The 133,630-nt window shown below is 39.7% G+C and overlaps 3 protein-coding genes across 4 annotated transcripts; 2 read left to right on the forward strand and 1 right to left on the reverse strand.

The window, feature by feature from the left end:
- Window positions 1-13,819: 13,819 nt before the first annotated feature.
- On the forward strand, window positions 13,820-37,747 carry zbtb20 (zinc finger and BTB domain containing 20). The gene is made up of 4 exons (XM_026181098.1): window positions 13,820-14,100; window positions 29,816-29,960; window positions 31,234-32,739; window positions 35,476-37,747. Exons 3-4 carry the CDS (start codon window positions 31,254-31,256, stop codon window positions 36,009-36,011), a joined length of 2,022 nt encoding a protein of 673 aa, XP_026036883.1. The 5' UTR covers window positions 13,820-14,100; window positions 29,816-29,960; window positions 31,234-31,253; the 3' UTR covers window positions 36,012-37,747.
- A 12,576-nt stretch (window positions 37,748-50,323) lies between these two features.
- Window positions 50,324-52,641, reverse strand: si:dkey-251i10.1 (ADP/ATP translocase 2). The gene is made up of 4 exons (XM_026181781.1): window positions 52,425-52,641; window positions 51,101-51,587; window positions 50,874-51,014; window positions 50,324-50,751 (listed from the first exon to the last, which is right to left on the reverse strand). Exons 1-4 carry the CDS (start codon window positions 52,533-52,535, stop codon window positions 50,594-50,596), a joined length of 897 nt encoding a protein of 298 aa, XP_026037566.1. The 5' UTR covers window positions 52,536-52,641; the 3' UTR covers window positions 50,324-50,593.
- A 1,991-nt stretch (window positions 52,642-54,632) lies between these two features.
- LOC113030795 (GDNF family receptor alpha-4-like) lies at window positions 54,633-78,176 on the forward strand. 2 transcript variants are annotated; one of them, XM_026182513.1, is made up of 8 exons: window positions 54,633-55,497; window positions 63,708-63,974; window positions 64,059-64,151; window positions 64,261-64,630; window positions 67,589-67,698; window positions 68,210-68,344; window positions 72,030-72,133; window positions 75,623-78,176. In XM_026182513.1, exons 1-8 carry the CDS (start codon window positions 55,443-55,445, stop codon window positions 75,821-75,823), a joined length of 1,335 nt encoding a protein of 444 aa, XP_026038298.1. In that variant the 5' UTR covers window positions 54,633-55,442; the 3' UTR covers window positions 75,824-78,176. The 2 variants fall into 2 exon arrangements, with proteins under 2 accessions (XP_026038298.1, XP_026038297.1); XM_026182512.1 differs by having other exon boundaries at window positions 54,634-55,497; window positions 72,030-72,166.
- The last annotated feature ends 55,454 nt before the right edge of the window (window positions 78,177-133,630 follow it).

Below are 133,630 nucleotides of genomic sequence, written 5' to 3' on the forward strand. Positions count from 1 at the left end.
AACTGGTTCAGCTCAGTGTACTCAAATGTCTCAAATGTCATAGTCAACAGATCTCAAACCAACAGAGCACCTTTGAGATGTGGAGGAACAAGAGATCAACATCATAGATGCACAGCCAAAAAGTCTGCAGAAACTGTGTGATGCTGTCATGTCAATATGCACCAAAATCTCAGAGCAATGTTTGCAGCACGAAGAATTAAGTTAGCTCTGACAACAACCCATGATATTAAATGATAAAAGCGTACCTAATGAACTGACTGGTGAGTGTATATCATTATAGTTGATTGATACTGAAATGGATTTTTCAAAACATCACCATCATCAATTTTTGCCCATCATTTTATTCTTAAAAAAAAGAAATTCTTTAATTACACGAGAGAAGTAAAATAGCCACTGGTGAATCTACTAAAGGGAGGTGATAAGAAAGAAAATCTGCCATGTTTGGTGAAGAAATCAACTTCTATTCCAACCTAATTATCAAGCTTCTGAAGTCTGAGTTAATCAAATTATCTTCCTTATTTGTGTTTCCAGTATTAGTGGGACAGAACCACATAGAGGAACTTTATACAAAAAAGAAGAGGAAGACGGTGTAAAGAGTCTTTTTGCACTTGTAAAAAACGCTTATTTAAGTGTAAAACAAATTGTTACAGGCTTTCACACGGACCAAAGTGGATTTTGTCACCTATTGTCACATTTTTCAAGAATCTCTTCTTGGCTGATAGAGAAATGGAATAGAAATTTAAAGATAAAACCCAATAAACAATCAAACCCTAAAGAACAAAGTGAAAAAGAAAGCATATCTGCTGGGTTTAAGGGAATGAAAAAAGTCAGAATCTGTCCTCTCAACTTACTCTTAATTAATTTCCTGGATATCAATCAAGTGATATTAATTTTAGTTTAATAAAAAAAGAACAAAAAAACCCCCAAAACAATTAAGTCTAGTGTGATTCCTTCTCCGTGTTGCAGTACTCTGTTATTGTGTATTAAAGCGCACTCCTGTGCTCTGTTCTACTAAACTATTCCTGACTAAGTGGCAGCAGAAATGGGTTTACAAATCATCTGTAAATGTCACAGATAATTATTTGCACTTCTCACATCTGTGATGATGCTAGGTTTGTGTTTTTCATTTAACTGCGCATTTCTATGTCAGCACTCGTTATGTCCCCAGCCCTGATTGCCGACAGAATTGACGGCTTCCTCTTCTGCAATGAACGCGTAAACAGAGACGTGGCCGTTTATGTAAAATGCATACATCTAACGTGAGTTCCCAGTATGGAAGTGAACACAGCTGCATTTCATACATGTCTGTGTAAATATTTTAGTGGGAAAATGGGAACACGTCATGTGTGTGTGTGTGTATGTGAATGCATTAGTAATTAATGTAAGGCTGCAGCAGCATATGCGTGAGGTGATCTGTTTACTGTGACAGTGATTAATGTACATGTTCAGTCGTAAGTGGCGCGTATGAGCTTTTATGCATATGAAAGGATTGGATTGAGTTATGATCCGCATACTCTACAGGCGTTTTCTCTCAGAAGATGATCCTAATATGGCTGACCTGTATACAAGATTATATAATTCTGCTCTTGAGTGAGCTAACAGCTCTACGCTCACATTTCCTGTGCCAAAAACTTGAGTACTCTCACATTCTCAAAGTTCTGATTCTTCTGGTGCAAATAATGAAAAGTGTAGGCCCAGACAGAAGAAGAAAAAAATCAGTCACAAGAAAACAGCATAATATTCATGCTCATTATGTAAATGAGGAGAAAATATATATCTTAAAACCAAAAAAAAGAACCCTTTCATTGCCCGTGCAACACCCACACATGCACAAAGGCACACGCACTTACACATGCTGTTAAAAATATATCATGCTAGGAGTAGCAAAGAGAGAAAAAACCTCTCCCCATGGACGAGCTTGAATACTGAGAGCATTTCCACTCATGTACATCCACAAACCTCCATTATAATAGTCTTTTAACAAGACTTGAGAAAGCACTCACCCATAAATATGTCGTCTCCATCCTGCTGTGTTGCTGAGCTTAAAGTCTTTTGGATCTATGGTGTGCCTCTGACAAAAAAAGTAGGCCAAGGACAAGCACTGGTCATCTAAACAGGCTAAACCCAGGCAGAACATCCAGATCATGGGGCTGCTGCGTTGGACACTCGCCAGATCTACTTCTAGTCACAGGGAGATGGAATATTTTCATGGGGTCATCTTTATTCAAGCTAAAGGATATTGCTCATGCAATATAGTGGAGTGTTTTTTTCCTGAATAATAATATTCTTATTGTAATGTCAAATATTTCACATTGAAAAATCTATAGAGGCTCTTTTAAACATTAATATCAGTTAAGTAATGTGTAAGTTATATTCCAGTCTGAAACATTGTTGGATTTTCTCTTGCCAAATTTCTTTTCTCTGTCCAAAAATCCAGCTGATTTAAAAACCGACACCCTGGCTGTCAAAGACAGGAGACACCTACAAGTGGATCAAGACTCACTTGGGGAAGTGTCACTTTTTGGGCTTATTTGTGGGCATCATTATGACTGCTGGGCCTGTCTGCTCTCACTTTTACTGCAACTTCCCTGAAATAAACTATCTGTACCCCAGTCGACATGTACAATGCGCCAATGTACAATGTGTGCTTCCTCGGGAAGCAGGCTGCAGTTTGGATTCTGGGATTTTTGCATGTCCCAAGGCAGATGTTCAACAATTTGCCTGATGTATGCAGCATTTGCTTCTGATGGAAACTGTCACACTCAGATTGCTACTGCATGGTCTGAGTAGGTACACGACAGCAGGTTTTAGGGTTCAGGTACTTTACAGCTTTCAAGCTTCAACAGAGGTGAAAATGAAAGCATAAGTATATATTTCTGCATTCACGGGAAGCAGATATAATTCTACCTGGTTTTATTACAAAAATTTCATTATGCAAACTATATTTTTCAAAAGCTAGTGGCTTTATAAAACACAGTATACCTCATGTTTTTTTGCTGGTTATGACATTTTGAAAAAGCCAAATAAAAGACTTAATGAATAATGATTTGAAAAAGGTGCTTCCTGTTGCAAAGAATCACATAATGTCTTTGAGATCCAAGTTTAAAGATTTAAGTCAGTCTTCTTTGTTAAGACGTACAGCATCTGCCAAACACATAGAAAGTAAATATCATGACTACAGCTTCCAGAATGGAAAAGAATTAAGCCAGTACAGACAGAAGTGCCTTAAACTTCCATTTGATCTAACGGCCACCAGAGGGCAGTAGCTGTAGTTACAGAAAGACTTCCTGTTTTATAGCAGCTTATGGAAAAACAGCTTCGTAAATACTTTCCTGGTGAGTTTCTCAATCATTCATTTTTGGTTCTTATAGAAAAAAAAATGTCTATTTTGTAAACATCAGTCATGCTGTTTCAAAAATACAGGATTATCTGAAGTATTCTCATTGGCTAACCACTTGTGATTGACAAGTTGACAACTAGAAAGCATGCAGTTTCAAGGTCAGACGCACCCTCCTCATCATATCTAGTTTTTAAAAAACCAACACGGTCCTAGAGGAAACACTGGAAGACATCACAATAGCTATGTCCACCGTTTATGTCGATGATCAAACATCAATTTAATTTGAGCAATACTTCTAAATTCTGATTGGTGCACAAATACCCTTAAAGTGAGCCTAGTAAGCATTTTCCTTATTTCTCTATATCAGGGGTCTCCAACTCTCAATCCTGAAAAGCTACTGATGCAGCCGTACTCCAACACAGCTGAATTACCTCTTCAGCATGCCATCAAGTTCGGCAAAGACTTGGTAACAAGCCATTCATTTGATTCAGGTGTGTTGGAACAAGGAGCTCTCGAGGACTGGCGTTGGAGACCCCTTCTTTATATATACATTTACAATGATGGATGCTCAGATTATGTTTCAGCCAGAGGTTTCTTCCTGTTAAAAGGGAATTTTTACTTCCCACTGTCACCAAGTTTGATTGTTTTGGGCTTTCTCTTCATTATCACCTTACAACAACTGTTGTTGCGATTCTGCGCTATATAAATAAAACCGAACAAGGTCTGGTATAAGACAAATAAGGATTAACATGAAATGTGACAGATGCAAAGCTACTCTAGTATAGTCCAGCAATAAAGATCTAATGAAAAGGTTAGAAATGAGCATAACAGGTCCTCTGTAAGCTCACCAGTAATTAAACACCATTAAATAAAACTTTTGTAAAACTTTGGCTGAAGAGGTGTTCATGTAGGTCACCAGTGGTCAGAGTCAGCTTATTGTAGAAATGAGTTTCACGGCCTTTAACAGTGACAATTTAAGGAAAACACTGCTGCTAATTATGTGGACACACTGTACCATAGTCTTTGTACTGCTGAGGGTACAGTATAATGAAATGCACACTATAATTTGCCATACTAACAGAGAATTGTTTGTTCTACCGCTCAGTCTGTCTCACACTGCCTACATGTACCAGCATGCCTCACACTTTAGTGAGGAGTCAGCTGTGATTCACCATACTTTTCTCATTTTTTAAAAAACTTTAATTCATTAACGTTGCTTGCCATATTTCAGGATGTATAATTAAGTGATGTGGACGTGTGTGCGTGATTCTAATTCCTCATTGTGTTAAGTTGAGTTGTGTTGGTGAGAAAACACTTTATTGTGATCTTGTTGATTTAGTTACTCAGCCTAAGTAGTTCAAGAGAAACACTCTTGATCATCATTGCTTACTTAGCACAACTCATAGTGCCACTGAGTGGCAGAAGGGCTCTCATCTCCTCTTTATTGCATTTTCTCAAATGTGGATCCACATACTTTGACAGCACGTTATATAATTTCCTATAATTTTCTCTCGTGCAGATAGGCAGAGGAGCTGTCTGACCATCAAAACCGCTCTGTGATACCACCAGGCGGAATGAAAATGAAACTCAAACCGTCCCTGTAGTCCTTGAGACATCAGTGGATGGCGGAAGTAAACCAGGCTGCTACAGAGAACATTGGCACACTGTTGTGGGCGTTATACGCATGCCAGCACCATGACTAATACATGAAAATAAGGCTGAAAAATCACTGAAAGAATTTATCATTTATCATACGTTTCAGGGTCTTTGCTCCTCTGGATGTGAAATACGCCCAGCAGATAACAAACAAAACAATTAGACGTGCATTCACAATTTGAAGGCAGATAGACAGCTCAGTAAACACACAGCACATTTCAAATACCTCACAACAACACTGCTGTATGATTAGCCAACTCACTTCCACTTGTCAGTGCATGCCGTCTGCTTAGCGGCCAGCCTGGTTAAATGGCATTTGGCACACCGATAAAGCAAAACCACACACACGTCGAATAAGGCACTTCCCTGACTAACACTAACGTAGCTTGCTAGCTTGCAGTAACCTTTCCTTGCTGATAATTCCCACCAACCCACAGCGTGTTAATTAATAAGCAGCTGGGGAATTCTAGGGGTGCTAATGCATTCACTTGTCCACTGCACCATGTAATGATATAGCTCACATTCACCCCCCTTGGCATATGAGCCTGAGTAACAGAGCTGGTGGTGGGAGTAAAACCCTGATGTTAAGCTGAAAAATACTGTACACATGACAGTAGAAAGTGACTGGGATTATAGAGCCTTGTGGGAAAAAATGAATTTAGGTTTGATGTGGGAAGCTCGGAAGCATTAATTATACCCACAAAGTTAGGATAGATAGATAGATAGATAGATAGATAGATAGATAGATAGATAGATAGATAGATAGATAGATAGATAGATAGATAGATAGATAGATAGATAGATAGATAGATAGATAGATAGATAGATAGATAGATAGATAGATAGATAGACAGACAGATATTAGAATTGTTGTTCAATCTGGATAATAAATTACAGTTAAAGGCTCATTAAAATGTTACCTAACACCCAGTTGTGTTTGATTTTCAAAAGTGGTGGTGTCTGATTACGCGGAGTTGTACACCCTCTGCTGGTAAAATTCTGTAGTACTACTACCTCAAGTAGATGTTACATATTAGTATTATTCTTTTCATGTTTTAAGCGTATACTACTGCTCATTTGAGAGAAACAAACACATGTTTTTGAAAAAAATTACTTAAAATGCTGATATGGTGTCACATTATCAAGGGCTGGAGTAACAAAGACAAATAGCCCTCATGGCACACATTTGAACAGGTAAATAAATAATAAATAAATCATCTGATTCTGCTGTTACAGTTTTAGGGTCCTTGTGTTGAGCATGCTGGTTCTCCACATCACACTATAATGGCTTTTTAGAGCAATTAATCAGAATAGAGTGATGCGAATGGCTTTTCCCTGAAAAAGTGTCCTGGTGGAGGAAGTGCCTATTTGAGCCTAAAAACACAGTGATATTTGAAGTGTTTGCTCTGATTGTGTCAGTGGGCGGGACCAAAATCAGTAAAGAAAGAAAGAACAGTACAATTTACTGTACCCTGCAGAAGAAATCCCATTTTATTTCTTATTTTACCCTTATTCATCAGTTGGCTGCTCATGCCCGTGTGAAAGTTGCAGTCAGATTTTATGCTTGGACTGTCTGTGTGCAGAAATAGAAAACAGTCTCCCTTTCAAAGCCCCCAGCAGTTGACAGCAGGACAAATGGGGGATGTCAGAGTCTGGGCTTTGAGAGCTCTGACATTCCTTCTTGTGCCCACTACCACCTGCCATGGCTTTGACTGCCAGTCGGTCACCTGTATGGTCATTCAAGGTCTTGGCCAAGCTTCTGACGGAGCAGTCATTGAAGGATGAATGTCCGTGCCTCCTAGGAAGAGCCCAAATTGCTCAGACACGTTTTTCGCGCCAACACTTGAAATTTGGTCACTTGAAAAATAGTTGTGTCCAGCTAAGGAGCTTCCCAAGGCCTTCGGGGACTCAGTTGCAGCTCCGTATTGGAGCACTTATCATCAATCAGCTCATCTGTGAAAGCTTTAAAGAGACTGCTGGAAGACAGACATTGTTGTGATATTTTGGAGGGGCAAAACTGAGAACTCAAATGTCTTTTCGGTTCAAAAACGAGTTAAGATTCATGCATGTGCATTCATGCATGTACAACTGGTGATGAAATTTCCCATGGCATACCATTAACACCCATGAATGAAAACAAATTAACACAACAACTGATCTCGCTTGACCTGACATTTTGTCTCAGGTACATACAAGTAAAGTTGCCGATGTGCCTCCGGGCATTTTAAAACACCCTGTGCGTTATAATCAGGGGAGAGAAGTACTTTTCAACATAACAGAAGGGCTAAAGTCGTCACTATCTCATAACATTTTTGAGTCACTACTTTGCTCCGCTTGTGGCAAATAGAGGTGAGATGAAATATGAATCACAAAGCAGAGAGTTGAGGGAGAATCTGTGGAGACCAGTGGCACGTTATTCTTATATCTCAGCTACAAGGCTGACACAGAGAGGGGCCCTTGAGAGCTGAAAGACAAGTGAAGAAGCCTATTAATCATTTATACCACTTGGACTGTGTTCTCGAAAAGACAGCATTGTGGTAACTCATTTATGTTACCTCAATTGCCTTTGTGAGGCAAAAAAGAGACATGTACTAGGCAGAGGTTTAATATGTTGTCTCTCGTTGGAGTTTCCTGCAGATTCGAGGTGAGAGTAAGAAGAAATTTGAAGGATGATAATAGTGTTTGATTTTCCTTTACTGCTACATTATTTTTGCTTTGGAATGACTAATACTCTACAAGCAGTGCTTGTTTTGGAAAGCCTGTGCCGCATCAGTGATCCCCACAGTTCTATCCAAACATGTAAATCTTAACAGCATGGTGTAGCACAGCACTGTCTATGCATGCGTTGTGAGTGCACAAATATTTCCCCGCTTGTTCTGTCAAAGAAGAACAACTGCAGTGCTAGCGGCACTCCAGCAAGCGAGGCTAAATCGTGCCGGTTAAAGGGTTAAACCAGAGGATCAATCTACTGATTTTAGACATTCATCTTTTTCCCCTTTTGTTTGATTTCGTTTTTTCTTCTCTCTGGAATCCTTAACCTCAAATGTTGCGTCACTCATGGAAGACTTGGTGCTTGCAAAGAGCAAACAGATACAGTATTTGCCTTGCCTCACACATGCAGCACAACCTGAATAGGTGCCGTTTTACAGTTTCTGCTGAATCTAGTAACACCAAGCCAGAATCAGAGAGAAGCCCCGACCAAAAGGGAGTGAGAAAAGAAAAAAAAAACCCACACTTGTTGTGATGTGAAGAGTCTTACTTTGTGTCGCATCTGGCTTATCTCTGATCATATCTTGTGAGTTTCAGTAAGACATGTAATACTAATGTTGTCAGTGACATACTGGACTACTGAAAAAAGTTATTTTAGGCCCAGTAATTGACAAATTAAGACCAAAGACCAAATAACCAAAAGAAGAAGAGAAGAACAGCTAACAAAGAGATTTTATCGTCTGTACTTGTCAACAATCTGCCTGCAGCCAGTTTTGAAGATAAGAGGCGAGAAGCTTTCTGCAGTGCAAACTTACTGTGCATTACAAAATGATGCAAGCTTTGGGTAGCTTGTAAGTTATTTTAATTTTAATGGCCATTCGTTCTCTCTCCCAGAAACATGAAAAACATCACAAAAAGAGATTGTCTTTGCTGCTGTTTTTTTTATAGCAGAAAATCTGTGAAGTATGGGGAAATGGCAAAAGAAAAAGCTAATGACGACCACAACTTGTGTGAAATTTGTCTAATATATCTGATGGTACAGTGTGCAACTATTAAGAGGGCAAACTAGGTCACACTATGGCTGGAAATGAAGTGCATTTCTATCATATTGCAACAGCGGCAATGAACAGCGCACATTCATAAATACTATATGATTTCCCAATAACTTGGAGTGATGCTACTGATTAAGAGACAAAGTGTGACTGAGTGTTCAAGTGGGCCTCACATCCATGCATGGATGGTAGGTTGGCATTCACAGATGGACCATGGCACAATCTAGATTTTCAAGTAGCTTTACACACCAGACATAAAACAAATCTAATGTGGATTTCCCACATGATGACACAGAACAATGATGTTCTGTGGTGGCACTCTGCTAAGATGGCGGTGTGGTGCAGCATGACCTTGTTGACTAGCTTAAACCAGCAGCTCATGCTCGACACTGAAAAGGTTCAGCAGCCGTATTACACACAAAGGACTTCAATCTTTGCTGCACTTGTAAGAAGAAAAAAGGGTTCATATACGTGGTGCACTCACCGGTCAGTCTGTTCGGCTGCTCCTCAAAAGCAAATGTCTAATCAGCCGTTCATGTGGCAGAAAGCCGGTGGATTTAAGAATGTAGACATGGTCAAGAGGATCCGCTCAAGTGCAAATCAATCATTGGGATAGGGTGGAACGTCTATTTAAGTGACTTTGAACATGGCATAGTTGTTGCTGCCACTTGGGCTGGTTTGATTATTTCACAAATTGCAGAGCTATTATGATTTTCACACACAACCAACTCAAGGAGGGGCCCAAAAAAGAAAGTGCTAAGTGCTAAATGGCAGAGAAGAATGGCCAGACTGGTTGAAGGTGATTGAGAAACAACAACTTAAATAACCAGTTATTACAACCGAGGTTAAGAATACCTCTGAATGCACAACAAGACTTTTTCAAACATGAACTCCGGAAAATTCATGAAAAACCATTAAGAACATGACGGTGGCATGATGCAAGATGACTGCTAGCTGTGAAAATTCTGTCAATTGTCGCAGTTGGATATCACTCAGACTTTGAACTGAAGTCGGGAACAGGGAAGTTAAAGATAGTTTAATTCGAATTTGATTGTGCTGTTTATTTGCATTTTGGTGTTGGGTAGGGTAATGCCCAGGAAAAGCTCAAAGCTGCAGTGTGTGTGAAGAAGATGAGCTAGCAGCAGAAGACAACGCCTATATTTGCTACTCCTTTCACCACAGGCCACATGAAGAATGGACCAATGTTATCTTGTGCGATGTCTCTCGCTTTCTGCACCGACATTTATATGGCAGGGTCAAAATCTGGCGCAAGCAACAAGAAAGAGTGGATCCATCTTCGCTAATATGTCATGTTAAAAAGCCTTAACAGCTCAGACTTGTTTTTGAACATGACAATGACTTTACTGTTCTATACCGGTTCTATAAGCGGTAGAGCAGGAAGTTTTCATGGCTGAGGTGCTACCAGCAAAAATGCCACAACATGATAATATCACCTCAGTATAGACCGAAACATTCTGAGGAATGTTTACCACACCCTTTTGAATCTATGCCACAGAGCATTGAGGCACAGCAATTCTGAGGACACAAGGAGTGTGAGTGGTGAATGACGAAGGGCCATGCTGAAAATTTTTCATAAATGTTGGTGCCACTTAAGTGCTTTGTTAGCGTTAGCATTTTGAAATATCTACGGCTAACTAAAACTGAATTTTACCAAAGTGGTTTGTAGTGCTTGCAGATTGTTCAGTTTACAGTTGACGTAAACAAAGTAATGAGAAAGATTGCTGAGATGATGAGCCATTAACCTGTTTCTACTAAGACGGGTTTAAATGGGATGGATTGGGAAGGTAATAACATTTTTAATTGGACCACAACTAATTCAAAATCAGTTTGCACATTGTAAGTTGAGATACAAGCCATAATGAGTTGTCTAGACTGTCTGTAAAATGAATAGCCCGTGGTCCATTCATTTAGTGGAATGTATTAATGGGAGAGCAAAAGATGCAAGGACAAGACTTGTGAGTGGACTTGCACAGTAACGTTTCTTAAAGCACACAAAGAAGCGTGGGAAATACTGATGTGTTTCTATGTGTTTCTAGAGCGATAATAGCCTACCATGCCATATTTCTAGTTGCACATCCTGAGTCCAAACTTGTAGGATCAGTTGTCGGTTAACTGATTACCAAAAGCTGGTTTGTTGAAGCTCGCAGTGGCATCATTGTCTGACTACACGGCTGTATGTAAGGCCAAGCAGGCTCTCAGAGGTCATGTGCAAATGAAGTGAAAGCTAAGGCTTAACTTGTATTTGAATATGGGGAGAAGCACAAGAGACAAATAAATTAATTAATGAATAACCAAATAATTTTCAAGTCGCAGAGCTGCTGTGTGAGGTTTGCCCTGACCTGAAATTGTGAGATTATACACATGTATACTCCTATTTTACCTCCAGATATGGATTTTACTTGTAAGAATTCAGAAGGATCCCAAAAATCTAATAGAGAAGTGATTTGTAGTACAATATTTTATTTTTATTTTACATTTATTTTATTAATTCCAGACTTTTGTAAAAAAAAAATAAAAAATAAAAAATCTGTGGATTTTCTCTGGAAATTGATGAGGACTCATTAGAAATGAACAAAGGTATTTAGGGGCTCAGCAGATGTATTTATCTTATTTAGTTGTAAAAATTGGTCAAATTTCTTAAATATTGCTATTAACAAGGCTAAGTTAAGAGGTTTGGGAATAAAAAAAAAAACAGTTCCAGGCTATTCATAATCCTCAGGGAAGCTCTAACAAACCAAATAGTTTTATTTATTTATTTATTGCATTTTCATGTATTTATATATTTATTTATTTTTTTTTTAAAGATTTTCACTATTGTAATATATATATAATATATATAAATTTGCTATTTTCTTGTTATGAGGTATTCATTTAATATCAGCCATATTTTCAATCATTTTTTTCACACCGTCCTTGATTTCTTTTTAAATTCACTTTTAAATAGCATAGCTTAATTTGTTAATAAACCGGCACAATAAGGGAAAATAGGCATGCAATTGTACTGCAATTTAAATTTCATTTTTAGATGCATTGCACAAAATTTTAAGTTAAAAGCATGTGTTTTAGCAAGCTTTACAAAATAACTGCTTTGCCCTCAGTCCCTTCACTTAATGCCTGATACTGTATTAATAGCACAAATAGGCAGATAACTACAAATAAACTAAGCACGTTTCTCATTAAATTTCTAATGGTGTCAACAACCCGTTGCCATAAAGGCAAGTCCGGTAAAATATGCAAAGCACTTAAGAGCTACCACAGAAACACAATGTTCTCGATGGTGAATCCTCCCTGCACGTGGTGCCGGCTGAGCCATCGTGTTAATAACGCGAAGTATCCTAAATACTGTTCCGGGAAAGGCGTTCACCGCACTGATGTGCAATTTTTTTCTGTTTGTGATCTAAGATTGTGATCATTCTGATTTTGAACGAGTATTAAAGGCATTTTTTGGTTTTCGTGATTCGTTGTCGGATTGCAACCGATCGCATTAAGGCCGGTAGTTGTGTTCCTACACTGTTCCTGGTTAATGTAGGTCAAAGCAGTGACGGAAGGGTGTCCTCCGTTGAACCCGCGGTATTAATCCACATCGCAGTCCTGCAGATGGCGCGCACAGTCAACTGAGAGTGCCCTGGGTGCTCACCGCGGTGCTCGCACAACAATATCCGTAAGGAGCCTACCCAGCTTCCGACATGGCGATTGTCTGAAGCAGCACCTCTGTCTCTCCTGTACAGCTGGAGGGTTTTGCACGCAAAGTTCAAGAGTACAGCTTTGCTTAAAGAGAGTTTTTATTTATTTATTTATTCGTTTGAACATCCCTCTTTCACCCAGCAGCTCAGCTCGGGACGCAGGACGGTTTGTCACATGGGGCTAACCTTAGTTGACCTCTTTGTCAAGTAAAAAGCTTGTCTTTCAAGAAGCAGGGAAGCTTACACTGAACACTCCGTCCACTGCACACCCTAATCACACACATACATATTTTATTTAAAGTATCTGTTATACACTACCTTCTACGTGGTTCATTATTCCGATGTGAACTACAGACAAGAGTGTGCGCACACACGCACACCTGTCACTGTCTAGACAGGGAGGGGGGCATTAAGGCGGTGGGTGCGGGGAGGTTGGGGGGGGGGGGGGGGGGAGATCCCACATGACCCATTACTTCTTTTTTTTCTAAGGCAGCCAGAATATATCTCAAGGCACTGGATAATGACAAAAAAATCAACAACAACAAAAGGGGAAAAGCAGCGGCTCAACCAAATCTGATTGGCCGGCTGAACCGACACCGTTTTTTCCCCCTGCTCGCAAACCCGAGGTCAGCTCGGGACGTTAAAAAATAAATAAATGAGAAAATAGAAATGCGTAGAAAGTAGAAGACACGGCAGACAATCTAGCTTGTTGGCGCTGGAAGTGAGCGACGGCGCCGGCGTCCAATGGGAGGCGTCGGCGCAGCTGGCTCGCGGTACAGACAGAGGCGGCGTCCAATCAGAAGTTCAGACGCGTGATGGACGTGTAACCGACAATTCCCCCTGTCCTTCTTCATCCCAAAGTGGGGGATTGATTGCGGAGTTCATTCACATTTGCGAGCGCAGAGATTTTAAAACTGTTGGCGCTGAAAGCCACGTAATAAAAATGAGTGAATTACATTTAAAAAAAAAAAAGAAGAAGAAGTGGGGGGATTTATGGGTTCAGGAAGAGATTCGCCTGCTTTTTATCGTCACTGCGAGCCTGTTTAACCCTCATCCTTTTACAGGCACCGCTCACTTTCACAGCCCGACTTCCACTTATATAAACTGCCGTGCTGCTGCTTAGGCAGTGGCAAATGAGTAGGTTGAGCGCTATTAGCCCGCTACAACTACTATTACTACAACTCCTACCACTTCCAGAGAGCCATAATGGAGCCGGTTTGACCGTCCCACCGCGCTCCCTGCGATTGGGGCGCAATAATGTTGACGGATTTCTGATCCAACCCAAGACAGTGCACTGTTCTTCCAATAGCAGCTTTAAGTGAAAAGGCGTGCCTGCCCGTTCACTCCCCCCCCCCTCCCTCCTCCTCCTCCACCACCACCCCTCAAAGTACTCGATGTATAGTTAAAAAATGGGAGGGCACACTTGAACCGAGCTGCTCTATGAAGGTAGGCTGCAGCGTGTGTTTATTGATGAGATGAAAAGAAGATGGAAGTGAGAAATGAAACAAAGTAAGGGAACATATTAAAAGAAGAAGGAAAAAAAAGACATCAACTCAGCGCGCTTCGTCAGGGGGGGGAACGCCGTGGAAACGCTGTCGCCACTTTTTTTTTCTTCTTGTGAACGAGCTTCGAAGTGCAGGTAAGAAATTGAGAGAAAAGTAGGAAAAGGGATGGGTCTTTACAACATCTCTGCCGCTATTATTAGAGAGAGAGGGAGCGGGAGAGAGAGAGAAGGGGGGGAATACAAGGAATTTCCTCTATCGGGGATTAAAACATGCTCGCTGACTTTCGGGTGAAATGCATGAAAATGCCACTCACTTCCCATGTAGTTGTGGCTGGCTTTACCAGCCCCCCCAGAAATCTCCGCAAACATTGGAAACTTCATTCTTTGGAGGGTCACGAACGTTCAATAAACGTGATGCCAGCGTCCGAAATGTAGCCTAATGAAACGAGCCCCTTGCGTTAGATTAGAGGAGGAAGGGGTGGTGGTGGTAGGGTAGGTAGGTAGGTAGGGGTGAGGGTATTCAGTTTTGGCTGCCAGGGGGTTTTGTTGTCCATCTATATTCGACTACCAAAAAACGCGCTGCCCTGGCGTGACGCAAGTTTGCCATCTGTCATTATTCTGACTGTGCCCCCTTTACTTTTAGATTTACCCGTGAGCCGGACAGTGGAGAGGTGGTGGTGGTTGTGATGGTGGTGGGGGGGGACACTTGAGAACAATACTACTCCGGTCAAAGTGTGTTCACAGGTCTGTTTCTCTCAATCAGCGAAAGCCTGAGCGATGCTCGCGGGCTGCCTGTTCACATTTTACACACTGTGAGCCCGGAACAACTGTGGCAGGCGACGTGCGCATTTGGCTTTTAGGTCAGTTATTTGAGTCAGAGGAAACACGTTTCCTTATTGCATTTTTTTCCTTCTTCTTCTCCTTCCTACCGCTCTTATATACTCTCACTAGAAAACTGTCTTAAATGCATTTCAGTTTGTTAAACTTACCGGGAGAGGTGGTTGGTTTTTTTGGGGGGGGGGGGGGTTTGGTTTTTTTGTGCACGCGTGAAATCTATCCTTGGAGCGAAGCGGCTCACACTGAGACAGATGTCTAGCCTACATTTTTTTGTGAATTAATATCATTACGCCGTTGCATTTATGAGATGGGGTTACGTTCAGATGTGCTCAGCAGGCGAGGGGAGGCTGGCTAATATTGTGTCTGTAGGTAAAGCAATACTGCAGGTCCAGTTTCTGGGATAAATAAGAACTGGATCTGGTGGGACTCTTTTGGTCTGGATTTTGGTGCCATGTTTCTCCCAAAAATAAAAGCTCACTTTAAACTGTCGCAATCGCTCCCTCCCCCCACGTTTTAAATTCATACCCTACAGTAGATTAAAAAAAATGTTTACCATGTGAGGCTGGCCTAGATACGAAGCCATGCTCTGGTGTAATTAAAGTTGCAAGAGAGGCTCTCTGTGTTCCTTTTGAGACATTTTGTTGCAAAATATTAATGGGCAACTCGTGATTCCTTCGCTCTTCCTTGTTACATGGCAGCACAGCGGCGCTTCGCCTCTTGATTAAAGTCAAAATATGTGTATTGTTTGCGCAATTAAAAAAAAATTAAATATATATATATATATATAGATGCGTGCATATGTGTGTATATAGATTAATATACGCGGATGAATTTACTGAAAGGGCCACAGAGAGTTCATCCCGAGCAACATGTCAGTCTTGCTCTCTCCGTGCTCGATCGCGAGCGTGCACGCGCGCGCGTGTGACTGAGAGATGGACAGGGGCAGAGAGCGTGCGTGTATGCGTGTGTGTGCGTGCATGCGTGTGTGTGTGTGGCAAACAGATGTTGTCCCAAAGCGCTCGGCTTTGTCAGATAAAGAGAGTAATACGGCGTGTCCTTGTGTCTAACGCGAGCGCCGCTGATAGGTTTCTATAATACAGCACGTTCCGTGTCTGATTAATAGCCACACACCCGGCTGGAGCCCGGGAGTTGTTCCCAGGTATAAAGCTTTGCGTCAACGCATTAGTCATGTCACAGGTTGGTGTTGGTTTGGTCAGTGAATAGCCCCAAACAAGAGACCGGTCCCGGGTTTGACAGGCACGAGAGAAACGCCGCGTCCACGTCCTTAAAGCGCAGACTCGATCTGTGGATGTGCACCTGTGTGTGTGTGTCAGAGCGTGTGTAGGTTTTTTTCTTTCTTTCTCTCTTCCTTTTTTTTTTTTTTTTACGATTCTGCGTTTGCCTCTGTTTTTTTTTTTTTTTTTTTCACTTTTGTTGTGATCACTTCCTCCTGCCCGCCTTCATTCAGAATATGCCTCCACAACGTAAACGACTTGCTTGTCTATAGGCTCGGTTACGTAATTGGTGGCAGCACTGGATCGTTTGTTTTCTGAATGGACACATTTGGAAAACACGGAGCTGAGCGTGCAGCATGTTTGTAGGAGAAATGCAACATTTCCTTCACCCCCTCCACACACCCACCCACCCCACCCTCCTCCCCTCTCCTTGATGTGAGACTTCAGCCAGGCATAATTGCAATTCTGTCCCATGAATTAGAGCACCCTGATTTGACAGGTTGCATGTGGGTGAGGAAATAATGAGAAAGTAAAAATTATATTGTCACAATGTGTACACTGAATTGAACGCCCTTCATCTGAAAAGAAACTCAAAAATTATAGTAACCCCCCCCCCCCCCCCCCAAAATAAAAAGGCGTAGCACCTGCATTTGTGGACATTTTATTGTTTTGATGAATTGGAGGGTACTTGTCTTGGCTGTAAGTGAGCTCTCGCCATGGCTTGATGTCAAAAACTCTTGTTTTATCACCACAGAGGTGTACAGGAGCTGCTGAGCGAGGGTAAGCCATTATGTGCTTTGGGAGTGTTTGTAGTCCGTGGATCAGGTGCCCGGTTTCATCTCAGTTAAGTCAGGAACGGGTATTTACATGTATAAATTCCACACACATTAATATTCACAGGGTTTGAGCCATCGCCATTTGCCCACTTTCTGTGTCACGGCTCAAACCCACCCATGACTAATGAATATTTAAGAGTACGTCTGCACATCAAGGAAAGTGGTTATTGTGTGAGGAAACCCAGCAGATAAACTGTACACCTATACTCACATGGAAGAAAGAGGCTGTGTGTGAGTGTGTGTGTGTGGAAGGGGTGGGGGGTGATCAGTTAATCCACATGCGGCAATCAATCCCAATTTTCTTTTGGCTTCAGCATCCTTCACTCGTCCGCTGTAGCTTGTCACCGTCTCTTCACATTTGCCAGTTTATTATTATTGACCAGAAAACTGGCGCAATGTGTGCCCAGCATTCAGTTTTGAAGTGTTTTTGACTGATTTAGTCACGCTTTCACACATTTTCTCCCACCTGATTATTTGGGTTTACTCAAGTGAAAATGTGTAAGGGTACCATGCTGTACTAATGTAATAAGTGCTTCTTTGTAAGACACATATAACCAGGAAAAAAAAAAACAATCATCTTGTACTGTACATGGACGCAGATGGTAGGTCAGATTTCCAAAAAATAAAAAATAAATAAATAAATAAGTGAAATAAGGCACTGATGCCCAAAAAGACAAGATAGAGACATCTTTCTGAAGCCTCCGCAGTGCTTCATTGGTTGTTGGTATTCCCACGCCATTCAGCTATCTTCACCAGGCTGTTACCAGGTAAGCGTGGTGGTCCCGAACTTACATGATTATATTTATAAATATTTGAAAGGATCATATTGTTGCAGTGCAGTTGCCCTGAAATGTTTTTTTTTTGGCCTTGGGAGCTACACTATGTAGTGAAACGGACTGGAGAGGTGTGGGAGGGCGTGTAGCGCTGGTCATGAGAGGAATTCACCTCGCTCGTTCTGCCATGTGTACTCTGTATTTATAATTTTATTTTGGAAAGTCTACATTTGGCTGAAAATTCTGGCATGTGCTGGCAATACAACGGCAAAGAAACGAACCAAATAAAATTCCTCCTCGCGGTAATGGCGAGCCTTTACAGATGAAGTAAAATCAATAACTAAAATTTCAAGTCAGGTCTTTACCATCGTATGACAGCAGACTTGCACTTGAGTCCATTGTGGCACTTTGTCTGGCTCAGTTGAACATATTTGGCAGCCATTTTGGGAATGCAGCAGAGATCCATCGATATAACAAGCCACTTTGTGGATTGCATCCAGAATGTCACAGTGCTTGTTAACTGCTTGGCCTTTTTGTCTCAGGCAGAGTTTATCTTTTCCCAGCTTTTTATTTTTTTTCCCCCTCCCTGTATGATACTCGTTAGATGAATATTCCCCCCTTTGGAGTAAGGCTCATCTTTGATGTGATTGCCAACAGAGACTGTTTTCAGGTGCACATCTTAAAGTTAATAAGTCTTGTAATTAACTACAGAGTAGCCTTTAAGCCTTTAATAGACTTTAAGCTTCAGGATTTGGTTTTGTTTAAGAAGAATGAATAAAGTTTCTCACCTTCTGTTTATTGGTAAGACTCCTGTTTTACAGCATTTGCAGCTGTAACGCAACATTTGAGTCCCTAGCTGCCATGGTAACCCCCCAAAAAACTCAGGTGCCTCTAAAGTATCAGTGATTAAATTATTTTCCATTTCTATTTTCCTTGTATCCCTTGATCCTAGTAAAATATAATGATAGTTCTTCCTTGCTGGATCGTTGGATTACGCTTTGCAAACTAGAAATTGTTGGCAGGCTAGCTACCTCCTGGCTAACTGGCTTGGATCCTTCTACCCACAAATCACCCTTTCCACACATTACATGCTTCTCTTTATATTACATTATTTTTATCCCTGAATATACAAATCAATCACAAAACCTATTGACAATCTGCACAGGTTGCCTTTGTCAGTAAGGAATGAATTTCCCCGTTAGCTGCATAATGCAACACAAAACCACTGTTACAGTGTGTTATGGGGATTTCCTTCCAGCAATAAAGCAAGGACTGAACACAAAATCGCTTGTTTAAAGGGAGGAAAATTGTGTTTTGTTATTGAAGATGTGGAGAAGAAAGCATAAAAAATATTTTGGAATCAACTGAGAGGCTTTTATTTATTTTTTAAAAAGAAACCCAATCAGGGTATATTATCCATAAATAATATTTCAGGAATATTTACAGCTCCAGACTTTTTCTTCTCCTTCTTTTAAAATTCATTGAGTTGTTTTTTTGTCTTGTTTTTTTTAATATGTGCCCTTTTAGATCAGAACTTTTATTAAACCTTAGCTGAACCTGGTGTGACTATAAGATCGTGCAGCATAAAAACTTTATGACGCGTTTTTCAGTTTTCAAAGGACTTTTGTTTTGGAATCTTCCCTCCCTGCAAGTATCACAGGAATGCGTAATGAAAGCACAAATTGAGCCTGAATAAGTATTTGCCAGTGTTACAGCCGGTCGTCAGTAAGCTTTTGTTCGGCTATAAAACTTTATAAAGTCTCATGAAACCCGCTTACTATCCTTACTTCCTGCATAGCTTCATAGTATATGGTTTTAGATTTGAATGTTTACTTTCTCCAAAATAAAGCAAAATCTAAAAGGAGCGTCCCACAGGGGAGAAACTCATCACACACTTGCCGTCGGATAAGAAGGTTTTATTTTAATGTTTACACATGAGCTTGGTACAGGACCAGAATTAATATTAGCCTGCTCACACGATAAGAAATATGTTTATTAGTCTTAAGATTTATTTTTTTTAAATTTTGTCATTTAAAGTGCAATGCCAGCTGCTTTGTTTTCGCAGTTGCGGTCTCCTTGTGTCACATGTATACAGTATATACATTACAAACACGGTGGGTATGATCATGTGTTTCCATTACACTCTCTTGGTTCATGCAGTTGTTATCAAAGCTTTTATATTTGTGCTGCAGGAGCCAAATCTCATGTAAGAACTTGATCAGAAGTTATTTCACAACAATTTCACAACGGAAGAGTTTCTTTTTTTTTCTTCCTTTATTGAAGATGTTTAAACTTCTTTAGAACTCATTTTAATAACGTGTCTTAGAAACATTTATTTTGTCGGTCGCATGGAAGGAGCATTTAAACCTAATTAATGTTCTTTCTCTTTAAACACACAAGCAGGCCTAGGTATTCAACTGATGTGAAAAATGTATCCTGGATTCTAATAGCAAAGTTGTATGTTTGCCAAGGTGCATGTGTGTCCTCAGTTCACCCTGCTACCCATATGGTTTTCTACAAGTCATGGTGAGCTCACTGCCTAGCTGAAGGGGAGAGTATCTAAAGAGAGTATGAGAAAACTGCAAAGAGCAGTAGTGTCCTTTGTAAGTTTTTCAGCTTTTCACAATAAATATAAGCGCTGTAAGTTCCCGGCTTCATTCTTGGCATCGAGGAGACTTTTTAAGCCTCATTCCACTAAACTGTACTCACACCAGCCAAAATGTTAAGATTGTGCACACTCTCGCTCGAGGTACATTGGTATGCACTGTGCTTTGGGTAAACTAAGGGGGAATTATTTTATTTACACAATAGTATTTGTGTTGTGGTTTTATCAAATATTACGTTTGCTGAAACCTTAGAGTATTTTCACATAATCTAAAACTGTATTTTCTTTCTTTTTTTATTGAGTAAGTCATTAGTTGGTTTTTTTTTTTTCTCGTCTTTTCTTTTTTTAAATACAGCCTTAGGAAATCACTGTTAGGTATTTTTCTTATTGAAAGAAAATCTTTAACAAGGGAATTTTTCTCTTGCATTTTCATCTTGAAAAGGCATATCTGTTCTTATACCATCCATGTTATTTATTGCCCTGAATTGTATCTATATCAAGACACGTTTAGGTTTGAAGAGTCTGAAAATAATAGTTAATTTGTCTAACAGCTTCTTGTTTTAATGAATAGTAAAGTATAGATTGTCTTTTTTTATTATTATTATTAGGACTGTTGGTTTAGGTGACAAAGAAAATGCATGCCTATCCTGTTCAATGACAACCAGATGGCAAGGCAAATGTTCAGTTTTATCCGAGTTGCCAGGTTTGTTGACAATAAGTTTGACATTTATCAAGTGACCCAGTGGGATCGTTCTAGTGACGTTCGTAACACCTGCATTACTTTTTTATTGTAGATGCAGTCCATGTGTCTCCATGAGATAGTTGGGCGGCTTGAAATCCAATGCAATGGTTGCTGGTTGTGGCAGCAGTGGGACGCTGCACGTGAAAACGTCCATACATGACCTTGTGGCAGCTGCTATGTAAACTCACTTTAAGCTCTTTTTAAAAAAATTTTTCTGTGAACAGATTAAACAACATGAATCCAATTTAGAGTCTTTCACTAGAGTGAGCTGTGCTGCTGGCTAGTGTCTAAACAATCATTCATTCATTCACAAAGCATGTTTCTTATTCCCACTTCTCTTTAGGCTCAGTTCCAACATGCATTTATAGGAAGGAAGGTCACACAAATAGACAAAGACACACATAGCTATTGTACGTACCCTGTTAACTTCACCTAACACAGTCACATGACCAGGAATAAAGGCATATGCATTCCTGAGCCTCTCCATCAAACCGTGGCACCACAAATGACTTAGAAGTGGCACATTTGTTTCATGACCTGCCGAAAATACTCACAGGCCTGTGGCACGATCTTTATAGTAATATTACCAGAAACAGCTGATCAGCTTAGGTTACACTCTGGGGCTTATGGATTGTTAGCATCAACGATAATAATTCTGCTGCATTCAAAAGACCACACTGACCAACAATTCATGAGCATTAGCAAGGCCAAAGGGCCAGAGGATTATCATAAACGGAGCTGATATTATCGGCGCTTTGTGCTGAGGTGACCCTGTGGTCTCTCTGCTTTTTTTTTTTTTTGCATTAAAACAGATCAGAGAGGACAACCTGGGCTACACTAAAATGCACAAGGAACAATAGGAAGTGTAGCAATGGTGAACACGCAAATATCTTGTTGTGTTGACGGTGACACATTGCACAGCAACAAACAACGCAAGCCATGTAAGGTAATGGAAATTCGTTACAAAGCAAGTGCGGTTTGCTCTGTAATTACAAATTACAGCATTGTACAGCTCCACCAGTTGTTGTCTTTGGAAAACATAAGGAAGTCCAGTAAGAAACGCAACATTGTCAGCATCACTTAAACGCCTTTTAAATCAATTTCCCTACTTTAAATATGATCGATCTTGGAGAAGACTTCACTGCTAATGGCATTTTTTTGTTTTTTTGGGCACCAACAAAGCAAACAGGAAAAAATTAATGAGCGTGTTAACAGCTAACACATCGGGTGGTAAAAATCTATTTTAAAAAAACAGCCAAACAGCTACCATCAGCTCATCTGACATCATTTTAAAAACATATAGTCATCCTCACAGTCACACAAGGACACAAGAAGTTGTTATGTATATGCAACCTCTGATATGCTATAGAACTTGTATAACCACACTAACTGGTGTTGCTTACATAGTTTTTCCTGATGTAATTGCTAGGAAAACAACAAGCACAAACAACAGACTTTCCAGGCAATGCATAGGCCCATTTTGAGATTAGACTGTCCAAAGGTTTGACACTAAATTGGACTGTGTTAGTAGAAGCCTTACATGTGATTCCCATGAAGCTCATAAGCTTTGTTTTGTCACATGTCCAAGTTTGCATATTTTTCTTTAAACTACTCCATTTACTCCTTTGTTTCCTCCAAAAGGTGTATTTACTGAGTAAGAGGGTGTGGCTTACAGTGTTGGCAGTAGTTTCTTAAAATGTACTCATCATAAATGCCCGACGAGAGCTGATTTCCTCTTTACATGAATGATCTTATTGTCCTTATGCGAGCGCCGTTTCCACGAGGGACCGATGACTTATCTGTACTTTGAGTGTGCTGCTGTGAAATTTCAGTCAGCTCAAATGTCTAAATAACATCTAGAGATTAACACAAGGCCGAAAGAGTGGAAATCTTTAGTTTTTGGCCTTTCCCTGAGCGCTTGTGAAATCCTGTAGTTGGCTTGCTTAACAAGTTAATCTCGCAACACGCTATTGTATGGATGAAATTTCATAATGTGGTTAGATTGCCACCCCTTGATGGATTACCAGAAAACCTTACCTATGTGCCAATTTTTGTTTAAGTCATTAGCTCTAAATCACATTGCTCAGCCTGCAGACCAGTGGATCAGACCAGCACTTGGTCAAAGCGTGTTTAGGGCACGGTTGTGGTCGGCAGTGTTTCAGTGCGTCAGCATTGCACTTTTAGATGGGTCATATGTCAAATGATCTGATGAGACATATATAATCATCTGTATTTACTACACAACAGCTTGCCAAACTAAAAATAAACTAAACACTGCTAACATCCATATGGCTTCAAATAAGGACAGCATGCTTCCATTAAGTCTTCTGGATTTACCATCTTATTCACATAATGAGAAAAATCTGTGTTTGAAGACATCATATTGAAGATATCACCAGTTCACCTGAATAATGAGTCAGTTTTATTTCATCCCAATGCCATTTGTATTTTTGTTACCGTAGCTACAGGCTGAAGAAATATGTTGCATCATGAAACTATTTTTTCTTTTGCAATGACCATTTTTCTCTTTTTTCTCCTGCTAGCATGTTAGCAGTTTTGTACCATGTCTTTTTTAAACGGCAAACATTGTGCTTGTGCTTGCCAGAGAGAGAGGGTAGGCTGCTGACCCTTGAAGCAAAAGCAGCTAGCGGAGCAGCTGACCTGCTTAAAGCACCCTTGTGCATTTGTGAAAGTTCAGCTCTGTGCTGGACCATCACCGCGCTGGCTCGTGCACCCTTGTGCAGCTGCTGTGAAACCTCATGGTACACAACTTCTGAAGTTGCTGACTATTCCACGCACGCACGGTCGAGTAGTGATTTAAAGTCACTGCTAGCAGTTAAATCATTAGTCAGGTTAACTTAAAGGTTTAAATTTTACAGAGCAAAGTGCCATTGTGGAGGCACTAACCATGACTGATGAAAGAAGGCTTTACTGTTTAACCACAGCACGTATGTGTGCTGTCTTTGAGAGGCAGGACACCTTGAAAGCGCTGCATGTGAAACCCGGCTTTACATAAAACTTATGCGAGCATCTTTTTTTCTGTTTTTCTAGCTCTAAATACAGATGAGACTGTGGTTTCATTTTGTTTGGCCTCGCTATAGTGACAAACATAGTGTACTCTTAACCCTAAACACATTCAGAGCCTGCTTTGTTCGTTATTGTGTTAGAGCTGCGCGCTTCTTCACAAAGGTCCCGCACAGTCCCCTCGAAATTCAGCACAAACGCCTGTTTTTTCCCCCTTGTTTACATCTCAAGGATAGAAAGTCAGGAGATGCTTTATTTTCTTTGAAGATACAAAACTGTTCCTCATAGCTACACAGTCCAATTTTTGAGAATAGAAATATGAATAGAGGCATACACGCTGATATTTCTTGATGAGCTGAATGTATTAACTGCTCTTTATCATGATACACTAGTAATAGACAGAGAGGTCCTATATGAGCAGCTGTGTAGGTTCGTGAAGATCTCTTAATGGCCTGTGAGGTCCTTTTTTGGAGAGGCAAAATGTCCTTGACGTGTGTAGTAGCTGTAGAGAGGCAGTTGCATTGGACACTTGTGCCTAAATGATAACTCTTGAATTTAGCATTATCTGCTTCGGGGGTTAGAGGTGTTTTGGAGACTATCATATGAGTAGTCAGATGGTTCTTTATGGTCAAATGCTCATTAACAAAAGCAGAGCCATTTGCCAATTCTGAGATTTTTTTTCTTTTCTGTTCCATCACCAAAGTGACTGCCGTCTTTAATTTTAATGGCCGTAAGCCAGCAGTGGCTGTTTGTCCCCCTCCCACCTCCCCCACTCCCCACCCCATCCTCTTCATAAAATACAGTATGAACAAAAAAAATACTGATAGCACTAATTCACAAGTGTTTGTGTGGACTTTGTGTGAAAAAAAAGTATATTAGAAGTAGATTATCCTCCCATCTGTAAGTGTACAATGGATCTGCTATGGATAACGGGTGGCGGTGGGTGTGTTTTTGACAGAAAGTGACGAAGTTGAACAAGCTGTCCTGTCAAAAAATACTTTAACTGTCCTCCACTTGAATTGCAGTGTTTATTGTTATTTATGTGCTAGAGGAATTTATTTGAAAGCCGCACATCCTGTCACATTGAGTGGCTTTCTGTTGGGCTGAATATGTTAACACATTAATATGCTGCGCTACTGGAGACATTTCAGTGGAACTAAAGATTCGCGGCGTGATTAAATTAAGGGGACCGTAAAGAGTTAACAGTGGCTGCAGTTAGCGTATGATGCACACAAATGCATGAACACAATACAGTCATTGAAGCAATTTCAACTGAAGAGAGGCTATAACATTATAGTGGTGTAATTACTTTACAATGCTTTGACCAAGAAGGAAGGAATTTGAGAAAGGAAAAGTGTTGTAAATTTAGATATTTTCATGTTTTGAAACCGTTCCTGGTCTTGAGTTTAAAATCGAAAGTACCGTTTTGAAGGAGGGATCTCTGGTACGCCTCCGTTTTGAGGTGAAATGGCAGTTCAAAGTTCAAAAGGCGTTTCATGTTTCATAATAATAGTTGCGTATCGAGTCTATTTTAAACACGCTATAATTATCAATGATTTGCACTCGAAATCATTCAAACTATTTCACCGGTTCTGACATGTCGCGCCGTACAGTTTCAGTCCAGGGAGAAGTAGAAATTGGAAGGAAAAAAAAAATGTTGTGTGAAAAATCTTGGCTCAACTTGTCAACAGTCTCCGTGTGCTTGTTGATGATTTTCAGTGACTGCAATAAAGCCAAATCAATTAAATCCTGAGACTGAGGATGTGGTTTTTCTGCAGCTTTTCTTGGAGTGTATGGGAGTTGGGCGCATTACTTACCTGTTAAGTGCTCAAAGGTAACGAGAGAAACGCAGCGCTCCAAATTGTTCCGATTTAATTAGCTGACACAGCTGTCGTTGGCCAGACTTTTTCATTTATTTCTTTTTTCAAAGCGTGCAGCGGCAAAATAGTACTGGCTAACGTTTGATTTTTAAGTTTGAGGCGTTAACTGATGACGCCGAGTTGCGTGTGCGCACCCATTTTGTCAAAGAAGTGAGCTGAACGCACTCTGTCTTTAACAAACGCGCCCCCTTCACTTACCTCACGAATATTGCTTCATTCCCCCCCACCCCAGTGTTCTGGCTACATATTTACATTGTGAACAGAATTACATTAGATCCCATATCCAAAACGTACTATTACAGCCTGATTTCTGGCAGTTTATATGCTAATGTGCTTGGATGATTGAAATTAATAATTACAACGTCGGACGGTGATTGTTAAGCAGCGGAGGTTTTAGACAGACTTACTGTTAATAAGGTGTAACACAAAAACACTCTCGATAAGTGCAGATCTGCATCACATCCATCAAGATGCTACGTGCGCGTGCATGGACATGAGCTTTTTCATCATGCCCCGCGGCCCTTTTGTCTCCACACTGAATCGTACCAAGGGCCTTGAATGTATGCTTGTAGTGTGTGTTGTAAGCAGTATTTGCATATTCAAGATGTACATTATTCAAATGGCTGATACTGCTCCTTTCATAACCATGCCTCTTATGTCTGTTCTCAACCCCATCCCCCATTCTCACCATTCTAACCCCCCTCACACCCACCCCAAAACCCTCACACCCCACCCCACCTTGATTAACTAATGTCCAATTCGGTGCAGCGTGTTCCACGAGCTCGCCTCCTCACGCAGTCAGCTGATTAACCTGGAGCCTGCCTGGTGAAGTTGCAACCCTCGTCTTCCCGTCTTAATTCCTCCTTTTTTTTCCCTTTTTTTTTTTAATGCCCCCTTCTTCCTCCTCCTCCTCCACCCCTCCCTAGTCTTTGTTGTGGCGGCAGCAGCAGAGCATGCGTTGCATTGGCGGTCTGAAGCATTGTGTCTGATTTCCAGCAGACAAACTGACCTCTGGGGATTTATTGACAGCAAACTCCACAGAGGCAGACACAGAGCTGGGGGCATGGAGGCAGCCAGAGAGTGGGGGGGGGGGGGGGGGGGGTGTTGGAGAAGGTTTGCAAGGAGAGAGGAGGGAGGAAGAAGAGTGGGGGCATAGACGGATGGAGAGATAGACGGGTAGGAAGGGAAGACGGGGAGAGGTTCAACGTGATGAAACAGGAAACAGGTAGAGGCGCAGAAAGAAAGAAACCAATATGGGGGAGGTGGGGTACGAATGCTGAATTTAGTTTGATTTAAATTTTTTTCCTCCCCATGGAGTATTAGCAAGTGAAAGAAAATGGCCGCCTCCTACAAGGATCTAATTAATTTTGAAGGATCATCAGCCCCTTTAGTCCAAGGCAGGGTACAGGAGGGAGGGAGGGAGACAGACCCCTGGGCTGATTAGAATTCACTGCAGGTAGGCGCTGGCTGCTGCTCACCCACTGTGTCACGGCTAAAATGGAATCACTGTTGTGAGTGGCAGTCTGGGCAACTGAAGCCCGCTTCCCTTGGCCTACTCCTTTGTTGCCAGCGTTCACCTCAGTTTCCCCATTAGGCAGGTGGATTTACATGTCTGGACTGGTAGAAGCAACATATATGTGCGCAATGTCGAGCAGTAGCCACAAAACCCAACCATGGCACCTGGATAACATTTGCATGTCAAGCTAACCCCAGCAGGAAAAAGGAAAAAAAGTCAAATATTTGACATTATAATGGATAAAGAAATTTGACATGTGGGTGTGCGGTCTAGTAAAAAACAGTGGTCTCGCTATTGTTTTTTAGGTGGTGAAACAATATATATCTATATATATATATATATATATATATATATATATATATATATATATATATATATATATATATATATATATATATATATATATATATATATATATGTATGTATGAGGGGGTTTCCTTTGACTTTGTCAGTCAGGATTATTTAAGGAGGGGTTCATTCACACGCAACAGGTCGCAGTTATACATAGTTTCTAACTTAGCAGCTACGCCAGCGCTCAGTTTAGACTTATATAAATATATATATTTATAGTAAACCATCTGTATGTGTTATTTTAGGTCACTCACATAACTTTATAGTGAATAGAAAATGGCTAAAGTTATATTTCATATGTAGGAGGTTCATTTTATAATAATTTTTTTTTTTATCCAGATCAAAACTGAAAAACAACCAACTGTTTGCGTTTGGTTGAAAGCATGATCCATCTGAGTATTGTGTGATCACCATCTGCTCCTAAACATGTTATTACATGCCTATATCTAATCATCAAATTTGTAAGTTGTTACGAACATGTCTGGAAAACAAGCACTGAGCGTCCCACAGAGTGCGGCGCTCCTCGAAGGGAGGCCCGAGACCCAAGCAGTCCGTCAACTCAGCCATTTCTACTCAGTTACACTTTAACTGTACTTTTTCAGCCCAGATTTTCTGCTTCAGCGTGCTCAATTATAACGACAATGATCATCTTCGGGCCACATTTACACATTAACGCGTGTCTGTTACCTTGGCATAGAAGAGCAGAACCGAATGCAGCCAATGATCCTTCCACACGAGTGTGTAAGGAAAAAAAAAAAAAAAAAAGGGAGGTCACTGCTTAAAATCTCATAGTTTCTGTAGGCAGGCTTTACTTCAGTGTCTCAAAGTAGGTGTGCTGTTGGAAAGTACTCGAGAGCCGTAAAAGAATAATTTGCTCCAACATTAATGCGCACGTCTGGTCAAATCCTGGCCCTGTTCTGTTCATTCAGCAGCACAGAGTAGTTAGTGGCGTTTTACAGAGCACTTCATGTTCCTGTTGTAGCAAGCGTGGCTGCTGCTGAACGTCTTTTACAAAAGAAAAAAAATTGAGTGTCAGAAATATCATCCACCCTCAAATTAATGATAAATATTCACATCCAAACATGCCGTGAAAATTTCCAGGTACTTTAAAAGCTTCACTGGTTGCATTACCTGATGGCACTTTGGAACAATGTGGGTCTAATTTGTTTGGTGGAGGCATTTTTTCACCGATTCAATGCATTTTTTAAACCCCCCTTTTCCAGTTTCCCTGCTCTTGAACGATAGCACGAGTGTGCGACTTGAGTCTGATGAGTTTTATGTGATTTTGTGATTTTTTTTTTTGTCTTCTTTTTTGGGGTCAAACATTTGCATACATGCATTTGCATGTGTTTGTACAGTGTGAGAGCAGTTGTGTCAGACTTCCTTAGCATCACCAAAGCAGCTCATCACATGCTTAATTTTGTTGAATGCCTTTCTTGTGTTTTCAATGAAAGCTTTGTGTGTTTAATATTTGACTCTTTTCTATTATTACAGCTGAAAACGTTGCTTTACATCTGTGTGAGACATTGTGCCGTTTCATTTGTGGATTTGAAAATGACAAGGGGAACAGATACGCACACGCGCACACACACACACACACACACGGATGGTGAATATGACTGAGACCTTTTCCAAAATATTCAAACAAAAACAAAGCTCCTTAGGAAAAAAAGTAGATCATTTTTTTCTTTGGAAGGGTGTGGTTTTATTGCCCAAAAGCTCAGGCAACTGTGTGCGTGGGTGTGTGTGTGTTTGTGTGTGCGGGGGGGGGGGGAGCCAATACCAAAATTATTTTCAACCTTGATTTGTAGTTTTCAGTCATGTGAACTCACCGACGTCCATTCATCTTGCTTTTTAAAAACTCTTCACACATCTGTTGCAGCAGACACTCCTGCTAATGTGGCTCCTGGTTCATTAAGGGAGTGGCAGTATCGACGAGGCTGTATGTGGCATTAAGATTTGTCTTTGTCTTTTTCCCTCTCTCTCACTCTCACTCTCTCTCTCCCTCTGTCTCCCCCCCCCCCCCCCCCCCCCTCCAAACACTGTGGCAGAGCAACACATGATTTGGACAGAGAGGACTGACAGCCTTGCCTAGCACCAGGCCTCTGATCAGCCATCTCCACCAGCAAACTGAAGCTTGACCCGCACTTCATCACCAGCCACACAAGCATCTTCGTAACAAAACGTCATCTAACTGTGAGTACTATACTCCTTTCATTTTTTTAAAATAACGTATTCTTCCTTAACGTTTCATTCACTGAGCTGGGAATTAGCACTAAAGGGTTGTGTTGACACTTTTGTACTGCCTCTTGCAGTAATTTTTACCTAAATTCAACTTCACTGGTTAAAACAAAATCTAGTTTTTATCATTTGACCCCCCAACATTAATTTTACTTCTACTCGCTATATAATAACATTTTAAATTATAAAGTGTTTCTTCAAACGTTCCCCTGTGTATTCAGCAGTAATTTGTTCGATTCTGCCTCATATTTTCATTAGCACTATTTTTTAAATAAATTAATTCACTGACAGATGAAGTGTAAAAACCAAAAAAAAAAAAAAATCAGTATAATATTCCACTTGGTTTTGAAGGGCAATTTTCTTGGTTTCAGTACAAGTTGTGTTTAATGATCCTTCAAATAAGGTCAGCAGCTGTACTTTAAAGCAGAAATTATACTTAAGTATGTTTCTGTGCTAAATAAATACATTTTCAAAGCAGTTGTAGAACAAAACAGACAATTCGTATACTTACTACCTTTCTCATTTTTATTCCTTCAGCTGAGGACATGGAAGAAAAGCACTTTCATTTATCTCTCACTCTCACACTGATCAGCCGGGTCACGTTTTAGCGGATCCCTAGGATAGTTAGGAAGCGCCATCACAGTGAACACATGGCTAACAAAAGAGGCCTGTTTGTCCTTTAAGCCCAGTGCACCACCTAATGGTGTTCGGAGGAATTTCAGAAATACACACTGATAGAAACTTGGAGTAATTAGATGGGAACCATCTTAATTGTCCTTCAGTTTGGCGATGTGGAAGAAAAATGTAGCTCAGAAGCTGGAATTACTGGATTGTCTCCTAATACTATGAGACTGAACTGAAAGACCCCCCCCCCCCTCAGAATGAACACATTTGTCTTATTGTTTTAGACATTCTCCAAAGAATTGTATTATTTTTATTATTTATAACAGGCAGTTGTATTGAATTCGTATTCAAACTGATTGCTGTGTCATGGTTGACGACATTTTTACACACAGTTTAGAAAGGCAATTTCCTTGAATGGATAAAGAGCTTCTTATCATATTGCCTTTGGTTATAACTGTTGTATTCCATTGTGCACGATTTTATTAATCCTAATTTATCAGCGACGCTGGGAACAATGACGATGTTTTGTTGTTACATGTGGGAAAAAAAAGTGCCGGGACTTTTAGTGTTGTGTTCAGTCAGGCATGTTGCTTCCTGCTTGCAGGTGACATCAGTTGCAAGGGGATGACCGAGCGCATTCATAACATCAATCTCCACAACTTCAGCAATTCTGTACTTGAGACCCTCAATGAGCAGCGCAACCGTGGGCACTTCTGTGACGTGACTGTTCGGATCCATGGAAGTATGCTGCGAGCTCACCGGTGCGTGCTGGCTGCTGGAAGCCCCTTCTTTCAGGACAAGCTGCTCTTGGGCTACAGCGACATTGAGATCCCTTCTGTGGTCTCGGTACAATCCATCCAAAAGCTGATAGACTTTATGTACAGTGGGATTCTGCGAGTGTCTCAATCAGAGGCTCTGCAGATCCTCACTGCTGCCAGCATCCTTCAGATTAAGACCGTCATTGATGAGTGCACACGGATCGTGTCCCAGAACGTGGGCCTGGCTGGTCCAGGGGGGTTCCCTGTTATACCGGGAGATTCTGGTCAGGAAACACCCCGCGGCACTCCAGAGTCTGGCACCTCTGGGCCCAGCAGTGACGCAGAGTCAGGTTATATGCAAGCAACATCACAGCAAAATGTGGATCGTGCATACACATCTCTGTACTCCTACCCTGGCCTGTCTCTGCAGAACGGCACCCGCGAGCGCTCCCTTTACATTAACCCTCTGTCGACGAATTACGATCCGAATCTTAGCACTCAGAAGGACCAGCAATCTCAAGATCCACCCTGGATGAACCGCATCCAGGAAAGATCTCAGCAGGTTGATCGCTTCATCTCCACAGCTGAGTCCACTCACTGCCGCAAGCAACCACGACCGGTACGCATACAAACAGGAGGCGTGAAAGTAAAGCAGGAAGAGGATGATGAGTACAGCTGCTATGAAACTATGGGGGACTGCCAGGACGACACTGACCAGATTGAGGGTGTAGAGAGTGAATCCAAGGTTGAAAGTTTTGACTCAGGGGTGAGCTCCTCCATTAGTACTGAGCCAGATACAATGGAGCAGCAGCCATACCTGACTGGCTTTAGCCGAGACGGTGGCGGGGAAGGAGTTCCAGTGCAGATAGAGGTCAATGACTCATCCCCAGAGCAAGTGCAAAAGACAGAGGACGGGGACACATCCCACAGCACTAGTGATAGTAGCATGATGCATACCCTGCAAAACTCAGTCAAACTCAGCCCTTTGTCCCAGTACATGCGCCAGCCAGACACCAGCAATCTAAGGATGCCGCTCACCGTGACCAGCAATTCCCAAGTGATGGGCACTGCTGGAAGCACCTTCCTGCCCACACTCTTTCCTACACAGCCGGCTAGAGACCACAAGCCTTTCCTTTACCTTCCTGGCCAGCAGCAACCCCAGTTTGTGGCAGTGCCGCCCCCTGCAATGCCATCATTCCCCAACCCTATTTCGGTACCGCAATCGCCAGCTCAGCAGCAACAGGCTGCAGGAGGAATTGGTCAGGGGGAAAAGAAGCCCTATGAATGCACTCTCTGCAGTAAAACCTTTACTGCCAAACAGAACTACGTCAAACACATGTTTGTCCATACTGGTAAGCGAAAAATATTTTTAATCAGTTGAATTTTCTTAGTTAAGCAATAATAATTCATCACTTCTCTAGGTAATGCCTCTGCTTGTGAATGCTGAAAGCTTTTCGGTTCGCCACAGTCTTTTTCATCTGAAATTCATTCTGATTACGATGCTTCGTGACAGTACCCGAGCTCGCTAATCATAAACTATTCAGACAAATTTTGTTAGTGCAGGAGCAATATGCCAGTGCGGAAGAGCTGGAAAAATCCAAGGTTACCACACATGTGAGGTTGTAGTTTGTTCACACTGGGGAAACAACCAAATGAATACTGTACATATTGATATCTGATTTCCTGTCTTCGGTTTTCTGCAAAACATGTGGGTGTCATAGAAATGACTGTTTGAATGTAGGAACAAGTGTAGGTCAAGTTTAGATTAAAGCAGAAAAACGAGATCTCGACCATAAAAAGTGAACTTTTAGGTATTTGCAAAGTTACTCTTTAGAAAGTTCATCTTTACTATTTACATACAGTATAAATCAGTATGTAGATTTATGAGAGGCACTGTTGCACAAAGATAGTTGCCAAGTTCTAGCGTTGCACTGCACTGTGGATTGTAGTTCCAGTGTAAAGCTGAGGCCTGTCGACACATGTCTGTCATCTTATTGCTTCCAGCATAATAAATAATAAACCAGTACCCATCCTAGCAATTTAACTAAATTACTAACTGATGAAAAAACAGCCCAAATCGCATTCGTTAGGTCACGGTTGACTATTATCTTTGCCATCATTTCTGTTTAACTTGCAATGCCAGCAGAGTGCTTGTGCAGCACATCGTTTCACTGTGCACCGCTTTCCTCCAGCACTTAGAACCTTATCAATCACATGCTGTAGAAATCATCATCACAGAAAGAAAGAATAAAATATCGTATATAATTAGATGATCTTGTTAAAATTGCGTACTCAAATAGCCATTATTATTCATTACAATCCATCGCTTGGCCAGAACCACTTGTCATATGAAAGCTATTTGAAACTAAATTTCCTGTTTTACTCGCATAATTGTGAGCAGCAGAGTGATGACAGATTGAGAAGGAAAATAAATCAGCGATCGATTAATCCCCCTGGACTAGATCTGAACAAGTCGTGGCTGCCGATGATGGATCGCCTTTGTTAATCTCGTAAAAATTATATTTTTCAGAATCCACAAGGATGCCAGCGTGATTTAGTATAACATGCCGCTGCTGTCCATATGAGAATACATCTAACGCATACACAAGATAACATCTTTTGTTTGTTTATTAAGCAGGAGTTACAAAGTACCCCAGAAAATGTAATATATCACATCTTCACAGGGCACGTTGACGCGGCGCACTCAAAATAGCTAAAAAGATAATGATAACACGTGCAGCAGAGGTAGTGTGTCATTTTTCTGCAATCAAAAACCTGTCAGAGACATAGAGAATGCTTTTCAGCGGTATGAATCACTGTACTGCGAGTACACCGCCCCCCCGGGCAACACAGTAAAATACCTGTTATGTATGTGCTGCTCATGTGTTGTGACCCTGAAACCTGACCTCTGCAAGGGCCTGGGTCGGGTCAAGTGGAAATAAACAAAAAAAGACAAAGCAAAAGCAGAATTTATTAGCTTCGTTAAATGAAAGCAGGTGGCAACACATTCATTCATTCGGCACAGCAGAAAAGCAGTCGATACACAGAACTTCATTAACTTGCGTGGTACAACTTGTGTTATCAGTCTCCTTCTCCGCCTGTTCGTTTTACGTTATTATTGATATGTTAATATTTTACAGCCCATAATGTCAGCAGAGACAATTATGGAAAATGATCTTAACGTCGCGACAAAGTGGCAGAAATGCCAAATAGATGCATAAAATATTGCTTTCGCAGTCCTGACATTTTAGCCCCACTTTTCTGCGCCGTCATTACAGCGTTATTACATTTTTGTAAAATACTTCAAATGTATCGTTTTCTCGCTTTTTGTGTGTTTTTTTTTTTTAAATTTGCGCATGTTGTATCAGAGCAACTGTGACGAAACCTAAACCTTTCCCACGGCGCTGTAGCGTGCAGCGCAACGTGAACGCAGCATCACAATACAGCAAACGCAGGTTTAAATAATTCTAGCCAGAGGTGTGTTCCTGTACTGGAAAAGTAACCCCTGTGGCTTTGGGCGTCTGATGTTGCTGTACAAGTTGAAGTCAGCTGATCCTGCCATGTTTTTTTTTTCTATGTAGGGCTTAAGAGTCAGCTGGCTGTGTTTCAGGAGCGTTTAGCGTAAAAAATTTGCCTTGATTCAATTTCCAACTACTAATTTGGTCCAATTTCTTTGTAATTAATAAATCAGACACGTGCCTTCGTAATGGCTGATTTACCCACAGCAGCGTGCGCACCCTGAAATCTTTCATTAAAAATGACCGCGCCACACAGACCTCAGTGAATGTCCCTATCGAGGTGGATGTTTATGTGATAAACAGATGGAGCTAAATTAACCTCAGAGAAAGAAACCAGAGAAAGGGTGAGAAGGGTTATAAGAATTTTCCCTTGAATAAATTTTTCTTTCACCGTTCAGTAATTGCACGTCCACCTGGTCTGGAGATACATTGTGAGATTTTAATCATTTAAAATGTTTAGTAGTGATTTTTTGACACCCATCTTGTCCATATTCCTAACCTAATCCACAACTTTCTTCCCCCTTTTTCCCCCCACCCTCCTTAATGCTTTTGTCTTTCATGCACATCCAGGTGAGAAGCCTCATCAATGCAGCATCTGCTGGCGCTCTTTCTCCCTGAAGGATTACTTAATAAAACATATGGTGACACACACGGGGGTGCGGGCCTACCAGTGCAGCATCTGCAACAAGCGCTTCACCCAGAAGAGCTCTCTCAACGTCCACATGCGGCTGCACCGTGGAGAGAAGTCCTATGAGTGCTACATCTGCAAGAAGAAGTTCTCACACAAGACCCTGCTGGAGAGGCACATGGCCCTGCACAGCACAGCCAGCGCCATCACTGGGCTGTCAGGGAGTGCAGTTGCCCCGGGTCCTGTCTCCATTCCCATGCCTATGGCCGTCCCTGAGCCCGGAGCTGGAGTGGTTGCCCTCGCCATGCCAGTAAGTGGAGGTGCTGGAGTAGGGGCTGGGGTTGGAACAGGAGTGGGTGTAGCTGCAGAAGCGAGCTGCCAAGAAGGGACCACCTACGTATGCTCCGTCTGCCCTGCCAAGTTTGACCAAATGGAGCACTTCAATGACCACATGCGAATGCATGTCTCCGATGGATAAGTACAACTAGATAAACTTCTTTCAAAAAGAATGACAAATAAAATGGCACTAGATTTTCCTTTTCTTATTTTGAGGTATGAAGAGTAATGAGTATAGACACTGGCACATTAAGTTTCCCAAAAAAAAAAAAGATTTTTTTTTTCTGTTATTCTAAAAGAAAAAAAAAGATGGTGGCCTTAAGGCTTAGTAGTTTGATATTGATCTACTGGATGGATCCTAACTACAGGCCTCTAAATGTATGCTTTCCTAAAATACTGATTTATGTGTTGAACACTACCGAAAGGCCTACGAAAGAAACACATACACACAAACACACCTTTTGTGTCGACATGTCTGAATGAATATACCTGTTTGAACGTTCGTGCATTTGCATGTGTCTGTCTGTTTATCCAAGTGTGTGCGTGTGTGTGCGTTACCGTGTGTGTGTGTGTGTGTGTATGTGTGTGTGTGTGTGTACATTGCCATGAAATATCTATCATGGCAGTTGTGAACCCATATTGACCAGTTTGGAAACTTTAGATGTCCAAGCTTACTGTGGTATAATTTACAACAACAATAATAATAAGAAAAAAAAAAACACCTGGGGTTGGGCTACATATTCCCTCTAAAAATACTGATGGTCACAAGATTGCCTTCTTATATGAAATAAAAAAAAAGGAGAGTAGTTAATTTGACACTGGGTTTTATTTATTCCTATTGTATTAAGGGATTATAATGCAGCCATTGTCAAGGTACCAATTTCAATCATTGTCCTGAAATGTAACACCCTCGTCAGCGGTGACGGGGGCAGATATTTCTCACATGCTTTATAATTATTGTCCATGCATTCTGATGGTAAAGATGACTAAATTACGGTGTGTTGATGAGACAGTATTTGAGCAAAAATCTGTTTCTTTTTTTCTGAAGTTTGGAGTTTAACTCATTTGCATACACTGCCACTAATATCTTCAAAAGACTGTTAAGGCTATTAGACCTCTTCCATGTCAAAACATAAGAAAAAAAGAAAGATTGTTTTTGCTGACGGTTTTTATTTAGCCTTTCACGCTCATAGTTTTGGCAGGTTGGAATATGCGACTAAACTCTCTCCTTCATAATTGCTGCTCCTCAACTTGCACCTGACTGTTATGGGATATAGATTAAAAAAAAAACAAACCCAAACAAAACAAAGATTTGTCACTTCAACTATTGTTGTTATTAAGTAGCCGATGTGGTTTTAATTTGATAATTGAATTTGAATATCGGGGAGGGGTTAGGCTAGTTGTTGATTGAAACAGTGTTGTTTAGGAGTGGATCATTTAATTTGAATCAAATTTGAAATTAAAGGAAACGTCACCCCTGATCACAGAGCACCTGTATAACCCGTTTAATGGTATTGCAAAGCTATTTCAGCAGATGGGAGCTAAATGCATTGCTTTTCATGTCCTAGCTCTCCCTGAAGGCTCAAATAGCGTGCAGTGTTTTGAAAGGAAATACAGTCTGAAAGCAAAACAAGTAGCTCCACTGACTGATTGCTATCACACTGTTTCATGGTATACCACAAGTTGCAAATGGACTTTGTAGACAATGGCATACATTCCTAATTTTTCTAAAACCTAGACAACAGCATGTACAGAATAGATTTGGAAGCTAGTGTGTGCAAGTTGTCATCCCTGCATCACATCACTTAAGGCTCATTTCTGATATTTCAATTCTTTATTTTTATTTTTATTGCTTTTTAATCCAAAATAGGACACACACAGACACACGCACACATACACTCGGACACACACACACACACACACACACACAGACGCACGCACGCAACTGCCTGCAACTGCAATCTGAAGGATTTGCTCATTTATGTGAGCAAACACTTTCGTAGTTGTATTATTAAAAGAATAACTAACTGCATACGGGGGTCTTAAAAAGACCCGCTGTCGATTTTAAAAAAAAAAGTGCTACTTTGCACATTTTCTTAAAATGCCTGTGCTTGATATTTAATCATTTTCCTTAAATGAACTATGATTTTCTTTTATTCAATTTCAAAGGAAAAAAACAACAACTTTTTTAAAAAAAATCTTGATAAGTGGACTGCATTATTTTCTTGCATATATGTTGCACTGCTTAAACCAATAAGTGCACTACTGTTAACAGAGATATTATAGTTTTAGAAAAGAGGATTTTTTTTTTAAATCTAACATTTGGTTGTAGAGTTCACATGTAATAGAATAGCTTTGTTTCAATTTCTTCATTAAGTACTTCAGCGATTCTTGGCTTTTGTTATTGCTTGCAGTTACCTACAGTATATATACTTGTGCCGTGTTAATGCAAGCACCTGTTTTTATTTAAACCTGTACCATTATGTGTGCTCATCTATGTTTTAACCTTTGAATTCACTCTTCTATGGAGTCAGCTCCCTGTAACAGTTTTATTCAACTGCATTTCTTAGTAAAAGAGCAGAATTTTCCTATGAGAAACATCCAAGCCAAACAACATTAACAGTGCAACAACGACAGTAATAATAAACAAACTCCCGTCCGACGCTGTTGGCGGAGGTAAAAAAATAATAATAACTATTATTATATTATTAATAATAAAACATTTATAAAGTGTGTGTGTGTAACATAAATGGTATGTGTCCTAGAACAACTTTTTTCTGTGGGGTTTAAAGGTGTAGGGGAGGTGATGGAATGCGGCTTCTTTGATATCTGTCCGTCAGTCGTACACAGTTGTGTCCCTTCCTTAGTGTCCGTATGTCTGTGAGTGTCTGTGTGGTATATAGCCTAATCAAAATGTTGATAAGTGGAATATCTGAACTGTAGGGCTTCCTTTGCAATATGCAGCGCAGGTACTATGAGAAGCAGCTCTCCAAACCTTTTGGGCTAATAAGGCACCTGTAACAGTTGTTCGGAGGATTTTACTCAAGCTTAGGTCAAGTACTGTTGACTTCACTGTACCAGATTGGAGAAGTTGTGTCAAGCATTTTTGATGCTAAATTTCATATAATTGCTACTAGATTTCACATCACTGCCGAGTCGGTTTCAGATGAAGTCAAGTGACGAACATGTGAGACCCGGTGATGTCGGGATTCTGGATTCTCCTGGTCTGAAACTGAAATAAAAATAAATCGGCCACACTTTAGAAATACACTGAAAAGCCGTGAGGTTGGTCCTCAGTAAAAGTAGCACATTATTTAACATTTGATTGGGCCCGTCTCTTACGGTGTGCATATAAGCCTAAACTACATGGTTCCTGTTTGTAGCTGTTGTTGCCAGGATGGCAATATTGCTGCATGCTAGTGCTATATTTGTCTCTACACAGCACGTGGAGGGTAATCTCATGCCTTAACAGACAATGCACTAAATAGAAATATGTAAGCAACTGCCGAGATCTCTTTCCAACAGTATTGCCACACGTATGGCGCACAGCTCATGATGTTGGTGTTTGTTGTCTGTTCAGTACCAAATAAACACTGCCAAACTAACATCATCACTTCTTTAACAGCAAAGGCAGAGACATTAATGAAATCGTTTCAGTGTAACGTGTGTATTCAGTAATCTAGCATTCCTTCATGGCACCGAAATTTTTACATATTTTGTGTAAACACGTATATCAAATGCACTATTGACTGTAGCTAGATGAGTACAACCAGCTTTGTGGTATCATTGGTCTAAATAGTAGGTTAAGTAGCTCGATGTTGGTTTTCTTTTTCTTTTCTCCTCCAAATATTTGATTTCACAAGTTCACTATCAATCGTTTCTCTCTATCACTTCTTTTGGAATAACAAAAGTAGCCAATCTCAACGTTATCTGGATGAGGGCTAAATAACTCGTCCCGTCGTCAGTTGACTTCTTGTATCATAAGGTGTTTGATAGCAGACCAGGCTCGGAAGGGGAAGCACCTTCTCTCCAGTGTGTCATAACGTGCTCAGAGCATACCCAGGCTTCCTCCCCCTCTGTCCCCTGTCGCATTAGCATCACACGCTCTTCACTGTCCATAGTTATATATTCCTTATACTGCTTCAGATACTCGTGGTGGTGCTTAATTCTCTTTTCTCAGTGTTGCAAAAAAAAACAAAAAAAAAACCCCAAGTCAAAAATTGTTGAAAAGTTGCAACATTATCCAGAAAAAAAAAGTCCTTATCTCAATCGTGCTTCTTCTAGTTGTTAGACTAGACTTTATGTTTGCAAAGTGTACGCATATTTTCCTGAACAAAACATATTGAAAAGTAGATACTAGTCTTGAGCCTGCAGCTGTTTGTATTGTGTTTCAGATATATTCCTGTTTATGTTTTGTTTATCGTAGTGTAGAGACACAGGGTCTACAGTACATTGTTGTCCTTCTTGCAGTAAGTTTAATTCATTGTTATACTTCTTTATTTCGGAGTTCCTTCTGCTTTTTTCTGGTGGTCATAGTGGTGTTGTTTATACATACATAGCTTCGCGCGACTGAATAAAGAATAGTCGGTTATTTTTCACAGTGTATTATATATATATGCATATACGCTTTGCATTTAGTTGAAAACAAGGAAATGGAAGATAGTAATGGTGAGGGTGATACTGAGTAAGGAACAGGTTCATTTTATTCTGATAAGCATGTGTCTGTCTTCCTGTTTGTCTTTAAGTCTGTCTCCACACATTTTAAGCCAGATTTATTTTATTTAGGCGCGAAGAAAGTCACAAAAGTAGAAAACACATGAACGCATTCATATAATACTTAACAGCTTTTTTATTTTTTTCGTTGCTTTTTTCGTCCTTCTACAGTACACATAAGAATGAAATAGATAACTTCTTACAAATAAACTATATATATTTTAAGTATCACCATCTCCACACAGATAAAGAATACATTTTCAGATAGTTTGATAAAATTGCAGCTAGAATATACAATACCTTGTGTGATATAGGGAGTACGCCTATCAAGTGCCTATCAGTACATACAGCAACTATACAGAATATTCATAGTTTTTCTCTCCTACGTTGCACAAATACAGAATATACACAGTGGACTAATGAAAAATAGACTATTTATACTATTACTGCTAAAAACCTGGTGGTTGTGAGTGCATAAGAGAACCCTTTAAATACCTGAAATGTTCTATTCATATACAGTAAAGACTACATCAGCTAGTTTTATTTTTTAAACATACATGTATACAGTTTGGAGGATGAAAAGATTTAAAATGCAATCACGCACGCCTTTGATTGGTTGGTTTAGATGGCAGTTGGAAATTAAAATATGAAATCCTAATACTGGATAGCCATTTTGTTTTCCTGTCACATTGCTCTCTGTCATAGATGAGGCTTTTTTTTTTCCAGTTTTTCACATTTGCAAACAAGCCATATACTGTACTGTACTGTATGTTTGGGGAGAAAGGGCAGTGGCATTTTGTGAACAGCAGGGGGAGCCACACATCAGCCAGAAGAGGTGAAGTTTAAACGAACAAAACAAAAACAAGTAGAATCGTTGAATATTTTTGATTCTCTTTGTTGGTCATTATGGCCGTTGCGTTTTTTCATATTACAATAACATCTGTGGGAATGCCACTAGTTGCCTCCTCTGAGACTACATGAATGAAATGGTTTGCAGTCTGTAGGATCTGAAAGCTGCTTTAAGGTTCTTAGTTGGCTCCAAAGTACACTGTGCGCAAATCACACCAGGCGTGCTTTGACCTTGATGGCAGGCCCGTCCAAATGCAAGCCAATGCCCAATTTCCCCACAATGATCATTAAAGTTTTATCTTATCTTACAGCCTTGTTATTTATGTGCAGCTTGGAATCGTAAAGGGCAAGCAACGAGCAATGTGGTTAAAAAAAAAAGAGAAAAGAAAATGGTTATTAAACATTAGATTGGCCGGTTTTTATCACCGCAATTTGGAAATAAAAAGTGGGATGCCAAATTGAAAGTTTTGGCTACAGATAAACAGCTCTTCCCTGAACAGCAGTCTTTAGGTGCTTGGATGAACAAAAACTAAGAGAGAAATACGGCAGAATGAAAAACCACAAATCAAGTTTCAGGACCGAGTGGCTCTGAGATAAAAGGTTTTGTGATGGCTTATTATTTTGTCCCCTGTGGACTAATTACCACAGTTTTCTCTCTAACCTTCTCCAGCCTAGTTACGGTGCCAAATTTGGGGAGGATGAGGGGAGACTTTAAATTATAAGAGTAAGAGGGAAGCAGACAAATATAAAGAAGAAGAAAAAAATCTTCATTTTTTTCTTAAATGCAAAACCTTTTATAACATTAAATGCAGCATGCCAAAAGAAAGTGATTGCCTTTATTTTGAATCTTTGAATCCTCCATAATGCATAGTTTTCAATTAAATTAGGAGAAAACAGCTATGATTAACAAATATACACTTAGTTTCATAGACATTTACTGTTAAAAGGAAGCATCACAAATATAGGCAATGTGATATAGCTAGTCCCTGTCATTCAACCGTCACACTATGACATCCTCAGAAACAGTTCTGTTTGAAATTTAAGGGTTTTGCAGACATAATGAAGCAGCTGTTCAGATTTTCAAGTAGACACAGCTATACTAAGCTATTACAATATCTAGATTATATTTACTATTCTCCGAACATGCAGTTATTACTCTACCCCAGATGTGTTGTTTTAGAAATAAAACACCATCTTCAGGTAACTACCATCGAACAGTCCAAATAAAGCATGCAGTCCTGTCTACACAGCTTTTTTTTTTTTTCAGTGGAGGAGTACTTTGTTATCGAGTCCCTGGATAACACGCATTCAGTATCTTTTCTTTATCACACTGATGAGGGGACTTGGACTCTGAAGAGCTGAGCCTCTTTGTATTCTCAGTCACTCAAGTCTTTTTGGCTTAGTTCAGCTGGATGAGACGATTAGGTTAAAGGTGTGCAGCAGCGTCAACTAAAAACATGCATTCCTGTTCAGAGCAGCACATTCCAACTCAAACCAAACATTAAGGAGAATTCCCAGCACTTAATCGTTTTTACAAACCCGTGTGGTAGCAGACTTGCTTATCACAAGTTTAGCAAAAATTTACATTTCCCTAAAAATTATCCCATTTCGTTTTTTTTTTTAATTTCTTAAATTTTTTTTTAGATCTCATCTCGACATTTATTTCAAACTTTGCCATGAGATCACAAACCCTTATAAGCTCTGACCACAGCTAACGCTTGTGCGGACTGGTTTTATAGACAACATATACACTATGCTATCGTTCTGCCTCTCTCTCTGTGTAGGTCACTCTTTAATAGTGCAGAGACATTAGAAAAAGTCGAGGTTCCTCGCCATGACGTTGGCCGTGGTCTCGGCCAACTCGTGGTCTGCCATCACTGAAGACTTAGATGAAAAATTTCAGCACTAGCACTGTGTCTTCATAAAACGGGCAGGTTGGGGGTAATTAGCAAAACGGGGCCATGGTAATCATTAGAAGTTAAATAAAACAAACAAACAAACCAAAGAAAAGGTTAGGACAATTTTAAGTTTTTGAAAAAATGAATATTTCTTTATAATGTGTGTGGGGTTCCTACAATTGGGCTAGATTGCCACCGTTATTATTATTATTACTATTATTAATATTAATATGATTGATTTTCTTTGTTTTTAATCTCATGGCAGGGTGCTTGTGAAAATGCGTATACGTTATGTCACTTGTTTATAGTTTTGTGGTTGTGTTAATTTGCCTATTGTAGACCAAAATAGATTTTCTTTTTTTAAAAATAAGAAATGCAACAAAACATAAAAATGAATCTGACACAATAGCTGTGATGTAAACTATTGCATGTTAAAACATGTATAAGATTGTAAATGTTGCATTGTTCCTCTGGCAAAACATAATAATCATTGGTTACGTCTTCTATACACACATTTAGCAAATCGGTGTACACTTTCACCTTCACATTGGATTGTGTTTAATATATTTAAGGCTGTCCCTAGTAACTAATCTGACATTGTAACTTAAGAGTACATTCAGCCATTTATACTTGAGATGGACCAAGATGTTAAGTTTGCACATATTTGTAAGTTGTTTATTAAGCCAAAAAAAAAAAAAATGGAAAAAAAAAAATTATACACAACTTTAAGTCTCAGCAACTCAAATCTAGTTTAGGTGCTCGTCACCTATTAACAAATCGACCTTAATGTTCGCTGAAAGAAAGGCAACAAAGCCGGTTGTCACTGCGCAACAAAAGTAAATTCAAACCAAACTGTACGATGGATTTCAACATCGCGACGTGATTAGGTATTATTTATCAAAGTGATTCAAAAAAAGAGTATATTTTTGTAATAGCGAATGTAAATCATTTGGCAACAATTAGTTTTATAACTATGAGGTCCAAATCTGGGTAAAATCTGCTGTATTTGTTCATCCTGTGTATTCAAAATAGAAAATTGAATTACTGTAATTCAGGCAGGGTTTTTTTTTTTTGTTTTTTTTTTTTAAATCAAAACCCGGGCCGAAGATATTAACATTTAAAATCCAAAATTACACGCACCCTTTTTAAAAAGCAGCTTAGGTTTGATTTTGATTTTTCTTCTTCTTCCATCGTGCTTTCAGGCTTTTTGCTGCCATATCATGTACCTAGATGCTTTTGTAAACATGCACATGAGTTGAAATTTGAGATGTGGTTATAAATATGTGTATATTTTGTCAGGCTTTTTTTTTTTTTTGCCTATGTCAGCTTTTGATTTTGACTATTTCCCTTCATAAAAAAAGAAAAAAAAAGACATCTCTTATATAGTTATGAACTTGGCAGAAGTGGAGCTGTTGTAGTAAAGTTAGTTAACATCACAACTAAGCAACCCTGAAATATATGCTGCAGTAATGTGTTCAGTTTGTTTTTGATAATTTATGCTCCAAGTTGGTTTGTATGTTGTTATTATTGTTGTTATGAAACAAGCTTGTATGAAATGTATTGACTGCTGTTTTGAAATAGGGGATAAAGTTTTTTCTTTTCTTTTTTCTTTTTTTAAATGTATGTGCAAGGATGTTTTTATAATATGATTTGTCAAACACTGGACTGGAGTGAGTTTTCCAACATTTCCAAGTTGAGAGATGTATTTGACAGACATAACTGCACAGGCAACACCCGTTAGCACCGATGTGAGCTGACAGACAAAGCACACCCTCCCCCCGCTGTACACGGGAGGGTGAGTAACATGGCCGCCATCCTCCCGATCAAAATAGGAGTTATTTGGATAGAAGGAGTTACCATATTTCCTTTTGTGCTGGTTAATTGCATTCAGTAGGTGATGGGTTATATATAAAAATATATATATATATTTAATAGGAACTATTTATTAGGGATGTCCTTCAAAATTGTTGTTATGGCATAGACTGGTGACAGATTTGTTTTTCTTTTCTGGAAAAGAAAATTCATAAAGGGATACCACTTCACAGCTAAGTAGTTGTCAGAATCACCCGATATGTTCTTTCTAGAGCAGATTTAACAGTTGCCTCTCATTACACCTACCACCACTTCTCAAACCAGATAAGAGATTTGCACTAGACTGATTTTGGTCTTATTCTATCAAAAGCAATATAATTCACACGACACATATTTGAACCATAGTATGGGACGCTTGTCCTCACCATGGGAATGCTGAGTAAATGGTGATATTTGACGTGTTTTACTTTGTTTTGTTTTTTTTGTATTCAAAGGTACAGAATTGGTTTTTTAAATGCACATGACATCCATATATTGCTGTTTGTAGCAGGGTTCTTTTTTTTCTCCCCTCGCCCCTTTTTCCTTCTTCTTCTTCTTCTTTTTTTTATGTTAAATTTACCCAGCAGTACCCTGAGTATTAGTGTCCAGATTTGAGGGGCATTAAAACTGTTGTTTCCTCCTGTGATTGTTTTGGACAAATCAAGCAGCTCTTACAGATCCGAAGTGAGAGTAGGGATGTTATGAGGGATGGAATCGTTCACCACGAGTCAGTCGTCTTCATCACACAAGCCAACATGTTTAGAAATAAACACAAATGCCAAAAGAGAAACCCAGCTGTCCGCCGTCGTGCACACCTTTCCCTTAAAAACTTTGAGTGATATTTTTCTGGGATGTTCCAGAAAAAAAAAAAATGCTTTAAAACGAAACAATAATGAAAAAACGAAAATCCAAAATGCATCTTTTTTTTTTTTTGTTCTTCTTTTCGTCAATGAACGCACCATCATTGGCTGCTTATGTAGAGAAGCCACCAAAATGTATCATACGTCATTTTCAATTAGGGTCATTTACCGGCAGCATTAGCGATCGGCCCGAACGTCACTATATTTTTCTGATAAATAAGTGTAAATTTTTCAAAAATTCACAAAGAGCAAAACGTCACCATTTTATCTGGATGTAGTAGCTTTCCTGTTTTCACCGCTTTGTGGTGTTGTTGAAAGATGTTGCGGTTTGTCTAAATTTGTTGCGTGTTAGAGGAAGCATAAGTATGTGCCTTCTTGTAATCTCCTTGGTGAGCTTGTTATTATTGAGAAGCTGAAGCCAGCCAATTGTGTTTGCACTAAAACCAAATTGCTTTTTGTGATGTAGACTATTTAAGCAAGCTTGTTGCGTCACTTTAACCGTACAGTATGCATGAGGGTGAAATTGGTAAGTCTAGGGCTAGAGCTCTCATCTGTTGACCTGTAAACCAGTGCAGCTTAGAGGATCTTGTGAATATATCTTGGCTTAGTTTCGCATTTAGTTTTCAAATTCCATCTCCTTACTCATCCAGTTTTTCACGACAGTTAAAGGTAAAACGAAACAAAAACAGAAAAAACAACACAAAAAAAAAAATCAAATAACACATACCATTTTACCGATACAATACAGCTTTTACTTTCACATGCCACAGTTAGAGTTACACAACTGCAGAAGAGATTTTCATTTTTCTGAATCCATGGGAACGCATGAGTATACGAGGTCGCCTCGAGACTATTGGTCAAATTCATTTAGGTCGTTTTTGAAGACTTGTATTTATTGCATATTTCGTTGACATCTAAGAAAGGCCTACATCATGCTTTTGAGTCTTACAAATGCACCTTATTCATGTCAGTCCATGTGGGGTAAAAAAGGAAAAAAAAAAAAGGCTGGCAGTGTAATATCTCTGATTTTAGCACCTTACTACACAGCATGTTTTCACTTTATGCCAGTTTAACTATTCTTCCATATGTATGATTTCAAAAATAAATCTCATTCTTTGTGAAATTGTTTCATGGGATGTGCCAAAGTTTGGAGGCGATCTCCCAAGTGTTTATGCTTATCATATTTTTTTTTCTCCTCCTCCTTCAGTTATAGCAAGGGTATGTCAGAACTTTCCTATAACAGTGTGTGGAATCAATTTATCTCAGCAAACAGTATCATTACTTGCCATTTTACAATAAGCCCTGTATTTCACATATATTTACCAGTGATGTGTATTTGTTATTATAAAGAAAATAGCCGTAAAAGCTTCATTATGTTACATAATATTGTGACTTTTTTCGAAAAACTGTGAAGACTTATCTTGCATATACTTTATACAGAAGTATTAAGCCTTAATACAAAAGACTAAAAAAAGTGTGGAAGAATAAACTGATTGTTGCTAAGTAAGGATGATTTTTGTAAATGTTACCAGCACTTTTTTTGTAATTTTCACTCTCTGAGGTATTGTACAAGTTCAAGCTGTTTGTGAAGTTTGATTATGAAGGAATAAAAACTAGTACTTTCCTGTACTTCACAGAAAGTCTTGTTGCTGTTTTCTTTTTGTGCTCTTTTATCTTTTGTCTTTGGATCAATGAATGCCTGTGTAGTAATAATAATGATAATAATAATAGGACTCACATTTCCCAACTGCGCTGCCGCAAAGTACTAACATCCAGTTAATCCTTAAAACCAGATAAACATATAGATGAAATGCTCGGAGTCAATTTATTCGAATAAATTACCCGTCGTAGCTAAAATTAAGCTCATAAATAATATTAGCCTGGTGTGTTGTGGTGCGTGTTGATTCCAAACACAGTTGGAAGTGACGAGATAATGAACAACAGGCTGGAATGTATCCCAGAATGCACTGTGCAGGAGGCAGGGAACACCCCGGACAAGCTGTCAGTTGGTTACAAATCTAACAATGATTAATAAACAGTCGCAGTCGTACTTCACACCTACAGACAATTCAAGAGTACAGTCCACTTGACTCACAAGTGTTTAGACTGTGGGAGGAAACTGGCACGACCAATGTGGAAAGAGCTACAGAGATGATTTCAGCAGGAACCAAAGAGCAGGTGTGTCCCGTTGTTAGGTGTGCGTTTTTACCCCCGAGCTGCTGCAAAGTACAGCACGTGGCTGCGCAAGGCCGCAGATGATTCTCAGATATGGCCATATCAAACGTGGTTTGCGCTGGGGCTTTTTACACTGATTAACATACTGTGTGTGTGGACGGAGAACAACCCGAGCAAGATCAATACGAGCTTTTATTGATATTCAGATTAGAGCTATGTGCTGTAAACAGTGCTCCTTATTTCCACAAGCAAAGTTAAAGAAAAAACAAATGTCAACCATGCGCTTCAATAATACTCATTAACAGATTAGCAGATGTCTAAAGAATGGATAATATGACAGGTGTGATTTGGCAAAAACATTACCCAGCAAGAGCAGACAGGGAGAAGGCAAAGAAGATAATGTGTACTGTATGCATTTTATTCAGATGCATACGTTATTGGTGTTTATGACTGCAAATTAAACTTGTGTAGGACAAACATAGCTCTACTGCCTTGGCAAATCATTCCCTTTCTTTATATGGCTACACCCACGCTCTCAGTACAAACAGGAAAGTGATTTGCCGGTTTTTTAATTCATATTTCCAAACGATTTAGAGGTGAATCTCTCGTCAAAGCAAAGTAAAATGCAAAGGGTTTCATTTAAATTGATGTAAGACACTGAGCAAACAGTTCTGTATCTGTCCACTTTATTAGCAACTTTATAAACACTTTAACATTTGTCATTTTAAATGCACTGGACAAATATTCTTCCTTTACTTTGTCAGGCTCTCGGTGCTTTATTGTAAGGTGTATTACTTTTTTTTCTTTTTTACAATGTAATAGAGGAACAACAACATTTAAGTTACAGTGTTACAGTACAGGCTACAGTTACACAGCATCACTCTGGAATGCATCAACACCTCTTTAACCTTCTGAAACGAGTTATACAGGCAGCAGGTTTCGCTGTATTGAAGTAATAAGTTCAACATAGCAAACACTGCCTGGCTGTTTGTGATGATTGTTTATCTCGGTTGGGTCAGGGTGAGCCTTTGTTTTGTTGTCATAATATTCTGATAAGATTTAAAGCCTGTTTGAGCTTTAGACACTCCTCATTAAGAAACTCTCAGTGGGAGCAGTTTAGCAGAGCTGATCTAGTTTCACGCTGTATGCAACTGGCGCCCCCTGCTGTCCACATTCAGTATCTCGGGTTAAGTAGACCGAAACCAGATTGTATATTGAAACTTGTGTGTAAGGGCCTCTTAATCGCTGCTTTATCTTTAATCTGACTTTTCATTAGGTTTAAAAAAAGAAAAAAAAAAGCCATGCCATTTTTTTACATACCTGCCAAGTTTACCTTAAACTCTCTCTCTCTCATAATTTATATATCTATATAATCAAATTACACCTATGTTAATTTACACTATGTCATATAGGCTTTATTACTTATGAAAAATGTAGAAAGTATGTAGGAAGTATTTCTCCCATAACACTCTGCCTAGCTACAGATATGACTAATAAAGCAAGTGTTCACCTAGCCAGTCATTTGCAGCTCACTTAACATGCACCACACCTTATAATCATGTTTGCTATTTAGGTTGACAAAGCAAAACCAAACTTCTTACATCGCCAAAGCAACTTGTGATGGATGTGAGAATAGATTTGAATTCAGTTGGTGTCTTGGATGCGTGGTAGTCATTCTGTTCTTCTAAATTTAAGAGCTATATTTATTCAGACACTGAATATCCAATGAGAGGGATATCTTGAACTATATAAATTCTATTTTATATATTTCTCTTAAGATTTACATTTTCCAGCTGTTTGAATAACTAAAACTGCAATACTGTCAATTTACATGTGCTGTGAAAGATAACCTAGAAACAGAACCTCAGTAAGGTCAGTATACAAGCTATAGATTGTGCTACTAACAATCTGAGTGGCACAACAAAGGAGGTGACACTCGAGTATTCTACTCTACAATCCTAGAAGTGGCCACGGTCAAATGCAGAAAGGCTCAGGGAGAGATAAGCATGAGTAAATATAGCCATTGGGTGTAATCCACTTCGTGCATTTCATTATCCAAGTGAGTGTTCATCCCATGCTATAACAGTATTGGAGACAGTAGACATAAATTGTTTAGTTTGTTCCCCAGAATAAATTTATTCAAGTTGGGACCATACAAACCTAGTGAATGACAGGAGGAGGTATCATATTTCTTTTTAAACAGGAATGACATTGGTAAACAGGGTGTGGAACGTTTTAAAATCAAAGATGCACAACGTACAGCCATCTCTCACTATTGGTGAGAAGTTTGTTCCCATAAATAAGGCAGAACGCAGAGTCCGTAGAAATGGAAAGTTATTACATTTAGCCAAATTGGACAGTGATGTGACAATGAAGATTTAGAGGACCTTCTTCAGCTCATCGTACAACACCAGCACGAAGGCGCCGCCCATGCCTCTGAGCACGTTGGACCAGGCTCCCTTGAAGAAAGCCTTACCACCCTCATCGCGTGCGATCTTGCGCCAGCAATCAATGGTCCCGGTGTACATGATTTCAGCTGAGGAAGGGAAAAAGAAAAAGAAAAAAAAGAGTTAGCTACGAAATAAAACTCAATATAGAACAGATCAACTGTAACTTCTGGGTTCATGTCTAGGTGACGCGTGTTACAAATACACTCACCTCCTTTACGTCCGGACTGCATCATCATACGTCTACGGACAGTATCGAAGGGGTATGAAGTCAGGCCAGCAACGGCTGTCACAGTCTGTGCAATCATCCAGCTCACCACAATGTGGGTGTTTTTGGGGTCTGGAAGCATTCCTGCAAGCACAAAAGGAAAGGTAAATTATTTACAACACCAATAGATGCAGATGAATCGCTTTATGATCAGTGCGAAATAAACATACCCTTAGCTGTATCATAGATGCCGAAGTATGCAGCCCTGTAGATAATGATGCCCTGCACAGACACATTGAAGCCCTGGTACAATCCTTTCAAGCCGTCAGACTTGAAGATCTTAACCAGGCAGTCACCCAGACCTGAGAACTCTCTCCCGGCTCCTGCCTTTCCCACATCAGCTGCCAGACGGGTACGGGCGAAGTCAAGGGGGTACACGAAACAGAGGGAGGTGGCTCCAGCAGCACCACCAGAGGCCAGGTTGCCAGCAAAGTACCTCCAGAACTGCGTGCGCTTGTCGACGCCATCAAGGAAGACCTTCTTGTACTTGTCCTTGAAGGCAAAGTTGAGGGCCTGGGTGGGGAAATATCTGATGACATTGGCAAGGTTACCTCTCCAGAAGGAAAGGAATCCCTGCTCTTTGGGAATACGGACAACGCAGTCCATGATACCCTTGTACTGCTTATCAGCTGTGATCTGCTTACTGGCATGCTGGACCTGGATTAAGAGAAAAGGAGAATCACACAGACTGAGGTTAAAAATCAGGAAGCTAAGGAACCACTTTACAGCGACAAGGTCCCTTTGTTGTGACCTTGAAGCTATAAAAATTGCAGGAACCACAAGAGAAATTCTTAAACAGTAATCAGTAATTAATGATAATGACTACCGTGTTGAATTGTAATCTGACTAGTTAATTCGGACGTGGTTAACCATCTATTAATTTAATCACGCTCACACAGACAGACACTAAGCCTCAAATAACACAAATGTCACTAAATGCAGGGTGTAATACAATGTCGTTGTTCGGGTTGAACAAGAAGGGATGTAAAACTTGCTGATCTGGCTGTGATTGACTACCGCCCGGGCTTTAGCTTAGCAGTCGTGCTAAACGCTGCCTAACATCCGGGGGTACATGGGCCACCACAATGATACGCCGCCAAATTTTACCGAGAATACTATAATCATGTTATCCCCGTGTAACTACAGTTGAGATACCAGCGCTTTAAATAATCCAGACGAGTTGCCGGCTGTTCGTACAGAGTGTTCTCGTGTTTGTCCTTTGTTAGCTATGCCGGCTAAGGTTAACGTGTAATAAAGCTAGCGTTAGCAGCCGGGCTCGTGTAGGTCATTTCCCCATCCTGTCGTGACCTCAAATGATTGAAGCAGTCCTTCTTTATAGTTTCACCGTTTCCGGATAAACATTATAATAAGCAAGCTGCAATTAGTTTAAGTACAAGCTACTCAATTAGTATTCGATTAATACTTTTAAATGGCAGTGAGTAAGATTACACAAGCTAGCCGGCTAACGGCTTTCCGCCAGTCAAAGAGTTTTACCTGAAGGAGAAGCTTCACTCTCTCAATAGGGGCGACGGCTGTTTTGGAGATGGCAGCGGAAATACCACCGGCCAAGAAATCCTTGGCGAATGAAACAAGTGTATCGTTCATATTGCGATGTTCTTGATGCGTCTTCCAGGTAACTAGTAAATACTATACGCCCCTCTGCCCTCTGCGGCTGATGGCCTGCACCGACAAAATGGCCGATCGTGTAGCTGCGCCGGGGATTTATTTCACATATCAGATCGCGATACTACACGAGAACTAGCCTCCACGTCACGCGCTGCTCCGCCAATAAAACGGTCCAATTTGTCTTGTCGTCACTTTACGTAGTTGTCTCGACCCCAGGCGAGTAATTCCTGAATTATAATTAAATTCACGTGAAGTGCCTTAATTTAGACCGAAAACCAAAATGAGACAGACCGTGTTCTCGTTCCTTTTTGGCTTCCTGCTCAGAATCACTATCGTGGGTAACGAGACAGTTTCCAATTCTTGGTGTGAATCATACCGTGAGGTTCATCTATCAAGGACCTTAAAGATGCGTAATCCCTACAATTATTAACGGCATATTACCTGTTATGAAACAACTCTGGCACAGCCTGTACTCATTTTCAGTGTTACGTGTGACTCTATTAACATAGGTTTCGCATTCTAGTTTTGCCCTGATCTGCATATTTACACTAAACGGTTAAATCACTGCACCAGCCTGCAGATAATTCTTCACGTACTACGCAGAGTCAGCTAGGATGATATTCGATGCTTGTTCATTTCTGCACCTGCACTGCTGGTACCACAACTACCCTCTGAAAGCCACCTTTAGGTGTGTGTGAGTCACCATTGTGACAATGCTGCAAATAGATATTTAATCTATCTAGTAGACTTAAGCACATATGCACACCAGAGGGCGGCAGAAGACTTGGCCTCAGTTCTATCTATCTATCTATCTATCTATCTATCTATCTATCTATCTATCTATCTATCTATCTATCTATCTATCTATCTATCTATCTATCTATCTATCTATCTATCTTAATGGCTTTTCTGCTTGTCTGACTATTTATAAAAGCCATTGATTTTCTTTCAAACCACAGATCATCGAATAATATACTTGTTGACTTTGTTTTATTGGTTTTTTGACATTATTATGTAAAACCATAACATCACTAACACTCAACATATATTTTTAACTGTATTTGAGCATTTGGATCTGCGAGCTGCACGTTTCTTGGCTCATGCGCAGTGTTGACCACAGGGAGGTGCTGCTGTCATGCCATGTACAGCAGCCAGTGTCTAGCCATCTCTAAGAAATCCTACCACAGACCAGCTTCTGAAGGTGAAAGGGCTAACAGCGTATTAAATGAACCCCCTTGGTACTGCTGTGAGAAAATATTTGCCTATTCAAAATTTAAAAGCACCCTGGAAAAATGTTTAGTTTTTTCTCAAAATCTTGCGTTGCCCTCTGATATTTACAGTTCCTTATGAAATGCCCTGTGTGGTTGGTCTTGTTTGTCTGCATGTGCATTTTAACGCCAGTCACTGTCCACTTGTATTTCTTGCTGCCACTTGAGAATACATTTCAACAGGATGTGTAAATTAATCCATTAATCCCTCTGCTTTTAATTACAGTGAGGACAGCAGGTCAATTGCACGCACTTTGCAATTTCAAATTGCTTTTGTTCGCCTTTATTGAGAGGCAGCTGTGGGTGTATTTAATCATGTTTTTTGAGTGGAGCATTTTTTAAAAACATATAGGCTTGTGAACTCCACGAAACCACAAACAAACACCTTAAAGTAAAAAGAAGAAGAAGAAAGCAATTTATTAAAAAAGTGGATGCTATACTTGAAAGCTTTTCAACGATGCTACAAATCTTTGTAAAATACTGAAAGTGAGAGAAGTTGAGGAAATAATGAAAGACGGAATCGTGCAATAACAAACACAAGGGAGTGAAATCACCTTAGCGTTACAGGTGAGCAGTCTTATTTTAGTATTTCTGAATTCATTCCTCTGTGGATAACCACATTCCCCCCACAGATCAGCCACAGCACTGGAACAAATTAAGATCTCACAGTTCCACTCCTGCTATAAACTGATATGAATGGGAAAAGCCTGAACTGCAGACCAGTCTCGATGGAAAGGATGAGAGCTGTTTAATTTAAGGCAGCTGTGGAAGAAACAAAAACCCCAAAACGATTTATAACCGTGGACATATAGTCCAAACGGAAACAAAGGTTCGTCTTCCTCAGATTTCCTCTGAATGCAGCCTGGCATGGCACAAAAGCCTATTATAAGCGTCAAGGTCGAAAGCATTCATGTTCATTCACTGGAGCTATGCTTTGAACACAACCGACCATCAAAAACTAAACACAACACGTGAAGAGTTGAGTAGATTCACAGTAATGGTGCTAACTTTTCCCCCCTGTGTAACCTCAATAACAGATGCACGTTGTCCATAAAGTTGATGCCCATATTTTCCTTCTGGGACCCAGCTGTTCTCCCACTGGAAACATTTTCACGTCCCTTTGGCCACAATCGCTCGTTGCATTGGGCCAATCACATTGCGCCTTTAACAAGAGTTGCACCGTGCAGTCTCAGTCTGCTCTCAACTCTGGCTGGACAACTGTGGAGCTGCCAGGGTAGCAGAAGCGCAAACGCCACACAGCTCGCGCTCGGGAGGTTACGGTACGGTGTGTGACTGATGGGAGCTTTGTCGCGATCAGCTGCAGAGAAACTTTCTTCTCTCTCTCTTTCTTCTTTTGTGGATAAATGATTTTGGAATTGGCGTCCGACAGAGATCAATATAACCGGGATCCGAAAAATAAATGGAACAACAAAAATCGCGAGAACTTGAATCGCTCCTGTTCAGTTTTTGCCAACTTTGTATAGGCTGCTAGACCATCCGATCAGCCTCAGTCAGTCAGTCCGTGAGGGCGCAGCGGCAGGGGAGGCTGGATGTGGCAGGAGACGGGTCACTGAGCTGCAGTGAGCCGGGTGCGAGTTTCCTAATCCCTAACTATCCAATGTCACCGGGCAGGATGATAATCGTTGGACTTCTGCTCAATGTTTTCTCTCATGGTAAGCATCACCTTTCTGATTTTGAAGTGAGATTTTAATCACCCGTTTAGACTGCCATATCGCGGTGTATAATGCAAAGCTGGGATCTTTTGGAAGAGATATTTTCTGACAACTTTAATAAGAAAGTGCATGTGTGTGCGGGTACGTGCGTGCGTGTTTTTCATGCAAATGTATGAACGAATAGCAGCATATTAGAGAGTATGAAGCCCCAAGCCGAGATACACACGAAGACACCGGAGCTAAATTTGTTTTGCTGATGTTCTGTTATTATTTTTGTATATTGCCTACATCTGTGTGACCCGAGCGGTAGCTGGCTTGATATTGAAATTCATAAAGGGAGAAAGACTTTTTGTCCACGCATGAGAAGGAGAATAAACGTTGGCTGGACGCAGGTTCATAAATAGTCTTGCATTGTATTCCAGGTTTAAGAGAAACTTTTGGGACAGCCTTCAGAATAAAACTACACAGGTCCACGAAATAATACAAAAGCTAGCAGAAGTTCAGATATTACATGTGGATGATGTGTTCAGGTCTGAGACAATAGACCTTTCTTCCTTTATTTCATAAAATGTGCAATGGAAGTGAATTTGCTGTAGGATTAAATCTGACATTCACAACTTAATAGAAGTAACAAAAGAGAGCATTTAGTGTCACAGCACGAGCAGTCATTGTCTTTTGTGAAGATCAACTCAAGAGAGACCTCTCAGCAATATCTGACATTTCAGCAGGCTCCGTGAATTTGCAGTGTGAACACACATTAAGCTTCTGCCAAGTGCCTTTATATTGTCTAAAGTCAATAATGTGGTCGGACATCTCAGTGGAGCGTAAAGCTTGTTGGTCTGTGGTTGCTGGTTTAGAGATATATCCATTTTGATCTTTCTTTTGAAAAATGTGACATGTACATCAGAGCTTGTGGCTCTTTACATGTCATGTATCTTGATCTATTGTTCTTGATCTAATGTAACACAGACCGCAGGACACACAGCCACCGCCCACCCTCTGCTTTTCACTGCACAAATGCATGCAAATAGTGTAATTGTTGGATTATGCTCCAAGTACAGGAGGTTCATCCTTCTCGGCATCCGGGAATGTTCAGATAACATCAGGTGAGGCTGCCCATTAGAGATTTGTATCATTAGATGATGAATGCTTTCTCGTGAATGTCAGAGCCTTCAGACACGCAGAACATCATAGTGTTTCAAGCCCACCTGCCACGCACTTAGGTGGAATCACACCAAGAAAAGCAGCTACTTTCAAGTGCTAATTAATCGAGATACGAATCATTACACATGCAAATTAGTCTGCACTGATGTTCACTTCTGACATTATACCTGATTGCAAGAGAAATTATTGGATTTTAATTTTGTTAATCAACGTCATTAAAAAAAAAAGTGTAATCGGTGCGGAATCTGGTCTCGGTGTTAATGTCGTTTTGGTCAAATCTGTTGTGGAGCTACTTTGTTTCAAAACGGCTGTTTGGCCAGACTTGCTGTTTAAATAGTCTGGCCCCTACGAACTGTATTCCATTTCATGCAATGTTATTTTTACCTTGGAATATATCCGACTTTGTGCAACTCGGTGGCCTCAACAATGGCAGCGCCAACAAGATGATGACAGTGGCCTTCTCAAAAGGTTTGTCACCAAGACTGAAGAGGAGAAAAACATCTATAGGTATAGATTAAGAATTTTCACGCCTTTGAACAAAAGTCCCGACTTTTAAAAGCTGACTTTAAAATCTATCATCTGTTGGGTCAAAGATATGATCTGATTCTCATTCTCTGGGTTATTTTTTGTATATGTTGTTGAATCCACGGTTCTTTCCTCAAATGAATAGTGCAATGGAAAGAAAGCCCACAAATAATGCATGCAATCACTTTGAATGTGGAAACACTGCATGTTTGCCAGCTATATAAACTGAAAGCTGGCTATTGTTGAGTGACATTTAACCCGACTTTGACCCTTTGCTGCCAGGCCCCTGAGGATTATCGCTAAAGTCCCAGTAGAGGCTGCAACTGCTGATTGAGCACTGCTATTTTGGTAGTTCATTTAGTGGATGTGATTGAGCCATAACACGGTTGTCACAAATTTATTAGGGCTTATTTTCAGGCTGTGTAAAGTTACCCACTTCTTAGGTGGACTAGTCTCCCTGGAGTTTCTATTTGGCTATTTGACTTCACCTCATGCACGCAGGTTTATCCAATTCTCAGCCTCTTTATCCTTCTCTCCGTGCCATAGGCATTTCTTTGTCTTCCCCTCTGAATGCTCAGGCATTGTCTTGATGTTCCCTGTGCCTGTAATTCTGTTTTGTTTAGGACGACAGCACACAAAAATTAAACTGGCAAGAAGCCCATTGAATATTCCTTAGATAAAAAATATGAAATTCCTCTGAATATGCATCTATTTGACATTTTGCATTAAAGGAGTCATTTTAATTAAAAGGATCACATCAAGGATAGCAATTAAATGTAGGTCTGAATGACACCTGGTTTCTTACTGTCAAGCTAAAAGCATAAAAAAGCCCCACTTTCTTAAACGTTAAATTGTGTCACTTATGTATGACTGGCTGTAATAGTCAATTTGTTCACGTGTGCACTGCATCTTGATTGCCGCTCGCACACACTTGATGGCACAAACAAAAAATCCACAGCCCGATGGAAACTGTCAGTGCTCGTGTGTGTGTCTGGCCAAGAAATGTCTTGGCACGTTGGAATTTAGAACTACATCAGGCAGCAGAAGGCAGAAGCCTGAAATATTCACACAGATCCAGACACCCTAGCTGGCTGATGCAGCACCTGATGCGTTTTACCTGGTGTACAGCGGAGGGATGCTGCCTGCGTGATGTGGCTGCACAATCCGCTGGCACGGCTCATTAAGTGAGACATTATCCATGTACTAGATGCACTGGGTAGCTGTTGATATCGAACATGAAATGATTATTCTTGTCCTCACCAGCAGAACTGTCGCCTCTGGATTCAGACAGCTTTACCTGCTGCTCAACAACTCACTGTCGAGCAGCTAATACTGCTTTGCTTACTCCTGACTCACTTACTGAGGGCCCCCCAGGCCTGGAGTCTTTCTTTGGGTTGGTACATCAAAAGTGGTTAAGCAAGTGGCTCCGTATGGAAGTTTTCAGCACTAGTGTTGTTATGTTGCACAAACTGAGGCAAAATGAAAGGTGAGGTGTTTGCCCATACATGCGAGGTAATTTAAACAAGGTGTGTTTTTTATTTAAGGAGGTGTGAAGAGTTGTTCCACAAACAGATTTTTGAAAAGAAGTTGGCAAATGATCAGATTTTTTGAAGACTGCACTTTTTTTTTTTTTTTTAAAGTCAATGAAACATGTTACTAAACCAATCAGTGTTGTCCTCATGTGGCCACAGCTGTGAGAGCTGCTGGAAAAAAGATGGGGCTTGTACACTTTAGGTGTGGAAAAATTTGATGACTTGATAGGTTGTAGAGAATAAATAAATGCAGCAGGTAGAACTGCATGAAGTGACTGAAGCGGAAGAAGCTACAATGCAGAACAGAGAGGCCACAAAAGCATGTAAGCACAATGACGAGGGAGAAAAAGATAACGCAGTGTACTGTGGTTGCTTGGCTAATGTATGGTTGTTGTTGTGTTTCCTTGATAAATAATAACTTTGTTTTCAGCTTCTTTTGAAATGTTTTTCTTTGAGCACTAATAAGTCCCAAATACCCAGCGACATCTAAAGGAAATGCATATGCTTTGAAATAGCATGTTAAATAAGAGTCATCTCAGCACGAGTTCACATACTAAATAAGTCAGCTTTCCATTACAGACAAAGAAAACCAACTTTTGCCATTTCTTTAAGAGGAACTGCTCGACCGAGGCTGCCCAGGGCAGTAGCGAAACTTTGCTCGTAACAAAGAGAATATGTGCAAACTGTTAAGCATATGTTTAATGTTAAAAGAAGGCTTAATGTTAGAGGAGGCTGAGCCGATTGTTTGAATTTGCATAATTCTCAGTGGAAACGATTGTGTCAATAAGGAGCCACTGAAGCCTTAATCAGCACTGATCAACCATCTGTGTCCTTCCTGAGGAAGCAGCTCTGACCACACTGCACAGGGAACAGTGTTCAAATTACACATCATGATTTGAGCATAATGTTCTGCGGGGTATCCGCTCCCATTTATTAGTCCCATGTTTTGTTTTGTTTTTAGCATGACGTCTTGTGGTCAGTTGATGAGTTAATTTCATAGAAATACAATATCCCAGCATGGTTGTGGGTCAGCCCTAGCATGCCAACACTGTTGTCCTTTTAATGTGCCGCTAATGAACAAAACAGGGCTATAGAGATATTGAACATTAGCCTCATCGTTGTCATTGCAGCTATAAAACCACGGTTGAATATGTGGTTTAACTGCTACTAATAATTACCTAAACACAAGCTGACATCTTCAAGCTGCTATTTTTTTGTTTGTTTAAAGTCCAATCCTAATCTATATTTATTTAATGTACTCACTAGAAGGTCAAGAAGAGCAGTAAGTGTTTGTGTTTTTATGGTGGAATAAGTGCATTTTAATTATAGCTCTACTTTCCCTGACACAAAACTGTAGCTGCTGATTGTCAACAATTCCAGTTACAACAAGTAAAATCTTTTACGTGCACGCAGAAATGCATGAACAGGTCAGACAGGAATCCCACTGGTGTGCTTGTGAATGAGTGCACGTAGTAACACTTTGTGGCAGCCGTGAGCGTGTTTCTCCTTTTTCTCCATCTTGTTGCTGTGCTTCCATTTGCTCCTTGAGTCTGTGACTTCCTTCCAAGAAGTCCCTTCTGTCACAATCTCTGAGCAGATTTCACATCAGAGTCGCACTCTCCCGCCACGGTCTCCTCTCAAGTCAAATTACTGCCCAACAATCTGGACGCTCTACAGCCCATCCCATGTGTTTGAAAGGACGGAAGAGAAAATTGCCAACCCAGTTGGTCCCTCTGTGAATGTCGGTATGTGGTGTATGGTTTGACGTTTATGGCTTCAACCTTCATCAGCTCACAAATTCTATTAATCAGCCCAGTGAGAAATCAATAGAGTGCATTATGGCTCCCATATCGCAGTAATTAATCTCCCGCTTACTTTTCTTTCTATTTTTCTTTTTTCCTGAAAAACATAAACCCCGTGCTTACACCAACAATTCCCTTAATGCAGAAGTTTACTGTAGCAATTTGTCGTCCCAAAAAAAACCCCCATAATGTGAGCCTAGTGCTTCTTTATCAGCATAGCGTTAAATAATGCTAAAAATGAACTTCTGACCTGCACGCTGGACGAGGCATAAAAGAGCTGGTCTGGACTCCATAGAGGTTTTTGTTATCTCTGATGTATATGTGTGTTGGTATGCGCATGTGTGAGCTTACACCATGAAAGGTTCTCACAAAGTAAAACTGCTGATAGTCTGTCTTTATCGAATGTAAGCCCGAAGGAAAAAACACTGAGAAAGAATAATGAATAAACTGGAGATTATACAAAGCCTGCTAAAATTGCAGCTAAAAGTGCTGGGATGTAATACTTTGGTAGGATTATCGAGACGTCACGATACACAGATAGACAGGTAATCATCACCTTTGCTGTAACCGTGAATATGACTGATTGGCCTGTGTGTTACTATCCACCACCCCCACCTCACCCTATGGAGTCCCAGCAGTCGCTTTGGAAGTTTTCCTGCTGTGGCGATGAAGCATAGCTTCTGTTTATGATATGTCTCATGCCAAAGTGAGACGTGGACCTCATGTGGCGCCTGAGATTGCAAAACATGCAGCAGCAGAATTGGATTGCAGCCGCGCTTTGGGCCGCCAGTCAGCAGGAGCTTAATCGAAGTGTGTGACCAATCTAACACAATGCCGCGTGTGTTTGCATACGAGCTTATGTGATGTAAATGTTAATGTACTGAATCACAAGTATACGTGTGTATGAAATGGGTACAGATATTTGTTAGCAGGCATGCATTAAGTTTTAAACATGATGATTTACTCTATGTGCAACCCAGTTTTATATATCTGCCAGCCTATTCATTACATGCACTTACAAAGTGACAGGATATAGAAAATTAATGAGCTAAAGTGGGAAAAGTGAGTGCATATTGCCTATCCAAGCTATTTTCCTTATAAGTCTCGAATGACTGTATATCAAGTGTAATTTGTGGGGACAATAATGTGTCACATTTGAGAAAATTAATTTCCTGAAATGCTCCTTCAGATACATTTTTTTGAAGACTGCTTTTTCTTTTCTTTTCTTTAAACAAATGTTTTTACTCTCTCTCGACTCACTCGGCCTGCCTTTGGCCTTCCTGCATTGTGTTTTTTTTTTTACTGAGCAGCAATCAGCATTATGAAATGATTTGTAGTTTATCACTCGCAGTCATTCGAGGCAGAACATTGCCAATCAAAATATGCTTCATGCCTAATCACAATGGAGCCACGTGTTTTTTGTTCTGACATGTAGAGGAAATGTGGTTGGTGATATTCAGCATGTTTCTACAAATACATATACAGCTGATGCAAATCTTTAGCGTCCTTAAGTAGCATGTTTTGCAGGAGCAGCTGTATGAATGCGCACATAAGCTGGGGGAACATCCTGATAGTGGATGTTTCAATTCAGTCAGTGTCTGAGTGTGATATCCAGATTGAGTCTCAGTGTGAAGGTAAAACTGGAAGTGACGTGCTGCATAGTGCTGAATAAATTGGTTTTGTCTCTGGCATTACATGTGGAGACGGTGTCTGGCATCAGTAAAAGCTTGTTCCAAATGGAAGGAACTCTGCTGCAAAAGGATTTGCCCTAAGCTGTTTAAGTGTCTTATAATAATAACAACAGCAGCGCAAGACATTCACAAGTACACATATCTGAACATAGCCTAATAAATACCAGTGTGACACATGTAAGAGGATGATAGTCAGGTTTGTATAATCTTTTATGTAATTTAAACGTATACATTTTTACACTGCTTTCACTGCCTCTCATAAACTTTTTTTTAATGATATTTCTATGCATGCTTGTTTATAGAAAGCTACTTTCACTTTTTGGCCAATTACTGTCACATAGGAGGGGCCAATTCCGGAAATACTCTCTTGGTGGTGGTTCAAGTATTTGCAGAGCAAAAACGCATCCAAGACTTGAGGGCTGGCTGTTGAATGGCATCCCTTCTGATCCAGGAAACTAGCAGATTTTTTTTTTCTCACCACATGCCCGGTTGTCTTTTAGAGTTTCTTCCTAGTGTCTGAATGCAATGCAGTTAGGAAGCTGACTCCCAAACCCTCAAAGAAGCACTTGAACAGAAAAGTGTGGACAGATTTCTAAACGGACAATAACATTGATTTGACCCCCAAAATAAAAGAGACAAAACTTTAACTGTGTGAACATCCGGCGAAATCAGAAACCAAGGTGGGGAATCAATCTTGAAATTACGCTTCGGAAAGTTGTCAGCAGTAGTAATGTTGCGTTTAATGGGATACATCATGGGTGTATGAAGAGGTAGTTAATAGGATGAATCATCAAAAACATCAGTAGGATCCTCCACTAAGTAGTTTAATCAAACAGTATGGCAATGTTAATTTAGAGAGCAAAATCCTTTTGGTGTTGTTGGGAATGTAGAAGCTGAGGAAATATATGACTAACAGAAGTGGTTACTAAAGATTTGGCTAAGTTCTCATCTTTGCTCACTTAAAGCAAAGATGGTTAACTCTTAAGAGAGATGAAGCTAACTCATAGTATATGAGCTCCATCGTATTACAATTTGAGGTGAAGCATACTAAACAGCTTAAGAGGACATGCTGTAACTCCCACTGGTGCAAATATTGTGCTGAACAATAAACTGATAAAAAAAGTCAAAGATTTACTTTTAAGTTGTGTGGGGAAAAAAAGAAACCAGAAGAAGAAAATTCAACTACGATGCCCACTGGGAAGACGAGGAAATAATTTGAAAATGATTATAGCCATAACATACTCCTGTAGTGTTGGTAAATTATTCTCCTTAGTCTCTTTGATTAGATCTGAGGTTTTGCTCTATTGCTCTTGTGTAGTTTCAATTTTATCTTCCTTTTTGGATATTATCATAACCTGCTGAGTGCCTATGGAGTGCACTCACCTGGCTCTGCTGCCTTAATTAAAGCCTATTTAGTACTGGATGGTGGGACAATAAACCCAGTAATGTTGGCAACATGCAGCTTTCACCACTTACGACATTAACCTTTCTTGCAGGTAGCGTGACAGTATCTGCATCCGTAGACTGTTTGGTGGCCGAGCAGGGATGCATCCAGGAGCAGTCCTGCATGGCCATCTATCGATTGCTGGAGTACTGCGCGGCCGAGGAAGCCGTGGCGCCCCTCAGGGCAGACGCGCGGTTGGAGTGCCTGGAGGCCCAGAACTCCTTGCAGCGCTATCGCCCCCTCCAAGTTTGCAAGTGTCAGCGTGGCTCTCGTAGGGAAGAGCACTGCCTCAAGGTCTACTGGACTGTGAGATTCGCAGGTGGGTTTGATGCTTGCATTTAATGTCTGTATGTGCTGAATTCTCAGCTGGGTCATAGATGTGGTCTTTGTTCTGCCTTTTTAGCATATGATGAGTATGAAGTGTCTCCATATGAAGAACTGAAGTTAAACCTGGTGAGAAACATCGAGATGTCGCGTATGGCCTCCATCATGTCAGGTAGAGAGGAACGTTTTTGTGATTTTGCTCCCAAAATTAGATTTAGATGCCATTTTTGATTTTCCTGGGTATACATTGCTCTGTTTTCCTCCCAAATCCCTCCCCCCAGCTTCCTCTAATACTATGGATGGTCAAAACCAGTGCTTGAAGGCGGCACAGGACTGTGGCCTGTACGAGAAATGTGGCTCTCTGCGGTCAGAATATGTTGTAGCCTGCACCAAGCGAGCAACAGTCTCTGACAACAGCTGTAACCGCCAGAAATGCCACAAAGCCCTGCGGCGCTTCCTGGAGCGCGTGCCAGAGGAGTACAGCTTCGCTTTGCTCTTCTGTCCCTGCTCTGACACACTGTGTGGGGAGCGCCGGAGGAAAACCATCGTCCCGTCATGCTCTTATGAGGAGAATGTGAGAGGGGAGGAGAGGGCGGGCAAGCCCAACTGCCTCAGCCTTCAGAACTACTGCTCCAAAGATGAGCTGTGTAGGTAAGATGGCTGTTTGAGTAGACTGATGCTGAACATTAAGGGCTCGTCGTATGGACACAGAACAGAAAAAGCATTGAAAAATGAGTCAGAAATATTTGCAAAGTTAACCACAAAGTAATGATTCGACACAGTCCTCAAACATGGATACATCAAACACACGGTGCTGTCTTTTTAAACACTAGTGGCACCAGTGAGCTGCATTCTGATGAGCATCTCCCATTTTGTTAGTATCAACAGAACTGCTGCAAATAAAATTTCCCCTTCACTGATGAATGAGTTAATTAAATAATCTCTCCCCTAAAGCACAAACATGCAGTCCTTCAAGGGTGATATGTATGAGATACACCCCCCGGATTACTAGTGAGGGGAATAAATGTAACTAAATGTAAAGTGAATGGAAGCTGTAAATGCTTTTTTGATTGACAAAATTCATCCACCAGGTCTGCTTTTCCCAGATGTGATTTAGCATGTCATTCAGATGATACAATCCAAGATGTCCTGAACATACCAGACCCACTGCACGACCCTTGCTTTTGGACTTAAAGTGGAATTAAAAGCTAATGTTGTCCATGTCCACTTGTGCCACTAAATAAGCTCTGACCTGTTGGTGCATGGACACAAGATATTTTGAAGTGTCCCGTGGTGCCTTTGAGTCCTGTTCTGGCCTGTGGTAAGACTTGATGCGGTGCATCTTTAGATCCCAATTTCGATGCTTGTTTGAATTTGAATGTGGGAGGTTTGGAGGCTGTGCCGTTGATTTCAGCTCTTTGTATTATTCTGGGATTTTCCTGAGCAGTTTTTGTGGTTTTTGGGGAATATTGTCATGCTGCCAACAGAGAGTGGTATTGACATGGGGGTGCTTGGTCTGCAACGGTGCTCAGGCAGGTGGTAGATATGAATGTTAATGCCAGGACCTGTGGGTTTTCAGCACATTGTTGCATTGTAACTCAAAGATTAAAGTCTCGGAATATAAATATTTTACGCCTTGAATGTACCGTATCCTTTCTTGTCTGCTCGTAGGGAAATATAAGCAGGTGACAGGTCCTATGGGGCCATAACCACTGAGGAAGCTTTTTACAGATACAGAAGTGGGAGCAAAAGATTGGACCAGTTTACTTCCAGTGACTCAGAATTCAAAGCTACATCGCTGCTCATCAGGATGATTTGTGAGGGCAGTTTTTGTTCAAGCGCTGTCTACTTATTGTTCTTAAATGGATATAACAACACTCACCAGACGCATTGTTAGGTCCACTTGTTCACCTGCTTGTAAACACGAGGATGTAATCAGCCATTCACACGGAAGCAGCTCAGAGAAAAAATGTTGCATGCTCTGATGAGTCTCAGTGCTGCAAAATTCACATGACATTAACAGAATAAAAGCATGATTCTATCATGACTTATATCAACAGTTCAAACTGATTCAGTTCTCAAACTGGTTTCTTGAACATGACATCACTGTATTTATATGACCCATCCGTGGTGGAACAGAAGAGTCAAATCATGGATGCGCAGCTGACAAATCTGCAGCAACTGTGTGACGCTTTCATGCCAATATGGACCAAAATCTCTGAGGAAAGCTTCCAGCACCTTGTTGAATCTGTGCCATGAAAGATTAAGGCAGCAGTGAAGACGAAAAGGGGGGTACTACCGAATACTAGCAAGGTGTACCTAACAAAGTGTCCATAGAGTAAACTACTTGAGACTTAGTAGACGGTGACGCAACACTAACACTTTCAATATACAGCATTATGAGGAACAAAGAGATATGAGGTTCTCAGGGGCATAATTTTCAGGGGGGTTAGGGGGGGTAATGACCCCCCCAATAATCAGACCCAACCAATATAACCCCCCCAATAAAATTATGAATTATCTTGCATAAATAGGCTGTTGATTTCCTTTACTCATTTCAATTATTACCAGCAAAATAGCTGCATGTTTAATCATATGGGAATTTACCCAGATTTATTTATTTATTTAGACCGAGATCTTGACCCCCCCAATGTTCAGCACAAAGTTACGCCGACGGAGGTTCTCCTGTTTCATTCCTGCTGACATGTGTTACTATACTGCAGAGTGTGGAAACGGCACCAAAACACACCTCACATCATTTAATGTACAGTGTTATAGATCTGCTGTTGATTATTGATAAAAGCTTTGAATGATGCAGCTGCAAATGACTGTATCTGTGCACATTTAATACATTAACTTCATTAGCCTGGTGATACTTTTTATATGAATGAATGAAAGCTGAAAAAGAAGATTAAGTAAAAGAACAACTGCAAGGCCAAACAGCACAAAGTGCATAAGAGAGAGTCGTGGGAATTTTGAACTCAAGAAGTTGTCATCAGCAAAAGTTTTAAATTGAACTCCAGCTTTAAATCAGTGAGTCAATAGACTCACTCAGATTTTTATACAAAAGTAATGAAGCACAACAATGCTTCATTACTTTTAATTGCAGTAGCATCAAGCAGTCTCTTTGTCTAGCGTGCTAACCTATGCAGCATCCTAGAAACAAGCAGCGGGTTATGTTTCAGTAATGCACACGGCATATGGGCTGCACCTCCATTGTGGAAAGGGTTGATTGCAAACCTAAAAGACATCATCTACCTGCAAAATGTATGGTTTGCACACCTTTCAAATTATCTGTCAGCACTGACAATAACAGTGTGTGCATTTTTGCAGAAAAGAAGGTGGCGTCAGAGTGCTAGAAAGCTACATTTTTTTGAAGCTTTACTAAAGTACCAGGCAGTTTTCATGTATCCCTTTCTCTAGTGGGTTGAGCTCCTATACTATGTCGTTGTTTGTGTTGCTTTTGTTGTTTCCATTCAGCACAACCCTGAATCCCGAAATGAAATTGTCAAAACACTTTTAAAATGCACACTCTGTTTCTCTGTGCTGACACATGAAAAACTGTTTTCTCTTCTTGTGTGTGTGTATGTGTGCGCGTTTGTGTTTCAGATCCCGCTTTGCTGATTTCCAGCATAACTGCCAGCCCTCCCCTCTCTCTGCCTCTGGCTGTATGCGAGAACGCAGAACCATGTGCCTGAAGGCTTATGCTGGACTCATAGGTGAGACGGAGGAAAACAAATTAAAGAGGTGGAAGAGGCTGAAAGAGTGTATAGCTCAGAAAAAAACCCCAGACAGAATCTGACAAACAGAACTTCCTCCAATAGGTGTTTAGCAGCGATATTCGGTATGTGTAATTTTCATTATGCAAAATAAATCTACAGGGGTTCACAAATGGTCCTTAGCTGCTACTCTTTATAGCATCACTTATAACAGCGGCAGCAGATTCAAAAACAGTGTTTCCAGCAGTTCACCAAAATAATGTGGGAAATATTATTTTCACTCATTCCTCACACTCAAAATGTAATTTTGTGTACCTGAAATTATCAATATCTAGAGCTGGGAACCTGGTGACACCATACCTGCAGGGCATCTAATACCGTTAGTAGTCTGTGTCTTACCTTTCATAGAGGTGTGTGCTGAAAATAAAATTCTTGGTCTGAAGGAAATATGATTTTAAAAGTTTATAAAGTTGTGCCTGCAGTATAACTTTGGTCTTCTTTCTATAACCAGGAACCATCATGACTCCCAACTACGTGAGCAACAGCAGTACAGAGGTGTCCCAGTGGTGCACATGCGAAGGCAGTGGGAATGAATGGCAGGGCTGTCAGCGCATCCTGCAGATGTTCACCAACAATATTTGTCTGCGTGAGTACGATGTAATAAGGCTGGGAAGGGAAGGCAGCACAGCACAGTTTTACAGCTTTTTATCCAAAGGAAAAAAATTGATACCAGAAATGTTCTAACAAAAGCAGTACTCACAACAGTTTGTGAGAACCAAACAGTTCAAGACAAATAAAATTTAAGATCTGGGATTTTCCTCTAGTACACAAAATCTCCGTCTCTGTGTCTCTGTCTTTCTCTGCCCACTCCTCCTACATGATCAGGAGTTAAGCGTCCAAACGTGGCGCACAGGAACCTCTTAGGCACCTTAAGGTTCTTATCTATCTCAGAAATTATGATGTCATCATGTTATCTAGCAACCAGCTAGAAATGGGCTAAAATGACTTGTGTTTAGTATTTATGCATTTATAAAAATTTATAAAAGCATTACATCATTTTTACTTTATGACAGCAATAACTAATTCAAATCCACAAAACTTAAATTATTATATATTATGACACCATGCTAAAAACCACCTAGCAACTGCCCAAAATGACCTGTATTTAACATTTATGCACCTATAACACCTTATGTAAGCTTCATGTCATTTTAACTTTAACATCTCATTTATATCCACAAAAATTCAGTTATGTAATATATATTGTGACACCATGAGGTTGCAAGACAACCGCCTAGCAACAGGGTATTGCTGTCTATGCTAAGAAAATATTGTTTTTAGCATTTATACACCTATAACACCTTATGCAAGCATTATGTCATTTTAACTTCACAGCAGTGACATTTCATTTATATCCACAAAACATCAGTTATGTATTATATATTGTAACACCATGAGGTTGCCTGGTAACCAGCTAGCAAAGGTCTAAAAGGACCTGTTTTTAGCATTTATGCACCTATAACACCTTATGCAAGCATCCTGTCATTTTAATTTCACAATAACATTTGTATATATCTGTAAAAACTGAATTATACATTTATGTATTATAGTGTCATGATGTTGCCTAGCAACCACCTTGCAATGGGCTACAATGACCCATATTTTGTTTGTATTTATGCAACTACAACTCCTTATGGAAGCATCGTGTCATTATCATTTCACAGCCATCAGGAATAGGCTAAACAAAGCTGTGGCATGAGTATGTCCTGGTCATTCTGAGAAAATAAAAGTGTGCATGAACATTCAGAGAGTCAGGTGTGTTTCAAAGTTTCAGTTTCAGGAAGTTTAAACTTAACTAAGGAGACTGTAAAAACACAACTTGAAGAAACAGTGTACCTTTTTGATCATTTACTGTACGCTTATTGACATTCACATTTGAGGATTTGGTAATATATGTTGATTTTATTTTTAATAGTATTTTTTTCTACATTTTGTGTTATTTGAAGGAGTTCTTGTAAATTTAAATGGAAGCACAAGTAGCTGATGCATCTTACAAATCAAAATTTAAACACACTGCTCATCTTTACGCTAAGTATCTTGTATCTGACAAATCACCCTGTGTCAGCATAATGACCGAGGAAATGTTACTTTTTAGAGTATTATTTAAACGAATGTAGGCATGCTGATCTAAGTGAGCATTTTAAATGTGCATGAACACAGAATTCAAATTAGGTGGGTCATAATTGATGATTGAAATGGCAAACCATTGAACCATAATGTTTTCTTATAAATAAATCAGTGGCAAGAGACATCATCCCTGGTGTGTGGCTGGCTGCCAAATGTGAATCTGATTTCCAAGCTTTGTGGAGTCAATAAATCCTTTCACTAAATCTGATAAATATAATGTGGCTTCTTGTTGAACTGTTGCCAAATCAGAATGGCTGGAAGGGTAGTATCTCATTTTGCTGCTGTGTAAGTATAAAGAAAACTGTAAAAAGTAAAAAAAAAATAAAAAAAATTGCAGTACAATACAGTAGAAATTTTTTTTACTGATGTACTGTACTCTAATAAGAGAGCAAGAATAATTGTTAGAGGCCAGACACGTTCTCTTAAGTAAAATATGATCAAACATTAAGTGCTGTCCAGCCAAGAATCAGTCAATACATGTCTAGTATACACAGCAGTCATTGGTCACCTGCATCCAATTATTTGGGCTTAAGATAAAAGTAGCTGAGTGAACACGCAAAAGAAAGAAACCAAATGCAGCATATACCAAATATTACAATGACTAGTTTCAAGGATGTGCATTTTATATATCCCACCCTGTAGCCAATGTCTGACAGGTTGAAGCTAGAATATCCCACAGCAAAAAATATTCATGTTTATATAAATATAAATTTAAAACATTACACCGGTAATATTTTTAGTGCAAAAAGCAGCATAAGAAATGACTTAAAAGTGTTTAAGCAATAACTGGAGTCATGTGAAAAAGAAAGTTTTCTTAGCACTCTATGTATTACTGTGAAAAACGAACTACACTATCATTTTCTCCATAGGAATTAACAGGATAAGTAGCACCTGGGTGTTGCTAATCTTGATTAATTCCTCATCAGCACATGTGAGCACCTCTAAAAAAGGTTTTGGTGGTTTGCTGGTGTGGAGCATTCAGGTGTGTGTTTATCTTCCCAGGAGTGGACATCCAATAAATTCACCCGAAGGTCAGACTGTGCAGCGCTCACAGAAACTGCACAAAATCAAAGAGCTACATCTTTTACTCTACGGGGCTCATACTAAATGTTAAAGTTCATGACAGCACTATTAGAAAAAGCCTGAACGAGTGTGGCTTGTTTGGAGGGGTTACCAGCAGGAAGCCGCTTTTTTAAAAAGAGAGACTGACAAAGTCATACAGAAAACAATTACTTTAAGTTACTACTGCTACAGTTATCCCTACAACCTGGATCACAGGATACCATGCAGTCCTGTGAAAACCTTCTCTTTCACATGAATATACTTACATATACGTACAAGTATTTGTACAACCACTAATGACTTCACCACAAATACAAACAGTTGCAATATTAATTTGAATATTTTAGTATTTTATTTACTGTCCTTCAACTATCAGTGTGTGAATGGGTGGATGACTGGATATGTAAAGCGCTATACAAATACAGGCCATTTACCATTTATCAGAACTGCTTGGTAACATGTGGCATGGACCCAGCTAATTTCTGGAATAATTGTTCACACCAAAGCAGATATTTTCTTGTCTTTGGCAGCCAGGAGGTTCTCTGTGGGATTTAGCTAAAATAACATTTGGAATGTGTAGAAGAGATGTGAAATTAGATTATTTTCATCCCATTTTATATGTAGGGAGCCAACAGAAATATTGTACAAGGTTTTGACTTAAAGGTGGCATTAAATGAAAAGTCAGGAAATTTCAGTTATCAGAACTCATGCCAAGGGATATGTGGGTATATGTACCAATTTCACAGCAATCCATCCGATGGCTGATGGAAGAGGCTGAAGCACGCAGAGAAAGTTCAAGTAGCCACAGGTAGAACTTTACACGCAGAGGTCTCAGAGTAGCAGGTTTGAAAACAGAACCTTCATGATTTGAGGTGAATGTGCTAAACGGTGCACTACCGTGCCACAAAAACAAAAAGCAAAAAAGAGAGGCTCATATCTCATGCACAGTTTTGCACAGTGTTTTCAGAGCTAATGGCTCTAACTATGCTTAGAAAAGTCACAGAAATTTTTTTGGGTGATGCTTCAGGGATGAATAATGATGTGAAGCTAAAGAAGATTTCCCCTGCTGCTTTTGTTTTTAGGCAGTGCCATCAGCTCCATGGGAATCTCCGCACCTCCTCCTGTGGAAAACTCTCCCATGCCAACTTCTCAGCCCTCCCCACACGTCTACCAGGAGAAGGTCCACGTCAGTATTAACACTCTTCCTGAATTCGACAGTGTAAGTTGTCTGTGCTCTCTGCGCCATATGCTGGTGGTACCAGTTCAGCTAAAGAGGCAGTCGCCTGTGTATCAGGTGATAACACCTAAGTGGGACTATCGCAGTGTGCCGGGCTCCGGAGCTCCTTGTATAAACTCAGATTACTTCCCTCCCTCTCTCTCCTATCCACACCTCTCATTGTGGCCTAGGATTAGCCGTAGGTGTTTGCAGCAGCAGACTCAGCCCTTACTTTTAATATTCATGTATGCACACCCATCTGCTTCATAGTCTCCATTCTCTCACTAGTTTAATCCTTCTAATTCCTCATTTTCTTTTCCTCCTATCCCAAGCCACCCACCCTCGTAGCACAGAAACTCCGCCGCTAGTAGATTTAGAAGACATCGAGATGCACAGTTCATTTCTGGAGTTTCACTGAAAAAGGTCAGATTATGAATTCTCGTGGATACACCAAAGTGAAACTCTGCAGCATCACTCCACATCTCCTTTGATGCTTTTATCGATGCACTGATTTGAGAAAACCTGAATGAAAAAATGGATAGATGACTGTGCTACAAGTTTCCTTCCATACTTTTAATGCAGTGAAATGCCAAGACCAAAAGTAAAACCCAAACTAAAGTAAGGATCCGAGGTGAGGACTCAGTCTCTTTCCATTCAGTGTGCCCTCACAACCCTCTGTGGCTGTGTTTGAATGGAGGCTTCGCTGTAACTCAGGGCTTTCTCAAAGGAAAAATATATAGCACAGAAAGTCATACAGCAGTGAGAGATTGTTGAATGTGAACTCTTGAAGGAGAAGTTGTGTAAAATGTTATCTGGGTTATTAATATTAAGCTCTGCTTCTTTCTTATTTGTACAGATAGCTTTAAACAATCCACAGAGAGCAACATTTTGTGAATAACCTAATATTTTACTGAAAAAAGATCACACCCAGGTCATCAGTAGATGTTGCTCTATGGTCAAAAAGTGAAAACCACTGCTTCTGTACGCTGCTTCACATCAAAAGCATAGACCAGAGAAAGCCCAGCATACATTTATGTACTAATACTGAGCTAATGTGGGAGTTTTCTGCCTGCTGACTTGTCCTGACTGTGTAAATTTTCATTTTCACGTTTTATATTCTTATCCATCACATAGTTCCATGGTGTGACATCTCATTTGTCCCAAATTTTCCTGCGGCATAAGGCAACGACCCCAAACATACAGCCAGACTTTTAAAGAACTATCTTCAATGAAATGATGAAACAAAAGCCTGGGCAGAGCTGATATAGCTCCCCGGGGACCTGAAATACAAATACAGTCAAAAACAGATTACATGAGGAAACAGAAGACATTGGAAAAGCCTAAATAGCAAGATCCCTCATCCCAAGTGTTCATTTCATTTCATTTATTTATTCATTTTCAGGCACAACAAATACCTATATTGAACATAAAATACACAAAACAAAAAACAAAAATTGCCTGAAAAAGGAGTGGGACGAAGAAAATGTTGGGCAAAATGTGCACATTTACCTCAGAGAAGTGCTGCTTTTGACTTTTTAAATCTTTTGCACGACAAATTGGAGATTACTGGTGGGACTCCTAAATGTGATTTTATAGAATTTCATTAATATTAATAATGGACCAGGCTTACTAGAAGTCTTGGGTTCTTATGATCCTCATTTTTACATTTAAATTGTAATTTTTGGAGTGTTACTAATCTGTCAAGGACAGCTGGGTTATGTGCTTCATCGTAGTTTAACTGCCTATTTGTACTTTAGGTCATAGAATTTGAGTAGAAAGCCTTACAGGTTGTAGCGCACCTTATATACATGCTATATGCTATGTATCAGCAATGATCATCTTTACAGATTCGACTCTGTGTGTAGACTCCCTCGCTGTGGGGAGGGGCTGAAAGGCAAAAGAGGGCAAAGGTCAGTTCTTTTGCATACCCCAAATATCTTTTCCTCCTCTGGTTTAACTCCAACATCGACAATCAGGCTAAGCAGTCACACGAAGGTGTTTGTTAACTCAGTGAGGCAATCTGCAGTTTCCTAATTTAGCAATGAGAGGCAGTGTTAACAGCATGTGACCAATCAGCCAATGACAAACATGGAAAGATTTACTTGCACAAACCTTTGAAAAATATGGATGAAAACAGAATTTGGTTTTTGTATAAAAACAGCGGTTCAACCAGTAATTATATTCAGCCTACACCTGCCAATCTTTACATATGCTGACAGCCCTGTCTTGCTATAGTGGAAAAGGCAGGACTTACCTTGGACAGTGCGAACACAGAGAGACAGTGAACCATACACTTGCACATTTTACGTCATGTGAAGGACAAATATATTACAACTGCAATTCTCCCAACTTCCTATTAGCAAAAGTAGAAGTTAAAGTTTACTTTTATGGTCTGATGGTCTTGGTGTGTTCCATTTTTCTATTGCAGCAAACTGAAAACTGTCAACAGTTGTACTCTAACTATTATTAGGTTTCAGTAAGGATCCACAGATCAGCACCACACATCTCCTTTTTTCTTTTGATACTGAGTGGAGCAGACAAGAGAGTGGTAGCTTAAAGAGTAGATAAAAATCATTTATTCACAATAAAAAATGGATCATCCCAAAAACATTAACGATAAAAAAGATAAAACATTCAAATTTACTTCAAGCTCATGGATGTAATAGCAAAAATATGGAAATACAGGACATAAAAATATAAAATCTTACCAAATCAAATGGTGAGCAGAATAAAGCTGTCAGGCAATTCAGTAGATATAAAAACTCCAAATCATAAAACAGTATTTGCAACCACAGAAGAAGAAAAGTTTCCCCGGCTACAGCAAAGGAAGTTGTTTTGGAAGCTAGTGCAGCACTTGTTAGTCCTTTGGCATGGGTCTCCACTCTGGGGGAGGTGATTGCTCTGAGGTGATTGCTACAATGATCAAGTCGCTTACTGCAGATTTTTTTGTTGCTTCTTCCATTTTTGACCTCGTTCTACCTCTTAAGCACTCACTATGCTCAGGGCGACAGTGGCTCACCAGTGGCCGTTCCCTCACCGTGGCTTCCTAGTTGCTAATTTTCATTCCTGTCTGTGGTTCTCTCTTCTCAGCTCCTCCTATAACTGTGTATCTGTTGCCCTGCCCGTTTCACTTCTCTGACATCCTATAGGTCCCGTCCTGGGGGTTGACCTTTTTTTAAAATTTAAAATAGTGTACAAATACCATTGAGAACTGACAACAAAAACACACATCTATATATACACATATAGATAGATAGTTTCAAGTTGCACAAACAAAATGTACTTTCTGTCTTTTGTTAACCTAAAAGTCATGTCTTAGCTTCCAGGTTTTTTGCCTTTAGGATATTTTTACATGTGCTTTAGATTCTGGGTTAATGTAGACTTTCTCTTCCTGACCTCTCCTCCATGCTCCAGCACACATGTTAATTGAAAGAATCGCTCTTCCTGTGCTTCCCGCAGATGGAGGACAGCGAAGAAGAGGAGCAGGAGGAAGAGGCGAGCGAAGAATTCAACGTCATTCCGCCGTATTCCGATAAGGACTCTGACACAGAATCGGGTGCTAGAGGGAGCCAGCGGGGAGCAGCTAACCAAGCAGTGCCCGTGTATCCATTACTGCTGCTGCCTGCGCTCATCATAGACTGGAAGTGTTGGAGCTACTGAAGCCTCCATCTCATTCTCCACTTACGTTTTACACTCGCTACTGCTGTCAAATCCATCTCAGCACTCAGAATGGACCTCAGAGGACTGTCATCAAGAAGAAATGTAAATACTCATAACACTTTTTCTTTCCTTTTTTCTAGTTTTGTATCCCAGCATTTTTTTCTATCTGTTTTTTCCTCTTGAGCCTCCTCAGATGTTAAAAGATATCTGTAGCCCCGCTGTATCCATGTTGTCTGTGCTCAAGTTGTCTCAAATGAAAGGAAGGCAACAGCACGAGCAGATACATGAGAGCATGGGTGAATTGAGAGGTTTTCTCTGGGCAAATGCTCCATCTAGAGCTTGCTTCACACTGAAACCCCTCTTTTACCAAGAAGCACATTGCCCAAGGCCACATTCACTTTACTTGCTCCCAAAAACCATAACCAGTCTACTCCACTGCAACCAGGCATGAGCATGGCTTTTGATTTCTTTTTCATGACCCATGTCGCATCCGTTTCTCTGCTGCCCCTTCGGCTCTTCCTCTCCCTCCTTCGTACTGTGGTAGAGTAAGATAATCCACTTCACAACGAGCTAATAGGGAGCCGCACCACACTTAATCTGCTTTGTACCACTAAAAACGAAACACTTTTGGCAATGGCTTCATTTAAAAAAGTGATGAAATGTAAAACCAACGCGTTGTCGCGTCGCATACAGTTCTTTGCGTTTGGCGCACCGAGTCACTCTGCTCCCTTTCTTTTGTTAACACGCCACTTAGTATTATTCCTACCGCAGTGAGTGGCTGCGAATTCAACCACAGGCAAAAGTAATGAGATCAAATTCTTTTGTAGAAATGACGAGGAGAGAAAAGCAACATAAGCAATTACAGCACAATTCAAATTGCTCAGCATGCAGGGGAAGTCTAGAGTAGGGCTCAGGGGAGGAAAAAGCCAATTTACTGCTGTCATACCCTCTCACTTCTTTTATCCTTAGGAGATGTGTTTTTAGTGCGCCTTCACCATCATGCACTGTAGATGCTGCGAGAGCGAGATGCAGCGATAGAGACGGACACAGGAGGCTGTAAAGCCTGCTGGCTGCTCTGATCATTGAGCAGCACATTGAGCCATTCTCTCTGCCTGAAATATCTTTTGCTGATGTTAATGATTTTTCCTCTTATGGCTCATTTTCTTGTGAAATTATGCAGCTGCAGGGGTGTAGGTAAAGAGAAGGATAGTGAAGCTTTTTAAGAGGGGTAAACTTCTCTGATTTGATGATGGGTTTCCAAGAAGTAGCTCTGCAAAGAAAATCGCTCCATGGTTTCTCACTAGTCATAAACCGCTATAGCACCAATTCATTGTAATTATGAATTCATGTTTTTAAGAAAATAATATGTATTGGAGTAATTGCATTGATGGGTGACTCGAGACTGCGTCACCAACATCTGCTGGAGTTGTTTATTAATATGAAGACTGAACTTTGGATATGTCTCGACAGTGTGAAGGCGTAAAGGAGACTCTGGAAGCATATAAGCTCTGTTTCCCTGAGTGCCAGTCTATCCTATTTCAAAGTTTGGGGAAGTTAAATTTGGACTTTGAATGGATGTTGTAAGGCTAGTGCACCTGCAGTGACTATTACTGACTGTAGGGCGAAATGACATCATGCAAGTTTTTTGACCACGTACTTGTTGAGAGCAAAGTTTTGAAGTATGACTTCATGCTTAGCTGGTGTCAAGAGAACATAACCGGACAGAAGAAGTGAAGTAATAGTCTGATTTGACAACCAGCAGGGATTCACATTTATGAAGCAGACCGTGGAGGAGGCGTGCCGCTAATGACAGAGAAACATCACCCATCACAGCGTTTACGCTGCAGAATCAGCCGCAGCGAGCTCTTAAGCATCCAATGACAAGTGTCAGTAATTGCATCCCGTGCACTCTGGCCTTAACGACTTAATGTGAGTTTACATGTGTATCCGCAGGTTTGTTTATATTTGTAAACTATGTAAAGTAAACGTTTACATCAGCTTACTTTCCATGCATAAAACTGAGATATTAAAGAAACTGTAACTATTCCCCAGACAGTTTGTATGTTATATCATGGATGTGGTGAGGCTATGTACAGTACTGTTTCAATGCTTGTAAAAACATACCAGACATGCTGAATAATGCTGACCTTAGTGTGTATTAACTGTGTAATTTTGTGACATAGCATAAAGTGTTCCAGTTTGTTAAAAAAAATCAAAATAAAAGTCATGTTGGAAATTGAAAAAAGTGCTTTTGAATGACCGAGGAACGACCGCTGTGGAAGGGCTTTTTGGTCATTTATAATGTAAGTGAACATTAAATCAATTAGTTGGGAAAATAAAATGTGTTAAAGTATCCAGTTATTATGAGAAAGCTCTAAGGTTTTACTTATTGTGAAACCATCAAAAAATAATCTGGTCGTTAACAAGTCTTCAAATTAGGGAACTACAACCTCATAAGAACTACAAAATCATGTTATTATTTATTTAACAAAACCTAAGCCAAAATGCATTGTGTGAAAATGAAGTATTCCCTTGCTGCTTCCACAGGAATTAAGAGGCTAAGTAGCAGCCAGGTGATGCTAATAAAATGCACTTGACTGATCATCAGCTAGTGTGAGCACCTCTATAAAAGCAAGTTTTGGCAGTTTTCGGGAGCATTAACGTGTGTGGTAACACAACGCCAATAAGGAAAGAAGCAATTGTTGCCGCCCATTAATCTTGTATGGGTTATGAGGATATTTCCCAATCATTTAAAGTTCATTATTGTACAGTGAGAAAATTCACCCTAAGGTCAGATTGTGCAATCCTCACAGAAACTGGAAAGAAACCAAGGGTTGCAGCTCATATCCTAACAGGGCCTCAGTTAGCATGTTAAATGCTAAAGTTCATGACAGTACAATTAGAGAAAGACTGAACAACTGCAGTTTGTTTGGAAGTGTTGAAAGCCTCTTCACCCTAGAAAGAAGAAAAAGCTTAGGTTTGCAAAGTTGCAACTAACCGCAAGACCTCTAGAATAATGACTCTTTGGACATGCACGACCAAAGTGGAGATGTGTGGCCATAATACAGTACACAAACACAACAAATAAGCACAAACGCCTCATACCAACTGTCAAGCATGGTGGTAGAGGGTTAATGATTTGGGTTTGTTTTGCAACCACAGGACCTGGACACATCGGAGTCATTAAGTTGACCACAAAGTGCTTTGTATATCAAAGAAGGTTGTCTGTCTTACAGCTAAAGGATTTGCCAAAACATTGTGAGGAAACAAGACGATGATCCCAAGCACAGCAGCAAATCTACAACAGAATGGCTAAAAATGAAAAAATATTGTTAAATGAATAATGACAGGATGTAATATGCCATGTTTTTTTCATCTCAGGCTATATTTACTTTATTTTTAAACCTGCTAAGGATATGTAAAGCTTTTTATTTGATGACTGTATAAATACTATTTGTAGCTTAATTAGCTCTAATTGAAAGTCAAATGTTCAGGCTAATAAGTCACTTTAATTTCCCCCCAGCTTATATATTGACTCTGGACAAATTGAGCCAGGACTCTCATTTTTACATTTCACTCCTGACTGACAGAGGTGATTACAGGGTCTGGGGGTGTCTACATACAAAATGAAGCCGCTGTGACATGAACAAGCTACAGTGAAATGATTTTTAGGCAGCAATGGAAACTTTAATTACAAAAAAGTGCAGCACAAGGGCTCTGGGCCTTTGTTGTTTATGTCCAAACTCAGCCAAGTGTCCCCAAAGTTAAGTTATACTTTATTAATCCCCCTGAGGTAAAAATATCTTCTACGTTTTGTTATTTATGACCAGTGGGAGCTCTCAAGTTCTGAGTGGTTTCTCACATTTTAACCCATTTACTAGAAACCATCACGGGTAAACATTTCATACACAGCGTTGCTGTTGTTATTTTTAGAGCCTCGGGCATTATTGTAGGGAAGTGGCTGTGAGACAGCTGCAGCCAGGAGTGCAGCATAGTACAAATACAATTAGGTTTCTTTTTTTATTTTATTAATTCATTTTAGGCGATCTATGATTTGAAAAAAGAAAAAGAAAAAGAAATCTGAGAAAAGCAGCTGAGCGTCCTCGATTATAATATTTATCCTGCTATTGTATTGTTTTTTTTTTCTTTTAAGCTGTACTACTCTACACTTGGGGATAGTTTATCAATAAATCAATATCCTTTAGTATGCATGCATACGTCAAACACAGCAGTCTAGAAGACCAGATACATGTTCTGTTGTCTAGTTTAAAAGTTCTTTTTGAACACTGCTGTCTGCAGAAGAAAAGCCACGGAGAGTTCAAAACTCACTGCTGAAATAAATTAATCTTTTATAATGTAATAACAAATATTACATTGAGGTTTTCAAGGACTGTCAACATTCTAAACCACACCACTTCTTACCTTTTACAGCTACCGGTCATGCTGCTGTTAACACCAAAAGATTATTTGGTCAAATTTTTATTCCAGTACCACAATGCTGAAGTAGCCAAAGGGAATTAAGCTGTTTAAACATTATTTATGACTGAGTGTTTGCTACTGTGCTTCATGGAATGAGCCTGTTAATGGCCTGTCAATGTCTGCCCTCGTGTTCACTATAGATTACAGACGTCAATCATTTGATTTTTAGTTATGCCATCAGTGTGACGCTAGCGTAGTTGTTTCTGACTTTTCCCCCAACTATCGCAGCCCTCAACTGAAAGTGTGAAGCTAACAACGTTTTGCTAAAGCTTTTCTAGTAAATCCTGCCTCCATATAGTCTCTTAAAAATGGAAAATGGAAGCCAGTGGCTACAAGGAAAACAAAAGTATATCATGATATGGAGAAAACATATGTTTTCAGACTGTCTGCGAAAAACACGAGGCATTTAAGGGTAGAAAGAGCAGCAATCTGTGAGGAAAGAGCAGGAACGATGGGAATTTAATGCCGCATGCAGTGCAGCTCCATTTGGATTCAAACTCAGGACCCTCTCACTGTGTGGTGACAGTAATCACAGCTGAGCCACTGTTCTGCCCCGGGAGGCTGTCGAACTGCTTAATATCCCAGCGCTGTGCTTATAATATATAAAAGATAAGCAGTTATGTTAATGTGGTTATTAATTAGGTAAATCAGTGCATGCATTTGAAGGTAATCCTATGCCCACATACAACACTTATCTTCCTATATTAAGTAACATGTATTAATAATAATCTATAACTCAGGCATGAACCCAAAACCTTACAGCAGTAAGCAAAAATTGTCCTTTTTTTTATTAATATGATAATATGTCCAGCAAAGAAATATAAAAAGTCTACTGAGATTATCCCATTAGCTTCTCTCTCATATCCACTATTGTGTGATGTTGTTGCATTTTTTTTTCCAAGACTCATTCTGCACACAAACACACAGTCAGATACCTGTCAGCACTGTAAACAAGAATTACCCGAAAAGCTGGCAGATCAGAGGTGCGCAAAGGTGACACATTGCCTGTGATTCCACCACCCCAGTGATGCAGCCTGCAAGTTCACTACTGTACATCACCCTGTGAACAGTAATGAAGAAAGAAAAAATCGTTAGATTCTTTACTTTAAGGCCTGCAGTCAGAAATGTGGTTTGATTAATGTTGTTCCTCTCGAATGTTTCAGCTTCACTGCACAGAATTATTCATGTGTAGAGTTTGACATTAGAAGACTGATTTTGAATTCTTCCACTGAAATGGAAAGTTCCCCTGAGTCCTTAATTCTGAGTGTAAGGCAAAAAAGTGCAGTGTGGAAGGTTGCATTGCACATTGTGAGTGATTTTTCACTGATGCGAGATCTTCAACCCAACAATTAACCCTTTGAAATGAAATATATGTTTGCATAGTTACAGATAAAGGATATTCAATAACTTTAAGAGAACTATAGGAAAAAATATCAGACACACTTATTCAAAACAGAGCATTTTATATGTCATCTGAAATCAAACAGAAAAGCATCAGTACTAGAAAGTAACAAAAACAACCTGCAAGGGACACTGAGATTTACCGAAATGTTCTAAACTATCTGATTATCCAGTGAATTATTAAATGTAACATTATTAGATAATTGCACTGATGCTCTGATACATCACTGTTTCTCAAGTTTTGTCTGCCAAGACAAAAAAAAAGTTCACACTCCAAGCATGTGCGAATGGATCCAAGTTGAATTGAAGTCAGTGCAATAGCATCACCAAAGTGCTGTTTATTTTCCCTTTAAAAAAATCACTACTACCCCTTGTAGGCTACGTCCACACTAATTCGTTTTCTCTCGGTTTTGGTCTCCCGACCGCACTGAGACGGTGTTTTCGCTCATGGAAAACACAGCGTTTTCAAAACGCTCTAGAAAACGCATACGTTTGAAAACAATGCCTTCGTATTGCAGTGTGGACATCAAAAAACGCAGACTTTCTAAAATGATGTTAGTCATTGGTCACATGATGCAGTCATGTGACCAATTAAACAAAGATAGCGGAGGGCATTATACAGCAGTTGTTTTGTTTGCGCTCAATGTTGACAGCCCTAATAAAGATTAATATCAGTCTATACATGCTTCAGATAGCTTTTCTTCATATTCTTTAATTCTCACTCGCTTTTGCAACTTTGTACTTTTGTGTTACTCACAGCAACAACTCCGCCTCATTGTTAGTCCATTTTAAAAAATCGGTGCTTTTCCTCAACATCTTTGCTGCAACGTTTCAAAGAGCTGGAAAGTAAATAAGTGGCATCTTCTTGCGTTTCACGCATGCGCAGTACTGGAACGTAACGTTTTCGGCTGTTTCAGTGTGGAGCGTTTTCAGGCAAAAACGCCGTTTTCAGATCTATCCGGGCTAGTGTGTCTCCCTGTCACACTTTGAGAACCACCAGCTTCATGTTTTACTACTCCACATGTGTTTAGTCCTAACAACACATATTTAGTTTTCTGCAGTAGTTGCCACACTACTATGGACGGCCACCATGCAAAATATAAATGAAAGAGACTTTTTAATGGTGAATAACAAGCAAAGCTTTTAAAAATATTAGACTTACATCTAGTCTTTTATTTTGGGTAAAAGCTAAAAAAATAACTTAAATTAAGCTAGATGTTTTCAGGGGAAATCTCTCAAGTGGAACGAAATATTTTATTCAAAGACTGGTTCTTACTGCTTTAATTTTTTAAAATTATGTTTATATTGCTTTTCTCAATTACTACTTGATTTTTAATGTAAAACCTCACTCTGAAGAGCAAGTCTTCACAATTATTTGATACCCCAAACTGTAGTTAAATACCATGCTTGAGCAGATCTAATTAGTTACTTTTTATCAGTGCCTGTGTGGAAGAAACATTATGCAGTTATCATATGGGCACTACAGAGATTTGGTGCAAAAACCTATTTTGACCTTGTAGATTTTTGCCTACAGGGTAAAATACTACAAGGTAAAATTGTAACTTCCCAGACGGGAACTGTGCGAAGCTGATATGATTCATCATATCAGCGCTCACTTCCTTTGGGCATGTTAGGATTTTAATACAATTAAGATTTCATACTCTTCTAACTTCCCTTTTACTTCAAATATTAACCATGAAACAGTGCTGTGAACAAACACTGAAAGGGCAGCTCTTTATTGTAGAAATGCTAAGGTGGTGCATTTTCTCATGAGTCTGTTTTCTTCCACTTGATGGGACATTAATGAATGAAAACAGATGGAAATTTTGAAAGTAGCGACTTGTGTATAGTAGATGGCATTCTGCTCACATCATGGACACTGCAGATGTCACTGAGGCACTGGAAGTCTGCTTACAACAGGGGCGTTGTTTATACAGTACACCATTTTTTAAGTTCCGAAATTTTACATAATAAAAAAAATCAAAAAGTCTTGAAATCAGGTGAGTACAATGTAAGATGAACAGCATGTCACACTACACCATGTCATTATTTACAAGAAGTAAGGCAAAATGCAGAAACAGTATGTGAAAAACGAAGTATACCTTTATTGCTGCCATAGGAATTAAAGTTAAATAGCAGCCAGGTCCTGCTAATCAAATGCACTTAATTATATACATCATCAGCAAGTGCGAGCACCTCTATAAGAGCAGACATTTTGGCGTTTTGTTGGTCTGGAGCATTCGGCTAAGTGTTAACGCAATGCCACGGAGGGAAGATATCAGCAGCAGCAGCATCATCATCTTAGAGAAGCAATTGCTGCTGCCCATCAATCTGGGAAGGGTTACAAGGCCATTTCCAAACAATTTGAACTCCATCATTCTACAGTGAGCAAGATTATTCGGGAACATTCAAGACACTCCCCAGGAGCAGCTGTCCCAGCAAATTCACCCCAAGGTCAGAGCATGAAACTGCAAAAAACCCAAGAGCTACATCTCAGACTCTACATGCCTCAGTTAGCTAACTAAATGTTGAAGTGCATGACAGTGCAATTAGAAGAAGACTGAACAAGTGTGTCTTAGAAGGGTTGCCAGCAGAAAGCCTATTCTCTCTAAGCATGGCAGTTTGCAATATTACATCTGAAAAAGCCCCATAAGAACAGACTAAAGTGGAGGTGTTTGTGCAGATACCTCTATGCTCCTTTTCTTCCTTTGTGTTAAATCAACAGCAACACAGTTTTAACCTCACCAGTCTGGTACATAATCTTATTCTTAATTATCTCCAAGTTTGATTTGGTAAAGATTTTGCAAAGGATGCCCTTCCCATTTTCCAGCCTTAGGGTTGGTACTACAAATACATTTGGTTGTGGGTTAGATGATTTTATTATTGTGTCCTGATACATAAAAAGAGCCCGTGCCTTCTTCTGAACATTTTAAATAAAAAAAAACTAATGTTTTTATCGTTTATGGTGCTATTTTCTCTTTGTCATGTATGAAGTCTCCTGGTTTCATCTGTTTTGTCAGTTTACAGCTGCCACAGTCCAGTTGCCGTGTTCTATTATTGTTGGAGAAGATAAAATAAAATCACAGGTGTTAAAACAAACTCAGCAATAACCCAAATCCATTTTAGCTGCTGCAGCTTGGAATCCCATTGTTCAGGATGGCTCAATGCCGTGGCTTTATCAGACACTTGAACATAAGAGCACGGCGGTTGAAGTTATTACTGTGTTATTCCACGGTTGAGAAGTCAAAGTGAAGACTAATCTGTCAGACTTGTTGCTTTGGGGCCTCCAGATGTAGCCATCTGCCTGTCTTTGTTTACAAATGCAGATAAAGGCAATAAAAAAGTTAAGTCATTTCAGAGCCATGATGTGGTTTTGAGATTTCATTTCTTCACATGCAGTCACTGTTTTGCTCTCCACAATTACTCTTTGTTCGCAAGCAGAAAATGCCTGCTCAAACGTGATTGGTCATTGGCTTCCAGTACAAAAATACTTGCTCCTTTCCTACTGACTCTACGTATTTTTGTGCATAAATCTGTCACCTTTGCATGTCCTTTGCTCCCAGCATCTGGATGTAAATGCTATTTTATCCAAAATATGTAGTACGTGTTCTGAAAAAAAATGACTCTAAATGCTGATGCAGTTCATTATCACTGGCTGTTAAAGCAATGATTAGAAGGAGCCTCTCATTTTTCACTGATATAAAGGAGAGAAAGCCCATTTAAAAAATTCACATTATGAAACAGGTTTTTTAACCCAAAGCTTGTGTAACCCAACAGAATGTTAATTTTGAACATGGTCATAAAAAAAAAAAAAAAAGAATAGCTATTGGTGCATTACACAATTAAGCAGCTATATCCAGAAGGATCACATATCTGCAAATTTTAATCACCATAAAACAAAACTTTACTGATGAGTACATGTCTGATAAGGAAAAGGTAAAACAAACAAAAACAACCCCCATAATTTCAGCTCTGTTTTTTCTGCAGCCATGCTCACATTTTGGATTTTTGTTTTTAGCTACGGGTGAACTGTGCTTTAAAAATTGTGGTTCTCCTTTGGTGTAGGAGATGGACATTTTTTGTTGTGATGTGGTGCAAATGGCCTCAGAAACAAGGAGTTTCTGGAGTGATGTTTGCCAAGGGGATACACTGGGATGCATATAATGATAGTGCTCTTAGGGCAGCAGCTGAATGTCATTTTGTTTTTAGTTTCTTTTTCTCTCTTGCCACTTTAGGTTATTTAAAGGAATAGCTTCACAGTTCGTGAAATACTTGCTTTCAGAAGAAAAACGTGACATCAGTACATCTGTGTGCTAAATATGGAGCTATCGACAAAGAGACTGCAGGTGACTGGAGTCTGCTGGTTTGCAACAAGATTTCTTATTCCTAAATTCCTTTCTCTTCACTTAGCTTAAACTTCACTGATTGGGAAGGTTTTTGCTTCGCTGAATTTGAACGGTTTACAGGGGAGTAAACAATAAGCCTTCCCTGCATGTTTTTGTGCTGTTGCTCATCATGATTTTCCCTTCAAAACAGGTTCAGAGTTGTTATTATGGTAATTTTCCAAACCAGAGCAACTCACCTGACATTCTGCCTCCTACCAGTTTACAGAGCTGGTTCACCTGCTGACTCCAGAGTGCCGCACGCAGAGAGCAACACAGATGCTGATACTCGTGCAGAGCTCTTCACGCAGTCGCACTCTTTTTTGTGCAAATTAGGAAAAAAAGTAATGTGAGGAAATCACAGCGTTCTTTTCTCTTGCCAAAGACTAGATGATGTACAGTCTGACTGATGTTGTTTTCGGGATTTTTAAATTTTTTTTTCAAATGCCCCGTGATGTTGGATATTACCGATAATTAGATCGGGAAAAAAACTCCACTCGCCTTCGGTGGCCTTATTACTTTATGCAAAAATAACAACAGACACCACACTTGAACAAATAGTACTTCTGGAGCAGCTTTCTTTCATGCAAATATTGAATGATAATAGGCAATAATTTTCTTCCATGTGATGAAGGCCTGATTGTAATGTGCTTTGGCATTTTGCAAAGAAAATAGGCCTACTCAAAGTTTATGGTGATTGAATGTGATAAAGAGGGAAGGTCTCCCTGATTTGTCAGAGAAGCTTATGTGAGATGATTACTCATCACCTACTGACAAACACTTGAGATTCAGTCAACTGTTTCCAATTGCGAGCAATTTGTGTGCCCTCCAGCCACAAACTAGCAACATTACGTTAATAGTAAATCAACATATGGTCAAGGCGACCTGCTGAAGTTCAAACCGAGCGTCAGAATGCGGAAGAAAAGAAAGGAAATTTAGGTGACGTTCAATGTGAGAAGATAGACTGGGATTTTCCCACAAAACCATCTCTGGAGAATGGTGTGAAAAGGTGAAAATATCGAGTGAGCAGCTTTTCTCGGGATGAGAATGTCACTCCTGTCAGCTAACAACAGGAAACTGAGACAAGTCACACAAGACAATAGAAGACTGGAAAATGTTTACCAGTCTGATGAGTCTCTATTTCTTGCTTTAACACTAACATGGTAGGGTACGAATTTGATGTAAACAACATGAAAGCATGCCACCACTCCCATTGAATACAGTACAACAGTAATAACTGTAACAATTAAAAGAAGAAGAAATAAGAGGGAAAAACAGGATAGATTTTCCAAAAAATTTGATGAGTCTGTCAAAAGGAAATGCAGTCTAAATTAACCATCCAAAAAAAAATCGAGCATTTAGCTAATCGAGCATTTAGCTAATAAAATGACAAGTGGGCCCTATACTGTGAAGCAATGTGAATCTCCTCAGGATATTTTTTAGTGTCTGGTTTCATTTACCTTAACACAGGCAGTCAGGATAAACGATCACATGAAAGTGATTATCAACTCCATGAATTAAACCAGGGTTTATCAATCTAGCTACAAGTGTGTTCACATGAAAAGTGGCCATTAGCAGCATATAACCAAACCTTAACATGCATAAATCAACTGGCAGCAGTGCATTGATTCTGCAATAGAAGCTTAGAGTATACTATTAGAAAAACATGCAGCCGTTATACACATAATACATGGTGAAACCAATACAGCTGCTGCAGACAAATCAGCATCATGAGTGACAGCAAAAGCACTGTACAGTTGTATAATATTAAAAGCGGTTTATCATTGTGTGTACTTCTGTCGGTTAGACTTGAAAAGACCTGCTATATTAATAAAGTTTAGCATTAATGCTCTGTCATTAAGATATTAGAGAATCAGGTGGATGGAGAATCAAACTGACATAAATGTACTGAAGCAAACGAAAGTCGCAATTGAAGACAATAATTTGAGTTTCCAGTCAATAGCAGGGAAATATAGAGAGTGAATAAATGACACGTTCAGAGTAATTTCATGTATTTATTGTACATTAAAGCAGTTTCAATTGATCTGCAAGTCAACAATAAGTGCTCTTGACCTTTACTATCTGCAGTAAAATCTATATTGGAAAAAAAGGAAGAAAGAATAGACTGATTCCAACCCTTTGCAGCATATTCTCTTCATTTTCTTTTGGTAATGGCAGTTTTATTTATATAGCACATTTCATGACACGTAAACTCAATGTGTTTAACATAAAAGATAAAAACAAAAAAACCTAAGTTGGTATACCTTAAGGAAATAAACACAACAAAACAAACTTTACAAAGAAATAAAATACAAGTTAACACACACACACATGCACACACACACACACACACACAGAGTTATTAACTGTAAGCCTGTGAGAATAAAAAGGTTTGGAGTTTGTTTTTGAATCTAGACACAATTCTAATTGACTTCAGGCGAGCAGGCAGCTTCTTCCAAAGAACAGGACCACAATAGCTGAAAGCACCTTCAGCACACATAGATGTAATTGTCAGAACATTTAAAAGATCACCACCTGATGACCTGAGAGGTCTAATTGAGTTATAGACATGACACACATATACTGAGAACTTTATAAGCTAATAGAACCATTTTAAAGCTAATTCTCTATTGAACTGGGAGCCAGTGAAGTGAAATACTGGGGAAATATGATCAAATTTCCTTGTGGAAATTTAAGGCTGTTGTATTCTGAACTAACTGAAGTCATCCTGCTGATGACTGCTGACAAATACATCCTTAAAATAGTCTAACCTGTGTGTAATAGACCAATTTCTCAGAGTCAATTTGAGATAAGATTTTTCTGACTTTTGATATTTTTTTAAAGTGACTGAAAGCATTTCTGGTGGCCTTATTAAAACGATTATCAAGGCAAGGTTTGCAACTTGCTCATTGTGATAAATATGAACAATTTTCCTGCCTTTGAACTTTTAAATCAACAACAAATATTTAAAAAAAAAAAAAGAGATTGTTTGTAAGAATTTAAAATGATTTCTTGTGATACAGACGTTATTTAATCTGTCTGGTGAAAGAATAGAGTCCAGCGATGATAGAATTTAGGACAGAGCCTAGACGCTGTTGGTGATGAAGATGGAGACAACGGCTTTGATGGGTCCTGAGTGACCAGAGTGAAGTGGAGACGGAGAGGAGGTGGGAGACAGACTGAAAGAGCAGCACTGAGATTTAAAGCACACAGGTTGGAGGCTGACTGGCTCACTGAAGGCGGGCAAGAGAATCATTGGACTAGAGTAATGATGTCAGTATTAACTTTGACAGCGTGGGAAACTGGAAGTCATGTAAAAAAGGACTAACAGGAAACAGGCAGATGAGTGATTACAGATCTTCCTTATCAAACTTATGCATAAACTTCATTTCTGTTTTCTCTGTATTTAGTTCTAAAAGGTTTCCAGACATCCAGCATTTAATTTCATCAGTGTGGTTTATTATTATATAACCAGCGATTAGATCATGAGAGGAAAATGATAAATACAACGGAGTTGTGCAAGAATGATAGATTTCTTACTCCACAGGGATTGTTTGCAGGTATAACGGTTTCACCTCTACTGGGAAGGCTTTCCACGAGTTTTAGGAGTGTGTTTATGGGAATTTTTTTTACCATTCCTCCAGAAGCTCCTTTGTGATGTCATACACTGATGTTGGAGGCTCGCAGTTTCTGCTCTAACTCATCCCAAAGGTGTTCTGGCAGGTTAAGATCGAGACTGTGCAGGTCAGTCAAGTTCTTCCACACCAAACTTGCTCATCCATGTCTTTATGGATCTTGCTTTGTGCACTGCCGTGCTGTCATGTTGGTACAGGAAGCGGCATCCTCAAGCTGCTCCCATAAAGTTGGTAGCATGAAATTGTCCAAAATGTCTTGATGTGTTGAAGCAGAGTTCCTTTCACTAGAACTAAGGAGCCAAGTCCATCTCTTGACTAACAACCTCACACCATAATCCCCGCTCCAACAAACTTTGCACTTGGCACAGTGCGGTCAAACAAGTACCGCTCTCATCAGTCAGACTGCCAGATAGAGAAGCATGATTCATCACTCCAGAGAACACGTCTCCACTGCTCAAGAGTCCAGTGGTGACCTACTATACAATGACTGCAACAGATGCTTTGCATTGAACTTGGTGATGTATGGCTTGGATGCAGCTGCTTGGCCATGAAAACGCACTCCATGAAGCTCTCTTCACACTGTTCTTAAGCTAATCTGAAGGCCACATGAAGTTTGGACATTCGTAGCAACTGACTCTGCAGAAAGTCGATGACCTCTGCACACTGAGCACCTCAGCATCCACTGACTTACCACTTTATGGCTGAGTGGCTGTCATTCCCAATCGCTTCCACTTTGTTATAATACCACTAACAGCTGACTGGTGGAATATTCACTAGAGAGGAAATTTCACGCCTGGACTTGTTGCACAGGTGGCATCCTATCATGGTAACAAGCTGGAATTCACTGACCTCGTGAGAGACACACATTCTTTCACAAACGTTTGTAGAAGCAGTCTGCATGCCTAGGTGCTTATTTTTATACACCTGTGGCCATGGAAGTGATTGGAGCACCTGAATTCAATCATTTCGATGGGTGAGTGAATACTTTCGGCAATATACTAAACAACGGTGATCTCCCCACCCCTCCTGTTTGGATGGGTGCAATATTCAAACCTATAATTAGTGGGCGGTGTTTCAGTCACCTCTGTGCTACCACTGTTATCAAGCTTGATTTCAGCTTGAAGCAAAAAATTCCAGTTTATTACGAATAATGATGCCATTAAAAATAAGTCTTATTTGGTATTGAACTAACATTGGAGCAAGTTATAGTGGCATTAGTGGATCGAGACCAGATGATTTTAGTGTATACAGAGGTGTGGATCTTTGAGGTTTGCTTACTGGCTCGTCGCTGGTGTCTGGTCTGTTGTTAGTCATTACCTACATATGAGAAAACTACTTGGGATTTGCAGAATGTCATAGGATTAAGGCTTTGTAGCTCCTCGGGTTCTCCTGAGATTTTTTTTATTGTTCAAAATTCTGACATGCATTTGAAAATGTGCTTAAAATATATACACACACATGTATAAATAAATCATCAAGAGAGAAAAACACAACTTTATGTTTTTTTTAAACTGTGGGTTTTGAAGAGAAGCTCTTGTACTTGTGGACGGTCCAGATAGTTTCACCTCAGATGAACAGAGAGAAAATGCCTGCGGTTACAGTTCTACCAATCTAATGTTTTAGCTCAGCACAGTACTTTCCATTAGGCTATCCTCTCTGCCAATAAAATGTGTTCATCTGTTCTGTTCTTTTCATTTTCCACACTGCTCCCAAGACCGACTATGTTGTTACAGGGACCTTTATCTTATTACTGCAGTGAAAAAAGCTGTGGTGGATTGAGCCTGTTATGACAGTCACATAGTGTCCAAATTATTTAATTATGGCCCTTCTTGTTTGATTATTTGGGGCTGATGAGCTCAGCTGGGTGTTGTTTAAGATTGACGTGTCACGTCTCTGTTTTTAGCACGTATAGTGCTACACAGTTGTCTTTTACAACAATGGGTTTATGTGCTATTCATTATGTCACTGGGACACAAATACTGAATGTTAACTTGGTCTCATAGCTGGTGACGTCCTCCCACTGAGAGACACGATGACCTATTTAAGGGTTCAGACTTGTATTAGGTTACAGTTATGATTAAAGATTAAAGGCTTAAGGTCAGAAATAAAATGATATTTTGAGAATGAATGTTCATCATTAATTATTAATTATCATCAGTTAATATTCATCAATCTTTGAGATCTGCGGAAATATATGAAAGTCTCTCAAGACAGTAACAGAAGGGGTGCATTTCACAGTCAACCTGCTATGAAGATACTTTTTTTTTTTTTTTTTTTACAAAAAAAATAACTTTACATAAAAGCCAGCTACAATTTGGGAGAGAAGATCAATGCTGCGATCGTGTGCTAGAGCCATAAGCTTAACTGCACTTATGACAAAGGCTAGAAACTGGATAGCTCGGTGCAAACTCAACAGCAACTGGATACTGTCACCTCACTTATTGATATGTTTTGCCTTATTTTTTAATCTCCCATAAATCACAGTGTAAAATCAGCAATTTGTGGTTTTGCACGGCTTTGTGTGCATGATATTTTTCTTGTTTAGCCAAAAAAAATAAAAACAGAAGAAAAAGAAACACTCTCTAATAAACCCTCCACTGAAGCAAGAAAGGGTTTGTTTTTACACGGATTTTCAGTGATGTTTTCCAAAAGTAACGCTGGGAAAACAACCTTTCATGCAAGAGTGCATCAGAAAATGTTCCGCACATTTTCTATCAGATCATTTCTTAACATCCTAATTGAAAGTGCTGCCTGTAGAGCTGTCATTTATGGCCGAGACCCTTGCACTGATTTTTATGTGACAAACACTATTTGCTGCTGTTTGGAAAATGAAATCCAGCAAACAATATTCAAATGCTGACAAAGAATCTCTCATTGGCGCTGCTGTATGGGTAGATGCTAAAAAATGTGACAGATTACACATTTTCTTCCACACAGACAGTTGTAACCATCATTTTAGTGACTTGGCATATAAACATTGCCCTGCAGTGATACACATCTGCTGCCAAGTATCCACTATGACAATGCTGCGGCTTCAGGTCTGCCAGGCAGACATATACTGCTGCAGAAGACAAAAATATCATGAGAAATGAATCTTCCTGATGACTTGGAAATGCAGATTTTGTTCTGTGAACATCATCTTCACCTACCATAGAAGGATTATGTGATAATGCCTATGAACTGGACTTTGTGATAATGGCACGCTTCTAAGAGAAGGACTGGTATGATTTTATTGGCCATATAGTCTCTATCTGCAATAACACAGGTCATTGAATTTGTGGTGCACTGGATAGTTTTCAGTGATGTCAGCATGAAGATGGCTGCTGCATGCAGAAGGTTTGGCAAATGATCTGTGATGTTTTGATAGCTCTATATTAAAATATATACAACTAATTTTAACAGTTGTTGACATTATCTTCCCAGTAACCTGTTTTGTTTTCATCTCTTCCTCATTTCCTCACAGATTAGTCTCCGATAGAGCTTTGGTTAAAACCTTGCATTGATGACACTTGGCTACCTCCGTCTGTATTTGTTTCATAACCACATCTTTTTCCCTCTTGTCCATGTTGCACCTGCCCTACAATATCCCATCACGTCTGAGCTCCGACTCTGCCTGCTGGCTGTGTCTTCTCAGTTTCATTTGCTTCACGCTGAAACAGTTCTGTAGCTCTGGCTGTTAAATCTTTACACTCTCAAGTTTAGTTTCATTTTGCATTTTACATTTTCACATTAACCTTTCGGTTCTGTTATTTTGTATAGATTTATTCCCCCCTGCCAATACAAAGCCACAATAGGAAGGCTTTAACTAGCTGTACATTTGTTTTTTAGTGGCTGTGGTTCCCTAAACTGGGGGATTATAAGGCTTATAATGCCTGACATTAATTATTTAAATCTATGTTGGGCTCCTAAATTAAAAAAAACTAGGTAAACAAGCAGAAGACTTACATTTAATGATATACTAACAGCCACTGCTAATTGTCTATTGTGCTGCTTAAACAAACTCTATACAGGTCAAAAAAAAAATCCTGCTATTAAAACACAAGATTTGGTTGGAAAAAACTGTGACAGAGTCCTTTAATGTGAATCTGGTCGTGTGTGGAAAAAAATCTGAGCTCAACACATCTATCAAATCTGACATTTCAGGTGACATTTCACACACAACAACCTTGATTTGATAAGGGATGATGCATCGTTATATTCTTTTGTGTCCTTGTCAGGCTGCTGTAATTAAGGACACACAAACACATTCATGTACTACTGCACATAACAGAGTATGTTTTTGGAGACTTTGTCTTGCGACCATAACCCCTGACTTGTCTAAGTCTGACCTTAAACCTTAAAACCCTTGTAGTAAAATTTACACACATTCTGTCCATTGATTATTTTGTGTGAACATAAAGTAGATTTGAGTCAACATTTAAGCTGCCTGCAATACTCACAATATAAATGTTATATTATATTTGCCTGTTGTTAGGTGATGTGCTGATACCATTAAACATGATGCATAATTCAAGTTTTGTGTGTATAATTGAAATGTTATTTTTCAAAAATACAGATGTTATAAAGTGTTATAAGTTGAAAAAATATGCCACAGTTGGGCTATTTTAGCCTGGAGGTTACGTTTGCAGACACACACAGACAGAGATTTTTAGCAGTTTGAAAGTTTACATATTAGGTATGACTGGTAATTTGTATTTGGCAAATTACAGAACTATCACAATGAAATTGGTATTTAATTAACAAATTTTGATACAGGGAAACTATATGGTTATTACATATGAACTGCCCCTCGTTTCTTTATATTTGACTTCCAAGGAGCCAGAGTTGTGTAATTTTTTAAAGCATTTTGGAGTACAAATTCTCCAGGGTTGCTGAAGGCCTTTTTTAAAAAAAAACTTATTTTTATCTTTAGTCGGGCACTTGCTTGCTTGGTCTGTTGCATAAACACATAATTTGTTCTGATTTATTTAGTAGAATGGATGAAAAATGTCAAAGATAACACAGACCAGCAATGCCCTGACACAGGACCTCAGAGATGCATCTGGCTCTTCGGTTGATGTTTCACTGAAGAAACATCAGGAATGGTCTCAGTGGAAGGCTGGCTGACAAGAAAGCAAACTTAAGGATGGGAAACAGGGAGAAAAGGCCGAGGTATGTGAAGTTACATAAGAACTGGACTCAAAGTCAGTGGTCAAACAGAGTAACAAATCCAGATTTGACTGGTTATAACAAAATCTTTGTTTCCTTATGTGGAACTTAGCCTTTAATTTAGACATTAGCTTTAGGGCTCACTCCAAATATTGCTGCAACTTGGTTTTGTGGAATGCAGCATTCTTGGAACAAACACCAACTGACTGCTGTAGCAGGGTCCATGCTCACAGGTGATGTTAATCAGGGGCATGATTGTCAGCACCTGTGGTACCAGAAGCTGACGATTTGGCAAGTTTTTCATGGGTGTAACCCACAGATCCAACTCTGCTGCTTAACCCTCAGGGTCTGTTAAAAATCACCACCCTTTCAGCTTGTTAGTGGCCACAAGTGGCCACCTACAGATTAGGTCTGTAATTTTTTATTATTTTTGTTTTTTTGCCATTTTTTTTGCATAAAGCTTTTAAGTAACTTCAGTTCTTTCCATAAATATAAAATAATTATTACTTTTTTATTTTTTAACCCTTTAAACACCAGTTTGTTTGTCCACTGCACCAGCTGGACGACAACCTCAAATCTCGCAATTTTATATAATTGCATTGCTACTGAAATTTCTTGTATTATTAATAGTAGAGTCTGGGGCATGTAATTGATTCACATCAACATTGATTATAATGCATTGTTATTTTAGTGCAGAGAGAGCAAAAACATAAAAAACCCCTTTCAGCTTGTTCGTGGCCAAAAGTGGCCACCCCTTGTTTACATTTACAAAATGCTATAAAATTATTATATATTAAGAAAAATGTCCAGTTTTTTTTTACATGATTTTTTAGATTAGCATCAGGGCTGTTCATCAAAATCAAAATTTCATTAAAATTCTGAAATTTAACCCTTTAAATACCAGTTTGAACACATAATCATAACAACTCATAAATAGAGAAAATCATAAAATCCCAGTTTTTTTTCTAAATAATACATGCCATCTGATTTATTTGCTAACCATAATGAAGGTTAGATGCATAGCAATAATTAACACCATCAATGACATTTATGCAACATTGTTTTTTTCTGCAGTGGCAGACAAACATAAAAAACCCCTTTCAGACTGTTCGTGGCCAAAAGTGGCTACCCCTTGTTTACATTTACAAAATGCTATAAATGTCCAGTTTTTTTTACATGATTTTTTAGATTAGCATCAGGGTTGTTCATGAAAATCAAAATTTCAATCAAATTCATAATTTTAACCCTTTAAATACCAGTTAAATCACATAATTGTAATGATTTACATAGGGATAAAAGCATAGAATCCCCATTTTTTTTCTAAATAATACATGCAAACTGATTTATTTTCTAACCATGATGGAGGTTAGATGCATAGCAATAATTAAAAGTATCAATGAGTTTTATGCATCTTTGTTTTTTTGTGCAGTGAGAGAAAAACAAAAAAAAATCCCTCTCAGCTTGTTCGTGGCCAAAAATGGCCACCCCCTGTTTACATTTACAAAATGCTATAAAATTCATATATATTAAAACATTTTTCTACTTTCATTGACTTGATTTTTTAAATTAGCACCGCTTCTAGTCATAAAAACCAAAATATAATTCAAATTCTGATATTATACCCTTTGAATACCAGTCAGGTTATGTATTATTACAGTAAAAATAGTAATAAAGTTCACATCTTTTAGCATATAAATGGTGAAACCTAATATGTTTTTTATCATCATTGCAGGTCAGTAACAGTAACTGTCACAATGCTTTATTTTTACTTTATTTATTTATTTATTCTTTCTTTTTTTTTGGGGGGGGGGGGGGGGGGGGGGGATGAATGGCCAGTGACGCAATGTCACACATGGTGTGTTAGTGGCCAGTGACGCAATTTAACACATGTTGCTCCATTTAAGGTGAAATCAATAACAGTGTAGGATTTATTGCCAAGAAATAATAATGAACCAAACACAAATCTCCTTACTTTATGTGCTAAGTTAGTAAAGAAATGAGGGGTGGGCTCAATAGTTTGACACAGTGCTGTAATTAAAGTATGGCAGTATGAATGCTGACCCATGGATGCTTATCTGGAAATGGAGTTACTGAGCATGATCACACTTCTTGAAAACACAGACTTTCACAAAACAAATATTCTCAGACTTAACATTTTCACAAATTCAGCCTGTATCACTGCACTCCACAGGGGGAACATAGTGTAAACCAAGACAAGAATGAAGACTAACTACATTTGGCACTTTAGAGTTGTTAAAGAATATATATAAGGTAGAATAAAGATACTTGACCTCCAATAAGAAAGCACAGATACAAGATTGAAACAAGTTAATCATGGATTATTAAAGGCAATCTAAGCTTTGCATGTTGACCTGTTGCTTTGACCATGTGGAAATGTTTGTATGAAGATAGATAAGAGTATAGAAAAGCCCAGGAAACAACACACAGGCAGAGAGAGAAAGGCAGCGAGGGGTAGATGAGCCTCTGCCAAAACACAGCTGCTGGCTGAATAAGTAAAACCACCTAGGAGGAACAGAATGATGAGAGGAAGCAAGACAGAGGAGCAATTCCCACAGACCCTTTCATAAACACAAAGATGAAAAAAAAAATAGGTGTATGGAAAAGGTGCGAGAGCTGCAACAAAAACCTTCCCTTATTTTCCTCACAGTACTCCATCACAGACAGATATATATCAAGATTGAGAAGCACAGACCTTTTATAATGGACTCTGTTTGAAGAGAAAGTAAAAAGGACCAAGAGAGACTATAATGCCTTAGTTTATTTTGTGACAAATATGGGATAGCAATATTGCAGATCATGTTTGCAAGGACACAGAGTGTCTGCTATCGGAGGGAGTTTTGCTTAATGGGGTGGTGCAGGAGATATTTCTGTGAGAGAGAGAGCACATAGTGAGAGACACAAGGCAACAGATGGAGGAAAGAGGCGCAGTGTGGCCGACAGCAGTACAAGTACTCCAAAGAGAGAAGACAGTGGGGGGTGAAGCCCTGCGTCCGCTTGATAACCAGGAGAACTTTTAGAAGCAATGTTGTGCTTAAAAATGAGACAAAGTATTGATTGGTAGCAGCCTATTAAACTTACAATGGTGATTGTGGATGTGGGCTTCAGCAAAAAATAATTATAATGATTATTTAATGTACTAACCACTAGCATTCATTAATTTTTTATTTATTTTTTTTTTTTGTATTTAGTACCAAGAAAATGAATGTCATTATACCAAACTGGCTATCCCATTCCATAACAATGTAAAAGCATAATGTGCTTGCTGGAGGCCAGGAGAGATAGAAAAAGTGGGGGAGGAGGAGGGAAATGAAGATGAAGTGTCTGATGTATGGCTCGAGAACAAGAGTGGCATTAATGATAAAACACTGCCAATGAATAAGTCGGCCAGTGGACAGCACAGGCCTGTCAGCGTAAGCATAAAAGGTGATGAGTGAGAGCTTTGCACTGTTAAACCTTCATGCTCCAAGATGCACGGTGCTGAAGGCACAAGAGGAAGACGATGAATATATAACGCAGCCATAATTAAGTGCAGGAATGAAAGTGACAGTGCACACTCTGTTTAGCAACACATGAAAAATATTGCACGATTAAACAAACTATATTCTACTTTAACCAATCAAAGCTGTACTAACAATCCCACTCAATAAAACACAGGGTATTTAATCTGTTTTTTGTTTTACCGTGGATGCAAAATAACTGCTATCTTAGAATATCTGCAAGAGAAAATGAAATAAGGATTTGAGTTTACTGATGAGTAATGTACTGAAAAACACTTATGCAAAGCTCTGTTGCTCCAGAGGGAGCTGATAATTTGAAACAAGCTGGAAATTAAAAAGAAATCTATTGATGAGGATTTAGAGTGAAGAGCGCATACTAAAACCCTGTAGCCTGCTCATGATCACTGCTTGAGCCTAGTTGTTTACGTCTACACATCATTTCTATATGAAGAGGGTTTTTTTGACATTTAATGGCTTTAAGAACTTTAAAGGTACAGTCAGTCATTTTGTGAGGTCATTAATAGAAAAAATGTTGCTAATGTTGTTAATTACTGTGTAATTATATCTTCCAACAAATGCGTTCTCATAAAAATTCCATTTAAAAGTGACAGGAGTGGGCACCAGTTTGATGGACATCGCTGCATTTTATGTATGCGGCTAGACGTTGGCCACATATAACATACAGCAGAAGCAGAAGAGAATAGAACTTGAAAGGTTTTTTGTGCTGTGAAGGCAAATTTTAATTCATGTTTGTACCTTCAGACTCAACATATGAGGAATCATACCCAGGGGCGATTCTAGGATCAGAGCTTTGGGGGTCAGGAGAGCTGCCCAGCCAGGCAAGATAAACTTTACTTGTCACAATGAGACTTCTTCCCTGTCTCTGTCAGTCCCTGCATCCCTAAATGCCTCCAGTTGTCCCGAGTTCTCTCTGACTGCCTCCTTGGTGCATTTAAACCCCTGTTCCTCCCTGTCCTTGTCGACTGTTGTCTTCGTCTCCGTTATCAGTCATCATAATTTTACCATCTCTGTGCAAGTCTGCAAATTTCTTTATTAGATCGTAAGATTCTTAAATTCATCAAGTCTCTCTGTGCATGGGTCCTCGTCTCAAAACATGAGATCACTGTTTTGTACATTTTAACACAATTTAATAAGCATATGCTTCAGCCCAATACCTTTTGATTAGCCTTGTCTCGGTTTCTTACTTTGTGGTAGATCTTTATTCTGTTTTCACTGAGATATTTGAATGCTAATCAATAAATCAATATTCAATTCTAAAAAAAATTTCTAATCCCCACATTTGTGAAAGAAAAGCAAAACACTTTTTTGAGAAGTTTGTAACAAAACCATCAAATCTGTATAATATAATACAGATACATAAAAAATACACTCCAAAAATTTCAATGGGAGCAACAGGACGGTCAAATGTCGCTGATTTTACTACAGAGCAGGACGGATTGTAGGGTAGCAAACATCGTCGGAAAACAAGTTTTCAGCAGATTACCTGGTGTAATGTTTTTCAGCTAAAAAGAAACATGGTCTGACTCCTACCTAACTATATAAACAATAACTGAAGGTTAAATGCAGCAAATATGTCCTGTTTTAAGCCAGGCACTTAGACCTCCACTCCGCTGCGTCTCAGCGACCATCGGTCTGGCACAAAGGGCACCAGAGCCAGAGTGGGGGAGAGGCGAGCTGGAACAAACCATTTTGGGAGGAGGGGTATCTATGCTTTTGTTGTTAAAATATTACATCTCAACCAAGTACTGTGTGCCTTCTATATTTTTTTGTAGTGTATCACACACAAAAAAAATATGACAATATCATGTACCAAATATTGTCAAAAAAGTAAGAAATCTTTGGGGGGAGCTTTGGCACCCCCAAAATGGGCTAAAAATGCCCCTGATCATACCTATGTTTTATCACGGGAGGAAGGGTCCCATTCACCAAAGAAGCGATAAAGCAAAGCAAAAAAGTCAATGCAACCAGCATCTGAATAAAATGCCATCCTCTTCATCCTCACCTCAAGCCTTACCTCCTGAACTGAAGTAAAAGCTCTAAAACACAAACATTTTCAGAAATATGCCTATTTATTCCCAATGTTGTCAAAATTAATTATTATTAGGAGATTAGACATGTAACCCTCCCGTCTCTGGACAATTGATAGCGAGTCGGCTAAACAGCAACAATAGCTAGTTAATAGCTGTAGAAATCATGCCAGCTAATGTTAGGCTAGAGTGACCTATAAATCACACTTTCCCTCTGATAAATAGTGATTACATTCTCATATAGTATGAGAGTTTTTTTCACTAAATGTCTGAGTCTAACTATGCTGCATCCACTTCAAAGACAGTTTCACTAAGGCTAACTAACAGCAGCTAACACCGGCTAACAGCTAACAGAGACTAGCAGCAGCAAAAACAGCAGCACTTAAAGACAAAACTGTTGAGGGTATCCTCAAAAACTCATCTCAGTATTGCTGTCATCGAACAGACGTGAGCTTCACTGAGTCGTATCAGACTCTTTACCTAAAGTTTTAAAGCCTGGACACTTGTGATACCACTGATTTCCTTTTTGATCTGGTATTGATGATACTGATTGGGTAATACTTTGTACAAAAACCTAAAGTGTTTGGAAAATCAAAAACATTGTATTTCAAACCATACCTTTAAATGGATACAAGACATCAGCCTACTTCTTCTTATTGTTTAATTATGAAGAATTGTCATATAAAAAATGAAAAACCTGACAAGTCAGTGACTGCATTTTTCAATCAAAACAAATATGACTAATTGAAAATAACAATAAAGCTGAGAAACACTTTATAGGTATATTTTAAAGATGCATATTTATATAATTTATGATAATTTGAGTTGTATTATTATTTTTAAAAGGCCTAAAATGGCTGTTTTACTGCAAGTATGCAGTATATTTTAATGACACCTAGCCTATATAATCTACTTTAAAGGCTCTACTCTACAACCTTTCCTGGCTAAAACTAGGCCAACTCACATTGATGTGAGTGATCCCTGGTGCACACATAATACTCCAAGCTAAACTGTAGCTTGCATTTATTTCATTACTTATTTAATAACTAAATTTATTATTGTAAATCTGAAAAAATGGGATTCCGTAGTTTTAAGGAATTCCCATTGTTTAAACATCAACACAAAAACCTAACTTAGACCTAAGTCACTTCAAAAATTCAGAAACAGTGCTACACGTCGCTAACAGCACCACCTTTTCTCACTCTGTACATGGATAGCGCCTGCCTACAGCGCCAAATGACTCCGCAAGCTGTCTTGCCCTAGCAGCACCTGTCCCTCTCGTCCTCTTCAGTTCGCATCATCATATACTCATCATCAGGTTCTGTGCCACAATTTACTTTTCTATGTGTTTGACAAGGTTTGTGGTCTTGCCACGTGTGTCACAAACCACGTCTTGGCTGTTTGTAAAGCTGAAATAGTTTTGCACATGACTCTGCTTACGATCAGCCATTATTGTCAACTAAGTCATTGAGTACACGTGAGTCGCTGCACCATCACAGTCTATCAAATCATGTCAATCATGTGCCTTTTCTTTCATGTCTGCATATTGTTTTTGATTCAGATCATGGAAAAAGAATTCCTCCTCCACCCACTAGCTGCTGCCAGCATAACTCAGATCTCAGACGATAACTACTGTTGGTCTGGTTCACATAGATCAAATTATTTAAATTACTGAGAACTCTGGTGTTTTACTCTTAAAACCAAAAGATGAAGCACTGAAAAGAAATAATGTGCTTTAGCCACTAATTCTGTGGACCAACATAATATTTCACTCTCATAATTTTTTATTCTGCAGTGCTTTTACAAAGTCTGCAATTTATCAAAACATATTCTCATTTCAGGAAACAGCAATTTTTAACGAGATGCAAAAGATTTTGACGCAGGATAAAGTCAGTGTTTTAAAAAGAGTTAGCATGTTTTTCATTAGGCCTAACAGTTGCCTTCAGTTTGATTCAAAACTGAACAGACTGAAGAAGTTCATGGTTTTGTTTGTGTGGGTTTACTGTTATTGTTTTTTTCTTTTTGTACATGTTGTACCTTTGCTTTTACATTTTAGTACACCACACTTTTATTTACTGCGCCTGAGTGTTCACAGTGCTTTGAAATATGCTTAGGAAAGAGATGACATTTGAACCAGTGTCTCATATAATTATTATGCGCGTGGCTCTGAGCATGATGAAAGTAGTCTGTGAATCTATTTCATCCTTTGTCCATCACTTTGTTCCAGACTGAAATGTATCAACTATTAGTGTCCATGAGGCTAAATTTTGTTATTTTCTAACCCCCTAAATTCAAATTCTAAGCTTTGATTTATCCAGTTATTACCTCAACATAGTGGTTGCATTGACAAATGTTTTGCAGGGACATACAAAACTTAAGACCTTGTCATTATTTTCCTCTTCCGTCATCATGAGGCTTATGTTTTTGTTTTCTAGTGCAACTTCCTAACTCCACATTCATATTCCTTAAGAACTGTAATCACCTCCTAATATAGCAGTGAGATCTTTCTACTGATTTATGACTAAATATCTGTAAACAGCATTTCTAGTCACCCTCAGCTTTACTTTGTATCAGGTTCTAATTAGCGAGCATGAAACACGAAGCAAAGATGGTAGCAGTGATAATTGCTCAGCGTCAGTATGTTCACATTGCCACTGGGGGCATGTGGGCCTGCTAATATTTAGCTGAAAGCACAGCTATCCATTATTAGAGTCTCACAGAGCTACTCGCATGGCTGTAAAGTGTTTTTCGAGATAGTCGACTCTTCGCCTTGAGATTTAAACCCTAACGTGATTTTTAAAGTCGTGCAAGAACATCACACGCATACGCACAAAGAAGAAAAAGCAAACACACTAAAGCAGTTACCCTTCCATGTACACACAAAACGTGACCGTTACGAGATTGTAAATGTCAGCCACAGAGTGCCTCTGATGATGTCATTGCACTTACTTTTGCTGACTGATGACAGCTCTTTGTTCCCTGAGATACAGGCACACTTGCCCATAGATCCAGAATAAGAAACCGCAGGCACAACCAAGACACTTTCCCACGAGAAGCCAAGAAAGATACACAAACATTGTGGAGCTTAAATGCATTTCTATGTCTGTGTTTTCAGCATTTAATAAAAGTCATGTCAGGGCAGATGTCAGCTGACTCCTCATTGAAGATTTAGACCTTCTGAGTACATAGGAGCCAGTGGTCAGACTTTAAAAGCCTACAGTCTGGTCGGGTGAGGCTTACACAAAAGCGCTTCCTCTCTATTGAAAGACACACAATGGCAGAGGCCCTTTTTGAGACTTTTGCTTTGAGGGTAAATTATGCAACTTAATGGATTCATCTCTGGTCCTGTTTGCTGAGATAGAAGGAATGGAAGGAGCACAGCAAAATGTCTCTGAATGTGGAGAATTACAAGTGGGATGAAGGGATGTAAGAATTGGAGTGAACGAGAGGAAGGAAAAAGGGGGAGATGGGATATCTCAGAGGTGAAGCTACAGCCACAGGCTTTAAAGCTGTAAATCCACCTTTCTTGCAGAGATGTGGGTTTTTCATTTTTGTTCTAGCTACCTTCCCATTGCACCTCCCCGATTTTCCATGATCACACACACACGCACATAAGCATGAACACTAACATAAATGCTGAATCACACTCCTAACAGCCTTTCTGCTGCACTATCAATACAATCCAGCAAATTATGTGGAATAGCCTGCAGTAAAACAGCAGAAGAAAACATGCTCACAGGCTCATCACAAGGGAACTATTTAATATCAGTGAAGGTTCATTAAAATGACCTGTGAACAAATACCTTTCATCTTCTACTTCATTCCATTTCCACTTTGAAATATGAAATTTCAGCATTCATGGTAAATTTCATAAACATTTGTAACGTGCAGAAGAATTTCTGAAAGTCTAGAGAGACAAATGTTGAAATCCTTGATTTTTGCTCCCTGTGAAGAACAATAGTAAATCTTCTTTTGACTTAAAAAAATAATCTTAAACGCAACAGAAGACTTCTTCCTTTGGGCATGCTACACCTCTCCAACAAGTAGCTTCTGTGTAAGCATTCTCACTAAAAACCAAACACACAAAAAGCACTAAACAAATACCTTTGCCTTGAGTCTGCTTTGATGCAGGAACAAACTAGAAGGGCACACAGAGAGCACATCCTTTCCCAAAGCCAAAGTTCTGTATTACAGTTTTAAAAAAGAAATAGATCTGCACCAAAATGCAATGGTTTTGTCCTGTGGCCTACAACATGTTTCCACTATGTGTAAATTTGATAGTTTTGCATAATAACTAAGTAGATTTTGCTTAGTTATTATGCAAGTAGATTTTATCAATATGAGGAGAGGGTGTCTGTATCCTGAGTCCAAACTGGGGTCTGGTTTCAGAGAAGAGGGGCCTGAAAGCTGAAGGCTCTGCCTCCCATTTCAGTTTTAAATATCCTAGCAGCCATACAGTAATACGAGTAATATGACGTCTTTAAGTTGAAATATGGCCTGATTAATCAACACTTTGTATGTGAGGATTTGATTTTAAATTTAACAGGGAACCAACAAAAAGAAGCCAATATGGGACAAATGTGGTCTCTCCTGTCTGTACTCTCCCCGCAGCATTATGGATCAACAAAATCAGTGCTGTATTGTATAAAACAAAACAAAAAAACAACAACATACAGATCAAGTAAGAGGAAGAAAGTTGATGTCTGTGCACATTTGATGGAAGAACGAGTGATCAAACTATTGTGTTTATTAAACTGGCATTGAATCAAGACGCTAAAGACAGCGGATAAGAGCAGATAGACGGAGTTGGAGAGGAGTGTACAGATTAAGAGTGGTATTAATTCTGACCCATAATCTCTCTGCCTCTGTAATTGAGGTCACACACCAGGGGAGGCTGAGTTAGGAGAGAGACTGGCTCTCTGCTTTACTGAGCTCTATGGACGGAGCACACAGCCACAGAAATGAACTAGGGTGATGCAATCCTCCCCAGACCTTGAGACAGTAGAGTTTGGGTTTAGAGACAAAGTAAAGGGAGACAGTCAGGGACACACTGAGGACAGTCACAGCAAAGACCTGAAAACTACTCGAAACCACGGAATTCATTAAAAAATACAGGAGAGCCCTGCAGAGTTGAGTCTGAGTATAATCTTGAGATCAAAGATATTCAGAAGGCCAGATAATACGATGTGATCATCATGATACTTAGTTGCATTTTCAGTATGAAATGCTATACTGTCACTTCCACAACTGTGCATACACAAGAGACAGCCAGTGAATGTTTCACTGATTAAACAGGGGCGGAAATTTCATGAATATTGTAAACCAGTGCTAACATTAACTAGCTATATTTACTAGCTTGCACCAGACTAATGGAATAGACACATAATAGAGGAGTATGTCCTCCTCACTGTCAAGTGTTTTAAAAGGTCAGGCATTATATCCTGTGATATACAACCAATGGTGACGCGATCTTGTGTCAGTTCCCAGCTTGTAGAATGAGAAGTTAAAGAATGTGTATTAGCGTGTGCAGTTTCATTTCACATAAAATGCCAACTCAGAAGTTTAGATTCTTTTCAACAAAAATGTCCCAAATGGTTTTGCCGTATATGATGTCGCTCAGAGCTCAACATGCAACCAAAAAAGTCAAAACACACGTCAAAGAAATAAAGTTAATGCACAAAAGGCTCCATGGTTAAAAGCAAATATCTACAAGAGTAGACCCTGATGTACAGACGGCATCAGGAACTTCATGAGTCACCCACCATGACATCACCCACTGATCTGTGGACTGCTGCTACAAACACTCAAGTTGAGCGTTGAGGCCATTGCTCTGTTGGATTTCTTAAAGCTGCCTGTGAGTGTGTTTGGACAGACAAATACAATGTAGCTGCCAGAGAAACTGAACAACTGACTCATTCAAGCATATGTCACCATAACCGAATGCTGAACTAGATAAAACAGAACCCACTCCTCACTCGAAGAAGCCTATCACTTGTAATTGTGTCAAACTTTGCCTTAATACAATTTAAACAAGTTGGTAATACAATAAAATACACCCATCTACAGTCACCACAGAGAAGGAAATTATCTATTAATTGTCAATCAGTTTTTTCTACCAGGAGGTAAAAATGTGTGTTTCTGCTCTAAAATGAGTCATTTTAAAACCTAAGTGTAGATAGATTGAATGACTCACATTGGTAAACAGCCTAAAACGGCTGTTTGAGAAACTGTAGTCTTTGACACTTTTAGATGCCTTGAAAAAAGTTGTGTCTAAAAGCTGTTAGTCACCTAGGGCGTTGTGAAAAAGTGACACTTAATTCAAAATTTTTCAGATGTGAACCTGCCGTGTAATGTATATACCAGGGGTCCCCAATCCCAGTCCACGAGGGCCGGTGTCCCTGCAGGTTTTAGACGTGTCCTCCATCACAGCTGATTTAAACGGATAACTTACCTTCTCAACATGGCTTGAAGTTCCCCAGAGGCCATGAACTAATCATGTGATTCAAGTGTGCTGACCCAGGGTAAGATCTAAAACCTGCAGGGACACCGGCCCTTGCGGACTGGGATCGGGGACCCCTGGTATTTACAGACTTAAAGAAGAAGGAAAATTCTCAAAAAATGCACAGTGAAATATATGAAGTCAACAACAAGCGATGATGAGGTGGTTCTGATAGTTCTGAACAAGTAAAAGGAAGAAATGGAGATTCTGCTTTCGTACATATTTCAGGACGTCACTGTGAAGTATTGTTGGCAGAGTTGAGATCTCGTCTGAGGAGGCAGAGAAACATTTTCAGAGAGCTGAGCAGCATCTAGCTCTGTGACTGAGCAAAGTAGCATTAATTTATTATTTTCATATCATTGTATATTCAGTACTGGTGCATGTTTGAGCTACGAGTGCACTTGTTGCCAAATGCTGTGGTCTGATTGGTCAGATCTGTTTGTTCACATTTGTGAGTTGTTGCATTAAGAATAATTTAGTCTGAAAAATATTTTAAAGCACAAAATATTTGCACAAATTTTAGGCATGTAACTTTTGACACAATTTTATGAGTAAAAGCCTTAAAACCTTAAGGGTGTTTTCACACCTGTCCTGTTTAGTCCATTCAACTGAAGAAGTCTGTTTCATTCTACCCCTTTGTCCAGATGTGAGCATATTCATTGTACTCAGGTATGAACCAGAGCATCTGTACCAAGAAGCTTTGAAGAAGACAGCCTTGCTTAGATTCCAAACCAATGATACGGCACAACGTGATCTGATGTTTGGACTAAACCACTTCCTGTAGGATGCGGCAGAACACTCCCAACCCAAACACATCTAGCCAGTAACCAAAAACAAAATGTCCTCAAGTTACACATTTAGTTCTTTTTGATTTCCTAGAAATCAAAAGAAATCACACCAACAATAACAACAACAAAAAAAGCTACAAATATAAAAATTCCTCAGCTGATTCATACCATAATTTTGAAGCTCTTTTTTGCTGTAGCTAACAGTTGCTGGCTACAACAAAAACAGTACTAGCTAACCATTAGCTGGCGTACTTGATGGTTCCAAAAACTATTTTAGCCAGTGAGTACAAAAACAGACAAGCAATAGCTGATCTTATGAGAAAATCTGAGATTAAGCTTGTACAAAAATAAAATAAATGACTAATTGATTTCCATACCTAACAAGATAAATAAATACACATATAAATGAATAAAATAAAATACAATAGAGTTTTGTTGATAAGGCCAAACTTTAGAGTAACCAATCCTGGTGTGTCGCCTCCCATAATAAAGACCTCAGAACAAAATAAAACAAGCAAACAAATAATTGAATAGCTTTGGATTGATCTCTATGAAATATCAAAATTAGCTTAGTGTGCTGGTATGTGCTCTATCCATCAATTCTTTTTGCTGCCTCTGCTCTTAGTTTCTCAGCCTCTGAAACTTCCCTGGTCTATTCACTCTGTTCTTCTGCATTTGTCTGAGATCAATATTGTAATAACTGGAGGAGAAAGTCTCATCATAATCAATAAGAGCAATGTATAGCTAGGCAGACCCAGACAGAGAGAAATCATTCTGCCCAACAGCAGAGCTTAATGTTTGTGACACCTCATTCATTATAGTATTGAATAATCCATCGGCTTGTCACCGCCGAAGAACAGAATGAGCTCTGGTGCAAGCACATAGGTGCTCACAGCAGGAGGATGATCTGACAGAACTTGATAGGATTCACACAACTTTGAGAGTACTTACATATCCACAAGTCTGAGACGAGTTGTGAGATCACCAGGGCAAAACCAAAAAAACCTTGAGGCCAAGCCAAGTTACAAGTTTAAACTGGAAGTAACTTTTATGAAATCTACAAAATCTTTTTGTATAAGTTTTTAAATTATTACAACAAGATTTTAGAATTTCATATTTTCATACAGTTATATCCATATATATTTGGAGACTGTCCCAGTTTTTTTTTGTTTTTTTTTACCTTTTTACTGAAACATATTCCAGTTATAGTTATATAATAAGCATGGACATAATGTGTGGACTCTCAGCTTTTATTTAAGGGCATCCACATTCAAATTGGATGAAGGATTTAGGAGTTTCTGCTCATTAACATGTACCACCCTCTTTTTAAAGGGACCAGAAGTAATTGGACATCTGACTCAAAGGCAATTTTATGGACGCGTGTGGACAATTCCTTTGTTATATCATTATCAATTAAGCAGATAAAAGGGCTGGAGTTGATTTGAGGTGTGGTGCTTGCAATTGGAAGATTTTGCTTTGAACAGACAACATGCGGTCAAAGGAGCTCTCCATTCAGGTGAAACAAGCCATCCTTAAGCAGCAAAAACAGAAAAAAACATCTGAGAAATGACTACAACATAGGAGTGACAAAATCTACAGTTTGGTAGTCCTGATCCAAACATACCATATTATCTGTAAAGCACGGTGGAGGCAGTGTGGGCATGCATGGGTGCCAGTAGCCCTGGGACACTAGTTTTTATGGATGATGTGACACAGGACAGAAGCAGCTGAATGAATTCTGAGTTTTTCAGAGACATAATTTCTGCTCAAATCCAGCTAAATGCAGTCAAATTGATAGGGCGGAATTTCATAATACAGATGGACAATGACCCAAAACATATAGGCAAAGCAACCCAGAAGTTAAAGCAAAGAAGTGGAATAATTTTGAATGGCCAAGTCAGTCACCTGATCTTAACCCGACTGAGCATGCATCTCACTTAAGACTAAACTTCGGACACAAAGGCCCTCAAACAAGCAGCAACTGAAAGCTGCTGCAGTAAAAGCCTGGCAGAGCATTAAAAAGGAAGAAACCCAGCATCTGGTGATATCTATGAGTTCAAGACCTCAGGCTGTCATTGCCAGTAAAAGGTTTCCAACCAAGTTGAAATGAAATGAACATTAAATTTTTTTTTATTTAAATTGTCCAATTACTTTTGAGCCCTTGAAATGAAGGGTTTGCGTTAAAAAACAACAACAACGCTTTAGTTCCTCAGATTTTTATGCAATATCGTCTCTGTCTAAGCTAACTGTATATCTGCCCAAGTACAGTTTTTAAGCTCATGCTTTCAGTCTTTCAGGGATCTTTCAGTGGCTTATTCTAATGAGCACCTGCTTAAAAATTAGGGACTACTCTTCAAATGTAAAATTATAAATAAAAGCAGTACCCCCCCCCCCCACCCCGCAGATGTTTGCAGCAGGTTATGCTTTCCTCCCACAGCTTGAGATGGCAACAGCATACAGGGATTTTAAAGTTTGGAGTTCCTGCTGTCAAGAGAGCCATTTCATTCTTTAGAAGATTATCCATTTACAGCACCATCAGTTCACTTAAACCCTGAGGTAAGAAAAAAAAAACATGCACCTCAGTGGCTTATCACCTGCCACCAAAAAACAGAAACATGGATCTAGTTTCGGGGCAGAAGTGGGACACTTGGTGGTGATCTTATCAAAAATGTCTGTGAACATTTTTGTTTGATCTTCAGCTCAAATTTGACCTTGCTTGGGTCAAAGCTATTATAGCTGCCATAAAAAGTAGCTGACATCCACCTCCAGTAAAATTATTACACCATGAATACGTATGCCAAGGTGGGAGGAGGAACGCTCAGACACAAGATGCAAAGTCATCAACTCAGATTCACATGTGTCTGACAGACACAGAATGAAACACTTCTTAAGAATTGCTCTTGTGGGGCCTGGAGGGCCTGTCAGTTGACTTTGGTGCGCTTTAAACTCAGGGCTAATAAGGATGTGCTGTTGGGAATTTGTGTGCATGACAGCCAAGCAGAAAGAGAGGCTTTGATTAGCTACGGGGCCCGTGCAAAGGGAATCATTGCACGGGGAGACCAGCCACAAACCTGAGCTGAGAGAGAAAAAAAAGTTCAAATACTGCTGAAGTTCAAGGCTGTTTGAGAAAATAAAAGCATGCACGCCACACAATCTATGATTTGACATTTTAAGGTCAAATAGGGAAATATCTCAAGGTCTTACTAAACAAACTACATTAAAAAAAACCTAAAATAAAATAAAAAATCAGTTGATTGTTGTCATCAGCAGTGCAGACATGTCAAACATGATGACAGAGACCTTTTTGGCATTTCAGGCAATCACAACACGTGAAATTGATTTAGGGTGTCGAACTGAAGAGCAATGAACAAGTGATTGTTACTGTCAGTGTATCAGAGGATCAGCTTGTTCTTCTGCTGGTAAACAAGCTTTCAACGTACAGAGGAGACGGTTGTAACACATTAAATGACATGTGAAATTTGGCAGTCAATAATTAGAAAAATGGGGAGGCTCCCTGGGGGAGCCGTTCTTAACCTGCTGGGTGTTATTTCTGTCTTTTTCACACTGTGAGGAAACCATTAAGGTCTTCTGAGTTGTTTTGATTGAGAGCCGCAAGGTTTAAACTGTGACCATTCTAGTAAATAAAAAAACAAAAAACAAAGTAATAACAGCAGCTCAAGACTGCGATTCCAACAGTGAGTTTAAGATTATGAATTATACAGCAATAATTTTTTTAAAGTTCATGTTATATTTGATGTGCATGCTTGAATTTAATATCACTGGTTTAGATATAATAGCAAATTAACAAGCAAGCCTTTACCTCTTGGATTCAAGTGCATTCAACTGCATGTATGTATGTATGTATGTATACATATACTCCATGGTAGGGTGTAGTTTGCAGCTTAGCTATAGGGGAGGGGTGGAGCAGTGGGTTCAGGGTATGGTGTCAAGGGAGGCTGACCAACACAGCAGATTTTCATCATCTTATCATGCCTGTCCTATTTGAGTAGGGTGCCGTGACCTGACAATAGAGCTGACTGATGTGTTGCCCTGGAGAAAAAACACTGTCAATAAACATTCATCCATATTGCAACACTGTGTGTTGGTCCTTTTGTATCAAAAGAGGTGCTGCAACCCAGTCATGGGATGATGGATCCATGACCAAAAAAGTGGTAAAAGTAGTGTCGGAGCTGTGCATCAGGAACAAGCAACGGTACAACAGCAATAGCTTGACCGTCTGCAGGGTTAAGGTGTGCTAGTTGAAGCTGTTTGAGGACCTAGTTGCTCCGCACCAACATCACTGTCCCACCAGTGTCCCTTTCCCCAGAGACTCTCTGCTACTCACACAACCAAACCAGGGCTCCTAAATTCAAACCATGTCACTGTAAATTGTAGTAGTAAAAGTAAAAGTAGTGAAAAGGTATTCTTGCCTCAGCACTGAGTCTTGCATTTGGGTCCACGCTGCCTTCCAGCCACCTGGACGTAACACCCTCAACTTTTTTGGGGGACATCCGCTGGGCGATACCGGACTGTCCCCTCCTGGACCCATCAGCACCACCATGGGCCATTGCTGCAGAGCGACTGGGACATGTCCACCGGGAATGCCCACGGATGGGGGTGGGACAGTGTTGTCAACCCTCCAACATACATTGTCTCAGTAACGCATCAAGGGTGTATACGCAGCTTTGTTGGACTCAGGCTACACAAAGTCCTGATCCACCCAACCCTGCGTTGCCCAGGGGCATTGTGAAAGGGCAAAGAGGTCGTCTGACGGTGACTCTGGGGAGGATTAGATAGGTGGGCCTTCCTGGGAGGCCTCACTGTTTCCAGCGGTTCACACAATGGGAGGTTTCCCACCAGAGCAGTCTCAAGACGATACTCTAAGCTCAGCCTTTGACCAGGTGATGAAAATCATTGGTCAAATGGTGTGCCCTGATGTAGCGCTAACCTACTCGCATTTTGCGATGGTGACAGACAGATTGCATCTAGTGATCTGTGACACTTGAATGGAAAAGGAACACATCCAGTTGTTGGTGCTAAAAAGCTGCCTCTACGAGGTGGTGCGGTCAGACAGGGGAGTAGCCACAAAAGTTTAACACCTTAACCTGCTCAAAGCATGGAGAGGCTTAGGCCACTTCTTCGGTGAAGGAAAGAGATGAGTTGGGGCCGGAGGTGCCGAATTCCACCATTCCTATCTCCCTCCATTGTGATGACCATGTCACACAGGTTCAGAGAGTGGATGGTGCTGGACTGCAGCAGTGTTTTGCACATGTGTTACCTCCCACCTACCTAGTCATACCTCGCTCATAGAGCACCATTTTGAAATGCGCCCTGATGTGATGGTGCATTCAGGACTCGACCAGCTTCCTGGACAGAAGACAAAAAAGGGAAAAAAGAGAAATAGTTAGGAGGAAATGGGGGAACTGCTGAAGATGGGAGTAACAGAACAGTCCCACAGTGCGTGGTGTAGCCCCACAGTTCTTGTGGTGAAGAAAGGTGGGTCTATAACATTGTGCTGACAACCACAAAGTGAAAGAGATGCCACGATTTTATGCCATGCTCAGGTCGATGGTTCATGGGCCAGTTAGGGACTGGTCATTTCTTCATGACAATGGATTTAACCAAGGGCTACCAACTGATTCTCTTGTCTCAAGAACTGTTGCAGAGCTGACTAGACCTTTGACTGACCTCCCCTGAAAAGTCACCCCAGATCTGGTCCAGTCGACAGAGCAGTGCCAGGCAGCATTCGTGCAGGTAAAGAAGGCTCTCTGTAGGGAAATGCTGCTCCACACTCCTAACTTCTCCCTCCCCTTCAGTCTGCATTCTGATCTTGAACGGAAGGCAGGTGGCTGTTTTATCCCAGCAGGTAAGCGGGGGTCAATTGCCCTCTGAAATATATCAGTGGGGATTTGTTAGAGCTGAGAGAGGCCAGGTACAGTACAGTAGAGAAGGAGTTCCTGGCCATCTGGTGAGAGCACTTGACTCTCTTTGATAATACTTGCTGTACTTCCTGGAACGTCCATTCACCCTCTGTTCGGACCATGCCCCACTCCAGTGGCTCCATCGCATCCAAACATTCTCCCGCTTCTGGGTTGGGGTCGGGGTTCAAGGTGTGGTGTCAGTTGAGGCTGATTTCCATATTTCCAGCATGTAATCATGCCTCCCTTATTTGAATAGAATGCCAGGACCTGATGAGTGAGCTGTGTGGTGTGCTGAGCTGGAGGAGGCAGCTGGAAAGCTGTGCAAACACAAAGTGGCAAAGAAACACTGTAAATAAACATTCATCTATGCTGCAACGCTGTGTGTCAGGTCCTTTTGTATTACATACCCTGTTGCTTTTATTCTCCCTTTATTTGCAGCTGGCAGATTGAATAGAGTTGTTGACACCCATGGAACACACAGTTTACTCTTTTTAATGTTTATACACCCCGTTCACACTCTCAAATCATCACAGACTGATGCTTGGTCAATACATTATAGCCTTCACATTTTAAAGACAGTCTGACAGAGTTCAGGGACATGACTGTTGCTGTGCATTCAGCCAAAGTAATAAAGAAATATCTGTGGGAAATACTGCCCTTTAACGTGTGTTATGGTGGGTGAATGCCTGTGTTTGAACTCTGACTTTAGTGCCTTACCCTAAATAAAGAGCGATGGAAAAAGGAAAAACAAAAACAAAAACAGAGGTGACTTGAAAAACAAAGGATTCTCTGAAATTACTGGAGTCTGTGTGTTAGTGATTGTGCTATCCACTACCCCAAATGTCTCCTGACATGTATTTTTGTTTTGGTCTGCAAGTATTCTGTCTCCTGTCTTACCAGTCATTTATCACTCTGGTGCATATTTTTTTATTTTAATTTTTGAGTGTTAATTTTTCTTTTGTTTTTTTCAGTCAGACTCTCTCTCATTAGAGTACTTTTATAATGACAGTTTCAGTGATAATGTTTGATGGAACGGAGTTCTTTTACTACATTGCAGCTGTAATAGTTGCTAGTTTAGCATCAACCACATGGCAGCTACAGTAACTGTTTGTTTTTTGCTGGCCTGCATTATCAAACGTGAATTGACAAGCTTCCCTTTGTAGATCAGCAACATTAACAGTGGTTGAGTTGCAAGATTAATAAGTTAAGTTGGTAGGCAGCCTGCATTTTTGTCTCCATTGTCATCCAGCTGAACTTTTTCCCCTGCAGGTTTAGCAAGGCTGACCTTAGGAGAGAATGGACTTTAGCCTCCTCCAATTACAGCAGAAAGCACGAGGATGGTCTTTATCAGGTCACACTCACTGGGAGTAAGTGGATGTGTTGACACAGCTTCTCCAGCTGCATGCCTTAATAATGAGTAAGAGTTCCTCTATATCTTTTTTTTTCTGAATCTTACGAGCAAAACTGTTCTATTGAAATACAACATTTTAGTAAAGTAAGTTTCTGCCTCTGTCAGTCTGCAGGCCAAAGTACCCATGGGCAAGATACTGGACCCCAAGTTGCTCAGGATGTATCCAAATGTTAGAAAGCACTTAGACAAAGATAAAAATGTTATATGATTGAGTGAATGACACTTGCAAAAGCATTTTGAGTCTTCAACTAAATGTAAGTATTAGTCTGTTTCCATTTCGTCAATTCAGTCCACATTGAAATAGTTGGTTTTCAGTTTCCAAAATGGGAGTGCTTTTGAATTTAAATCAACAGCTTGTCAATCAAATCTCAACCACAACCACACGAAAAGCTTCTTGAATTCTTGCAATTTAAACTATTAAAGATGCATCGTTTTTTAGAATCAGCTTTGATTTAGCATGTCTATTTAAAACAGATTTTTTACAAAGTCTTTTGGGAGCTTATACATGTATAGCAACACATTTTTCTGGCACAACTTCACCTACTTCCAAAATGCATGGAGAGGACAAAGATCTGATGACGTGAAGACTCCAGCAACACAGTTTTTGTTTAAATAAAAAACAGGACCAGTCACACCTTCACAAATAAACAAACTGACCAATTAACATTTAACGAGGTGGTACTGGCTAATTGGTTAATTGGTTAAGCTACAGCCCAAATAGATTCTGGACTGAACCACTACAGATTAAAAGGGGGAAAAATAATAAAAGAAAACTTCCCTGCAGGTCTAAAAGAAATACATAATCAAAATTACACTGACAAATGCAAATAAGTTTATATAAAACTAAAGTACAGGGACGTTAAAAGAGGGAGAAACAATACAAAAATCTATGTTTTTGACTAAATTTTTGCATTTAGTTAAATGACCCTGATGATTAAATGACCCATTTAGTTCAATTATGTATTTAGCAATGACCCTGATGAAGGCCACAAGCCAAAAGCTGTTTGTTTAAGTGTCGCTGGAGTCTTCATGTCATCAGCTTATGCAAGTATACATCTGTCCATTGAGTACAGTGTTTGGAGTCCATCCACAGCCTCTAATATAAACACTCAACTTACAAAGCTATGCTGTCACTACTAAAACTACCTGTCTTATTTTATAGATTTAGACTTTCCAGACACAAACAGCATAATTTAATGAATGGCAACAAATCAGATAGTATTTTATTCATTTTCCCTCCCCCCTTGTGTCTTGTTTGTGATGCATTACCTTTTCATTTTCAGGTCCCTTTAGATTTGCTGCTTTGTGTATTTTTGGTACAAAAAGCAAATGAGTTTTACACTTTTATCTATTATTTTTTGCAGCAGTTACTTCAGTGATACAAAGAGGAAAAATAAGGCATTCAAAGATTAGGATGTGGTGTTTATACCTTATTAGAGCAGGAAAGCCAGAGTGAATGCACTGTAAAGGTCATGTTTTGTATTTAAATCAACTGTCTGCACCTGGCTGACTGTTCTGTTTTATTTTTGCTTTGCATTCTTTCTACTCCTTGCTTCTGCATCATTTATTCTGAGTCTGTTTTTTCTTAATACATCATGTTAGTTTGATTTAAGAGCTCCTGACAGACCAAGTGACAAAATGACAGTCTTGGGAAACAGTAGAAAGACAGTGAGAGATTCTTCTGGACAGCATCATATTGCTTGATATTCCTCTAATGCATAATGATTCCAAAGCTGTTTACGCCCTGAACTTTAATTGGCACCGCTCGTGTAGATGTGCAGTGATTTACAATAAGTATCAAGAATGCAAATAAAGTAAAACTGGGACATGTTTCAAAGGCTGTACTCTTCTGACAGCCCGACACAGCTACGAATGGTGAAATTGTACTAAAAGCATAGCATGCAATTTTGAGCTTTATACCGCTGCTTTTCCGATAAAAGAGGAATGCATAACTGTCTCTTTTGACATGGAAATATAATATTTTCAAGCAGCTGTCAATCACAAATTCTTTTCAGCTATCAAGAGACGCCCCGCTGGCCGAGTCTGTTACCTTAAAATCAGTTGAAAACCCCAAAGTGCAAAGGCGACAAAATAAGTCAGAGGAAAGAGAAAATTACAGAGAGCAGCTGTGATTTAGCCCTGCAAAATTGTGAAGAAGATGTACAAATAATACAAAGCGCAGTCAGGCCAGAGGATGCAGACATATGGCAGCATCTCAAGGCAAAGCAAAATGAGAGGAAGAAAAATGAGCACACATACACCAAAGAAAGATGATGCAAGAAAGCTCTGACACTACTGAGAAGGATGGAAGTAGAAGGAGATGGATGAATGGATGGAAGAATGAATGGACGGATGGAAGGGTGAGAAGAAACTTGAAATCAGTGATTTTCTTTTATGTTTATATATATATATATATATATCTCTACATATACATAAAAAAGCGCTGAATGTCAAGCAGCCGTTCACAGAACAGACAGTTACATGGGGCAGTAGTAGAAGAGAGGTACAGGCACAGGAGTGGGTGGCTAGCCATCAGTGCACAAGCCTGAAGCAATGAAACATTACGCCAGGATAATGAAGATGGTTCTGCTCGGTCACACTCCACATTAGCCCAGAGTCAGACCGACCCCAAAGTGTCAACAAGTTAATAGACTGGGTATCAGTGACTCTTTCACACTGCTGCTCTCCACCACAAACACCAATTATTTACAGGAATTTTGTGGATAGATATACATAGATCCCTCTTCGTAGAAATTAATAATATGATCACAGCCTGAGGTACAGCCAGGGGTGTAAGCATTAATGAGTGTGTAGAATTTCTTGCCATGTCGAATGTGTGGCCAATGGTGTGAAGCAGTTTAATGGTATTTCTGTGTAGGCGTAATGCTAAGAGAGAGACATGATGTCAGCTCTGGATCTCGGTTTATCTTCAGCCTTTCTTCTAATGGAAAATCAAAGTAAAGTCACAGTGTAATTTAGAAAAAATATAAATAATTAAAAGGAAGAAAAAATCACAAACACTTTCTCAAGCCAGGGCGTCACGTACAGCTGTTGTTCTGTGCATGCTCTATTCATACAGGGTTGTTTTTTTAATGTAACAATGATGACCTTTAAAGTGAATTAAGCACTTATTTTAATCCTAAACCAAGATCTTCAAATGTTGCATAAGTAACATTTCTGGCTTTCTCAATTTTTTATTAATTTATTTTTTGGTAGCAGGACATTTATGTAAATGTTTCTTGCAGATTCAATTAGACATACCCAAGACCATAACTTCTTTAGAGTGCATCTGCTCTAAACCGCACTTTTGAGCATTTAGCTCTCTCGCTGTCAGTAAAAGAAAGCGTAAAAGAGGGATGTAGTTACCATGACGTCACCCCCTGGTTTGTAAAGTCCTGTTTTTGCCCTCAGCATCTTGATATTTTCAAACCAGATGAGGGAATGGTCTGACTAACCTGCCATCATTGGCTAGTGATTTGTCGATCGCAAGCGGTTAGCAAAATTACAACATAGCATTCATAAAATGGTCTCAGTGTGAGTCCATTTTATAAATGAGTGACTGAGACCATAAGCTTGGCAGGATATCGTTCACAGAGGGCTGTCTTCCCATAAATGTCTGTACATGTACAACTGAAACTCCTGTTGCAACCGAAGCTATCGCTCCCTGGTGGACTTTAAAAAGAATGCAGGTTTAAAGGTTTAGGGCAGGGATGTGAAACTCATTTGCTACATGCAACACAGATTGATCTTAAGTGGGCCAGATGACTAAAACTTCACTTTCTGTTAGTGTAACTACACATTTAATCCCCGAGGTATCCTAATATAAGATAAATAAGTTCAATTTTAAATGTAAAATTGATAAATGTACACATAAAAGTTCTCATAGCTCACACATTTGACACCCCTGGTTAAAGGCATTTCCAGATATCTAAACTGATTGAGGTTAGCATTAGCATTTTCTAGAGAAAGCATGAAGAACAGGGTTGGTTTTAGTTCATAGCAAGGTAGAACTTATCATGGATATAACTTGGTCAGTTTTAAAGTGCTCCATTTTTGCATATTTACAAATATACAACAGTGGCAGGGGAAATTAAAAGTTTTACAGCTGTTTATATTCACTTCAACCATCTTTTGATTGTTAGCTTACGGTTGCTGAGGCAGCTCTGGCTTTCTGACTAGGAAATTAGAATTAAAGGTGGTAGTCTAGATTAAAATTCTGGCTGGGAGCTCAGAAATTCCAACGTCCAACTTATTCAGGAACGCACCATCAGTTTCCAGACCCAGAAGCTTTTCAGAGTCTTTTATACTGTGAGTGGTAATAATGAGTCTCTCTGAATTTATGGGCATGGTTATTTTGAGGTGCTAGCCCTTGCACATGGGTTTGGAAACTGTCAAAATCTTATTATTTGAATTTATTACTGTTTAGGACAGTCTTGAATCCTGTTTTCTAAGGTGTTGAGCACCCACACGAGAAACATGCTAATCCATAATCCAATTCAAACTTTCAAACATTCCTAACTGTGATGCAGGAATCTTGTAAATATATAGATCTACACAGAAATTATTAACATGGTCACAGCCTAAGGTACAGCCAGGGGTGTAAGCATTAATGAGTGTGCAGAATTTCTTACCATGTCGAATGTGCGGTCAATGGTGTGAAGCAGTTTAATGGTATTTCTGTGTAGGCGTAATCAAAGAGAGAGACATGATGTCAGCGCTGGATCTCGGTTTATCTTCAGCCTTTCTACTGCCATAGCAACTCTTAAGCAAGGAGGAGCTTATCATTTAGACAAAAAAAAATGTTCGGATCCTTTCTGTCAAGTTAGCCAAACCTTTACTATGGCATTGTTCATAAAAGGCATGCATCTGCATGCTTCTATATAAACACTGTCTTTGCATATAAAGCAAAAACACAGCACATTTTTAACTTTTTGAGGGACCACGCTGCGCAATAATCATAACGTCATTGGATCAAACACGTGCCTATACGGGGCACATGCACAGGCTTGTTTTATTTATCAGTGTAAAATAACTACCAAGTACTAGCCTATATTGGTTGTTCTGAATGTGGCTCTGTCCTTGAACATTATAACCTCACTCACCCTCAATTATGCTAAAATAATGAGGTTTCTGCCTTCAAATTCTCAAAAAGCATTTTCTACAGTAGCATCCTACAGCCTGCGTCTCCATAGACTGTATAAAATTACCTTTAAACAGTGGATAAGCTGCACTTGAACACAGTCATGTTTTAACACTACTGTCAAGATACTAATGTGCTCAAAAGGGAACCCTAATATGGAGCTGTTTATCGCTTTATGTTGCTTTCTTCGTCACCTTATTTGAGAGTGTTAGCAGCTTTTCCTAGCTCCCACCAAACACAAAGTACAGCCGAGGCTCATGGGAATGTAATTAATAATATGATGTAATTGACACTCACTAAAGCCATCGCTAGGGGAATATCAATTCCCATAGCACTTCATTCAGCAGCTGTATTTTACTCCAAGCCACAAATGCCAGCCTCACGGCCATGCATCACTAAAGGGATCACTGAAGTCCGCTCACAATGAGAGCGATTTTGTCTGAAGCATTCCAACGACATTACGATAAAGGCTAGCTGACTGATGTTCTGTCTTTTAAGCCACTGTTAACTCAGAGCCTCGAAGCCATGAATTTGAATTCAAATCACTGATGAAGCACACTATTCTCCTGGCTTGGATGCTTCAGATGCCACGCAAATGACACACGGACAAAAAGCTTCTCTAATGGCGACGCGAGCCAGTCGTCAAATACGGAATTCTGCCGTTTGATGACAGCCAAAAGTAAACCTTCTCAAACAATAACTGCAAGAGCAACTCGGCTTCAGAAATCTATGGTACTCGAAATTGTTGTTTATTTTGATTCCACAGAAGTAAACATTCAAAGCAGACAGGCATAAACAAGCCAGGCATCTCAAACTTTTTATTGGATGCAAATTAAATAGAGAGGGAGCTCTTTAAGACCATTTGCAATCCTCTATCTCAAGCAATTAGGCGAGGGTACGATTGACAGCAGCAGAAAGCAGATGCAGAGATGTGACAGGCAGCCAGACGCACTCCAGTGTGCTACACCGAACTCCCCTAATGCTTTGGCTTGTAGATAACTTTACAGATCAGCCATGATTATGTTGCTTATTAATTCAATCAGTCAGCTCTGGATGGCTGCTCTTTTATTAGTGCCGTCTTTTTACTTATGCACTCTACAAAGGCAGATGTGAGTGATGCAAGCAAAGAGAAAGCAAAGGAGCGAGAGACAGAGAGAGGGAAGAGAGAGGAGACCTTTGACAAACTCTGAAGTAATTGCCTCTAGTCATTTGAAAAAGAGGTTTTAGGATGAAAAATTGATCCATAGATCTATTTAATCAAGAGCTGACTCAAGAATTGTCCTTTAGAGTACCTCTGCTTTCTGACACAAGCGAAATAAAAAATGAGACACTATGTTTTGGATTTTACACTTTTGACATTTAGAGTATTGTAACATTAATTGACCGTATCACGAGTCTCTGCCTAGCTCAGTGGGTTTCTAAGGATCTGGTATCGTGGTGCTAGAGCAGATCAAATGCAGCTTCCGCGAGGCATCAGAGATCCAGCCCAGTATTCCTTTCTCCTCTCTTTTGCCACTTTCTATAATTACTTGCAATGCCAAACCTCCCAAGTTGAAAAAATAATAATTACATCAGATGTTAAAACTTCATGAGGGTGACATGGTGAGTGTGATTAATGTAATTATTCCTTCGGGTTATGTAGTTCTCTGTTCCACAGTCAAAGAAAAGCAGTGAAGTCAGATGCATCAAAGAAAAGTTACATAACATAACCGAGTTTCCTCCAAAATAGTCAATTATAAACAAAATGTAAGTATTTTCATATAATTTGTACTTAACTGCGAATTGCCAATATTAATTGAAAATGAGAAAACGAATTGCTTAAAAAAGTGCTCAGTTTCAATTTAATGCATGTTTCAAAAACGTTGTGATAGGGGCATGTTTACCACTGTGTTGCATCACCTTTTCTTTTTAAAATAACACTCTGCATGTGTTTGGGAACTGAGGAGACCTATTGCTGTAGATTTGAAGGCAAACTGTTTTCCCATTCTTGCCTGATAGCTGCTCAACTGTCTTGGTCCTTCATTTCACACTGTGCAGCAGGATTTCAGTGGGTGACAAGTCTGGGCTTCAGAAAGGCAGGGCTTAAAGTTTCAGTATTTGGTGTCCTTTACAAAAGAATACATGAAGAATGGGGTTTAATTTTGCGTTAGTGAAGCAAGAAAGGTGTTTTTGGAAAACGTTGCTCCAAAACTTCATCATTCAAGCGTCATTTAGCATTAATGGTGCCTTTGCTGAGCAAGTTACCTACACCATATGAAGTAATGGCCTGGTCTCAGAGTCAGTTAGGTTACAGGTGAAACGGTGATCTGCATGTTTGATTTGGCATGGATGCCTTTCTTGATGTAACCCTCCGCCTTTATCTGGGCCGGGGACTACATAGTGGCTTGTGGCAGGCTGAGGTGAAGAGCGTGTCGGGCAGAATCTGAAGCTAGAAATTGAAGGGGTGAGGCTGAATGTTGTGATTGTGTATGACTCACATGTTGGGTGTCAGTTAAAGTAGGAAAAAGAACTATGGCGTAAGCTGGATGAAGTCCGGTCACCACTGGTGATTGATAGACTTCAGAGGACATATGTAGGTCAAGTAAACAGAGGTGATGAGGATGTGATGGGTTACTATGGTGTTCAGGAGAGAAATGTGGAAGGACAGATGGTTTTGGACTGTGAAAAAACTGATGAAATGATTGTGGTGAATACACATTTATGGAAGAGTGAGGAACATAGGGTAACATATAAAAGTGTACATAGTTGTCAAGGAGGGGTTTGGTGTGTCCTTGGGCAGAGAACAAGGAGACTTGGTGATGGGATGAGGAAATACTGGAAAGTATTCATGGAAAGAGGCTGGCAAAGAAAAAGTGGGATAGTCAGGGAGATGAAGAAAGTAAACAGTACTGGGAAGTTCCTCCTGTCTAATAGAGAGGTGGCAAATCCAAAGGCTTAAGGTGAGTTGTACATGAGGCTGGACACTCAAGTAAAGGGAAAAAAAGGCTTTATCAACTGGACAGGCAGAAAGATTGGACTGCAAAAGATTTGAAGCAGGTCAGGGTAAGGATAGAGATGGAAATGTACTAACAAGGGAAGAGAGTGTGCTGGGAAGGTGGAAGGAATTCTTTGAGGAGCTCACGAATGAAGAAAATGAGAGAGAGAGGAGGTCGGATAGAGGACAGTTAGTGAATCAGTGAGTGCAGAGGATTAGTTAGAAGGAACTGAAGGCAACTATCAAGAAAATATAGAGTGCTCCTGACATACCTGTGGAGGAACTGAGCTGTTAAGGAGGGCAATGGACTTTTTAATCAGTTTGTTTAACGCAATTTTGCAGAGTGAGAAGATCCATGAGAAATGGAGAATAAGTGTACTGGTACAGATTTTCAAGAACAAGTGCTGAGCTGCTGTAACTACAGAAGGATAAAACTGATGAGCCACATAATGATGCTATGGCAACGAGTTGTTGAAGAGAGAACTGACGATCAGCAAGAAGCGGTATGGCTACATGCTGAGAACAACCACGAGAGATGCAATGTTTACTTTGAGACTACTGATGAAGAAAGAGCAGGACAGAAGGAGTTGCACTGTGTCTTTGATGATCTAGAGAAAGCATATGATAGGGTAACAAGAGAGGAACTGTATCATGAGGAAGTCAGGAGTTGAAGAGAAGAATGTGAAGGTGGTGCCAGACATTAATGAAGGACAGAAAGAAAGTGGAGATTTGTATGGTAGGAGCCACAGATGGGTTTACATCAGGGATCAGCTCAGGGCCCCTTCTTCTTTGCACAGGTGATGGACAGGTTGACAGATGAGGTCAGGGAGGAGTCTCCGTGGACTATGATGTTTGCAGATGACATTGAGATCTGTAGTGAAAGGGAGCAGCTAGAAGAGAGTTTTGGAGGTATACTCAGGAGAGAAGAGCAAGACAGAATAAATCTGTGTGAATGGGAGGGAGACAGGTGTAACGGTGAAGCAGCAAGGTGTAGAGATACTGAAAGCAGTTGAGTTTAAATACATGGGGTCAACCATCCAAGGCAACAGACAGTGTACAAGACAGGTGAAGGACAGAGCAAAAGCATGGTGAAGTAGATGGAATCAAGTTTCAGTGATTTGTGAAATATTGCAGCATGAGTGAAGGAGAAGGTTTACAAGATACTGAGACCTGCTATGATTTGTGTGTTTGAATATGATGGCACAAGTTACAATAAAACGTCTTTAAAAGAAAGAGGTTAATATAAGTTAGGAAAGTGCAAAATCAGTCAGGATGACTGGTGAGATTTGAGGTCTTATTCGGGCAAAAATCCCCTGTCCTTCCAAGACAGGAGGGCGAGCTGGAGGTGACAGAGTTGAAGATGTAAAAACATTTTTTATTTTTTGGGGGGAGTGGCAGAAGGGACAGGACTAGAACTGAATATATCAGAGGGACAGCTCAGGTTAAGTAATTCCAAGACAAAGATAGAGAGGCAAAGGTGGTTTGGACATGAGCAGAGGAGAGATGGTGGATATATTAAACAAAGGATGCTGACTGTGGAGCTGCCAGACTGGAGAAAAAGAGGAAGAGCACTGAGAAGATTCACGATGTAGGAAAGGAGGACATACAGAGATCTGATGATGGATGCAAGGGATGGGGTCAGACGGAGGTAGATAATCCCATGTGGCAGCTGCTAAAGGGAGCTGCTGCAAGAAGAAAAAACTGAGATTTACTAGGATTTTTTCTTTTTTTTTCTTTTTTGAATTAGAAAACTTCCTCGGGTTTTTGTTTCCCTGTTCAAACTGTTTCAAAACATGTTGCTAGCATCAGTTTCAAAATAAGTATACATTTTTAGTTTTGATGACTGAGAGCCAACATATGATTGCAGGTCACACAGTGAGTTTCGCTTGTGTAATGATGACAGCATGTCTTCATATCTTACAGCCACTTTTAGCACTTGTTTGTAATTTAAGACAATGAACTTGGCAGTAGTACAGTAGTGCATTGTATTTCCTTGCTGGAGTCAAAGACCTGTCTTTTAAGCCATGGGATGTAAATGGACGGCAGCACAGTGGTTAGCACTGTTGCCGCACAGCAAGAAGGTTTTGAGTTCAATTCCACCATCTTTCTGTGTGGAGCTTGCGTGGGTTCCCTCCAGGTACTCTGGCTTCCTCCTACCGTCCAAAAGACATGCAGTTTGTGGGGATAGGTTAATTGATCGATCCAAATTGCCTATAGGTGTGAATGTGGGTGCAAATGGTTGTCTGTCTCTGCGACAGACTGGCGACCTGTCCAGGGTGTACCCTGCCGCTCACCCTATGACAGTTGGGATAGGCTCCAGCACCCCCTGTGACCCTGAAAAGGATAAGCGAATGGATGGATGGATTTAAATGGACCACTGCTTACATATATATTTACTAATTTCAAGTAGATGTGGTACATAATACTGCGTTTTAACCCAAAGTTGGAGGCGTAGCATCATTCTCCAGTGATACAAGGTAATCAGCATTATTAACTTAATTAATCAAATCTTACTCTTTAACAAATAAAAATCAGCATGTAGATGATGGACAAGAACCTCAGCTCATTTGACTGACAAGTTCTACATGCATAATGTTAAAATGAATACAGTTCTCTCTCTCTCACTCATGCCCTACCAAAAAACCCTGCAAGTCATTATTGAGCAATAATTAAATCAGAATTTACAACAAAAGCTCAGTCTTGTGCTGTCGATTCATCTTGAGTAACAATAACACATTGTAAATGCAGAAAACAGAAACAGGAGAATAGAAATTTCCCCTTCCCGATAGTACTGCATAGGTTTGTTAATAACCACATCATTGTGAAGAAGACCTGCAATTAATTTTAACTCCCTTAATAAATGAAAGATGCCATTCAAAATAATAAAAAAGACTTTATGTGCAGTTGTAGATCAAATGCTTTTTGAAAAAATTTAAAAACACACACATACATAGAAGTGCGTCGTCTGTGAAATCAGCTGTTTGATCATCTTAATGATTCTTTTTGTCCTCATTCACATCAGTTTTCAATTGTTCTGCTAAGTTTTTAATTAATTTGTTTCAAGGCCACTGTGTGCATTTAAGAAAATGAAACAAAGTGTGAAACGCAGAGAGAAAAAGAAAGTGGGAGAGAGATAGAAAGAGGGATGGGTGTTCTTTTGATTTCTAAATGAAGAAAACTTCCTCAGCCTTTAAAAGCTCAGTGGCTCACCATGTACCCACATTACAAACCCCAGCAGCAGTCTGAATTTGAGGGATAAAATAGTGGCATAATGGGGACTCTGCGATGTTTCTGTTCTCCTTGAACCTTGATGAGGTCTACACCATGCTGCTACTTCTGGACTTCTTCTTCTTTAAAAAAAAGAGCAGTTCACTGTCAGCGGCGGTGCACATATCTTCACGCACAACGATGTGCAATTTGACGCCTTGTTGCCAAAGAACTCATCAGAAGTGTCCCAGTTGAGCCGCAGTGAACATAACCCATTTTATACACTTAAAATAGTCCCCGCGAGGAGTAGCATGACATGGTCAGACAGTCCCAGCAGAATTCGCTGAAGCGAGCTTGAGTGTTTTGTCCACAGGGACATGTCATCTGTGGCTTGCCAGGGAACTTAAAAGGCGGGTTGGGGTGCTTAATATGACTACGTATGTTAACAGTGACTGCAACTGAGGACATGAGGTGAGTCATTTCACAAAAGTAGGCAGCGGCTTCCAGTAGGATGTATACAAAGGTCACGACAATGGGAATGAACCACAAAGGAAGAATGGACTTTGTTTGTGCTTCCAGTCAAGGGAATAAAATTGTAAAAGGCAGGAAAGGGAGAAACGGCAGCAGCAGTGCATAACCACGAAGCAAATAACCTCACCTTTAAAATTAAAGTCACTTGTCAACATGAAAAATTGTGTGGAATGGCGGAGTGTAAGCTCTGGTGCAGGTTTTCAGTCCTAATAGTTTGCAAGTAGTCCTGCTTACACTTGTTGGATATTAAATGTTTTTCCTTTCGTGTTTAATTCTCACTCTCGTCTATTTGGGGCTTTGCCAAAATTTTGAGGAAAGCCTTGTTGATTTGAACAATGTTTGGGAGCGTCCAGCTTAGGATCGCTAATGAGTGGCACACCAGCAGTGAGGTTGAAGGGGTCAAAGACGCAGCTGCTGAAACAAGAAAAGTCAGATCTCTAACAGCACTGAGTGCCTCAGGAGGAGATGAAAAAACAAAACTTTAAGCCCTTCGTTTACTGATGTTTGGTGATTTCACATACTGGTTCGAACATTAAGTTTATTATCAGCTGAGATCCTCATCGGTGTCTAGTTCAGCAGTGGAAAAGGAACACTTAAACATTCAAATTAACAGATAAAAGAATTTAATCTGTTAATTTTGTAGCTTTTAACCAGCAAGAAAAGGGCTGGTGATCATATTAATAGTAATAATATTATTGTTGATCTCTTTTTATTAATTATCAGCACTGTGCCACTTAGCGGAGGGAAGAGAGAGAGAGAGCATAGCCCAATTATAAATTAGTAATATTTCTTCTGGGTTTTATGGAGGAAAGAGAATTGATATCAGAATTCATGTATAAAGTCATGCGTCATAAAATATTAAATAATGTATATATACATAGCCTTGGGCGCAGCAACCCATCATCTCATCCACATTCTGTGCTGCCATTTCTGAATTACATCTGCTGATAATTATATTTGAGGGGCTTATTACATGTCTAGATTCATCTGCACAACATAATCCTTGAGTTGACCAAGGACCCCTTCATGTAAAATTATTAAAACCCGAATATATAAAACCGTTACTCACTGAAGAGGAGCACAGTTGTTCTTCTATGTGGTTAAAAAATGAGGTAGCGTGTGGTTTAAATCAGGGGTGACTCAGACTGGTTTAGTATAATTTGTGGAGACCATCTGGCTACGTCGGTGCCACCAGCTAAAGTAGAGTTTCTCACAGACCACGAGAACAAATGGTATCACGTTACAGGATGTAATAACAGCAGTGTAAAAGCCCATTACTGACAGAGACTTTCCATATGAATTTTGTCAGTTACATGTTCCCAGTGGCCTTGTGGAGTTGTTTAAATGGGAAGGGGGCGGGACTTGGGAGGGACTTTAGAGGTGGTTGCATGTAACACTAGAGTTATTGTGTCTGTTCCTGGCCCTCACAGCACCTGTCCCAAAAGGCAAATTAATCCCACAACCAAAACATATCCCTCTCTCTCTTGCTGTGCACAGACATGACACATCTGTCTCAGCCATTATCCGTGGCGTGACATGTTGCTGGGATACATCACATGACACCTTCACATGGAGGATATAGTTACTGCAGCATTTGGTCTCACATCTTATGCATGATGCTTCTTTCATCCCCCCCCCCCCCCCCCCCCCACACACACACACACACACCAGCTATCTCCTCATATGACCTCACTCAAAACACTTTCTTCATAGAAAAGTGTTGTTGAGAGTTGTTCATGACACGGCACTTGAAGACGGAACAAGGGGGGGAGAAATAAGACCTTGAAATTGCTTTGGTATCATGAAGTGAATAGCACTCTTTTTCTTTCTTTGGAAGGTGTGCATTTCACTATCTTGTGGAAAGAAAAAAAAAGACCCAGAGCAAAACCAGTGCGTGACTATATCCATGTGGTGCAGTGCTCAGTGCTCAGGTGGTGGCTGCCCTGATGAGACATGGCTGTTGGCTGTTCTCAGTCCAGTGAAACAGCATCATCAGTGGCCAATCACAAGGTCCTGCACACGACCCTGAAGATCAAAACCACAGGGACTGAGCGTGTCTGTAAAGCCGCTTTTCACGCTTACTTACATAAATGTAACAGATGTACAAAAGTGTAGAAATGTTGCCTTTTTTTTTTTCACCCAGCAATATGTTGTCTTTTCTTGCCTCAGACATTCTTGGCTGATAATATTTTCAAGTTCCTATTTCTCTTCTGTACCGCTGGAGACAAATCTACTCCACCATCTCCTTTGATATACTGCCTGCTGAAAAGAAAAATAGGAGTGAGAAATAAGTAATAGATTCTTTCCTGGGGAAGAATACATAGCTCGTGAGTGGGAACACATAAAGAACTTCACATTAATTGGAACTCTTTGAACTTTACATTTTGAAGGCAGTAGGCTATTTGTTTTATTTATTTTATTTATTCTTTTTTTTTTTTTGCAAATAGAAAATTGGTACTTTTCAGCTCTAAATAAAAAGACTTGCATATTATGTATATTTTAGGTTAGATAAGCGTGTATTATATGGATAAATAAATGACTAGTCTCAATGTGAAGGTGCACAAACAACTAACAAACCAGTCATTATTGCCATATATTCCCTTTCAAATATCATCCTCACTGCCCCATACCTGCAGCTAAGGTGTTTTGGATGTTTAGGTAAAGTAGGATCGAGGCAAGAAGGCAGGGAAAAGACTTCGGAGATGGTTGTGTGCATAACTGTGGAAGCAGGGAAAAGCTGAGTAGAAGGAATAGACTATACGGACTGTCTCTGCACCTATTTCAACCTGCTCAGTGAGCCATGTGCTCAGTCCTGTAAACTGCAGTGCTGCTTTATTACTTTGTCAGTCTCCTTAAGTGGCTTTTGCACTGTGGAAAAAAATAGGGAGACATGTCTGACAGAGGATGTCCAACAGAGAGTGTAGAGATTACTGGAGACACTGCACCGGGAAAAAAAAAAGGGAAATTATATTTTGCTGTTTTGTGAGCACCGTATCTTCAGCCTTGCCAAGTTTTTTTTCTTCTTCTTAATGTGCTATAAGCGTTGTATCAATCCGAGCAACCAGAATCACGCGGCACTCCTGCGGAGGGCTTTAATCTCACTTTACTGTGCCCATAGTTAAAACTGTTCTGTCATCTTCTCATCCCCCTAAGGAGTCCTGAGGGAGCGGAGACAATTTATTTCTCATACCAAATCCCAGTTCAGTTCTTTTAATAAAATTCAAGCAAGTAATAAAAGACATCTCAAACACACCACTCTTAAGCTACCTTTCAGAAAAGGGAGGGTTTGGATGGCTACGGTCGCTGTCTGAATTGCAGGAGAATAATGATGATACAGGGAGATAATTTCACTCCAGCACTTTCCTGGAAACTCAAATCAAAATAAAACGTATTTTTCATTCCTTTGTGTGATTTCCGTAACGATTAAACCTCACAGTTTTGCAGTGAGTGAGTGAAAATTTGGGAATTTGGGAATCCAGTTAGACAGTGCCACCTCTTGGCAAAAATAGGCACACTTTTCTTCATGCGGTCCGTACAACTGCCAGAATTATGCTCACTGTACAATTTATCCATGCAAAACCAACTGACTCAGTGTATTTGTGAAGGAAAGAACATAGAGGGGAAAAGGTTTCACCATAAAAACAACCACGACACACAAAAAACATTCACACGTTCTACTGGGACAAAGGTGTGGATGTATATATGTTTAATATTTATATAATATTTCTATATATTAAGCTTTTATGTATTTAATAACAACAATGCAAGGACTAAGATCTACACTCAACTTAAAGATAGGAACTAAACTACTGCAGTGAAACATCATTTTGCTGCAGAAATGATTGCCTTGTCTACTTTACCCTGCAATACACTGGCGTCCCATTCAGTTTGTACCCTTTCTCTCCTCCTGCAGGAGGGCTGCAATAGACGCCAGCCCTCCTGCAGCCCTGGATTTTTTTCTGTCCATCCATCCATTCATTTTTTTTGAGCAGTAAAGTTGTGTATTGGCTACTACTGTTGTCTTACAGCAGGCAAGTCCTGGGTTCAAATCCATCATCCCACCAGGGCCAGTTTGCGTGCTTTCCCTGTGTCTGTGATGAATGGTTCCTTTTCATTTCAAACTGAAATACGAGCTGTTTATAAATACCAGATCTATTTATTCATTACAGCGTAACAAATGTTAAAGAGGAACATGTGAAAGTTTATCGATCCCTCCTTGCCCACTGTTGATGCATCAGCCTGTGTGAGGTCTGTCGTGAGACTGCATCTTTTCGTCTCCGTGTGCACAAAGCATGGCATGAGAAAAATCTTAGCGCTTGAAGAATGACCTTTCTTTATGATCAAAGGGCAGTTGGCAGGTTTCATGTTGGTTTTAGCGGCTGCTCAGAGTTGGTGTACTATTTCAAGGGTGCATGCTGGTCATGGATTTATTGATGGTGCTCAAAACTCTGTCATTAGTTAAGTCTTTGGAAAAAGTGGCTTTAGATTTCCACTAACTTACAACTTTTGAGCTTCAGCATGAGGCAAGCCACACTGCATTTGTAGTTGAAAAAGCTTCCATTTTTATTTTGTGAGTCTCCGTGTAATACCTAAACCATTATGTGAATCGTTAGATTTTAAATTAGGAAAAAAGAGTAGTATAGATAAAAATTCTGCGCCAGTACTCGTGTGCAGCGTGGTGGAAATCCCAAAGCCAGTGACACTGCTGATTTTGACAGACAAGGACATGATGAGCTATGTCAGCTCTGCACCAGTGAAGCGGGGTTGAGCACAGATGCCAGTGACAGGAGCTGGGCAGGCAATCAAGTAACATTCATTATTGGTACAAGAAAGAACCATAATGATTCTGCTCTTTTCAAACTCACTGCTGACTTAGATATTGCTGCAATAAGTAGCTATTGTTTCTCTATAATAAATTGCAGATTTTAACAGAGCAGTGACAGGATTCACTGGAGCATGAACTTGGCATTAATATCCCCATCAAAGTCTTCAATACAACTGATGCACAGCAAATTAATCTGAGATTGATCCTGATTTCTATCAAAGCTTTAATTTTTTTCATTATAATGTTACTGTCTGTGTAGTAGAAGAAAGTCTAACCAACATCATCCTGTCATTCTCAGGGGAAAGCAGACACAAAAGAAAGAAAGATTTTTAAAAAAGCCTTCAGGTGTGCAATCAGGTCATCATTAAGCAGAGAAATTAGTGGTTAAACCACTGTTGTGCAAATGGCCTAAACTCTCACTGTGACTTGATGAAAATATTTAAAAGAGATGGAAAAGCATAAAGGTATGCTTCTACTCAGGGACTTTTAGGATTAAGCTGAACTCTAGTGTTCAGTCCATATTAGTAAAGAAAGGCATTGCACGCTCACATTTGAAAACACAGAGCTCATCATAATGATTTGATTGGACAACAAACATCCCAGTGTTTTGTTCTAATTTCCCCTCGCATCAGTTGCTTTAACTCTGATCCTCTGGGGATGCTACCCTGTAGAAATCGGGGATCAATCCACTTCATAGCAGGGTTAAGCCCGGGTTGGTGGTGGGGATATTTGAAGTTCTGAGTGTGAAGTAGCAGTAAGCTGTGGGCCAACAGAGCTGTAAGCCTTGAGCTAACAGGCGTCTCAACCAACAGCTAAATATAGAGTGAAAAGTCCTGATGATGCTGCGATGTCTTCATCCAGTATTTGATTGCAGACATGAAAGCAGGGTGGTACTTCTCCCAATTGTATTTAAAAACCAATGAGCATCCTGGACAGCAGTACTCAATGTGATTGCTACAAAACAGTTGTGAGATGGGCCTTTATTAGTTTAAATACCTCATTTTTTATTATCTTTATTTCTATTACAAACAGCCTTATTTATTTAGACAAAAAAGAAACTGCCTCGAAGCTTCCTATAAGACGAGGTAGCCCTTACAGAGCTGCACTGGCTCGGAAAATAAGTTACTGTGTTTAAAATAACAGCTGCGGTGCACTGAGTTGCTGAGGTAACGCAGTTAAGGTCCTATTCAGACTGCCATGACTCCGGTGCATGCGTTGGCAAGATGATATTTATGGATCTTGACATTATTAATATTATTTAAATGGCTTAAGAGATTTATAAAATGATGCATTGCCCTTTCGAACAAATAATAATTGACTGTTTAATCATTTCACCTGCAGAGCAATCATTCAAAATAATATTACCGCTGTTATGTACAGTGTCATTAGAGGACCACGAATAAATTGTTGCCCTGGGGTCTTTTGGGAGGTAAATGGAGTCATAATTTTTTTATTAAATTAATTGATCGAACACATTTTTCTTTAGACAGGGTCTTTAGTGATTTTTTTGTTGGTGTATCATTCTTTACTAAAAAAGAACATCTTGTCCCTCATTATAGCCCACAGGGTTTTCTTGATGTCATCAGCTGCTATGAAAAATACAAAACATTTGATCATCACAGAGATTCAAACTTCAGACATATTGATCTGTCCAGGTAGAAAGCAGAAACAATAGTGGCTTTATTTCACTTGCTTTGATGGAAATGAATGTGCGGGTGCACTTGAGAGGCAATAACAGAACAACATGCAAAAAGGAAAGTTTTTATTTGTTTTTTTAAGGTAGTAGCCACAGACCATCCCCCTCTCTTTATCCATCCTGGGTGATTTTTCTCTAGTTTTGCTTTTTCTGTCAATACTGTGAGCATGAGAGCGGCATTCTTGTTGCACAGATAGCCTCACT

Source organism: Astatotilapia calliptera, chromosome 10 (assembly GCF_900246225.1).
Source record: "Astatotilapia calliptera chromosome 10, fAstCal1.2, whole genome shotgun sequence".
Classification (NCBI taxonomy): domain Eukaryota; kingdom Metazoa; phylum Chordata; class Actinopteri; order Cichliformes; family Cichlidae; genus Astatotilapia; species Astatotilapia calliptera.

Bases quoted from the DNA above. Each gene is read 5' to 3' on its own strand.
- zbtb20 (XM_026181098.1), top strand. From the start codon at position 31,254: ATGACCGAGCGCATTCATAACATCAATCTCCACAACTTCAGCAATTCT. The intron at 32,740-35,475 runs GTAAGCGAAAAA...ATGCACATCCAG, and splicing joins ACACATGTTTGTCCATACTG to GTGAGAAGCCTCATCAATGC.
- si:dkey-251i10.1 (XM_026181781.1), bottom strand. From the start codon at position 52,535: ATGAACGATACACTTGTTTCATTCGCCAAGGATTTCTTGGCCGGTGGT. The intron at 51,015-51,100 runs GTATGTTTATTT...TTGTGCTTGCAG, and splicing joins CATCTATGATACAGCTAAGG to GAATGCTTCCAGACCCCAAA. The intron at 50,752-50,873 runs GTGAGTGTATTT...TCCCTTCCTCAG, and splicing joins GCAGTCCGGACGTAAAGGAG to CTGAAATCATGTACACCGGG.
- LOC113030795 (XM_026182512.1), top strand. From the start codon at position 55,443: ATGTCACCGGGCAGGATGATAATCGTTGGACTTCTGCTCAATGTTTTC. The intron at 55,498-63,707 runs GTAAGCATCACC...CCTTTCTTGCAG, and splicing joins GCTCAATGTTTTCTCTCATG to GTAGCGTGACAGTATCTGCA. The intron at 64,152-64,260 runs GTAGAGAGGAAC...CCCTCCCCCCAG, and splicing joins TATGGCCTCCATCATGTCAG to CTTCCTCTAATACTATGGAT.